The following is a 141734-nucleotide window of genomic DNA, read 5'->3' as shown; positions in this document are numbered from 1 at the left end:
CATTGTAGTTCAGTACAGTTATAGACTTACAAGGGGATTTGGGAAGTTGAGCTTTCCAGTCATTGTTCCGAAGGTAATGAAGATGTATTCAGCTACTGGCAGCTGAAGTGCTGGATAAGACTTTGGCATTATCCTGAACACTTTTTTTTTTTTACTTAGAAATAAGGTCAAGAGAGATTATTGTCTTTTAAATTGTTTTTTACTCATCCTTGAAGTAGTCTCAAGTCATCACAACAGGAAATTGACTGAGTTCAGAGAAAAGAGGGGGAGGAGGAGAAGCAGTCAGAGAAAAACTTGCTAAGATTTCACCATAGTAATTTCACAAATGCTGCTTTACAATTCTTCTGTTGTCCTCAAAATAGCTCTAATGTACTCTACAGTTCACATACTGAGCAGGGGGAAATGTATTAATCACAATGAGATGAATTGCCAGCTCATAGGTTAGAAAAAAGACTCTAAAAGACACCCACTGAAAAACCAGCATTCTGAAATACTTAAGATAGTATTAAAGTAAAGTATTACTTTTAATCAAGTAAAAGCTAAAGTCCCCATCAAACTCAAGTCTTTCTTGTGTTAGGTACTGATAAGAGGCTTGCAAAGAGAAAGGGCGTCATCCCAGTAAAACATACACGGGCAGGCGTAGTTGAGGTTTTGACACACCAAATGTGATTTTGAATTTAGTATTACACCAACAACTTAGGAACTTCTACCTGTTGTGTTCAACAATATAGTGGCCAACAAGTGTCGAAAATAATGTGTGTTCTTGTACTCTCTCATATGGAATTCATGGCCAGGCTAAGCCTCAGGCCATACCAACTCTCTACAAAATATGATGCTACTACCTACATAGAAATGCAGGTAGCATCTTTCTGGTTGTCACTTGGCTTTTGAGTCCTAATGGCTTATATCTTCAATTTCCGCTGCAATTATGGTATGACAGACTTCTTTCAAAAAGAGAATCTAACACTTTTATTGTGTTACAATTCAAATTTTGGTTGTCGAAGAAAAAAGCCAAATACAAGACTTCTAATGAAATGGAATCTAAAGGAATTGGAACACAAACATGAAAATAGAAAGGCTTTCCTCTGTACCTCGCTTTACATAACAGCAGACACAAATAACATTTTCTCAAATAGTTAGGTCTCCTCATAGCTCTGGGCTGCAGTTAAATTAACTTCAACTACCACACTATCTTAAAAATATCTTAGCTCAAGCTTGAACTGGCAGCACAAATTTCTACTCTCCAATCTGAGAGAAAGCAGATTTTATCATCTCCTTAGTGCTGAGTAATAAATATGTGTGTTCCTTTAGAAAGCCATCGATAGGGCATTTTAATAAGTGTTTTCATTTTATTTTCATTTAAAATTAAAACAAAACAAAACAAAAACCTGTGAATAGGTGCCTAAATTGTTAGATACAAACTGTATGTTAGCACCAAAGTAATCCTGATGAATATTTACTTCCTTAGTGATAAAATAACAGAAGTTAGCTATAAAAAAAGGCACAGACCATCTTGAGAGGAAACAGCTTCTATAAATCTCTGAAATACTGTGGGACTACTGCCATCTTCTGGGTCATGAAACAAAGACATGTCAACCCTACACAATGAAATACTTTTGCTTGCAAGAGTAAAAAGTGTTTTTAGATACAGAATAAGCTAAAATTTTTGAGGGCTGGCTCATTTGCCCATGTTTTTTGTACATATTGCATTCCAGTTCCTCACACATTTGACTTCTTTTCTTCTATTTTATTTTTTTTTTGACTTTAAGTCTGTTCCATGAGCTTGTTTATCCTGTAGATCAATTCTGAACACAAAAGTTTGTCATATGAATTCAATGCTCACTATATAAGATATGACTGATTTTTTCATGGCTGACAAGAATAGTTTGCTGCCTCAAAGTAAGAACATAATTCAGAAGGCAAGTAAAAATAAATTGTTAGGCACCAGGTTTCTCGCGGACAGATTACACTTTAGGTCTACAGAAAATAAATACAGTTAGGACTTTTAATTCTTCCTGAGTGGTGTATCTCTTTTTAAAACAAAGAGAAGCTCCCACCCAACCTTAAAGACTGGCACAGCCATCTACTAAATTAGGCTGTTTAATGCACATTAATACACAGTAACTGGTATTGAAGGAATATAGCCCTTCTGCCCATTGTCTTAAATATTAGTTTGTGGCAAAGATAAACCTGGGATGTTTTTATTTGTTTTACCAGTTTCTCCCCATTCCCTCTCCACTTCAGTTCAGATGTCTCCCAGCCAGAAATTACGATTGCCTCATGGGCATTTTTGCAGGAAAAGGCAAGCAAAGACAAAATACTACCTGTTAAAATCTCTACCCAGTGGCTGTGTGTGGCAAGAGAAAAAACTGCAGCCATCTGAGCACAGCACAGCAAGATATATGAGATCTCAGGTGGCCTTTGGGACAGGGCTACCAGATGCATGCCATGCAAGTTGTATAATAGTTGGCGTCCTGCCTTGGGTTTTTCTTTGCTGTTAATACTGGCCATCAATCTAGTTCCTCCTGAGGCTGACCATTCTTATAATAAACTGCTTTACTTCTGCGCACTCATTGCCTCACACTCGTAAAAGACTATTTTATACTTTTGGCACAGCTAGGAACATCTGCCTGTTGGGGCAGCAGAAACAGCTCTATGTCTTGAAGAAGTCCCCCATGCTCAGGTGAGATGATGGAGGAAAGATGTTACAGAGACTGAAGGTAATCTGGGGGTGAGTTTATGATAGTTGGCCAGTGAAATACACCACTTTGTAATAACAATAATTAAAATAAAATGAAATAAAATAAATCTGGGACAAGATCTAAACAATATTTAACAGTTAATACGATCCCATTCTTTTAAAATACATGTTTCTTCACTTTATCATAGCAACTAAAATGAGATACAGCCTTGCAGTTCTGACTGAAATAGTTTATTATTCTGATGTAATAACTGTAATATAAAAGTGGTGTTTTTTATTTTTATTTTTTTTGTGATAACCCAGGGTTATGCCATTCTTGATGAGAAAACCTTAATTTTTTAGTGCTGTGACAATACACAGAAAACAAAATCTGTGTTCTGTTCTTGTCCTTTTGGCACCCTGTTCAGTAGAATATTTGTTTAATATTTATAATAACACATTTATACTTCTTGTTCCATTTTTAATTATGTTGGACTGGGTTGGTTTAACTTGATAACCTTGACAAAATAAGAAAAAAAAAAAGTCCATCACTTTTTATGCTGAACACTAATTTTACTGATAGCAAACAGCACTTTTCAGAACATCGTTTGCATAGCTTTATGGATACAATCTGTCATCTGTCAGTAAGTGTTATGCAAGTTATGTTGTGTCCCTAGGAAACATGAAATACAATGTAGTGTAAATTATGTATTGACTTGTTACCTTTGAATCTTAAGCAAAACTGTTCTCTACATCTCATATTAATGTTTTGAACAGTTACTATTTTGTTGTCACCTTTGCTATTTACAGGGAGGAAAGAAGTTTATTGCTTCAGGCTGTCCCAACATCTTCTCTTGTATTTATCACAAAATAAAGTCATTTCTCACTGTTCTTCTATTTTTAAGTGGAGACAGACAGTCTGTAAGATCATTTAGATATGATCTTTGAGATGCTTGTAGGAGTAAACTGGTAAAATACAAATATGCATAAAAATATGCCTGTTCCTAGAAAGCACTTTGTATTTTAAAGAGGGTGTACCACAAATTTAGAGTAGTAGTAGAGAAATGTGTGTGGTCTTTCATTTATTGCTTTTATTGTTCAGCATATAGTGTGGGACATCCCTTTGGCCAGCCTGGGCCAGCTGTCCTGGCTGTGTCCCCTCCCATCTCCTGGGGCACCCCCAGCCTCCTCGCTGCCTGGGCAGCAAGGGGAGCAGAAAAGGCCTTGGTTCTGTGTGAGCTCTGCTCTGCAACAACTGAAACATTTGTGTGTTATCAACAGTATTTTCATCCTAAATCCAAAACATAGCACCACACCAGCGGCTATGAAGAAAATTAATTCTGTCTCAGCTGAAACCAGGACAGCAGCAGTAGTCCAGGAGAAGCTGATCCTCAGAAGTCCCACCCTTTAGTTGTCTGCTACCCCACAGAAACATCTGTACTCAATAGAGATGGTCTGGCTGGTGGAGTTGGAGCTGCTCTTTCAAGGACATGCTCATCCAGGACACTTCCAAACAGGGAGTCACACAGTTGCTGGTGGTTATCATGCAGCCAGGATGCTGGTGTTGACAGAACACTGCAAGGTCTTCTCCCACTAAACATTGAAGACAGTGCCCTGTAAACAATTCCTGCTCTTAGCTTACTTGCTTGAAAACAAAAGCAAACAAACAAATAAATTAGGGAAAATGGGGGGACACAGAAATGGATATAATGTTTGTTGTTTTGTTGTTGTTGTTGTTTTTTCTTTTCTGACTTGCTTATCTGGTAAGTTTCCAAACAAGTTATTTCTTTAGAATAGAGTACAAGCAAAATACTCCACTTAGGAAAAGTGGAATTCTGCAACTGAAGTTTCTTTCTACTTTTAACAAATTCAACATACATTTTTATTTAACTTTAATGTAATTTTTTGTTTTTTTTGTAAAAGTGTGGGAAATTCTGACAACATTTTATAGTTCTAAAAAAAAAAATAATGAGACATTATATTCTTAAGTCATTCTAAACATTATCAAAATACAAGTGCATTATGTTTCAGGTTATGTGATAAATGCTCGTGTGCACAACCTGGAAGGAGCAAAGAGACAATGGCAGGTGGGGGAACCCAAATAATACCCTGCCCTGGCTGCTCCCAGTCCCATCCCAAGAGCCATCAGCCCAAAGAAGGCCCACCTCCACATGCCCAGAGGAACAGGGGGGCTCAAAAGCAGGGGGGAACTCATATCAAGCACTCACAGATAACTAAGCCTAAATGTCTACTTAAAAGAATATCATTACAGTGTCAAATTAGGACTCAAGCAGCAGTGGGCTCCTGGAAAATTTGGAAAGGTGAAATACCCTTCCTGTGCAGAACTGATATCTAGATCTCCTATTCATTACTGCATATAAATACTCTGTTTCTGTTTTAATTTTCAAAACTTAAAGCTGTACCAAATTCTCTTGCCTGTCACTCAAATTCAAGATTGCAAAGTAAGCAGCAGAATATATCAAGCCCTGCATAAATGGGACAGAACAATGTTGTAAACATGTAACAGAGGAGAAAGTGCCAGAGCAAAATTTCTGAGAGATAAATCATTTGCAAAAGCCCTTTGTCTATGATTAAGCCAGAAATCTTCTGTGCTGCCCTTGCACATGGCCAAAACCTGAGTCTGTATGAATGACCCTCTCCAGCCTTTCTGCTGCTTGAAGACTTCCAGCATCTCTTCATTTTTGCACAGAAAAAGTCCAAGGACCATAAAAGATTACGGCATATGCTTCATTTCTGTAGTTGCAGAATTCTTACCATTACTAAACGTCCAAATTATACTTCTACTTTCTGGGAAGTTTAGTTATAATTTCTTCTCATTAGCTTTGAGAAATGTAAATTGGGTCTTGTATCAGAAAGGCTTTTGGATGACAGGGGAACTCATCCTGAAAGTAAGATACACGAGCTCATAACATCCCTCAGGATACCTGCTGGGTTAAAAGAGCTCTGTGGAATATCCATTTGTAGGGTCCTGGATGATTCCAGTAACGTGTGCTTTAACTCCAGATCAGTCTAAACAGCAAAAGTCTAGATTAAAGGCTGTGGGATACACTGAATTTCGTATGAGATGTGTTTTGCCAATTTTGTTATTGTCATAACTCCAAATGAAGTGGCATTAATCAGTATTTTACAGTGATTATCAAGAGAAATCTAAGCATTTCTTACTGACAGCACAATTACTCCTGTTTGGCATAAAACAATAAATGACAGCTATTTAAAAATTTAAAGCAATTATAAACACAATTAAAAATGCAAGTCATGCTATTAGCAAATTATGAAGTATTTTATACCCTGATTTAGCTAGGTATTTAAACCCAATTCTAACTAAAAGTGGTTTCCTCATTCCGTTGGATACACACAGATTTAAAGTTAAATATAGTTTAAATATTATTCTGAAATGAAGACACTAAGCTGTGCCTGAAAAGCATGTAGACTTTTTTTTTTTGCAAATAATAACAAATTACTCTGAAAATATAGATGTTGCATGACATTTGCTAATTTTGAAATATCTTATTTAGAAAGAATTTTGCAATATTTGATGCAGAGAATCAGCAATCACCTCTAGCAATGTCCAACATTTCTCCATTTTAACTATGTATATTCATGTTATTCTTTATGTAGCACATCTTTCTTCTCATTAATGAAGTTTGACAATTTGTGACAGGACAGAAAGGGAATTTATTATATTTACTAATAGAAAACCCATTTCTCATTTTTCTAGCACCAAGCAGCTACAATGAAATTGCCTAAACCACTATATCACAATTCTCTACCCTTGTGGTTCTTAAGGTCACCCTCAAAGGTCTTCAATCTCCCTATGCTCACAGCTTGGCACCTGGTAATTTTCACAATCAGGAAATACTAGGAATTTATATATTTCAGAAGGATTTTTCTTTTTTTTTTTTTTTCTTTTGATTTGAGAAGAAATATATCTGTCAGGTTGAAAATATTAAAAGTCAGAAGCTTGACTGCAATATTCACAGAGATGTCAATGCCAAATCTGTTTAGCAAACTTCGGAATGAAAATGTCTGCATGTTGAAGAAACCTCCCCTTTCCCTGAAAGAAACTGTCAATGTGTAAGGGAAATGGAATTTTTATTGCACTGATCAATGGAGTTTAAGAATAATTTATGGTAATAAGGCTGAAAGGTACATTGCTTTTTTCTGAAAGGTTACTCAGTATTTTGTTGCTGCCAATTGCAGTGGACAATATTAGCTAAAATGAAACAAGAGTAAGTTACTTCCTGTCTGTATAGAATGGTCATGTGCTTTACATGCCCAATATTACTAATTGAGGAACTTCTAAAATAGACAATGATACTGAGTTCAATTGAGTTCCTTAAAAATGTCTTCAAACACTTGCTTTGGGCTCTGCAGTGAGATGAGAGAAGGGTTTCTATTTTATCTGTCTTCATTTCTACTGAATATATATTTCCTAGTTCTTTTTTTTTTTTTTTAATAAAGTATAAATGTTTCTGTTCTAGTTAAAATTTTGCTGTTAGTAGAAATAGAAGACAATCTGAATAGGAAGACAGTAATTGAAAGCAGTAAAAATATTAGACAAATAGCATGTTGAAAAGCAATCTATTTTGTATTTATTCATTTTACTTCCCAAATCCTCCAAAGTTTTCCTTTCCCATATTTTGTTATTGAAAACAGAATTTGTTCTATCATCATGGTAAATGTACACAGTGCACGTTGATTCACAATGTTAGTCATTAATAGTACCATGTAGTCACAATGGGTACCAGTTTTGTGTTCTGTCCTGCACTATCTAACCGGCTCGGCCCCATCAGGACTTGTGTTCCCACAGATCCTCTTCCCAGTGCTGGGTCAGCACCTTCAGAGCCTCAAAGCTCTGACAGGTAAGGGCAGAAGGGTGGAAGATGATCTCTGCTGCTCCTACCACCCCTCTGTAACATACTGCAGCAGGGACAGCAGTGGTTTTATAGAGGAGTTTGCAATAATTAGGATTATTTCAGTGATGAGAAGACAGTGAAACAAAAAGAAATGCTTTGAGGGTTGCTTTATATTATGAAGGGCTATCATCTGCTCTTATCTTCCCGGAAAAATCAGATATTCTGATGAATAATTGTATTAGGGAGGAAGGTGAGAGGAGGCCACCTGAAAGGATGATGCGTAACAAGCATAATGTTATATGGGACAGGACTCATCCCTCTCAAAGTCCAAGCAGATTTATAATTCCCGTACTGTGTTGGATATGCCAACATGAGATATCATTTCAGTTTTGTTCTACTGTGAATGGCTGGGTTTCAGTCCAGAATCAGGGATGTGAATTCTTAATATGATTTGACAGATTTTTTTAATACCTCAATATGTGCCCTGTGACTGAGCTTTGCTTGGCATTTGCTTGTGATGTACATACAGAGCTTCAACCCAGACAATTATCAGTTCAGTTCATGAACACATTCATGAAAAGCTGTATATAATTAGCAGGGCTTTTTTCAAAACTGAAGTTGTGCCAGAGAAATCCAGTCTATCATAAAGGGGCTGGCCAGGCTCAATGATAATCCCATTATTTCATGCTTAGTCATGTGCTTCCTGAATGACTTTGGGCAAGGCTGTAGAGGAAGATCAGGTTCAAGCCCAGCAAAGGAACATGAAGGTGCACAAATCCATGGGACCTGATGAGATACATTTGCAGGTCCTGAGAGAACTGGTGGATTTAGTTGCTAAGCCACTATCCATCATACGTGAAAAGTCATGGCAGTCCAGTGAACTTCCCACTGACTGGAAGAGTGGAAACATAACCCCCATTTTTAAAAAGGGAAAAAAGGAAGACCAAGGTCCTGCATCTGGGGTGGGGCAATCCCAAGCACAAATACAGGCTGGGCAGAAAATGGATTGAGAGTAGCCTCGCAGAGGAGGACCTGGGGGTGCTGGTTGATGAAAAGCTCACCATGAGCCAGCAATGTGTGCTTGCAGCTTAAAAAGACAACGATATCCCAGGCTGCATCAAAAGTGTGGCCAGCAGGACAAGGGAGGTGATTGTCACCCTCTACTCTGCCCTCGTGAGACCCCACCTGGAGTACTGTGTTCAGCTCTGGGGCCCCCAGCACAGGAAGGGCGTGGAATCAGAATAAGTCCAGAGGAGGGCTATGTGAATGATCAAACGGCTGGAGCACCTGCCCTGTGGAGCCAGGCTGAGGGATACGGTATTGTTCAGCCTGGAGTAGAGAAGGCTCCGGGGAGATCTTATAGCAGCCTTCCACTACCTAAAGGGGGCCTACAGGAAAGTTGGGGAGGGACTCTGTGTCAGAGGGTACAGGGATAGGACAAGGGGTAATGGATTTAATCTAAAAGAAGGCTTGGATATAAGGAAGGAATTTTTTACACTGACGGTGGTGAGGCACTGGCACAGGCTGCCCAGAGAAGCTGTGGATGCCCCATCCCTGGAGGTGCCCAAGGCCAGGCTGGATGGGGCTTTGGGCAACCTGGTTCGGTTGGAGGTGTCCCTGCACATGGCAGGGGGTTAGAACTGGGTGGGCTTTAAGGTCCCTTCCAACCCAAACCATTCTGTGATTCTGAGATTCTGTGATGCTGTGATTCTATGATTCTAAGATGCTGAGCATCTATCTGCCCTATGAAATAGAGTAAGAAGCAGTGATTCCCAGACTAAGGAGATGTTTGCTGGTAACACCATGCTGGGCTTTTCCAGGAGCTATTTTCTAAATATGGTGCTCTTCAGAGGTGGTTTTGTTGTTGTTATTGTTTTTCATTGTAATTTTTTTTCCCGTAACATTGATAACATATAGTCTAGGAATATTGTCCCATGCACATACATACAAATCCAAAAGCAGAAGATACATCTGCTGCAAGTATTTTGTTGTTGTTGTTGTTGTTATATATTCATTGAAGGGAGCGACCTCATTGATCAACTCTTACTTCCTCCACAATGCAACTGCATTTTCAGTGATATTTGTCTGAGACAATCCTCTCTTTCTGAGACATGCTCTTTATACTGCTTGTATAATAGATGCACCTACAGGTCTACTCATGCAGAGAGTTTTAGCCCCTATATTAGAAAAGCATATAAGCAAGTGTACGTCATTTTAGACTTTCCCCATGGATATGAAAATATATAAGTCCTTATTTAAACATCTTTGATATATATTTTTTGCTGTCAGTGGTCAACTTGTTGACTATTTTCCTCAATTATTTTAATGTATTCATGTATTTTATGTAACTTTTATTTCTAAAAATATGAAAGTGATATTTTGGTATCACTCAAAATGGTATAAATTTGAGTTATGAATGTTTTCATGGATCTTTGTTACTGATGTTCATTTTATATTAGTGAAATCTGGCCTTTTTTTTTTTTCTCCAAATAATATGCAGTTCAATAGCACATGCTAACATTGACTATTGTGTATCATGGATCGTTACTGTATTCGTCTAAGTTTTTTACAGTTATTATTTTCCAGTGTTTCAGTGATAAAACTTTGTTCAGGGGGGTTGCAATGCAAAACAACTGCTTTAATTTTCATCTGAGATGTAACATGTCATGCTTTCTGGAGAATTTTATAAAATTAACTCTTTAAAGAAAGTATTTAAAAAAGAACTCTCACTGTATTCCAGAGTAACTGCTGTGATGAGCAGCTGGTAGTTCAATGGTGTGCTTTCACCACTAAAAGTATCAGGATTTTAATGGCTGTTCTAAATGAATCGTGTAGGTGGTGATTAATCCCAGTATAATACAAGTCTGGAGTGACATAGCTGTAGACAAGAAGTACAGCAATAATCACTAAACCTTTGCAACATTTAATTTGAAGAAGCTTTATTTGAGAGCTAGGTGATTACATTGCTGCTGTTGTTTTGGATGCTGTCTTACCAAAACCCCAATACTACTACTTTACTGCAAAGCAAGCTGCATCCTCACTATGCCTCCAAAAGTTCTGTAACTTGCTAGCCAGCTGGCTCAGCTGCACAAGAAAATAGCTAAGCATGTAAATACAGATCACATCACTAGATGTCCTCCTCCAACTACATTTTTTCTCATTCTCAGTTTGCAAAGTGACACTATGTTCTTAAAAAATATATATATATATACGAACCATGAACAGCACTACAAGATCACCAGTGCAAAGTCACATAGTCACAAACAACCTGTACCTGAAAAACAACCATTTTGTTAACATTCCTAACAGAACATCTTCATTGTTCATAACTCCCTTCAACAAGTATGTAGACAATATGAAGGTTTATTTTAGGGTGTGATTTATTCTGAAAAGATTAAACAACTTAGAGAAAATAAATGAATGAAATAAGATAAAAACATTAACTGTGAATCAGAGATTTCAGGAAAAAGTGACAACCAGTGTTGAGAGAGCTATTGCAGAACTTCAAAAGCAACCAGGAAAATGTTCCACAAGAATCTTGAAAAGACAAAGTAGTAAATGGCCAGGTATGTTGGCAACAGGGATTGACCCTGGAAAGACTGGGAAAGAATGAGAAGAAATCTGTGTGAATTTGAGGGTGAGATAAAGTGGATGTGAAGATTCATAAAGCTTAGAGTAAAATAAATTTGAGTTTTGGTGACGGAACATATATTTTGGGGGCATAGGCTATTAAGAGATAGTCTGCAAAGTCTGACCTTAGGAAAAATAAAAATAAATATATATATATAAATATAAAAAAATCTTCTTACTTCAAATACAGTACCAGTTCCTGAATTGTTACTTACCAATTTCCTATGAAATTCATGCAATGAAATATAGGTCAGGCAGCATATATAAAAATCTCCCCTACTAAATTCAAAAACATACTGTATAGTAGAAGTGAACCATGAGAATGTCTTACAAGTTAGTTATTCAAAAGAAAGGAGACATAAATCTGTCTAGTATCACATATTTTAATTTTGGATCACATTTTTTAGTTTTATTACGTTATTATTTCAATCTATTCAATCACTCGTGTCTTAGCACATCCTTCGCTTACAGATTTAGAGATTCACATACTAACGCTTTGTCAACATCAAACTTGAGTCATTGCTTTGCATTATAATTAGAGTGAGGAGTAAAATCTACAACAATTAAAAAAAAAAAGTCATCAGTGCTGGAATTGAGCACTGAGAAGAAGAGTTGTGTTATTAGGTTATCAGGTTCAAGTATTTTAGCTTCTTCCATCTTGCTTGAATTCTTCATCCCCTTTGACTTCTCAGCCTTTATGACTAATTAATCACACAGCAGCTGTGGTATTAGTGTGGTCACTAGTATCTTTGCTTTGGCCCATAACTGTTAAGCTCTTAGATATTGCTGTAATGCTCTTAGTGCTCACCAACAGGTAAAACAAGAACTAGTTTTCCATCTGCATGCTCTTTATGTTTTAGAACAAAGCTTGTTATCAGAACAAAATAGTTTCCAGCACCAAAGTCTTCCAGCTATGTTTCAGATGTTTCAAAATGAACATAAAACATGAAGGGAAAAAAAAACACAAACAATGTAGTGAGAATATCTTTTTTTTTTTTTTTTGGTGAAGAATCAAGAGTTTTGTTTTTGTTTTTCACTAGCCATAGGCTCAAACTATTTTTATGGAAGAATATTTAAAATAGCTGCAGTAGTATAAAGCTTCTGTTATCAGTTGCTTCTCAGATATTAAAATGCAGATATTTTAATAGCAACAGCATGTATCTCAGAAGGCATCTGAAAATTTGTTGACAATTAATTGCATTTCCCCTTCAGTGAGAGCTGTCTCGTTGGAAGTATCTGCTGGAACCCTCTGGGGCAAGGGCTGGTGGCTCTGGATCTGACCCTGGGCATGTCATAGCTGCGGATCGCTGTCAGAGCTGTGTTTTCCTCTTCCTAGAGCTGCAGCATCACGGGTGCAGAAAAACAGGACCATTTTGTAAAATGTCTTTTAAAAGACCTTTTTCAGTTCCACCACAAGCCTTATGGGTTTGGTTCTCCAAGCAGCTGCTCTCTGTCCAAATGAAATTCCATTAATGTCTGGTTTTTGGTGCGCGGTCAGGCGCACTTGCTGGCTTAAAATAAAGCTATTTCTATAGTTTATCTCAGTCACAGTAACAGATTTTTTCTCTCTCTTTATGTTGGTTAAAGTACTAAAAACTGCTTTAGGTAGTATGCATTTTCGTTTTTGCTGGGTTTGTCATCTCATCCACCAGTCCTAAATTGGCCGTTTTTTTTTCTTGGCTTCTGCTTATTCCCGTTTAGCAGAATCACGAAGCGCTTTTACAAAACATCAAGGGTGCAGTGTAATAACTCTAAACAGCCAATTTACTGAAAATTGGCAGCTCAGTAGCACTGAGAAACACATCACAAAAATCATTTATGTGGTTCCATGATTTATTTCACTATTTTTCATCCTGTTGAGATATGACAACATATTTATAAAGTCAAGGTACATATTCTTTGCAAGGGAACAGAGCAGTCTGACTGAAATCCTTTAAATGAAACACTACACTGGGCATAATTTTCTGTTTCAAATACTTATTTTATTTTCTGATTGTGTTTCTTATTCAAATTCATTAATGTTATAAGAATACATTGCCTGCATATTTGTTACTTGAGTGGATGTTACAACTTGAAGCTGGACAGAAGTGTGTGGATAACCAGTTTATTTACCAGGGGAAAAAAAAAAAAAAAAAAAAAAGATTTTTGAGGAAATGGATAACACTTGAAAAATTCCTAAGAAACTACTTTCAGCTGAAATGGAAAATAATGTTCAAATAGTTTGCCTCACTTCTAAATATAAATTAAAAAAAAAAATACTTTGAATACCTTTGTTGCTACAATAGGTAAAAGGAATAAGAAAAAAAAAAAAAACTTTTCCTATTGTGTTGAAAAGCATACATTCGCTGAAGGACTTTTTTGGCTCCAACAGGAAAAATATCATTTGAGAATTTATCTAAATGTACTCCCCTCCCCCCCTCCTTTTTTGTTTTGTTTTGTTTTGTTTTGTTTTGTTTTGTTTTGGTCTACTACACCAGCAGTACTAATTAATGCTAGATACTGTGCTACACTGAGACCTTTTAGGATGCTCAGTGTTGTGTTTCATGTTTCCTAGACTTTGCTGGTCTGATCTTCATGCCTTTATTCAGGGATGAATTCCCTCTGAAGTCAAAAGAGATATTTCTCAGATTAAAGGATGGATAGGTACCATTACATCAAAAATGAGCTAAACCTTCCCTACATCGGAAAGTGACCAACAGAGCAGAAGAAAAAGAATGTGTGGTGGAATAAAGGTGTTTAAAATAAAGGGGTATTTACCCCTCAAGGTAAATACTCTCTTTTCAGATAAGGGTGAGGAGGTTTGTTTGCTTGTTTCAGAATCTGAACTCCCCTTTACAGGGAAAATAACTATTCTTATATAACATTCACATGTGGAAATCATGAAGACAAACTCATTTAACAAAAGGAAGATCCAGCAGAGAGTGACATGCAAGTGTAAAAGATAATAAATCAAAATTATATTGATGCAGTGAGGACCCAGAATGTACTTTACATTTCATGCTAAGATCTGGGTGGAAAGCAAGTCATTTACATGGGTAAATAAAGCCTTGTCTTAAATAACTGCATGCTTCTGATTTCTAAGTTTCATTTCAAAGTCAGGTGTTTTTGCTCATCTGAGTCTCTGGTGTATCCATGCAGCAGTGCTGTAATGGCTGAGAGCAAGCAGATGATGTTCACCAGCTCTTCTGGGGATACTCATGCCAGTTTTGTCATCAATTATTTCAGTGTACTAAAACAGTGATGAATGTCATTTGACTGACTAAGGCCTAGGATTGGATTTGTCTGAATGCTAGCTATGTAGTTATGTAGTGATGATAATATTTTGATTGGGAAATGATGAGAAGATCATAAATTTCAATGTGAAAAGTGAGGTTACTACATGCATAAACCAAAATCTTACCAAAAGTATTGAGTTGGACCAGCATATCAACAATCAATGTTTGTATAGTCAAAATGGTCAAGTGTAGCAGAGCCTTATGATTTTTTAATGTATTATTATTATTATTATTAATAATAATAATAATCTGGGAAACTATGCAAGGTATCATGCAGAGTGAAGGATATATTTTGACAATAACTGTCTACATACTTTGCTTTATAAACTTGGTAGAAGAAAAGTTGTTGTATGGACAGGCCAAAGTCTGCCCTTGATTTTTCTTTCTGTGACTTTACGTACTTCAGTAGATAACCATACCTGTGACAAAATTTGACTCCCTCCTTTCCTTCTTTTTTCAAAAAGTGTTTCTTTAAGGTCCCTTCTAACCCAAACCATTCTACAATTCTATGATAAGTGATATACTTTTGTAAGTAACCATATTGACACTTGTGAAAGAAAGGAGCAAAAGTAGCAAAACCAGCAGAAATGCAAAGTTTACAGCATGGAGTAATAGTTCAAGTTTAACCCATGCAAAGGACCTGTAGTTAGGGAATTAGCTGTGGTGTATATCCAGTGGGAACTTCTTGTGTTTAAAATTGTCATTGACATTACTCATTAGTGGCAATGGATATGACTAGTTTCATGATATTCCACTTTCCTGTAGGCATGTGGTTGGCACTACCAGATATAAATCAGATAATAGTTTTCTCATCAATATCAAACACATGAGTTTTTTCTCTCTGTATTTCTTTTTTAAGTCCTAAATTTTGGGGTCTCCTCTTTAGCAGAGTTGCATGTGACAGACACTAGGATTTGTGGTGAGGAAGTACTAATGCTGTTTAGGACTTGGGAACTGTAGAACATGTGAGGATGAGGAAGTGGGTTTACAAAGCTAATGTGATAAACAACCCAGCCACGCAATACTGGTAATTATTTCTCGAGGAGTAGGGAGAGGAGAGAACATTATTTACAGAGTAGATAGCTGTATACCAAAACTTAGTAGTTCAGAGCAAGAGACATAAGGGATAGTGCCTTTTAAGTGCGATATAGTCTACTGAGTATTGTCAGACTGGGTGTCATGTTTCCTCTAAAATATGTTTTCTCTGCAGTAACAGGTCCTTGTAGGAATTATTAAAAATCAACTTCTCCTCTATGTTTGGAACATGTAGATTTAAAGCAAAATGGATCTGAAAGAGAGTCAGCAATCAATCCATCATAAAATCAGGGATAAATCAAACTCAGGTTTAAAACTACTCAGAGTTTTGGAAAGTTTTCTACCATGTCCATATCCAAAGTCCTGACCCATGTGGAATGGACTAAAGGAGTTAGGCTGTGAGAGATCAGCTTCTCTTGACTGGGCAATGTACAAAAATAGAATTTGCATTTTGTTGTCACATCACATCTTTTGAACCAAACAAAGTTAAATGGAAGCATTGTCATTATTGGCTGCTATTTCTCCATGTTTTTTTAGCCACTTAATAGCTTTGCCAAGTAATCATTGAGACATTCATGTGCAAATCACTGCTTGGCAACATACGCTCTTGAAGTAGGAATCCTGGGGCTGTGATGTTTCAAAATGAGTAGGGAGTTCACAAAGTATCTCATGGCTTCATCTTTTTTCTTATCCTAGCCACTAGAGTTCAAAAGACATTGATATAACTTGGAGATGGTATTAGGGGGAAAAATCCTTTTATATGGTTTTATATGATGTGTGTTGAAACTTAAATGAGTAAGGCAGACTAAAGTAGTGTCTATAAAGCTTTTTTTTCCCTAGGTGGACTTCAGACATCTTGTATGGGACAACAGCTCAGTAACTTCTCACAAACTAAAAAGAGAAAGAATTAATAGATTATGGGGGCACTGAACTACATTTGAACGTTATGAGTTCAGTGTTGTGGGTGCAAGTGAAGTTGTCACTAACTGAAGAGTCATCTCCCCTACAGACATGAGCAGGTTTTCAGACTCTTCTTTGATAAGCACTGTGAGGTGTGCATGACACCAACAAGTTCCATGTAACTGCCCTACTGCCAGGAGCAACCTGAAAAGCAACTGCAAAAACTCTAACAATTTTTCAACTACTGATTAGCAAACAGTTTTTTAGTTCATCTTATCTGATGAGAATATATAAAGACCTTACAGCTCACCAAATGTCTACTTAAACTCTTGTAGGAATCCAAACTGCAGGTGACAACTTTCCTCTCAAGCTTTAATGCACTACACTTTGTTTTTGAGTTTGTTTGTATGTTGTTGTTGTTTGTTGTTTGTTTGTTTTTAAATTACAGCACAGCCTGTTGAAGAGAGAAATCTTGAGATTCTGCAGAAAGTCTGCTTTATTATACTCCCTAAGGTCAGTAGAGGTGACTCCAGACTTTGTTTTCTAGAACTGTGCTTTAAATATTTGCTACTGTGCATCAGCATCATCTCTCAAATTCTGTTTTGCTCCCTTTTCTATCAGCTAAACTGAATGATCAAAGAACCATAAGTACCCAGATAAAGAAGCTTAGATATACCTTGTAATCAGTTTAAATATTTGTAAGAACTCCTGAACTGCTGTCCTTACTATTTTGTTCTGCAACTCATTGAGAGACTCTTCCTCACTTTTCAGCAGTAGAAAAAGAAGTTATGATCATTGCTAAATTTTCTATTCATTTGCATAGCTTTTTATCACAAAGTAATTTATGTTTAGCACTGGTATTCAGCACTTGTTGAGCTTTTTTAGCTTTCAGAAATATGCAATAACCCTTCTGAACCCAGCTGTTAGGTGGATACTATTTGTAGTCTGAGGCAGTAAAAGAAACCATCTGGGAATAGTAATTAAAGATACTTTAGAATTATTTCACATACTATCTATGTCTCTTTTAATTTATTTTGATATCTACACTTTTCCCTAAAACATTACTTTGCGTAATTATATGGATTCCTGTATGTATCAAAAATGAATGTAGACTACAGTGCAGAAACATTGGGTTCTTATTTTTACTTTCAAAAGCAGTATGACAGCTCTTGATTAATCATTGTTAACTTCTGTGCAAGTTCATGTTGCACTTGAAATTCTGTTGGAAGAAGTCCTATTTTTTTTGCTGATGTTTTCCATCCTCACACTTGCTTCAATAAGTAAGCTTCAGAATAAACTACAGGATATGACTGTTTTGTGATTACACTAGTCATCGCTATCCTCTTCATCATTATGAAGAAACATTATTACTATCTGGCAAATATCTGGGGCAATTGCTACTCCAACTGCAGAACAAGCCAGAACTCCTCTCTGCATCTCTCTGTGCCCTTATCTGCTGTAGTTTTCCTTTTGCTGATCTTCCTTCAACAGCTCACCTCTCTCCAAAGCATTTCATGAGGCTAATACACACAGCTATTCATACTGCCCAACATTTCGCCACAGACAACACCTACCCACAGACACCCAGTTCACAGTGCAACTGAGGAACAAAACAGATAGTTTTCTTCATCTTGTGAGGTACCTACTTAATCATGTTTCCCTCACTAATTTGTGGGAAGGAGATTTTTATCTCCTCTCTCCATTATTTGAACCAGCTTTAATTAAACATATGCTACAATATGGAGGTGGGTAGAAGAGTAGTTGGGCTGCCAGATGAAAAGAGCAAGCTTGCTCATTTGGGCAGCTTTGCAAGCTATGAGAACTGTAATTAAAAATCCTTTGAACACCTGAACAAGGTTGGCACAGTAAGTGTTGAAAAGTGTTTGTTACAACAGTGTCAAAGAGTAGATAAGATTTTGGGGAATTGTTGTAGGGTGTTTTGTTCCACTGGACTATTTCCAATTAATGGGTCTGCCCAATTCTTCTGCCCAGAAAAGGGAATCTATTTTACTTCTTTTTGTTTGTTTTTGTTTAGAGACTTTGTCTTTGTCTTTGAGCAAAAACATGTTTCTATTTTCTATCTATAATATGTTGTTTAAAAGATTCAGCAATATAACTTCATATTTACATTCCTGATTAATAGTGAAAACCTCTGAAAGTCTGTGAAAGCCAGAAGGCAGTGCTGTGATACCCATGGAGACCTTACTTATGTTGGCAAATGGAGAGGACCAGAACACTTGTTCACTGTGTACCTCTACTCATTTCGTTAATTATGTGAATGAGATCTGAAAAATAATTTCCTGCATCTCCATGGCATTGCTGTTCTGAATGGATCTCTCACTTTCAATGTGGCTTCTCCTGGGCACTGTGAACCAAATATATGAATATTGTCAAAACAATATTGTCTATCTATCTATCTGTTTATCTATCTTACTGAAAGAGTTTAAGAACCTTTGTTGTCTATTATGTTTTGAGCTCTATCTTTTAGCCTTCAAAACTATACTATTTAAACAGATGTATGTGCTCAGTGTAATTATTTCCTAGCAATACATTACAATACATATTTATAGTTACACGGATTTCATATTCTCTGAAATCATCCTTATAAAACCAGTAATAGTTGGTATGTCCTTAGAACAAGTCAACAATTAATCCTCAAAGTGATCAATGGAGAGGACATCCTTTTTCCTCTGTCCCTGTTTTATATATGTATTCCCATTAATTATGCCTAATTTTCTGTTGGAACTTTTCTATTTAATGTAATTCAATTTTTGCATATCTTCCCAGAGATTTATTAATAGGTAGGGTCATTTATATTGTGTAGTACAAATATTTTATAATGCAGTAATCTTGACAAAACTGAAATGCCTTCCCCCCCCCCAAAAAAAAAAATAGTTTGAGGAGTGATGGTTTCCTATTACTAACTTACTAGGTCAAATTCTAGTTGGAGGTGTCTATGGCACTTTAATTTTATCTGATTTCTTCCTTTGGATGCTCCTCTCTGTTTGTCTGTCTGCAGGCAACCTCCTGTGACACAGTTCTGATTATAGGTAGCTTATTCATCCTGCTTTTGTCACAAGGGCTGCCCTGCACAGGGCCTTACAGGCTTCCACTTACCATGTGAAAATGTGTCTCCAGGATGTCCTTCTGCCAATTTTAAGGCTGCCTCCTCAGTCCTGTTGCTTTATAAGAAATCTCAGAAATTTGAGTTACATTTTAAACATGTTGTCATATGTATCTTCTTAAGTTTTGCAACTTCCTTGAGGAGTCAGCTGCTCCTATCAAGAGTAGCTGTTGCCGCAAAAGATTAACTCTTCAAGACTTGAAAGCTGGGCTCAGGTAGACAATTTTGTACATGCTGTTGGTATGAATGAAGTATTTTCTGATCTTCAGATTCACTCAGGTTGGTATCGTCAAAACATTCAAATTTGCAGAACAATCTGCAAGAACAAAATGAATAGGTTTTTGTTGTTGTTGTTAATTTTTATTTTTTAGTTTGAAGTAGAGGATGGAAACAAATATAATTTTAGAGTAAAATACTTGGAGGAACAGGCCAGGAAACTTATGAGGTCAATTATGTCCTGACTCCTCCATTCAGACTGCCAGTGCTTGCTTAAATCTTTGATATTAGGATAAGTCTATGTCCAGATTTTAAAACAAGAGGTAGATTGTTGATCTCTAGATAATGCTCTGATAAATATTCTTAGTTTTCTCTTCCTATTTGGAACAGACCAGATAAAAAATGATGTGGTGAAACACTCCTACTGCACTTTAGGTGGAATAGAAGCCCTTTATTTGGTGTTTGCAGCATCAGCAGCTGCAGGCTGATGTATTGCCTTTTCTGTTAAATGGGAGTTGTGCGGTAAAAATAGAATGGTATTTAATGGAAGTTTAAACCTTCTGATGCTTTACAGATTTAGAAAGTTCACTAATCACTATCAATTAAAAAGGCTGTCACGTTGTTGCATAAATTAATCAGAATGATACACTCCACCACAAGGCCTGCTTAAAATGTTTATTTTGAAAAGCGTTACCAGATTTAGTCCAAGAGTGGTACTTACAGTAACAGCCAAGGCTTTTAGACTGCTACAATTACAAGCATTTTTATAAACATCTTATAAACTTGGCCAGACTATATTACCAGTGTCTTAGCAACCGGGAACCATCAAACAGGTTTTGAAAGACAAGAGCAGAAAAGCAATACTTAAAACTTACATTGCATGCCAGGACTGGACGCATACAGCATTTTCACGAGACTTTCTTGCAGCAAACATTATGACCTAGAAAGTATTTGTTCTGCATTACTACTGAGGAAAAGTAACCCAGCACTTACCTGGTCTCCTGTTGCAGCAGATGCTGGGTCATAAAGAAGACGTCCTCAGTTGAGTCCTTCTCTAGGCTTGTGCCAATGGCAAGGCCTCTGCCAAGTTATGCATTACCAGGTTTTCACTTATTGCACACCTGATATTCAGAATATTTTCATGACAGAAGCTATATACGTTAGTTCTGTACAGGTGACAGTGGTTTCATAGGGCGTGCTTCAGAGGTATCCATAACTTCCTCTCCAGATGTGTCACTCATGACTTTGTGGCAAAATTATTTCATAACATATATAATGTCCATAACATTATTTCAAAGGTTTCCTAAAATTTGTCAATGGGAGGGGGTCTATGCTCTCGTTGTACTGTGCTGTCTTGAAGTGGTGACATTGGACAAAGACTACCCATCTGGTTTAGTGAAAGTCAGGACTATTTGACTTTTCTTAGAGATTTTATTTAAAACAGTCCTTTAAAGATGGGTGTTGTGGTATACCAAAGTGAAAATGGAGCTACCTTTGTTTACAGCACTGGGTTGAGTCATGGAATTTGAACACTGAACTTTCCTTCGTCTTCAATGACAAGTATCCTGATCCCTCTAAAATGGCGACTTGAGGGAAAGTAGAAGTAGTACGTGAATTTGGCAAAGATAATTAAAGATTGATGACGACTTTCTGTTAGAAAATATTCTACAATGTATACGTAACTACAAAAAGTCATTATAAACCATTGGATTTTATCATAGGAAGTGCATTTACCTGATAGAAACATATATTAAACACACACACAGAAAAAATAACAACTCCCATTGTGGATTAAACTAACCCTACCAAAAAAAAAAAAAAAAGTAACAAACAGAATAAGGATGAGAATATGAATAAGAAAGCAGAAGCACTTGTAAGTAATTCTGTGGTACATACGGAGAGCAACTTTGATGAAAACTGCATGAGCTGCAACACTTATAAATATAGGTAGATAAAGCAGTTTTGTAAATTATCACAAATCATTTATATGTGTAATCTGCATTCCATCGTAACAATGAAGAAAAACTTAAAATATTTTTTATACCTCTTTTTCCAAAAAAGACTGAATCTACCGAAGTACAGTTTTCCAGTAACAATTCACAGGCAGATAAAAATGAATGTACTATCCCACACAGAAAAATTGTATATCTCAAAATGTATTGAAATCATAGTGATCATGTACAAAAATATTGTCAGTTAAGACATTGTATTTATGACAAGAGACATTATTATAGGAAGATGCCAACCTATATGGATGTTTCAAGACAAGATGTGATTGATGTGTGTGTGAGAGAGAGAGAAAAAAGAGAGAAAGAGCGAGACACTCTGCAATTTTTGGGGGGGAAATTAAAGGCTAGGCAGGGCACATACTGTAAAATGGATGTAGTATCTCTCCTTGCAGTAGGAAGAAAGGATCGGAGCCCAGCCCAGGCCACTTGCATTGATGATATTGATGCAGCTGCTGGCTAGGCTTACCCAATACAAGAAAAACAGTCAGTGAAAGACTGAAGCTCATAGAAAATGTTTTCCCTTCACAGCTAGTAGTCATCTTCATTCAAAGAAACCCAGAAATGCTTGTAAGAGGACACTAATACTCTCCAAGGACTTACTGAATGATACGCAATAAATCGTTCAGTCAAGCTTCAAGAAGAATAACCACAAAAGGTACCAGCACATTCTTATTAAGCAGGGAGAAAGTTTTTATACGGCAGTTTCTTAAAATTTCTGAGTGAATAAAGTAGTCTTGAGAGAAAGTTCCCAGTTATGGATTATCTATAACAAGAATAAGGAAGATGAACACTTAAGGTTTTTCATGGCTGTAAACAACAAGAACAAAAAATTGTGAGTATACTGTGCTAAGGCCTCGGATAGAAGCAGGAATTAGGAGTGCCCTTAGCTGACCAGTTTACACATGCATCATTGGTCTGGTGTAATGAACATTACCTGATTAAGACTAGAATATGGCACTTTTCCTTTTGCATTGGCTGCTGTTTGCTATGGCCAGCTGACTACTGATCCACCTCCCTCCCGTCAGGGATGCAGCTAATGGAAATTCCACAGGCAAATAAAAGCCACATTGCATCTTCATTTTCATCTGAAATATGATCTAGTCCTTTCTACTCTAGGCAGCCATTTATTACTCATTCTCCTTTATTGATGTCTATGAGCTAAAACATAAAATGACTTTCAACTGCAGTATAACCGAGGCAGCAGTTGACACTGTGACCATGATTGCTGCTGCACCATCAGCTGTGCTAAGGCCACGAGTCAAGGTTTGTTTTCATTTGTCTTTGAGGCAGCATGCAACAGAAAGTATCCTTAAAATGTAACTCTGCTATAGCTGGACAAATATGTCGATTTGTCTGTATGGGGACTGAGGGGGAAAAAGTGGCCAAAGTCCTCAGCAAACAGCAACAGAGCTGTAAAGTGTTTCTTGCTACCTTACAATCACAGACTCTTCCCCCTCTCCCCCCTTATTGTCTTAAAAGTAATTTGTAACTAGTCTCTTATGAGCTTTTTAATATTTTTCACTGAATTATTAACAGCAAAATATATAGAAGGAAGAACTGTAAGGGAAGCCAAGGCACTCAATTCATTTGTAATGGTAAGGACAATCAATACTGTGGGGAAGTATTATTACATACAGTTATTACCTCATAAGCTACAGTATATCTCATCTCATTTCAACAACAGCAGATGTCTCCATTTCCCACGAAGATCCCTGCAGGTCCTGTTATGAGAATCATAAATAATATGTGCTAATGAGGTACGAATTGATGAAGTTGGAAAAGCTGACATTTTCATCCATCATTCTACATGATGTTTAACAATGGATTACTAGCCAGTAATTCCTCTGATATGAGATTAAATAAAATAGCAGGCTGTTTCAGCAGGCTAGCTCAAGGAGATGGCAATAAATCTGATCAATTATTGTATTACCAATCCAGTTTTCACTGCTAAGGATATTACTATTTCATTTCAACTTGTTCATGCATCATAGACTATTTTATTTCAGCCAGTCAACGGAGAAAACTACGGTATTTTATAAACTGAGCTGCAAAGCCCTGGGATTTGAAGGAGTAAAGTGTAAGTAGCTCAGTGGACCTCAGGCAGATAGAAGAAAAGCTACCAAGCTCCTACCAGACTAAAAGGACACCGAGAAATCCACATTATAGAAAGTACAGCTTTGTTTTCAAACTAGTTTATCTGAAAAGTCTCAACCAAAGATACTCCCTAAAAAGCTGTTCAATGGAAACAGAATTATTGGATCCTCTGATGATTTGTACTTCCTCTTGATCCTGTAGTATATTGAGAGTTAGATAATCTGATACATCCTCTGGCCTGGCAAATTAGATTGCAAGCAACTGTAACACGAAATTTATTAGTAAAAACCTACCATATAAAGTTACTTTCTTTGCTAGCCTGACCTTTCAGATCTGATAAACTCCCCTTCCTTGCAATGAAATCTGAGACCTTGCACTTCATTCAATGTCCATGTTCTCCCCAGAACGGGTAAACAACTCTGTGATGAGCACCTAGATCTACACATCCTCTTTCCACTTTTCATAAATTTACCAATTTTCATAAAAACTTTGTGCTGGAGACTCCATGCTGCTCAGCAGGTGAAACCCCACATGCTAACAAGTATCTCCATCTGAAGCCACCTTAAAAGTACCTGTACACAGCTTTTCAATAAAATATTAGGCATTTCTGTCTCCGATTTTTCTCTGTCCTAGTTGCCTCATTCACATTTTCTGCTGAGTGACTATGGTATGTTTGCAGGCAGAACATGCAGAAACGGTTCGTGCATTTCTTTGGTTCTTACAACTGCACTCCAGATTAATTGGCCTATTTCCATTTGGAAATACACCTTTCTCTTTTCATAGAAAGTGGTTTATCTTTGTTGGTCTTGGCAAAGTTTCAAGCACACAATTTCATCTTCAAGTGAAATAAAACACGGGAAGTTGTGAATTTCAAACTTTAATTGTGAAGGTTTTGTGCTAATTTGCACCGCCAGCCTGTCAACGTCCTCAAATCCTCTGTTCCACCTGTTAGCAATACCCATGTGTTGCCATGTTCTGCTTCGTCTCTAATGAATTGCCAACACTTGACTCAGGAAAATGGTATTTTGCAGGTGTTACAGAATGGTGTATAAAAGAAAAGTGTTCTAAAGATGTAAAAATGTCATCTCTACAGCATACAGCAGTTTTTACTTCGTCTTTATACTTTCCTTCTGATTCCCACCTTACCCATACTTTTTAGCAATATGACATTTCCTGAAGCTACTCATTTTTTATTTTTATTTTTTGGTACAGGGAGCCCATAACTCAAGTGCTTGCTGTGTAAGGCAAGGAATTAAATCTCTGAACTATAACACTGGATTACTTTTGTATATATATGAAGGTGCTAAAGGAATCATCTGTTTACATTTTTAATGTTTTTTCATACTATATTGTCATGGCAATTTTGATTCCTCAGTTTCTGTGATTTGCATAAGTTTAGGCCAACTTACAGAGGCTGAAGTGTGCATATTTGAAGTGGAAAGAACGATGTGAATTCCTAACAATTATTCTAATGGAGAAAGCAGGGGGGAAAGGATGAGAGCAGCAGCTGCCCCTCTGTTCCCTTTCTCTGCACAGCAGTAGCTGCTCCAGCGCCCTTGACATTCTTACACACGGATTTCCTTCTCCACTGAACAAACAGGGCAGAGTTCCATGTGTCAGTGCCATGCAAATGCTAAGGTGTCAGAGGCAAGAAGCTCATCAGCAGCACCTGGTGTTCACTTAGTCTGCAAGCTCCAGAAACGCTATGAAGTGGAGGAACAGGCCGAGAAAGCAGCTTTGCTGCAGATGGCTGAGGCGGTTTTCTCTTGCTAAGCCAGTTCTTGCCTTTCATAACTGATGAATGAGTAGGCTTAAAACTGATGAAATAATAGTTTGAGTGTGCTGCAATGCTATTTGAAGACCACCAAAGCTTCAAAACATAGCCTACTATTTAAATGTCCACCTGGTTACTTCCAGCTGCCTTTCCACAGTAAGTCCATTCATTTCGTCTGACCAAAGCCCTCTGAAATTGTCATCTCACTGCTGGATATCCGGAGGCTTTTTGGAGCCTGCCTCTGACTTGTGCTGCCCACCACCACCACCTAATGGCCCCTCTGAGCATCCTGGTGCTGCTGGCAGGGAAGCCCTGGCCTGAGGCACCCTGCACTCTCATCCTTTCCTTAGTCAAAGCTATAGTTTTACGGTAACAGTTTGTGTTAGGAGGTCAATTTATGTCCATGGATATATAAATAAAGATAAAAGTAGGGATAAAGCTTCACAATTTATGTCCATGGATATATAAATAAAGATAAAAGTAGGGATAAAGCTTCTGTCTGACCTGCCCTCAGTTGTGCTTGTGTTATCATCACTTGGGGTCCCTATATTCTCCAACACCCATTTAACCCTCCTCTTTTCTCTGCTGTTACCAAAATGGCAGCGTTACACCGGTGGCTTTGCATCATCTTTGAGCTGATGTTCCACACCATGCCTGGTCTCCAAGAAATAAAAAGGTGTTTTTTATGCATCATCATTAATTAATCTTAATTGTACTCTTACTAAACACAAACCCTGGGAAATCCATCCATTTATTATTTACTTCCCTAGAAGTTTAACATTTCTTTAATTCTATGGGGTTTTTTTTGTTTTTTTTTTTTTTTACTAATTTCTAGCCCTTTTATTGTGGCTATGTTTAAGACTGGCTCTACCCTCAGAAAAAGAAATAATCTTAGTATCTACATCAAAGTACCAATAAAATAGTGCTTCCAATAGCACATGATTTCCTGATTTCCTCCACATCCAGTGTTGTTGATTACCAATAGGAGATACTTACTGCGTTGTCTCACATTTGCGTGTTTGTGCAAGTCCTTTGGATTGTATGGATGCCACAGTATCATGTCACTGAAACAGGAAAAGAAACTAAATTGTAAGTTATACCCCAAGAAATCGTTTCCTTGTTTTTGCTTTGCTGTTTCTACCCTTTTAAATAATTATATTCGGTTTTCTTACAAGTTTTAGTTGCCATATTCAGCAGATATTTTACCTTTTACATCACTGATTAAATTAAGAGGCAAATTGATGTAAGGGCTCTTACTGCCCTTGATTGTCAGTAATTTGGGTACTTACTAAGTGGTTCAAAGCGTATTTAATTAAATATGTAGTGCTTCACATTCAATAGTCAGTGAAACATGCAGCATTTACGTCATCTTAATTTTTTAAGTCTGATTATTTTTACTGTAATTCAAGAAGAGTTTTAAAGGCTGTAAGCATAATTTCCTCATTCTGAAAGAATGATTAACCACTAATTATACTGAATAAAGTCTTCTTCTTGCCCATCTTTGTAATTAGAAAAATGAATTGGCCCTTAGAGCATTTTGTCTCTGCTTGTTCCTAATAAAAAATACTATGTCCCCACTCACTATTTCAGAGGCTAAGAAAGACTGCTGATCAAAAGAGGAGGCAGATACTCAACGCTAAAGATGAATCTGGAGTTTAGGCATGGCGCTTCATCACATGCTGCTCTGAGCCCCCAGTTTTTCCTTCTTTCTTTCCCAAATTAAAAACATATCCCAACCATCAGCCACTTTTTCCTTATCTTCCAATAGTGTTGGGAAGATGCAGCCACATAAGCTAGCCATAATGCAGGATGCGACATAAAACAGTGTTTATTTTGTCAAAGCATGAGTTTGTTGCACTTTTACCTTCCCCAAGAACTTCAGGAAAGTTACTATCACCTTCCCCATGAATCCTTCAGCTGTTACTATCAGGCATGGGGAGGAGATGTACATGGTGAAAACAAACTTCATGACATTTCTTTGCTTTTAGTGAGGAAGAAAGGGACATGTAGCACATCTAAAGGCATGACTGGACCAGGCCCACTTTAAACAAGGAAGGTAAATCCTGGCATCTATTTTTCACTTTTTTAATAGAATTATTTATTTGGGAGTAGAACAAAGAGATCACGGGCCCAACAGTGGTTTAAAAAAAAGTTACTTCCTCCTCGATTTCGAAACTCAAGTATAAAATACAAGGATACACTGAGACCGATCAAGACATGAGGATTCAGACACCCTTTCCAAAAGACAAGGGCCTCTTTCGCCTTTAGTAAGAGGAATGTGGGGTTTGACATTTACATAAATGAATGTAGAGTGAGATTTCTGCGGCTGATTTCTCTGAATTAACATCCTGAGGTTTATCTGCTTGTTTGGTAAGGTCACCTCTCGTGAATCAGTGGAAAAACACATGTACCTCAGGCCTTTCCATTCTTGGGATGGAATTGGTTAAAGATCCTGACTATTTCAGGGTAGGAACCAGCAGATTCACTTTCCACTGTCCTATATTGTGAAAAGTCCTCAAGACTCAAGGAAAAAAAAAACAATGTATGTTTAGACAAATATATATATAGATAATAAATATTGTTTGTAATTAAGAACGCCGTATGTTAGTACAGGCATTTGGTGCACTTTGTACCATTGACAGGGGTTGTCTGGGCTTCCTCTCCATGCCTGTGCACTGAACTTCATGCTTGAAATTTAGGAGTGAGACTTCTCATTTTAATTCAGCTTGGTATGATACCACTTGGTACTTTGCACATCTATAAAATGATAGGTTCCACGAGACTGGTTACAATGTTCTTTGAGAAAGAAAGCCTGTTTATCTTCTGCAAAGTCAGTTAGACCTTGAGCTGCTTTTCTAAGAGCATTCTGTTTTTAGAAGCTCACAGGAAAGATAGTATCTTTTAACCTGCAATTCATATCAAGGTTAATAAACATAAAGCAAGGTATATATGTGTGTACATCCCAAGTGTACAAATTCCACACACCTTATTACATACAGCCTTTTCATATCATATGGAAGGCACATTGTTCTTAAATCTGTTCAATATTTGTTTAATTCTTGCTTAAGAAACCCTTAGTTTGTGAGAATCTACCCATTCTTTCCACAGCTCCCTTATTGTCTTGCCTGAAGGGGTACAAACCTATTTACAATACAAACTTAAAAAGCTAATAAAAAACACCCCACAAAATACACTGTTGTAAAGGGTAACGGAAATAGTTACAAAACAAACAAAACAGTCATAATAACAGTATTTTCAAAAAGAAGCAGCATTTATTATGAGATTATGTTACATGACAAAATAAAAGCGCCTTGTAAATCACCTAGTGATTTAGGAATTTTATTTATCTTTTTCCTCCTGTTTTAAGACTGGAATGTGTTTTTGTTAAAAACAAATGTTTAAAAACATGATTCAAGAACAGATGAATACAGTAAGGAAAAAGGAAACCTGGCATTAAATGAAGACATTCCAGCAAAATTCAAAAGCAGAGAATTCGCTATGGTTGAAAATTTAAATATTTCCTACTTAAATTCAGACAGTAAAATTTTGGTAAAACACGAACAAAACCCTTAAAACCGAACAATACAATCCTTTTTCTTTCTTATAATATCACATCAAAGTTACACAAAAGACCCCAGTGATCACTAGGGAATGTGCCACAGTCTAGTTTTTCTAATCCAATCAAGTCCATACTTCGTGGAATAATATTTCCTCCTTCTGCTGCAGGCCGAATGTAAACACGATCAAAGCGCAACTTGCATTTACTCGCTATGCCCAGGTTAGTATTGGAGCTTGTGTCCCAGGTATAGCGGCAGTGTTGAGGTTTACCCAAAAACTCCCACATATCCATGACGTCGTTAGGTAAGCCACCCAGCTTAGTAACCTGAGGGAGAAAACAGAACTGTGTTGTCAAAATATCTTTTTTTTTTTTTACCTGCAAAACATCAGCTGTGAAAAACAAATATATTAGAGGCATTTCTAAATTGTGGTATTTCTCAGAAGACTCTACAGCGTGACCAATTTCTGTCATACTTTGTACATTCAAAATATGTTACAAAACAGGTGCTTGTTTCTGAAATTTTGAGGTATGGGGATCAACACCATGTTCTCCGAAACAAGGTCATTTCAGCTCGCTGCAATAGAATTTCTCTATTAGGGAAGGATGAAACCCTCACCTTTCCTAATAATGTACAGTTTTCACTTTTAAGATCAGCAGCCAAAAACAGCTTCTCATCTTGAATATCTCCATGACGGAGGATGCATTTTCAAATCCCCAAATCTATTTCACCAGAGCACCCTTTTCTTTCAATGATTTTATTAGCATTAACTCCCTGAGAATCCGAGAGTCAAAGAAATAAAGATCAGGATCTCAAAATCAGAATATGCTTTGAAAACTGAAACTTCATTAACTACCCCTGTGCCTACTCAGAAACACATATTGAGAATTAAGCATTTTGTGCTACAGCTGTAACAAAAGCCTCAGCATAGCAATGCCTCTCTTGAAACATGACTAAGCAAAAAAGTATGACTAAGAAGAATTTGCAGATCTCTGCTGTGCAGTTCATTTCTCATAAAGACAACAGAAAAGTCTGAGAAGATATTGCCAAAACACCTCAGAATAACCAGGTTGCTTATCTCTGATTACCTCGCTGTCTCTGAGGTTTGTATCCCCTCCAAATATAACAGTGGTGGACTCAGACTCCTCCTGCATTTTGTTTAACACTATTTGCAGTTGCTTCACACGCTCCTTGGAGTGATCTTTAGTGCTCTCCAGATGAGAAGTCATAAGGCAAAGTTCATTACCAGATATGCTCACCTGTGCATGAAACAAAAGAGCAATGTTACTTTCCACACCAGGATACGAAGTTCAAAGACAAAAAGTAATCACAAAGTAAATTACTGAATGACAGAGTGCTGGTTAATACTAATTTTAAATTGGAGAAAAATAACTTATAGGAGGATAGTAGGCTTCCAGTTCATTTTGAGAAGTTAAAAGACTGGAAAACAAAGCGTGAGCAGTAACTTAATGATTTAATTTTGTTAGCATTAAATGCAACTCAGGTCATATGTTTGAGTAAGGCCAGTCCAGCCTTTCCTGTGATTTTTTTGCTTTGAAGACAGACATGCAGCCGCAGGACGTAATGACTGACTCACATGCACAACCAAAAGGTTCCTCATCATGGACGTTGTTGGAAAACGTATTATCTCTTGTTTTAGTAATTTCACTCTTGATTTCTTCAACAGAATGACAGTGAAATAGCCATCTATATTACCTAAAGAGGAACAGGGAAAGAAAAGGTCAGTTATCTTCTGACGTAGCATGAAGTTAAAGATCTCAAGTAGATCTCTTTACTATGATCTGGGAGAATAATTTGTAAGATATACAAAATCATTAATTAAAAGTTTCTTAATGTGGGTGTGAATTTTTTGGATTTTTTAATCCGAATGTGTAGCAAACTACTTATCTATAGCACTTCCTTTTGATAATCTTGCTATCAGTCCTTCAAAATGCAGAAAAAATACAAAGGAAACAACCAGTCAATCGAGCTTTTCATAGGGATAATTTGCATCAAACTACATGCTGGTATCAAAACAAAGGAAGTATTTTAAGTCCTTCCTTCTTCAACTTCCTCTTTTCAGCTGCCACAAATGGTGCTTACTTTGTCTAGCTTCTGTCTTAAGAAATTGAGGCTTACTTCTTACCTGGAATAACAGTGTAACTGGCTACTCTACTCTGTAGAATACAAAGATATGGTAAGATGACCTCCTGTAAAAACACGACATCTGGACTGTATCTGAAATCAGCAAGACAAATTTTTAAATTAACTACTGAAAGGTAATAGTTACACTCTGATGTCAAACAGAACAGGGTCAGGGATTTCAGGTGCATTTTTTCCTCATCTTCCTACATATTTTTGAGACCTTGTTTAAAAAAAAAAAAAAAGGGAAGAAAAAACCTTATCCACCGTATTTAGTAGCACAGAGACATACCACCAATGTTGAAGGCATGAAACAATAATTATGGGTACAGTACTGGCATGGTAATAAAATGCATGACATATCTTGATCTTGCAAACGAATGCACAGGTTTCAAATACCACATATGCGAGGAATTTAATTTAAACAGCTGAAAAGCAGCTTTGGAACATGTTCTGCAACATCTGAGATTTCCAGGAAATTCTAACCCCCACCTCATGCCCTTATAACAAATACTCCTCAGCTAACCTGCCATTCATTTCATCCAATTTCATCAATGCCAAGCTCCTTTATTCCTTAGAGCTGTTCCATCAGGAACAGTTCATGTGGGGTAGCAGTCCTGAAAGTGCCCATTTAGATGCAACTTTACAGCTATCCCTGTAAATTTTTGCTACACTGCTGCTCTAAGCAGGTGAAGGACAAATCTAAGGCCTTATTTACAGAAGAAAAATAAAGTCACCTCAGATTAATAAAAATCAAGTGAAATTTGATTTAGTTAAGGGTTTTCTGCTGGTTTTAGAAGAATAAATTTTGTTGAAATCAGTTTAATTAGCATTGATAAATTACTGTATGAAGATACACCACTTTATGTAATTATTAAATTGCTAATAAATACATTAATGTGAAGCTTCCAACAGTGCGAGTATAACAGGTGATCACAGATTCTACTGCTTTTATCTCAATTTGCACATTGCTATTTTTTATAGACAAATAACAGTAATGGCAAGAGAGACATTTTTCAAATAACAAAACAAACAAAAAACCTTACTGACCTTTCAAACAGTTTGCTCTAGAATTAAGTTACTCCTATTACTGGAATGAAACAAACAAGTTTCTTGCAGTTTCATCCTCTTTTTGTGTATGGGTGGGAAGCATGAAGTATGCTCTTGAGGTAGGAGTGCATCTTGATGTAAACAATATTGTTCATTACAAAAAGATTTTTAAAGCAGTTCTCGGACTACCTGTAACCCTTGAAACGCTGTGCAGGTTCAGACCTCTTCCAACTAGTATTATCAACTTTTATTCAGCTATTTAGGATTTGTAAGGGTACTGCATTACTTAAGACGTTTTTTAGATACAAAAAATCTTCGTGCCCAAATTAAGCATCTAGAATGAGAAGCTCACTTTCTGCTTTAAAACTGAGTACATGACACTACAAAGATGAAGCTGTGCTTACAATGCCAGGTAAGAACAGACGCCTCTAGCTCGCTCTTGTAGATTTCTGGCGTCCAGCCCATCAATGTTCCAGGTTATCAGTGAGAAGCTGCTGTCATCATCTTGTTGCCTTGAGTCTGCACCAGCGTCACTGACATTACTAGTAGTAGCATCTGCTGTGAGGTCAATACTAAAAAGATAGTCACGTGTTTGTCAACATGCATAATACTGTTCTTCCTGCAACTACCTCTCATATCTTTGAAAGTACAATGTTTTACATCCATTACAACTTACAGGTGGCTATGTAAAACGTTCCCAACAAATAAGTTAACATACATTGAACTCTTACTGCAATTTAGAAGAAGCGCAGTAACTAAAACATACAGACCTCAATCACATAGAGCCTTAGTATATAGGAGAAGTAAGGGTGTCTTCCTCCTCCTCCTCATATACATAAAATAACATTTACCATTCTGATTTAAGTTAATCTGATGGCAACCAATGTAATCCAATGCACCTGAGCAATTCAACTCTTTTGCCCCACCAGAGACAGTCTGTATATATTAGTTTTGTAAACACTCTCCATTATATTAGAAACAAAGAACTGCTGCCATGACTTGCTTTCATGTGCCCATCTTCATAACCAGTTGAAATTTTTGAGCCCCCCTTGGGCATACATGTGCAAACTCACTCTGACAAACTGACAATCATTTTCTTTGGGAATATTCACCCCCCAAATCCCACCTCAAAAACACGGGGCCCTATGTACCCTGTTGACTTGATAAAGACTGAATAGCACTGTCACATTGTGAGTGCCTAATCTAGCCACTGTTTGGGGACCACGTCACTAAAGGGAACCCAACTCCTCCAAAGCGTGGCCCGATGTGAGTTCCTTCAGTAAAGGAGAATCTAAAACAAAATCTGTTCAATAGTATAGCTAAGAGTATTTTGGCAAAGTTGGGATACTGGAGTTTTGTTTTTAAACACAGAATTTATACACTTACATGGAAATAAGGCCTTGAAACAAAGCGTATCTATTCCCTAGAAAGTAGCATTGTTTTTTTAATTTCGTGCTGAACAAACAAAGACTCCACTGCCACACGTGATATACACGGAACACAAAAAGGAAGGCATACAAAGGAGAGGGAGATAAGGGCTATTTAGATAGGTTATCTTTCAAAATTTTCATGGTCACATTTCATATTCATACAGTAACCTGAATAACAATGAGATGAAGTACAAAAGTCTGCGTGGACACCAAGAGGTGCGGAAAAAGCAAGTGAAGCAATTCCTTATCCACTTAATACTCACTGGTGTATTAAGGATGGGGTGGGAGGAGGCATTTTCTGTTAGAAAAATTTTAAAAATAGGAATCCTAGAGAAAATTAAACTGCCTAGTACTGACACCAATGATAGTATTCCAGTATTGAATACATAACTGTTCTTTATCAGCTGGGTTATCACTGCTTATGAGCAGCAGTGCAGAGGTCGTGCTAGAGGCAGTGCAGACAGATAAGATGCTGCAGCTCCTCTCTAGCAATTAAAAAATACCATTTCTTCACTCCTACATGCCTCACCTCCTGAAGGCCAACACGCCAGGCACCTGTCTGTAGGTGACAGGCACCGCCGCAAGCCCCCCTTTACCTTATAGCGTACCACAACTCCGCCTCCAGGCTTCTCCCAAGACCAGACCTGAAAGTTTTGCAATCGTCGCCCTAGGACACTTCTGTAAGTCAGCCTTTAAGCTGCCAATACCAATGGCAAGATGGTTGGGCAAGGGCTCGCTTAAAGCACTCTGGGAAGGCCCAACACTGGGCAGCAGAACACGAGCAGGCCTGAAACCACCTTCCCTTGCCTCAGAGGCCTCCATCACCTCCCTCCCGACACATCCTGCATGCCGCAGCTGAAGGCAGAAGCTGCAGGGCAAAGCCAAAGGGAAGAAAATAAAAAGGCACTGCCAGTTTGATACAGACGTGTTCTGACTCGGTGCGGACTGCCTAGGGACCAGCATTAACGTTTGGTAGGCTTGCTTTTTTCATACACACAGCTCTACGAAGAAAAAACATGCGTGCTGTTACCAAAGATAGCTTTCTCATAGCCACAAAGCCCACAGGGGCTCTTCTACGTAAGGTGGAAGCACAAAATAAATAAACCTCCAGAAAAAAAAACCTTCCCTCAGGCCTCATCTCAGCAAGCCCTATGGGTGTGCAGTCGGTCTATGCGAGGCACGGGGGCTTTGACCCTGACTTCTGCAGGGACACCCTGCGAGGTGTGCGTGCAGGGGGCGATTTTATTTAGGGAAATATAACCCAGGCACCACAAGACGAGCCGGGCACCTCGGGGACGGGCAGCCGGGGGTCGGGCACTCACCAGCCCCCCGGGTCCACGCGTGGCGGCGGCTCCCTGCCTCCATCGTCCTCGTCCTCCAGCGGCGGCTCGAAGTAGGCGTTCAGCGCCCTCTGAAGCACAGGGGCAGAGCTGAGGGAAGGGGCCGCGGCTCCCCCCGTCCCATCCCATCCCGTCCCGTCCCCCCGGTACCTCCAGGTGCCAGTCGTGGCCGTCCAGGGCGCCGCACGCCACCGCCGCGCTGCAGCCCGTGATGGCGGCGAACTGGGCGCACAGCGCCTTCCTCCGCTCCGTCTCCTCCGTCTCCATCGCGGTCCCCCCTTCCTCCGCCGCCGCCGCCTCCATGGCTCGGCCGGGCACAACGGGGCGGGACGGGGCGGGCGGAAGCGGAGGGAGCCGTTCCGGGCCGGGGACGAGCGGCGGCGGCGGGCGGCATGACGGGCGGCGTGGCGGCGGAGGGCTTGCGGGGAGCCATAAAGTACATGGTGGAGTCGCAGGGCTTCGACAGGGTGCTCCGCAAGGTACTGCGGGGCCCGGCGCTGTGAGGGGGCGAGAGGAGGGTGTTTCTCCCTTCGTAATAACCCACGGCCACGATAACCTTCAGGGCTGTGAGATTGCGGGGTAAAACGTGTCGCTGATCCCTGCTTGGAAGCAAAAAGGAGCCCGTATCGACAGCTTCACCTTGGAGTCCGACTGAAAGTACAAGCGCTGCGGGTTTCCAGCACGGCCTGCTGTGGAGGAATGTGTTTGAGCGGTGTAGCTCCGATGTAGCGCTATCTAATGATCCAAAAACCGAGCTAAAGGGACGTTGCCGTGCCTTCTTGGGTCTTGCAGCCTTTGGGTTGCGTAGGGTTTTCCTGTGAGGCACTATGAGGATCCTCACAAAATTTTGCAGTGCCAGGATCCTGCTTTTGGTGCCCTGATTTCTCTTTATTTACATACCCGTGACGTGCAGAGAGGCAGTAAGTATATCTAAGAAAACCAGCCACTTCAAAATTTACATTTTGCCTAATAGCTCTGTGATCCCACACATTTAAAGAAAGCAGCTATTTTTGTGGTGACTTTTCTTGTCTTGTTTTCCCAAGATGTACCAGTCATATATGAGTCATTACAAGAGTCCCGTAGTTATAGAGTCTGATCAGTTCTTAGTGACCTCTTCACCATGATAACTTTGCTCACCTTTCACCTTAAAATCTCATTATGTGGAGAACGAATGCAGTATTTTAGGTCAAAAAGATAACTTTTTGAAGGAAGTGAGTCTTGGGAGGTAGGCTTCTTACCTTGCTCTGATAATTTTGACATTTTAACTTTTTCTGCAATCCACTTCCAGAAATGTGATAGTAGGAATGCAATCCTAATAAAAATAAAAGTTTTGTTCTGATTTAAAGTATCTGCCGCTGCACTGGGAGATGCACAAAACCTTTCTTGCCGTAACTACAGTATGACTTGAGATTTTCCCTATTCTGAAGAAGACAGATTTTAGGCTGAAACTTTCCAGCTCTAGCATCAGACTGAGTTTCTGGTTTAATTCCAATGAGGTATCCACATGGGGCTTTGTGCCTATGGGTTTTAAAGCCCGTTCTCCGAAGAAGTAGTGCATCGCAGTTGTAGCTGGAAGCCAGAGCAGTGTGCCGCTCACTGAGACGTGTGGGGGGACAGGCACAGGGGACTTTGAGAAGTACAAACAGCAGCTCTAACTGTGTAAGTGTTCAAATACCAAACTATTTCTGTCAAGGGGAGAAGGCAGTGAGTGCTAGATCAGAGCAACGGCAGAGACCAGATGCTTTCCTTGCCTTGCTGGTGGATTAGAGCACTCTCTAAAGGTAGTGGAAGCCTTCTGCTCCCAGTGTCAAGGATCAGCAAAAGACCATTATCACAAATTCTGTCTGAAATACAGGCCTCCAGTTACTGCTTCACAGCATGGCTGACCTAGGGCTTGGGATCTTCATTGGTCAGGGTGTTGTTTTCATGCTAGGGTGCTGCCTCAGCGATGTCCCATCTACTTAATTCCATTTTTCTCTATTTGAAATTGGACCGAGTACTCCATTACCATTTATCTTGGTATCATTTCTTTAAAAATTTTGCAAAAACTTTGTTCTACCAGAAAGGGATTTTAGCTGGAATTGAGCTTTTATTATCACATTGTACATAAACAGTAGTGAAATAGGAGACATTTCAGTCTTAATATATTTTAAGATTATAGAGAATAAGTCAGTCTGGTTGATACGGTATGGAAACATATAAGTTTTAAAAAAAATCTACACAGAATTTGGTGAAAAAAAATAGAAAAAAATTGTAGGAATTATAATAAATATGTCCACATTTCACTTGTGGCAGTCTAGAGGTACTTCAAAGTATTAGCTGCAAGAGTAAAGATATAAATATATATATATTGTGCTTATCCCAGTTCTGCATATGCCTTCAGATTTTGAGTATAGTACTAGTAGCTGAAGCAACTTGAATTAAATAATTGAAAATACTGAAATGTAGTAACTTCTTGGTCTCAAAAATCCAGCTTTTGCTGATTACATGGGGAAGCACGGTACCACAGATGTACTGTAATTTTCTATGTAACACCTCTGGGCTAGAATAAAAGTGTATATACAAGTCACGGTGCTGTAATATGGTGTGACACAGCATTGTATAATTCTGTCCAGGAATACAAATTTCAGTTCAGGGAGGCCAATCTGATTATCTTTTCCAGCGCTCCTTCCAAAGTACAGGTTTTTACTGAGGTTGCTCTGGTATAAAGATTAATGAACTACTCTCAGTCTTGTTTCCATTTTGACAGCTAACAAATACGCCTTCACAACTGTGGTACAAAGCAGTTTAGTGTTCCCTCTAATCTGGCTTTTCAGTCACAGTTTAAAGCAAAAGAAAATTAAAGCAGAATGCTGTCTCCTAGGCAATTCCCGAGAGCATAGCAAGTATTGAAGTTTTGTTAAAGTGTCGGTTTAAATATTTATCTGTACTAGAAATGCAAATTTTTCTAAGGGAGCAATCTTCTGGTCAAAATTTATGGAAACATCTAATGCGACAGTTAAATTAGTACATTTTTCATCTTCCAATTTGTCTCACAAGTCCAAAATTGAAACAGGATTTACTTTCAACTTGATTCAGGGCAGCATCTGGAGTTGGTGCTGTTGTCAGTAAACTCTTTATTCCTCTTTTGTTTATACAGATAAAACTCCTTTCTGCAACCCCGGGAAAAGTTGTATGTGAATTGAAAGTAGAGGAAGAACATACCAACAGAGGTGGCACATTACACGGAGGCTTGACAGCCACGCTCGTGGATGTGGTATCGACAGCAGCGTTGCTGCACACGGAAAGAGCAGCGCCAGGGGTCAGCGTGGACATGAACATCACGTAGGTATCATCCACCGTGTTTGCCAGAACATGCTAACTTCTCTTCCCCTGACAGGGTTTTCACTCTGTTATACTTCCCTTCTGTGTTACAGTACAGGCTTTAAAAAGGTGTTGTCTTTGGTTTCAGAAGTCTTGCTTTGAGAAATTACGTAGGGGATGAGGGGGAGCTTATTTGACAATATTGCCAGGCTGCAAAATTGGAGTTGGAGTTTCCTCCAAGCTTTTATTTCCTATGTGTGTTTAAGAGATGTTATCCACTCATTCACTGAATGTTAAAGGGATGTTAGGCAGTAAATTTTAGTTTTATACAACAGGCTCAACTTATTTCTTTGCTTGTGAAGATATAAAGTGTTCTCAAACAACAAAATGTAGGCCAAGCAGCTTTCTATAAACCCTTTTATAGTATTAGTCCATAAAAGATTAAAACAAGAAACATTTTAGCTCTGTTCATACGGAGGGTAAATTACAGATTGAGTAAATTTCTCACTAGAGGAACATTCCTTTACTCTAGACCCTTTAAAGACTGAGAATAGTTCTTCCTGTAATGTAGTTTTTAAAAAGTGCCTTTAAGAAAAAATCCTGAAACCTTTGATCACGCTGTTACAGCTTGTCAGCTTTGGTTCATTAGTTTCAGTGAAGAGACTGTGACTGCTTGGAACTGAAGTAATCCTACTTGGAATAACTAACACTGAGCATTAAAAATCTTGGAGAAGTAGCTCCTCATCAAAACTGCCTAAAAAAATTGTTAAAAGGGTGTGGGGAGTGATCTGTGTATCTTTACCAGATGTCTTCCTTTCTCCCCAGCACTTTTTGATTTCTCCACTGATAGGCTGGGACTGGAGCATCTACTTGAGCTTTCCATTGTCTCTGTGACAACCTGAAAACGGCTGTAAATGGAAACTTGAAATGCTCATATGTTTTTTGCCCTGCAGCAGCATGAGAGGCCCGGATTTTAATTATTTACCCTATCAAAAATGCGTACCTAATTATATAAGAGCTAAAATCTCAAGTAAATACCCTCTGTGGAGGTGATCCAAAATAATCGAGTAGCATAACAGTTAGGAAACATTATCTGGGTTAAACAAGGCTGTAGCTATTGCTTCAGACTGCTGCTTTCAGTGAGCAGTTGATGTTGGATATCAGGTATTGCTATACTAGAGGTTTTTTTCCTTTGGGGGAAGGCTCTTTTTAAAAAAATTTGTCATGAGGAAGCTATTTCAGTAATGGAAAGAACAGGGAGAAACAGGGTATTTACTTGTTTATTTAAATCACGAGGGGATTAGCAGCCTCTGAGAATGAAACGAGACTGAAACCCTGCCCCCTGCCAACTAACGGGGCTTGTGCTACATCGGCCGTGGGCATGACTGACATACTTCTGACGTGGTGTCATGCATAAAAATGATCTGGTTGATGAAGGTATATGTCCAGCACTTACACATTCTCCTGTGTAATTCTGACGTTTGAGTATTGTTCCCTTACCTCAGACGATGGTTGGATCACATCCCTCCTGCTCCTTTTCAGGCTTTTTGTGGTGGAATAATTTCTTACTCCCCGGAGAGAGTTGTCAGAGCACACCCACCCACTCGCGTAAAGAAAACAAAAAGTTGTGTAATGAATGGAAACAGAGTTAAACCAGGAAGGTTTGAAAGCCTCCCAAATTTCCGTGACTTTTCTCTGGCCAGGGTCTGAGAAGCAGTTAACCTACAATTAGGTTCCATACAGAAATGACCTTCTGGAGCATTTGTTCCAGAGACATCCTGCAGCTCAACCAGCCAGACTGGTTTGGAAAGGCCGTAGGAAGCCAGCGGTGGCTGGAATAGGACTTGGAGCTGAACTTGTAACTGAGATCTTTGGTACACTGTTGTTTCTGTTCCAAAAAGGACTTTTTGTCAGAACCAAGAGATGGGCTTCTTCCTATCCTCTGTTTTCAGGGAACTGTTGTACTGAACTACCACTGCAGTACTTACGAGGGACTTGAGGACTTGAAGCAGCAGGGATTTTCAAGCAGGCAGTTACAGGGAGATGTGCCTATTACTTATTTTTGCTAATTCCCTTCACAATGATCTAAAAGGCAGGAATGTTCTTGGATTTGTGCTTTGTACAGACTCTTACCTGTTCATTTTGTTCTTCATTGAAGATATACTTCAGCTGCTAAGATTGGAGAAGAGGTACTGATTACAGCTCAGATTTTGAAGCAAGGAAGAAATATTGCATTTGCCACCGTGGATTTAACAAATAAGGCAACAGGGAAGTTAATTGCACAAGGCAGACATACCAAGTATCTAGGAAATTAATACAAGTAACTTCAAAAATAAGAATGTTGCGTTAAGAATCCCATATAGAATGATTTTCACATTTATACAATAAGACGTTATCTACACAATTTTGATCACCTATGTAATGTGAGTTGTCTCAATCTCACAATAAACGAACAAATTCATTACCATCAAAGTTGCTAAAAGCCTAAAATTCGTGAGTATTTGGGGATGAAAAATAGAACACGATAGCATGGAAATGCATCTGTTTGGGTGCATTTCATGGGGAGCAAGGTAACAAAGAAAAAGCCTTTGGAAGAGCAGTGTGGTTTGCCAGCATGACAGTGTTAAGAGATCTGTTTTCCTTTGACTGCGGTACAGTTGTGTGGCTAAGCAGCTCTGTCTTCAGGCTGGTCACAACCGTGTTTGAACAACACTAATGTATGCTTACAAAGTATCTGTTCTGTAGGATGGTGATGAAGAGTTCCTATAAGCATAACATGAGACTAGGTGGAAAGTGTAAAGCAAGGTAATACTGAATGTAATTCACTGATGCTGTAACAAATTCAAAAGTATTCAATAAAGCTTTCTAAAACAACCTTTTTAAAGATTTTGTTACCTCTTTGTATTGAGTTAAAGCTTGTCAGGACAGAGTGGTTGAAGGAGGGTATAGTGCAACCCTCATATGTCAATTCACCTGAAGAATTTCTTCATCCTCTCTGTGACTTCTGTATGTGAAAATACAGCTACATCATAAGGGCTTCTCAACTCTACCTACCTAAGGTTGTCTACATTTGTTTGAAAATCAGGTGAGACTTAGAGGTGTGTGAAAATAAATTCTGAGAGCTGAGCTTTGTATCAGGCTGAAGTTGTCGATTGTCTGACTGACATTGAATTTGGTAGAGTTAAGTTCCTGTTTCAGCGGCTAAGACTTGTCTCTTCATGCAGTGTTGTGAACAGGCTTAACTGCTTTTAAACATGACATGATCCTTGGCAAGGCTATCACACTACAAAAAATAACAATGCTACAGGCACAGTGTAAGTTTATATAAGCCATGACCTTAGTTTCGCTCTAGTGAAGATTTGTGCACATACAAATACACTGGTAAAGCACGTGCAAATATCTTTTTGTCATGCAAGCTGACTCATTGTCTTTAGTGATTTCAATTTTGTGACTGAAAATGTATTTAGGACTTTCTTGTGCATTCCCAAAACAAAAGAATTTCCAATTAATTGTGCTAAGTAACCTGTTCGTGCAGACTGATTTCCAAAGTTAAACAATTTTCCTAATATATCAGTCTTTCTGAAATGATTTTCAAACAAGTGATATAGCTAATACAAATAACCCCTTAATGGAAGTTTAAAGTCAAAAAAAAAACCTCCAATGGGCTCAGGCTCTGCACGTGTATCTTTGCTGTAAGTCTGAAACAGTTGTTCATGGTGTACTCAGTAAAAGCTCTTTGAGGCTCAGAAGTATGTACAGCTTACATGCCTGCAGCTTTGTACTTTTAGCAGTTGTATCTTCTCTTCAAGCAACTCATTATGATTTTTCCCTTAAGTACTTGACTCACGTTCAGAATCATCCCTGAATTCCATTTATAGAAGCAACGCTTTGCTCAAGCAGATCTGAGAAGACAATTACTACAGGTGCAAACTACTTTTCATCTTTGCTGACCATAACTATATGCTTCACTGGCTCAAGTTGTTTCCCCCTTTATATTTTCCTCTGCCTGGACATCAATTATTTATCTAGCATCACCAGTTCCTCTGGAATTACTAGCAGGAAGAGACAGGATCGAAAAGAGTGGACACATCTACTGAGTTTAGTAATTGCTGTTATGGTTGTTTTAATAAAATATTCTGTCACCTCTAGTTGTCCTTCACTGTCTTCTCCATGCTTTTTCTCACGTTTCCCAAGTTTCCCTAGTTTCTTCCATAGGCTCCCCATATAGTAGAATGCAAGAGGTGAAAGAAATAGCAAGGATTCAGACTGCTCCCCCAACTATTACAAGTCATTGGAACGCAAGAGTGATTTTGACTATTTACGGAAGTAAAAGGCAGGGGGTGAGAATGAAGGAGGTTCTGAAACCACGTGCTAAAGGATTCAGAATGCTCTCCGTTAGCTCCGTGCACCAGGGCAACTCTGGTTGTGTAAGAACTGTCCCAGTGCAACTTAAATGAGGTCCCTCAGTCCAAGCTGGCTGCCTGAGGAAGGTACCGTAGTTAAGTGCTCTCATTCTATCACATACTATTCATCATATCTACATAATTGCAATTGAAAAATGTCCAGGCAAATTAGGAATGGCAAACTTCAACATGTAAACAAAAGTATCCTCCTGTTTGTATTCACGCCTGGCAAGGACCGTTGTGGGCTGAGAGGGAAACCTTCCTGAAATAGCCAAATAAATCTTTTCTCCCTTCAGACTATTCAATACAGTATTTTAGTACTGCCCATTTAGTAATAGGGATATCACTAATACGCAGGCCAATTGTTCTAGAAGCAGTTCGTTAAAGTGATTATTTTAAGCCATGCTTGTCTGTTACCCCTCCACCAGCAGCAGCACGGACCCCATAATTTATTTCACAGCTTAGGGTTGGAGATCATCTTAGAAGGAATTGTCACCATTGAGCTTGCTTCGCTTTGGGAGTAAGCTGTCAAACGTCACCGAGCATTTCAGCGTTCTTTGCTGCTTCCACTCTAACCTGCATGTTCAAAAAGCTGTATCTTATTTTAGCTGAGCCTGAAAGGAAATAATGGGAAAAAATTACTGTAGTAAGGACAAATGGCACTTGGTTGCACCTGGCATCACAACGAGCAGATCTCCTGTGGGGTTGACCTGGTTCCATCACAGCAGATTTAATTCCCCTTACAAGCAAATGAAGTGACTCGATAAGATCATCTTGGGATTCTGATTAGTACACCAAATTACACACCCAATAACTGACATTTGTAAGCTCTGTACCGTACAGCTGCAAACAATGAGACTGTCCATCCCAAATTGTTTCTTTTTCCCTTAACATACCAAATGCCTACACCACACTACTTGATGTCTAGGGGTCACACAGGGCCAAGCTTTTTTACATCGTGGTACACAACACATCAGGGAACAGGTTCATCTTTATCAGTTAAAGCAACGGCAGCTTCCCACTGCATGCCATATATCGGTCAGCAAAACGTTTCATGCTGGTTTCGCATCGCTGCTGTCTGTCGCGTGAATGCATTCAGGCTGACACCTGCGTAGTTGTGCCATGGTGGAACTGTGCATTACAGATCCCTTGAAAATGAGGAATCAATAAAAGGGTCTCACAAGGGTCTCACAGCTGAGCTGCCTCACCTAGGTTACTCTGCCCATTTAGTTACGAGTTAGTTGGTTCACAAATCTCAAATTGGCACAAGCCACTTGTAGGGAACAGGGGAGGGGGCAGAAGTTAGAATTAGGTTGTTAAGTAACTGTTCTGAGCAGCAGTGAGGTCCTGTTCTGCTGCACTGACTGGCTCTGAGCCACTGCCAGGGATACGTAGGAACTTCTGATTGCATTTTATCTCCAACCATTTCAGATCTTTTCTCTATCTGCAGAGACCATCTGGTGAGGAAAAACAGAAGCCCCCAAAGCTCCCCCTTACCTCACTCTTCATGGGTATGAAGGAAAAAGGGCTTTAATTCTCATTTTGCTCCATAAGAGATCAAGGAGAACATAATGATAGTTATTACTTTGTGATTGTGTGATGGGAACTGAACAACTCCTAACCCTGGTCCTGAGAAGCTGCGGCTGTGGGGCACTGCAGCATAAGTAGTTCTCACATAACAAGAGCAAATTACCTGAAAGCTCTGGTAAAACCCAACACACTGACTATCCTCCAAAAAAAAAATCCCTGCTTTAGCTCACTAAGACACTACCACCCAGGCCATACCACTGCAGTAAGAATCTGGATCTCTGACATTTTTTGCTTAAAAGGAGCAGTAGCTGCTTTTAGCTCTATTGAGTTTTTCAGGAGTCCAGAAAAGCAGCTTGTAGAGCAGATGCTCTAGGCTCAGCAGGGGGTTGGCATCCAGTAACTGTGCTCAAATTAAGGGACCTTTCCATATGTAAATTCTTTTTTCAAGCAGAAAAACTAGGTCATAGATATCTTCAGCCCTCAAAAGCATTTCAGTCAAGCAGAAGAAAAATTACACTTGCGTATCAGTTGCTCTGCAGGTTAATGGAAGGAAGCTGCTTTACCCCTCCGTAGCGTCGGTGTTGTACACAGTCAGCCTCCTGAATTCCCAGATGCGCTGCAGAAAAAAAAAAAAAGCAGCACCCGCTGCTGTAGATGGAAGTGTAGTTTTCCTAATACTCCAGACAGCAAACAGTTCAATCTGTATTCCAAGAGCACCATGAGGAGGAAGACTTGAACACTAAATACAAAACACAAAGCACCCAGCCCCTGTGCACTACAGTGGGGAATAGCTGAGGGAATGGCACCAAATAGTGCAGGTGCAAAGGAAGGCCAATCCTCTACACAGAAGCGTGCTTCTCGTACACCCGTGGTATTAAGGGACAAGTAATAATCTTGGCCTTACCATTTGGGAAAGTGGTTTGTACGTAGAGATTACTAAAATATAAGGGTAATTTGTTCCACAAAAGGAATTTTAAAATAAACACCACTAAGGCTAGTAACCACGCCTCAAAACTTTGCATGCTATACTTTTTTTCCCCAAAAACAGTCATAGCCATTTCATACTTCGTTCCAGAATCTGTGGGCTTATGCAGCTGCTGAATTTGCTACTTCCTTAAATGCAAAGCTGAAAATGGAGAAGCTAATAAAAGAAAATAGCAATCAAGTAAATTCATGTAACATGTCTACCTGCTACATGAGGACGTAAATGTACTCTATAAATTCTTGACTTTAACAGCTTTCATGCTACTGGCAGGAACCTTGATGTAATATTAAATTAAACCTGTAACACTGTATTCGGGAAAAAAAAAAAAAAAAAACCAACCCTAGAGATTATTCTTACCATCCAACCCCCCCAGAGATCCAGATTTAACATGAAATGGAGCTCATTAACCACACAAGTTACTGACTCAGCACATAACAAGCACAAGGAAATAGCGTTCTCCTGGCAGCAAAACACAAGTGGGGCAAGGAAGGAAGCCTGCAGAGCTCACAAAAGAGCTTGCGCAACATGCAGTTCATGGCAGTCGTATCACATTTTAAAGTGTTTTTAAACTACTACACTAGGCCGTACTAAAACATGCTACCAAGAACATGATATTCTTTGAAATACACACCATTCTGAACACTGACCATGTCTCAGCAAGGCACTGTACACTTGAACACCACTAAGAGAAGCCGCTTACTGCGGATGTAATATATTGGAATGCAACTTAGCTTAGTTTCCAGTGCAGGGCACCACAGGTTCAACAGATGGGTCCGAGGACCAGTAAGGTTTAGTCTTCGTAGAGCGATAAGAGGTGAGCAAAACAAGCTCGGAAACACTTCAAGTTCCACTGTTTATACCTATGCGTTTCCTGTAATGTGGTCATTCGCAAGGTCACTCAGCACCTACCTGTGGTGAAGACTAATCCTCTGTTTCAAGTACAGACAAGCAGGTCTTTTAGAGATGGAATTGGAAAAAAAAGTCTAGAAAATTGATACTAACAGAACTACCATCTTTCCTCCAGATTTGTTTCTAATAGGTTTCTAACAGGTTTAGCAGTGTAATGCAAAACATCAACATGTAGCAAGAGATCAGTAGCCTGATCTAAAAGTTTTTTTTTTGTTTTGTTTTGTTTTTTTTACAAAGCACTGAATAATCCCAGGGTTACTAATACCTAACATATCGCTAAATACAGCAAACTTTGTGTAATAAACCAGCTTTCCAGAAGCACTTTATTGCTTTGACAGATGGCAAAGTGCACCAACTGCAAGATAGCTACAGACCTATTACAACTCCTTATCTTTGGACTAGGCTTGTACAACCAGCTATGTCCATCTATTTTTGATAACACTCATGCAGCCGAAGAAGCTTTAAAAGCCAAGATAAGCTTTATAGCCACACACAGGCTAGATGCTGACACGTAAGATGTTTCTTATCTAGGAAGTACCTAACACAAGCTTCCTTGCACCAAACATTTCATCTAGATGCAAGAAATTTAATGGGCCTCTACCTACTTCGTTTTGCTGCCTCCACGTTTATTCCTGCCCCATTCACACTTGCCAGGTTTGCATGACAAAGCATAGAATGATCCTCAAGAAATCCTCAAGCGGTGACCTGGTAAAACACATCCAGGTGATACTGAGCATATTTCAGTTCCTAGTATTAGGATACCAGGAGCCACACAAGCAACTGACAGCATGTGGCAATAAAGATAATTGTCTTATAGAAAAGGCCTTTTTGTATTTACACACAGCTCTGCTGAACAAAGTAATTACCCTTTACAGAAACTGTGCTTTGTAAGCATTAGCTTTGTGAGATTAAACCTAAACTTTGAAGTTAAGAACTCTACCAGAAAGCCACTAAGCTGAGACAGGGCCTGACACCATAAATATTGCTTCCATTGACTTCCAAAGTGCATTTTGCTAAAGTAACCAGTACAATAGTCTGAGTTTAATCTAGATGCTCCAGTAAGAAATACTGAGACAGTTTCAAGTTTCATCTTCTCTCTCTGAAGTCATCCTGTTTAAGTGGAGAAAGCGATGCCTTTCAAAGATGCCAAATGATTTAAAAATAAACTCAGTCTGAGACTGTCATGCTCTCAAGCCTGTTGTTCCCCTTAATCTTTTTTTTTTTTCCAACGTACACAATGACTATGTCCATCTATTCAATCTGATAGCAGAGCAAAACATGGCATTTGTTAGTTGTGTTGAACAGACCATTTACCAATCAGTATTATACATATTTCTTCTCCAAAAAAGCGTAGCATTTAACTCCAGGATCACTCTCACGAAGAGTAGACAAATAACCAGTGTCTTCTGTAGCCCATACAAAACACCAAAAGCAATTAAACTGTACATATTGTTCTCTATATGAGAGAATTATAAATTAAGGATCATGCCAATGCTGACACCTGAAAAGCATTGCAGAAATCATCTAAGCCAACACTGAGGCTTTTGTTGTTGTTTTGAAGAAACCAAAATGAAGAACAACAGTCACTTTAGTGACTTCTTGCATTAGGAACAAAGATACTTGCTCTGCTAATAAAGGTAACGACGGTCATATTCTCTTACTATGAAACAATATCCAAAACGACAGATTGTGAAGGGGGTTGCACTTCAGAAGCATAATCCAAACTCATGAAACATTCAAAGCCCTACAAAACCTAAGGCTTCACGAGGACATTAACACCGGGTCTTACAGGCCATTAAGATGGGACACCTAGCTGGAAAACTTAAAGCACCATCGGCAGGTATGGTGGTGACTAAATATTCCAAAGTCGTTATACAAAGCATTTTGTACAGCAGCATTTTCGACTTGATTTCTATGTACGGTAAGGCACGTATTAACACAATGTTGCGGCTTTCAGGTTGTGTTTTCCTATGGTGCTCCAGTTTAACTTTCAGGATTTTATGATAAAACAACTAGAAATACCCATGTACCAATACAACAGTATGCCCTTAACACAGTTATTTCTGACATCTACTTTTCAAAGCAAACATCTTCCCTGCACACGTAAGCACACCTTTGCTGCTCATCTTTATGTTAGTCATAATACCATTTTACAGTTTGTGTATTTTCAGTGTTTGTGACAGGTAACGCTTCTGAGGTAAGACACTGCTAAAATTCCATTCATAGAATTCCCACGAATAAACCCAGTCATCTTTCACCTAATTTATTTAAGTTCCAATTTTTTCCAATTCCAAACAAAAGCTAAATACAAGTTTTAAACAGGTAAGCACTAGTTTTATCCAAAGGGAGCAGGCTTATACAGTTTTACTCCAGTAAAGTACTCAACCCTTAAGCAGAACCTTCTTTGTCAACAAAACTATACAGTAGTCTTCCTTTTATCATTGCACAATCTTAAAATGTTCTGTCAGAATCAACTTTTGACACTCCAAACACTATTTTACATTGTTTTATAATGTCTATTCCAAAAGAAAAAAAAAAAACCTCAACAGGTTTTCCGTAAGAAATGTTTTAGAAACCAGTATTTCCTGCACAGTTCACCAGCAAGTCTACAAGTCTCAACTCTCAAGAAAAAATAATCCTCTACCAACATTGTTTCTGCAGCTACTATTTTACTTTATTTTTAGCTGCTTTAGCGACTTCAGACTCCAGGTCTGCCTCATCTGTATAAATGCATCCAACTCAAAAGAATACTTTCATACAGTTATACAGCAACTTGGGGAAAGAGATCCAAAACCAAAGTGCCAGTAAACTCAGACATGGCCCAGCAAAATAAAAAAGGCAAAAAATGCCTACACATTAAATGAGATGCTTTTTTTGCTTTAAAAAAAAAAAAGACTTCTTTCCCACATTTACTTCCTATTGTAATAGCCACTTCTCTGTTCATTAAAATGAATCTGATAGTGCTCTTTGATACAATCATTAACAGCAAAGCTATAAGGCTTTTAAACCCGTTACATTCATTTCTCACCCTCCAAATACTGATGGTTAACATAGATGTTAGGGGGTATGACCAGCACAAATGGGAACACCACCACAAATGATCACCTTGTGCTTTCAGATACATTTGTTTCAGTGTACAGTCCCTTCATTTCACATTTTAGTAAGATGCTGATGCAGTGCAGAAGTGTGCAGAGCATCCTCTCTTTCACAAGGTCCATGCAGAAAACAACTAAAAAATTTTTTTTTAAAGTTCTGAGATACAAATGACAAAAAAAATCCAGGATGATCAAGTTTCACAATGTATAGTGTTCTGAACATGAGTCCATTTTCTTCTAATATTCTGAAAGAATAAAGTGGTGAGGAAAGTGGAAATTCACTGCTGCATTCTGTGATCTTCCCCATTTTGCTGGCCAGTACCTTACTCTGGCATGTAAGGACGGAGGTGATCCTCTATGGTACCAACCGTCCAGTGAGTGAGCTGCTCCTGTGGCAGGTACAGGCAGATGCTGCATAACTTGAAGATTGTAGCTTTGTTTTTTGGAGTCTAGAGGCAAAGAAAACCAAAGAAAAGCTATTAAACATGAAAGTTTACACAAGAATAAAAAGACAGACCCCAGCAGACCCAGCCCAGGTTACAGCTTGCTGCTGGTTGTGGGTGAACAACGCAGGCATGTAAAAGCCACCATTTCAAACACACAACAGCCAAATCAAAAGCCTTTTAACAACTAAATTCTTTTTATTATGTTATTTTTTCCCACTTAAATTATTTATGCAGTATCACACAAACTAAGCCAGTATTTTATTTTTTCCAAAACAATGTTAAGTCTTTTTTTATAACTTTATTTTAATACTAGAACATAAAATCTTATGAATACATCTGTGGCCTATAATTAGCTTTTGCATGCGTGAATCCTATTTACAGCATGTTTCCTCTGAAACTGCTGAAATGCAAGCATGAACACACGATCAATTTTTCCACTAAAAACCACTAACATTCCTGAGAAAAAACATTCAGGACAATTCTTAAAAAGCTTACACTCTAGGTAGAAAGGAAAAAGAGAGGGACAGGGTAAGTTTACCTGCAAGTGCTGTCTGTCAATGAAGAGAAACACTGACTGGTTAGGGTTGTTGACAACAATTCCAGTCTTGTCCTTTCGGCTCAGAACATGCAGAAACTGTTTTTCATAGTCACCATGATGAAACTCAAACTTGGCCTGCAGTGCGTGAGGGATAAAATGATAAAATATTTACCAACTGAAAACTCAAACACAAGCAATTAATTTCATTCAATCTGGGGCTTTACAACCACTTCTGATTCTCTGTTTCTTTTCTCATCTATGCAAAATGAAATTGGAAACCATAGCAACAACTACACCCTTGAGCCTTGGCACAAAACTTAAAAGATTTCCCTAGTTTCATTCTGCCAACACTGACATTAGTCATAACAATGACATTAACAATTCAAACAAAGGTGCAACTTTAACCGCCTCCATAAAAAGAGATTCAGCTGACAGAACATCTGTGTTATCAACAATGCAACACATTTCTGCTAATAACTTATTATTGCAGAGTGCATACAGAAAACAATACACATATTGTTACCCAAAAATTTGAATGTAAATAGCTAAAGATACCTACTGAAGAGTTGATTTAAAATGTTTGAAATGTTTCTCTCAATGCAAAATTGTAATGCAAAAATACCATTTCAGATCCTCTTCCATTTAATCAATTTGTGCCGAGGTCACAATTTGTAGTAATAGGAAGCAGAATTTAGAATTCAAATGACTGTGTGATTTACACAAAAAAAAAAAAAGAGCCCACATACTTAAACATTCACAGAAGTCACAGACCTTATCATCAATGGACTGGTTAAGCAAAGATTCCCCCACCTCATCCCCCCCAAAATGTTACTTAAGTTAAAAAAATACCTGAACAGGCCTAAAGGCTTCATCAGATCCCTTCCACCGAGAGAACAGGAGACAGACTATCTTCTCAATGTCATTACGAGGCCAAAGAATGAAGTCCATCTCCTGGGTACAGCCGATCACATCCTGTAATTAATAAAGATCTGTATTAACAGCCCATCCATTAGGAGATACAGATAAGCACCTCATCTATACAGGCACTGTGTTAAAAGGTGGTACTTATTACTTTTGTGTGATTTTCTCTCTATATTACTCCCAAAACACTCAAGTCGTCTTTGCCTCCCATTGAATTTTAAAGTAAGTATCCAGGTAATGTAAATTCCAACTTTATGAAAACTACCATTCCTGAGAAAGACTACTTTCTAATATTCATCTAACAAAACCACTTAGTTGTAAACCAGGAGTTGTTGCAAGAATTTATCCATGCCTATTAATAAAAAGGCTGGCAGAAGAGATAATTCCCAAGACATATTTCAATGAGACAGATTAAAGGTAAAGCATGAGCACTACAGATTTAAACAGAATTTCAGAATGTGCACGCTAAATTACCCTTCAAACCAGACCCCACAAAAAAAATGCTTTCAGAATTTTCATGCAGAAGAGTTGAGAAAATAAGGCAGCAGGATTAGCCTTAAGTTTCACAAGAAAAAATACAAATGTTTAAAACCCAAATTAAAACTCAGCAAGTATGGAGAACAACTTTACCCTGCGCATAGACTGGTAGCGGGGTGCATGAAGCTGTACTACATCCTTCTGCAGAAGCTCTAAGGAACTTTCCAAAGAATAGCTGGAATCCCGCACACCTCTCAGGATATTTTCTTCATAATTATTGGTCATGACTGGTATCACTTCAGACACTTCAAAAAGCGCTGACTTTTTCTTCTGAAAAAGAAAGCACACACTGCATTAAAACTACAGTCCTTTCTAAGTGGTTCTTGCTAACTTCAGAATTTATAATTTTCTGTAATAATATAAAATATATAATTTTATAGCTCATGAGCAGCATTAACCTAACTAAACAATTATATAACAGACAAAACATATTTTACCAACTCCCATCTCCCTCCCATCCAGAACACATATAACAGGCAAGTACTTGCTGACCAAGCCAGGCTGAGCAAACCTACTTTAAGCAAACTAGTAGATAGACATCCTCAGTTCACTTAGGCATAAGCAAGTTTTATAGGATTTAAAACAGACATTTGGTTTTAGTTGTAACATTCAGACTACTTTGTAGAAATTCACTGCAATCAGGTGCTGATATAAGCATACTAAGACCCATATCTGCTAAGAAAATCTAATTGATATTACTGATTAAACCCTAATATTTCTTGGGAAACTGTTAGGACAAACAGCACAGAAGGAAAAAATAAACTCTACTCTCAATACAAGTTAGCTCAACAGTCTCTCTATTACTATGAGACAGTGCCTAGAAACGTGTCACTATATACAGCAGTGTTTGCATTAGAATTGATGAACAAAAGCAAACTGGACTTAAGAATTTTAGGGAAACTTCCCGATTAAGTTCAGAGAACGGTCTCCATTAGAACCAACTTCCATGGAATGAGAAGAACATTTGAGCAGATCAAGCAATATTAGAGTTCGTGTACATGCACTTCCTCCTTTTACTGTCTATTTGTCTGCCATTTGTTTCTATCTTCACTCGCTCAATTTGTTCAGTACACTTATTCTAAGCATCTACTTTTCTTCACGTCCTGTGGACAGAAACTCTCGTGCAACTCTGGCTCAGAGTTAACTTTAGAGATATCCTCCACATCTACAGCATCCAGTAGTCTTCCACAATAGTCAAGTAAATGAAGACTTCCTCTCTTCCCTCCCTTTCACGATGCCAGCAACAGTTTCACGTGTCTACATGCTCAGGTCATTTCAACACTGCATTTTGCAACCACTCCCTTCAACTGCTGGGTTTTCCCTTCTGCTTTAACCAGATAAATGCAGTAGGGTTAGCAATCATTCCAGACAGGTCTTTCTCGACTTAACAGTTTCACTGCAAACCATTATGCCATTCAGACCCCAACTGGGCTGAATAAAGTACAGCACCAAGTCAGATAAATATTTATTCAATACAGAAGTTACCAACTGATCATTTAATAAGGCATTGCCACCTTCTGCATTACAGAACTACAAACATCTGAAAAGGAAAGCCAAACTGTCAATACACGAGAACTGGTCAAATACAATACCAATTAGCAATAAGGAAATGTAAAAAATTCAACAAAACGTAAGGATATATCCTTAAGATGCATCAGGCAGTAAGATTTGGCCCAGCATAGTCAACTCAAAGTTTGCATTGCAACACAACAGCAGAGAAACGAAAACCAAGTTACCTTGTCCTTGAACACAAAGGCAATGTACATCTTGAAGTCAAACTGGTCAGCTAAAGATTCTTTTTTCTTTCTAAGCTGAGCACGAAGTCTGTTCAGAGCTTGTTTCTTCCGGGAGTTTGGGTCCCCCATTTTGTTATACAGGTGGTACTAAAGCCTTTGGAAACTGTCGCTAAACTATGGGCACTTTTTCGTAAGACTCAAGTACAACAGAAACAAGTCATTTTATTCCTGCTAATACGACTGAATAGATAAAACGCGAGTGCAACCCAAAACCGCACCTCAGGCAGTATTTTATGAGAAAGTCGTATCGGAGGGGTCAAGAAACAAAAGTAGTTGTCCAGCCATGGCTGGACAACAAACAGGTTTGACCATAAACCAAGAAAAAAAACTAAGAAATTTAAAGAAAACAAATTTGAACAGTTTAGCCGCAGGAATAAGTGGGTGAGAATGGAGAAAAAAACAAATCTTATCACAATTTATGTGTACAATAAAAAGCAACTGGCACAAGCCCAATCCATGGGGGGGGGGGGGTAATTTTTGTTCTGCTTACAAAAAAAACGAAGCTGATATTATAAATTGCGTTTTACCCCAGCCGGATTCATGACTCTACTGACTATTATTCTCAGATTTCCACTACTGCTATGTTGCCTGTCTTTTTTTTTTTTCTTCTTTAAAACGATTACACTTGGTGGAAAGCAGAGAAAAGGGTGCAAAGGAGGAGTGCACATCCTGGGAAGTATGACATTTCTCTGCCAACAACAAAATTAACTACAGACAACACAGCGCTGGTTTGCAGGGAAGCAAAGAGAAAAAACAGCGGAGTCACTTCTAACACCATTCTGCTCATCATCGGGCACATCGCTGCCCTAAGGCTACTGCTGCCAAAGGGAAGAGGGATCATGATGGCCACAGACGAGAAGCTGGCATGGGTTAAGGGACACTATTATCTCACCTAGAGACTAAACCCCAAACCGACGCCCCAAACCCAGGCTCCTTACCAGCGCGAGAGCCCTACATTCCCTAACACCTCGCAGGCTCCCTGGGCTGCTGATCCCCCGGGGATCCTTCTCTCCCTGCTGCTGCTGAGCCCCACAGCGAGCACAGTTAGCCGAGGCTGTGCATGGCCAACGCTTCCTGCTTCTCCTCAGGCCTCTCTCTACAGAGGCTGCGGCGGGACACCCACAGTAGCACGGCGTTTCCCCTCTCACTTCATGGTCACGACTTGGAAAACATGGAGAGAGTTTCGCTTCCGCTTTTTCTCGCCAAACAGATTTTGGTGCCGAAAAAAAAAACAAAAATTTGCGAGTTTTTTTTAATTGCAAGCCGAGGCTGCAATTTTAAACCTCGGAAAGACCCTCCCCACCCCCTTAAAGCAAGCCCCACGATTATCAGGTGATTTTCTTTCTCTCTCCAGGCATTTTTCCCCCCACACGAGGCGTTTGATTGGTAGGGGTTTTAAGGTTTTTCGGTTAGCGAATTCGTCGGACCGGGTTAAGAAAGAGGGGAAAGGAATATTAACCCCCCCCCTTAAGGGTAAAAGAAGAAAACAGAAGGAAATTAAAAGGAAAAAAAGAAAAAAAAAAAAAAGAAACCCCCTCCCAAAACTTCCCCCCAACTTAACCGAGAGGCTGAGAGACTCCGACAGGAGGCCGAGCCCGTGTCTCGCTCGCTACCCGCAGCCGGCGGGCGCAGGAGGAGCAGCGGAGGCGGCGGCGGTGCTGGCGGCACGGCGGGGAGCCATGTCAAGATAAAGCCACGAAGCCGCCGAGCCCCCCCATCCCCGCTGCGGTGGACGCGCTGACCGGGCCGCCCGCTCTGCCGCCGCTCAGCCCCAGCCTGGTCCCCATAGCCTAGCTCAGCGCCCCGCTGACGGGGGAAATGGTGGCGGAGGGAGGAGGAGGAGGAGGAGGATGAAGAGGAGGAGGAGGAGAAGGAGGCGGCGGGCCCTGCGCTAGTGGCTCCTACGGAGGGCGGCGGGCATAGAGACGCCGGCGGAGGGCTCCCTTCGCCCGGGCGGCGCCGGGTGGTCCTCGGAGGGCTGCGGCCGGAGGGCAGCGGGAGCGCCGCGGGCTGCGCCTGGGGCTCGGCGGCACCGGGAGCGCGGAGGGACGGGAGCTGCGCGCCGCCACCCAGCCCGCAAGATGGCAGCGCCTGAGTCACACAGGCGCCGCCCTGCCCGCAGCGCGCAGCAGCCGCCCGGCGGCGCGTACCAAGCGCCAGGCACCGCGGAGGGGGGGCCGCGAAGTACAGAATCGCGTTACACGCGCTGGGAAGCTCCGCGGTGGCCTCGTGAGCCGCGGGACCTCATTTTTTTTAGAGGTTGAAAAAGAGAGAGCGGCAGCGTGAGGGCGGCTCCGACCCATCGCCACGCCAAGAAAAGGGGTCCCTCTCGGCCGCTCCTCCCTCCCCCCGCCGCCGTGACCCGCAGGGCCGCGGGACAAGGCCCCGGATGGGGTTGCTCAACGCAGTTGGGGGGGGGGGGCACCCCCTCGCTCCCCCCCCATCTTGTGTGGTACCTGCCCCTGGGCCTGTGGCGGCTCCTTCTCGTTCAGTTCCGCCCAGAGGAGTTTGTCAGCTGTGTGCGCAAAGCAAACTGTGAATTAAAAATAAAAAAAACGTCCCTGACCGTAATGTGTGAGGTGATGACCCCCCACAAGCACAGCCCTGGCAGCAGCAGCCCCCGCCTGCCCCTGTACATGCGCCTCTGTGGCGGCTGAGGTGCGTCCTGAGGAGGTCTGCTCGTTTTTGTTTGTTTGTTTTTGTCAGAAATAAATAGTTGCTATTTCAGCCTGATCCTTGAAGAAAGGTAGGTGTTTGTATTCCTGTGCTGAAGGAAAGGCTTACACCTCCCTCCTCGCACCTCCTCCGCCATGAAAGAGAAGCAAGGGCACGGTTCACGTTTTCCAGCATTTCTTTAAATTGCAAGCGACCAGTAGGCAGCAAATACATTTTCACCTCAGTGTCTGGGCATTTTGACTATCCACCCCTCCTCGCCCCCCCCAGGCATGGCAGGGAAAGCCTCGCCACCCAAAATGGAGGGTGCCTCTGAAATGCTGGGGAGCTCAGGTTTGCCTTGTGCTGGCCGTGACTTGCTGTTTCGCAATGGTCTGTCGCCACTACAGTAAAAAATAGGTTGCTGGGGTGAAGGCACCTCTCCCACCTTCCCCCTGGTGGTGTCCGTGACTCACAAGAGCCGAAAGGGTGTTACACAAGATGACAAGCAGAAGGCAAGTGCAGGCACTGTCTGGCTTGTTTGGTTGTGTTTCAGAGCCCGCAGAGCATGGCGATGGGCACTCTCTGATAAACTCCTGTAAATTTCAGTCCTTTTTTTTCTTTTCTTTATCTGCACTCTGCTCTTACTTGTCTCTGCTGGTTTCCTTTGTCGCTTCACGACTCTTCCTGCTGGCTATTTCCCTTTAGCTCACCTCTCCTTTGCACACTCCCTCAGATGCCTTCCCAGTGCCTGTCTCACAGGGAGCTGTTGTGCCTTGGCCCTTAGATCTCCTCATCTTCCCCCACCATTAGGCAAGCCCTCTGAGTCAGACACTCCATCTTGCCTTCCCTGTTGCAGGGACACTCCCCTGTTGTTTTGAACAGGCCATAAAGAGACCATTTCTTACCCACTTGGGGGCTGCTGAAAGAGTGCTCACTGCTAGTGTCAATGCCTATTGAAAACAACCCCGTGAGCAGAGGTAAAAAAGCAGCGTGTCTAAAAAGTAGCATTACAGTACCTCTAGATCGCCAGGACTATTTCAAAACACCAACATTGTTTAATGAAAACATCAGCCTGGCCGTAACGAGAGCTGAGTTTAGATCCCCCTTTTGCAGTCAGAGCAGTTTTGTTTGTTGCGCTGCAGCATGAAACCCCGATCTGCGTCCCCTGCTATTTTAAGCTCTGACTCGTGCTCAGCCCATGACCCGCGCTGGGCTGCCGTGACCGATACAAAGCAGGCCCAGCACAGCGGGGCGGCTGCGGGGGGATTTGCCCCGGCACGGAAAGCCCTCTGAGGGAACTGGCACCTCGCCTGCCTGCCAAGGAGAAAGGAAGGAGCTTTCTTCCAGCCCAGCGACTCCAGCTGCCCTCTCCAGGGAGCCGTAAGGACAGGGATACGGCCACAGCTCCTGTCCTTTGCACAAGGGATTGGGCAGCTGCCCAGCCCCGGGCAAAGGATCGAGTCCAAAAATTTGTGTTGAATGTCGTGCTGGCACAAGAGCAGTGTTTCTTCTTGAGGGCTTTCGAGAGGCCGCTCAAATCCTCTCACAGAAATTCAGAAGGGGATAGGGCCTAAAGTTGCTCTGAGTTGCTTGTGCATAGATTGGTGCTCCTCCTCCCTTACCAAACTCTGTGAAGGATTTTTTCTTCTCGTCCATTGGCTAGTAAAGATATCCTGGCAATGTTTACACAAATAAGAAGTCCAAACAACTAAAATATGTTTATCATACATATGAGGATATGCACAGAAATACCTGCACTAAGAAAGCCATAAGTAATAGCTGTCTTGTCCTACATTGTGCTTCTTTCCCTCCATAGTGCACAACGATGAAGCTCTTAGAGTAGGAAAAAGTATATTACATAGTATAAAAAAGCACAGCTCATATAGTAGAAAAAAAAAAAGTAGAAAAATAATACATCAACATCTTAGTTAAAATAACATACATTATTACTTAAGTAGCATTGCTGCTCCTGAATGACGGGAGTTAAGACCTAGCAAAATAAATGTTTAAATGATATTGATCTATAATTCTCTTGACAATTGTACAGTTCTCTTTACAATTGTATAATTTTCTTGACAATTGTATATTGTTATTCTTCCTTGTGGTTATGCAACTTTGTATCGTTTATAAAAGAGGCTTGTGTGCTTGTGTGCCAGTGTGTTTTTTACAACTGTGTCATTTGGTCTAATGAGAGACTGCCTCTCTCTTCAAATCTTGTTTCAATCAGTATAAACTTCATCATGAAGGGAAGGAGGCAGAAATGTGGGTGGTATACAAAACAAACACGACAAGTAGGTTGTGGCAGTATATGCAAAATACGTGATAGTTCTTTTTTAGGCTTCAATCCCATTAGCACAGCAAAAAATTGTGTTTCTCGTGCATGTAAAATCCAGGCTGAGCTAAACGGTCAGTGGCCTGGGTCAGCTTGGTTAAAGCTGCACATACAAATGAGCTGGTGTCCTTTCATCTTTCTTCCACTCAATGTGAGAAGGACTTCGCTACTGTGTCACTGTAGTCCTGTAGCCCTTTGGGAATCGAATGTCTGCAGATCCCCAGGGGCTTCTGTCGAGCAGCAGAGGGGTGACAGTGCTCAGCTGTCACCCTGGAGAAACACAGAATCAGGCAGCATGGCCAACAGCTGCCCGTGAAGGAAAGACCTTGTCACAAAAACATATTATTGCTATAGTTTTCCTTGGGAGATAGAGAGATGTTTGAGAAATGTAGTTTTGAGAAGCACTGCAAGCACTTGCAACTGCAAGTTGGTTGCTTATATATACATATTTTATTTTCTGCTGTGATAAACTTGTATTTCTATTCTCCATTTAACTGTTTTCTTGCTGTTTTCAGTGAAGTTAAGCACTGTACTTTTTCACATGTATGTTACATGATACGTTGTGGGCTTTTCTGCAAATTAAAGAGGATTGATAACTTTATAGAAACACCTTGGTTATTTATTTTTTCAAAATTGATACGATTTCAGATTCTATCTCCTGTTTTCAGAATTAAAAGTTTACTTATAAGCATGTGGGCAAGATTGTACTCTAATGCCAATGCTCTAAATTCCCAACTTAATAATTAGTTTTATTTTTTAAAGGATTATAACAAATTGATATATAAATTACAGACGTAGATAGGAGCAGATGAGATGGAGCCTGTTATCTTTCTGTTTATACTTCCCTTTTGTATTGTACTGGCCGCATATGTTAGAAGTACTATCAGCCCTGAAGCTACTCACTTCAAACACAGAACTATGATTAATTCAGTGCCAAATGCTTATGCATGAGGCAAAAATAAATTAGTATTCCTTTGTAAATTCAAACAAGACAAATTAGTGGCAATTAAAACTCTTTCATGTACTTCAGAGAATACTGTAATTCACTCTGTTCTATCTTTAGAGCAAACATTAGTTTCTAAGGCATAACAGGAATGCTTTTGTGTAGAGAAATGGCAATGTTTGATGTGGAAAACATTCCTTACAGCATGCTGTGGACAACTGTGCATCCACCGCACAGCTATTGCTGCAGCGTTAAGCTTCATTCATCATTTCCCTGCGTCCCGCCTTCTAGCTGTAGGACTCTGGTCATAAAATGGACCATACATTCTTGGGCATGTGAGGTATTGATCCTTGACTTCGCTGAACTACACCTACTTTTTGATGGGTTTGTTCTATCTTAATAATTATATTTGTATATATATATATAAATAAAGACGATTATTTGTTTTTCATTTTTCACTTGCCCGCTTTGTGCTTTTCTGACCTGTTTAGGAGTGCTGAGTATGTGCAGTTATGATGTCAAAAATAGCTAAAGGTTCTCAGCACCTTAGCTGAGAAGACAGCATCCCCAAACATGGGCACACAGACAATTGCCTCTTTGAGTGTGGTGGTCAGGATCTCTTAAACAGCATGGGTCTGGTTTTGTTTAAGAAATACATGTCTCATCTCTAAAACTGTAGCATTTATTCTGAGAATATCTGGACTGCATGTTAAAAGCAAGGGTCTCTGCCTGCAATTTGTACACAAACCTGTGATTCAAATTCCATCGGACAAATTGTTTTGGTGTCTGAAAGACAATTGACTCTTTGTTACTCTGCTGTGTCATTTTTAACTTATGTTCTCAGCTAGTGCTGTGCAAATGCATTTGTCTTCATTAGACAGGTGCACTAGCATGACAAAGGTAGTTATGTTCCAATGTAGTTTTTGTGTTTGCTCAGCAGGTGCTTGCGAGCACAAGAGTAAAATTTGAAACAACTTGCTTTAATTATTGAGTCTGAAAACAGTATTCTAAGTACTGTCAGTCAACAGAATTGGAATTAGCTTTAGATTAATCAATTCCTAGCCTTTGTAGGGAATGGTTCATTTTTAAATCTTAAAGCAGCAGGCAAATGGTGTTTTTTTCCAGGTAAATACATCACTGAGATTAGGACCTAACTGTCCTTTATGGGATTTCTTAGCAACTCACACAGTACTAAGGAAAAAATCAGAAGGTGAGATGTAGATTTTTTCTTTTAATCTTTCCCCTCGGATTGATCACTATTAACAGGACAATCTCACAGAAAGAAACTGCAAACTCTCTGGAAAGATTTCATTTACAGCAGCGGCCATTATAGAAAACCTGCTTTGCCAGGATGCAGGGAAACCTAGGGAAAAGAAGACAGGTCACGCACTCGTGAGTTAACACCCAAAACACCCGTAAACACGAGGTAACGCCACAGAACCGGCACTGCGAGGGTGGGGAAGCGCTGGTCAAAGCGGGGCCACGCTGCCACCTAGTGTCACCCAGGGGATGGATGGCAGGGGAGCTTTCCACGGGCACGCTGAGGCACACCGGCAGGCCGGGGGCAGGAGCGCTGCGTGCTCAGTCCGCTCAGGATGCCCACGGTTTTTGTGTTTTTTTCTTCCGAGCTTTCTGGGGAGTTCTGAGGAATCCCCAAAAGATGCCAAGTTGGGAGCCAAGTCTCGCAGAAGACGACAGCTGAGCAAGGTGTTGGGTAAGAGCAGCGAATAATTCACTGCAGCCCAGGATTTCTCAGCTTTTCTTTTCACCCCCTAAAATAAACGGCACTTTTATTGGACAGAAGAGACAGGAGAAGGGAAGCAAGGCAACCCGAGAGCCACAGTTCCTGTTTGCTGATTCAAAGATCCAAAACCCAGCCTCAGGGCTTCACTCCTACTTTCTGGCTTGCACCCAGAGCAGGACTGAGATAAGATGTTCACATGCTTCAGAGGCGCAGCGCTGCACTGGGTCTCCTGAACCCTCCCCGCAGTAGTTCTCTGCATCTAGAACAGTCGCAGTAGTTGTTTATATTAAATACATTAAATACATAGGAAAGCATTTATGATATTTATGTAATAAGGAAATTTACGTGATACAAAATAACAATTTAATTTACCTGCGTTAAATGTAGCGGGTAGAAATAGAAAGAGTATTTAAGTACCCCAGAGCTTGCTAATTCTGTGGATTAAAAGAAAGGCCTTGACAAAAGGCACAATACGACTGTCAAATAAAATACCATTTTGCCAGTACTTGATTCAGACAGCTAAGTCCAAACCTTCCAGTGAGCTCTGCTGTACAATGCTTAGGAAGTTTCCACACACATTATGTGCTGTAAGAACCGATAACATTTATCAACAGCAGTACAGTATAAAAGCCCTAAAAAGTACACATTCTCCGCTGCCGCGAACAATCTAACAAATTGGCTGAGCTCTATGGGAAACCTCAGCGTGTTTGCTCAGGCTCACTTGAAGTGCAAATAGTCATGAGTATTCATCACACCGAGTTATATTTTTTATGAAACAAACAAGTTGAACTGGCAGAATATTGCACTCAATCTGAAGAAAGGTATATTCTGCTAGTCTTGGACTTGACAGATTTTTTTAGGTAAAAACCCCTAATTAAATGTAACTTTCAGTCACAAAAATGGGAATTATTACCAAAAAAAAAAAAAAAAAGCAACCTGAAACCTTTTTGTGAGATTTGTTTTTATATATAATTATGCTGGTTCCCACAGTTAGACTATGAATAAGCTTCTAATAATAAGCTCTCGGTGTTCTTTCTGACATGGTGAAGGGATTCTTTACAAAGCTTTCAAACTGAAGAAACTGAACAGAAGGAAAACTCTTGAGACACAGCGGTTCATTACAGGACGTGTTCTTCAGCTGGATAAATTGAAGGAGTGGCACCTTTGTAAAAAAACTCCAGATCATATGCCTCCAGCAAGGAACAGATTAAAAGGACAAACAAACAGAACTGTCACATCAGAACCATCGCCCACTACCTTGGCCCTTTCCAATTATCAACATTTCCAAAAGCAGTTCTTCCACTTCTGAGCTGTAAGTTTACCTGAAAAGCTTTTTATAAATTAAAATTGAATTTTGAAAAGGCAATCTTTAAGTAGGTTTCACTTGAGAACGTTAGCATTACATATATTGTATCGCGGCCATAAAATCGCTTTGTAAAATAGTATTGCCTTTCATGAATATAAATCTATGCATGCATATAATTTTAAAAATGTATATAATGCAGTTCATGCTGTGTATTTTATTAAAAATGCTGAATATTTATATTGTTAGATAACAATATTTTATGTTGTATTTATATTTCATATATTAAAATCATTTCTATTTTTTTTATGTGTACTTTACCCATAACCACATCCTTCTGAAAGGAGATTTAATGCTGGAAAGAATTATGTCAATCTTTAATCAGAGTTTAGTATATCTGCTAGTGTTTTGGAATATGGAAATTTAAAAATTTATTCTAAAATCAACAAGATTTAAATTAAAGCATGAACACTTTTTTTACAACTATAACAAAGCAATAGTAATTTAGATAGACATTTCTTCATGTATTGTTTCTGTTTTCTTCATAAAGCTTACTTTATTTAAAGACAAAGCTTACTGAGGTGACAGTTTGCTGATGGCACTACATTATTCAAGATAATAGGAATAGGGCTGAGTGAAAAAATGCAGAAGGGTGTTACGGAATTTTGTGACAGGATACAACAGCCAGTGAAGTTCATAGTAAATAAATGTAAATGAAGATACATAGGGGGAATAAATCTTAATTTTACTTGTTGGATAACATGCTTTGAAGTGAACATAATTACAGAATAAGATCTCAGAGTTATGACAGACATTTCCACAAAAATACCAGACCAATGTTCTGCAGTGGTTAAAAAGGCAAAGGTTAAAAAATGTCATGTAGCTCCCAGAAGAGCAGAAAGATGGAACAGGAATGATGGAGCAGACCTCGGAGAAAGAACTGGAAGGGGATCTGTGAAAGGAGAAGGTAGATGAGGGCTGGTTGTTTGTTATCATTTCCAGTTCAAGGCCTGGGGACATCAAGTGAAGCTATGGGAACCGGGCGCAAAAGAACAAAAAAAGGCGGGGGCTCTTCAGACAATGGCTGTTTGAGCTCTGGAACCACTTTGCCAGAGGATGTTGTGGACAATTAGAGTTTAAATGGGTCACCGGGAGACTGAGCAAGTTTATGCAAGAGAGATCAGCTTTATTTCCTTGTACTTGTTTACAGATTTCTTAATTCATTTTTTATATTTTTTTTCAGACCACGACTCTCAAGACATCCTCGTGTCATACAGTTTATTTCCAAACCGAAGACTGACGGTGGTATGCTAAATTAATACTTCAGCCTGTAATTATAATAATTCCTAATAGCTTCATAATACTGCCTGGAAAAAACATTGACGGCTTTCCAAGGCTAGCGGCGAGACCTTGATTCCGAGGAGTGTGACCTTCACTCTGCGGATGCTTACTGGCAAGTCAGCAGAAGATAACCTTAGGATAAACAAAACGCCTCAGGCGGGCGGCAGCGGTTCCCTCACGACACACCCACCCCGCCACCACAGGGGCCCCGGCGCCGCCGGCGGGAGGGGCGTGGCTCCGCCGGCGAGGCGGGGAAAAGGGGGGGCCAGCGCGGCCTGCGATTGGCTCGGGGTCACGTGACGGGAGGGGAGGCGGGAACCCGCGGCGCCGCAGCCGCGCCGCTTTATAGGGTGCGGCCCGCTGCGGGGAGCGCGCGGGTATTGCTGCTGGCGGGGAGCGGGCGCCGGGCGGGTGAGGGGGCGCGCGCGCGGGGGGCTGCAGCCATTGGGCACGCGCCGCGCTTGCACTGGGGCCGTTAGGGACGGGCCGCGGGCGGGCGGCAGCGTTGCGGCGTTCGGGGCTTGGCGGGCTGCGGGCTCGGCTCCCCATTGGCTGCGCGGCGGCGGGGGGCGGGGCCGTGGAGTCGGGGGGGGGGGGCGGGCGCTGCGCTGCGCTCCCGCCATTTTGGGTGTGCGGCTCCCTGAGGGGCAGGGTGGGCGGGCAGCGGCATGGGGGTGGGGGGGTGTCCCGCTCCCAAGTGCCCTCCTCAGCCGGCTGTGGGCCGCCGGGGCTCGGTAACCGTGTGAGCTGTGCGGGGTTTCAGTGCTGTGGTAAGGGGCTATGAGGCGATGTGGCGGTGTTACGCTGTTTCTGAGGTGGTGTTGCGGTACTCCGGTGTTTCTGAAGCACAGTTGCAGCCAAACGTGCTCATCTCTATATCTGTTTATTTATTTTTTTTTCCTCTGTAGTGATCCTATGAATTCCAAAATGAAACAAAAGTTGAACGCGGAGAAGTCATCGGGATCTTTGCAGGTATAAGCTCTGACGTGTTGCAACTGAGGTACAGAGGCAGATAAAGAATAGAAAATACATGCTGAAATTTGTCAAGGCTGCCCGCATAAAGATGAAATTCATCAAGGTTGCCCAGAACATACTACTTGCCCTGTTCAGGCACTGTACAGGCCAGTGTCTGGGAAGCGGCCTGTCAGTCTGACACGAGCTTTGTATCCGAATGCAGAGGAATCTGTTGCAGTGTGTTCCCACCTGATTTACCTCCTGTTGGCTTGGGTAATGTCCTGGTGTGAAGTGTGTTGGCTTGGGAACGCTGTGTCCTGCTCGGGCATATGTGTTCGTGGCTACTTTTTTAAATGCTCAACAAGCTGTTTTAATTTGACATTGAGGTAGCTTGCTATCTGTCCATGTGACTTTTAGATGCCAGCTACCTGTTGTATTTCAAGTACCGAATCAGTCTAGCTGCTAGGACTCTGCAAAGTAAGCTTTATAACCTTTACCCTTTATTGGGAGGAACTTTTAGAACTAAATCCATCTTGACCTGAGCATGCTTTTAACTGAAGTATGTAAGTAGGTTTCTTTCCAAGCCAGCTTAAAGAACTATAGTTGCCTTGGAATTGATGTTTCCACTAACTTTCTTTTTTTAAGAGATAACTGATTAGAAGTTACCCAAGTTTATAATTCACTTACTCTTGGTACAAGACTATTTTGTGGCTAAATGTAGACCCTAATTGGAGTTGTACAAATGCAATATAAAATAGTCTAATAGCCTCTATCATGAGGGTAGAGAGACTGTAATGAGAATTTATGGTATTAATGACAGCAGCCATTTGATAGGTCAGGCTTCTTGTAATTTCACATAAATACTTATGTGCCATGGGTTAACTCAGGTATTGGTCAATAGTTCTTTGGCGGAGTATACTTAACTCTAATCCTCAATAGCAGCAAGCAGTGTCTGACACACGGCGTGATTCCTGTTCCCACAGTAGTTAGTGTTTGTCCTGCAGTTCAACAGCAGGGTAATTGGTGGCAGAAACTACCGTGGGAAAGGCGAACTCTTGTCATACGAAGTACAGTGTGAATCAGTAACTTTCTCACGCTGGTGTGGCATTGTATTCTGGCTGTTTTTGCTTGGTTGTCTGCCATTGTTTGCTATCCCATGGTGGCCATGTAACCAACCCAATCAGAAATCTTTAATGCAGGAAATAGGTATTTATGCATGACAAGAAAGGTGATAAACATACTGTTTATACAAAACAATGGCCTGTCTGGATCCAAGCAAGGAAGCCCTTAACTCTAGTTTGGTGGATAATTGAAGCAACATGTCTATTTAAATGAGCGCCACTTGAGGGTGTGTTCATAGGTAATAAAAACGGGTATGGCTTAAAGTAATGTGAATGCCTTTGCTAAGTAAACTTGCAGTAGCAGCCACTTCTGTCTGTGTCCCCTCAGAGACTGATGCTGCTGTTGTCAAGTACACCTGTGGGAGCTTCAGCTATATTGTATGCGTGCCTCTGCATTTTAAATGGCCTTGAAATCTAGTCATAATATTTCTGCTATGACTTCTTCAGGTTCCCTTATGAAGGCTAAGGGTAGAGACTGAGCATAACTTCATATGATTAAGATCATCTCTGCTGTAAATGATTAGATCCCTTTTTTGCACAAGCCTTGAAATAGGCTTAAGTATCATCTTTTCTGGAAGAGATGAGCCATGGGTTATAGTAGTGGACGCATGATAAACTTGTGAGTTTCTGTTTATGTAGAAAAGTGTGGCAGCCCTCTGAAGCAAGGTTTGTCTTTTCAGAAATACTTCACAGACGCTGCATGCAGTGCTGCCCCAAGACAGACTCTTAAAATGATTCAGCCTTCAGCAAAAGGTTGCCTGGTTGGCAGAAGTAAAGAGGTATGCATTAGAAGATCACTTGTAGTTGTGTAGTTATTTCTACTTGTAGTGAAATGCTTTTGAACTTTAATGGAAAAAGCATAGAATCCACTAACTAGTGGCTTACTAGCCACTGAGGCTTACTATTTTAGTAATAATATTAAAAACTAGTTACCTTGGAGTACTTCAGGAAAAATGTTCGACACTCTTCTTGTGTTAAGCATGTTTATTAAGGATGTTGTCTGTAAGCTTGAACTAGTAAAGAAACTGGAGCTGGTAGACTTGCTTGTTGTTATGGGTAAGCTGACTTAAATTAAGTTCTGTTTTTTTAAACTGCTTAGAAGTTAAACCTGTGTGTCTTACGCAGAAGAAATCTTCAGTCAAAAGGAAACTCTGGAATAACAAGTTGACTTCCTCAACTTGTAAAGCTGAGGTGCCTGTGGACAAAGAGCAAGAAAATGAGAATATAGATGATGCCATTCAAGCTGTAGATCTCATTAAAAGTATGTGGTAATTCTTGAAATATTTTGTTCCACTTAACATCCTGATGGGAGCATAGCATTCTAACTTGAAGCATGGTTTCTTTGTCAGCTAGATAAGCATTTTGTGTTTTTATGTTACACTTAGTGGGTATTTCCTCTGTAGTATGGTGAATAAAGTATATCTGTCTGCTGTTCAGTAGTTCCAGATACCAGTTACCGTAAACTCATTGTGTGCAGTGCTGAGAAGTCCAGTAGTTCATTATTTTAGCTTATCTACAAGCTTTCAGATGACTAAGTTAAAATGAAAGTCTGTCTTGATGTAGTATGCTGCTGCAGAAACTCCCTAGTTTCTCAGGACCGGTATAAAATATCTTTAGTTTAATGGGAGACTGAAGTTCAGTGTGGATGGTGACTTGGGAATAAGACTTCTGTCTTCCATAAAGTACAAGTTAAGGCTGGGAGTTGTAAACGTGACCATCCGTCTTAACACAGCATGCTGTCATGCCTGAAGCAGTTTCTAGAAGACTCAGCCTGTATAGCCATTAATACAGTGTGGGATTTTTGTCTTCTGTAAACTCATGTTTCTAATTGTAAATTTACAACAAATCCTGTGGAAAAACACTACACGGAATTCTTATTCTTGCAGTATAAAGAACACTTGTATACAGGTTAGGTTTCTTAAGATGATCTCCGGAGTTCAGTCCTAGGCATGGACTTACTGTATCTTCTTACTTCAGAAAGTCCTTCATCTCAATACTGGAAGGAAGTGGCTGAAGAAAGGAGGAAGGCTCTGTATGAGGTTCTTCAAGAAAATGAAAAGGTAGCTAGTGAAAGATAAGGAACTTTGGTACCACTGGCTATTGTCCTTCTGTTTTAACATCTTGTTTCTTGAACACAGTTGCACAAAGAAATTGAACAAAAAGATGGTGAAATTGCCCGCCTAAAGGAAGAGAACGAAGAACTAATGTCACTGGCTGAACATGTGCATTATATGACCAGCATGATTGAGGTACTTAAAGGCAGTGTTGTAGAGCAAAAGATGTGAGAAATCAACAAGGATATTTTAACAAATAATGACTGGTCTAAAAAGTTTATTTAAAGAAATTCTGTTCCCTCCAAACGCATAATGGATAAAAAAAAAGTTCATGTAAGAAAACTGATAACTCACACTGAGTTTTTGTACAGAGCTTTTAATATAAACTTAAGCTTTTACTGGCCAGGAGAGCACATTTCTGCACTTTGAGCAAAGTTTTGGAAGACAACTGTGTCTCAGTGCAAAATCTAGCTAAGGCTGATTCCATTAGCTAGTAAATAGTTTAGGAAAAAATACATATTTATTTTGCACTTTAAATTGCAGACCTAAAGTAGGTTAACTTCCGAAGGTATAGATGAAACTACACAGCTGCTATACTTCAGAGTTCCCTGTGGACAGGTATCCTTGTCACTGATTCTGTGGAAACAGAAATTGTCTGTAACAGCTCCTGAAACTGAAAAATACATAGCCATGGAACCTGGAAAATGATAACTGAGGTTGTTTTTGTACAGATTGAGCTCTCAACTGGGATAGGAGGCTAAGTGCCTGGCAGATTATTTCAACTTTGATTGGACCGGGGAGGCGGTAATTAAGTTAAAGATTATTGTGAACTACTCGATTAAGAAAGAAGTAAACTTCATCAAGTTAACTTTCAGTTAGGACTGAACTAAAAAAAATTGCACTAAGACTCCACTGCTTTGTTCCACCTGACCTTGGTTTTCAGGCAGTGCTGACTGTTAGTGAAACTTAGGCAGAAATTAAATGACTTAAGGTTCTAACGTAGTGGGTCCTACCTGTGGTCCCTCAGTAGTTAACTTATTAACTGTAAGCTGTTCATTTCTAAGGCTTTAGTTCAAGAAGGCAGCAGAGCTGAGCCTTAAGATCAGAGTAGGTTAAAAACTTGTTGTAGTTTGTTAATCAAGTGCTAGAAGTTACTGTGTCTTCTAGTTATTCTAGACTTAATGTAACTTATCTCTGGTTAAAAAGTGAATTGAATGTGTTAGTTTAAGTTTAGGAAAATGATTGTAGTATATAATGCTATAGATAAATTTGGTTGTTTAATCCTTTATGCGGTATTTCACTGGCTACTACTCAGTGTGAACTTGGTACTTTCTCTGTCCTTTGCATTTTTCCAGAGGTTAACAGGGCAAGAAACCGACAATCTCAAGACATTGAGAAGTCTGGCTTTAGAGGAATCCAAACAAGAAAATGAAGAATTTAACCCAGGAGATGATGCAGACAGTAGTTCTGAAGAAGGGCCATTGCAAGAATCATGTGGGTTAGGGAAGAGTATATCAGACGATACTTCAAGTGAAGCAAATTACTGACAGCTGGAGTGATGACCTTAAATAGGCTTGTGTATATGCCTTCTTTTAACTGCAGACTTCCCCTTGAAAGGATATACTAAAACTTTCCAGGTATAGAAGCTTGTGGGAGCATTGCAGATAGTGGTTTTTAACTGGAATTATGTAGCAGTGAGTATTTGTATACTGCTTGTAAAGCTTGTTACAGGCTGCAGTTAATTGCTTGTTTAAAGTCCAAATACTGTGTATTTTGAACTGTTGTGTAAATATCATTTGGTCTGACATGACATGTGAAAACTGATAAATAAATCTTTGCCTTACTAAAACAGCCTCTTTTTTGAGCAGAGAAAATAGCTGGTTCCAGGTTCAGAAGTCAGATGTGGCTACTGTAGATGGAAGTTTCCTGACTATTTGGGGGGAGTGCCTGGGCAGCATTCTGGAGAACAGAATTGTTTTGGGGGGATAGGAGAAAGGAAAAGCCAAAGGGAGGGGAAAAAAAAAAAAAGGAACTTGTGCTGTTGGTGAGACTTCAAAAAATCTGAAGAATGGGTAGTAAGACTCAAAGATCTTAAGGTTTAATTAGATTTATGCTTTTCAGGCTCCATAAATCACTACCTCTGCCTTTTAAAGGAGCCTTTTCTAAGATGTGTGAGAGCTGAAGTGGAAAGTATTGGTGTTCTGGAAATACTTTTGCTTTTTTATTTATAGAATAGTTCAGTTGTAAGGGACCTACAGCTACCATTGAGGCCAACTGCCTGACTGCTTCAGACCTAACCAAAAGTGAAAGCATGTTACTGAGGGCATTATTCAAACCTCTCTTGAACACTGCCAGGCATAGGGCATCAACCACCTCCCTAGGAAGCCTGTTCCAATGTTTGACCAACCTCATGGTAAAGAAATTTATTCTGATGTTCAGCCTGATCCTCCCCTGGTGCAGCTTTGTGCTGTTCCCCTGTGAACTGTCCTTGTTTCCCAGGGAGAAGAGACCAGCACCTCCGTTTCCACTTGTAGAAAGCCGCAGAGAGCGATGAGGTGCCTCAGAGCTTCCTTTTTCTCCCAACTAGATGGACCAGGCGTCCCCAGCCTCTCCTCACAGGCCATGCCTTCCAGCCCTGTTACCAGCACCCCCAGGTCCCCTTCTGCTGCTGTGCTCTCGCCTGGCATTCCTCTGCCCCAGGTGCAGAACCCAGCAGTTGCCTTTGAACTTCACGCTCTTGCTGATTGTCCAGCTCTCCAAGGTATCGAGATCCCTCTGCAAGGCCTCTTGTCCCTTTGTGAAAAGATGAGGCGGGATGTTCATGCTGATTTTCAGCAGCTGTGCTGAAAGCTCGATGGACACAAAGCAGCCTGTGCTTCAGAGCTGTTCTGAAAGGAAACTCAATGTCTGTTTTCAAAGTATTGTTGCAGTATTTACCAAGGCACAAGGCAATATGCTTACCAATGAAAAGTTTTGAAGTGTTCATAAGGAAAAAAAGCACACTTTTAAACTTTTGATCTGGTATCCATATGGAGAAAACTTGCTTGCAGTTGCTTGTGCTGAGGTAGAAGGGAGGATAAATTGAATGCAGGTTTTCTAGTCCTGAGTGAACTTTGAGCAGTTCTGTAAATAACAGGGTCTTCCCTGGACAGGCGTTAAAAGATGGTGGCTATTGCAATACCTTGCATAGAGCTTAATGTCAAATGACTTTTAGAGGGTAGAAATAATCAGGGATTGTGGTTTATGGATTTCTATTGGGCCCTGCCAAAATGGGTGCTTCAGGGTGTGCATAAACACCTGTGGAGTTATCAGATGGGTTTCTGTAGATTCCTTCTGTATATTGTTCAGTCCATGTGGGTACTGCCTGATAGATGTTTCACAACAGATCTCAGTGGGAATGTCAGAACCATTATAGGAAGCATTCTGGCTTCCATTTAATCTGGCATCTGGCAAACACAGAGTAAATCATCATGTTTTCCTGGAAATGTAAAAAGGAGATGACACCTTCCAATTGTGCTCTGGAGGACTAAACATAATCCTTTCCAACACAGTGCAGAAACAGTGGCAAGGATATTTCCTTTAACTTGCACTAATGCTCTGTTTAACAAAAATTAAAATAAAAAATACTAGGTTACTCTTTTGTAGAATAACCCTGATTTTCTGTTCAAGAGAAATGGTTAATACATTCAAGTGACTTTATTGCTTAGATTCTAAGATAGGGGAGGATTTTCATACCAAAGTAGTTCTTCGGTAGTAGTAAGTGAAGAAACAGACAAAACTTAACTTGTTGGAATAGTTCTATAATGCAGTGCAATTTAGTTTAAATTATTTGTAGCTTATAGCTGTTCTTCAGAGGTGGCTTTGTTTTTCAACAGCTGGAGCATTTTGCATTTTCTCAAAGCTGTAGAAAGCTGTAAAGCTCTCTTGTGTAACTTTTTGGCCCGTCAGACCAATCCAACCAAGGCAACGTTTGCAGCTTCTGCAGCTTTTTTCCTTTCCACCTGCAGTACAGGTGTTACGGCTAGAACAAAGAGCTGTCAGAACATAAATCCAGAATTTGCATGCATCATCTTGGTCTGGCTCTGGTTTCTTATTTCCATTAAGATGGTCAAGAAGAATGTTTATTAGTTTTAAATTGTGAGCTTTCTTGATTCTTTGTATTTAAATAAGAAAGGCAAGACAGTCCCCTGACTACCTTTCCTTCTGTTGAAATAGACTGTGTGCAAAGTAAATCTTGCACGTCCTTCATGTATCCTGCATACATTGAAGCATTTGGCCGAAATGTAACAGATCTTATTTCAAAAGTACACGGGTCAGTTAGTAATGCAGTATGCTTGCACTGGAAGCCTCTAAAGGAAAGCAGTTACAGTGTTACTAGCTTCAGTTCATTATCAGAGAAGTTTGCTGCCTAAACTCCTGAAAAAGCATGCTGCAGGAGAAGACCAGCTGTCAGATGAGTGGTGGTAGAGGAATTGAACCCACATGTGTTCTTTATCCATCACAGACGCATTGGACCTCGATCAAGTAATATCTCCCTGTTATATCAGAAATACTAGTATATAAAAATACTGCTCGGGGGCTTAGTGCTGCTGCATTCATCGCTGTTTAAAATGTTCTAAAACGGTTGAGTTTTAATTATTGACTTGAAAATTCCTCAGGGTTTTTTAAACATGGAGTAGAATTGTCATATGTAGTAAGTGAAAAAACTTTGTATGCGTGTGTGAAAGATTTATCAAGTTTGTAGAAATTATATATGGGTTTATAATTAGTTTCATTACAAACTTCCGACCTTTTTATTTCTGGTTAAATATGTAGGGAAACTCATGTAACACTGAAACACAACTGTGTAACCGCTGAAAATCAACTTCACTAAAAAACAAAGAAATTTCATATTCAGCTAAATTACAAATAATGTTGTCTGAATTCTGGAACCTAACTGGAGAATGTGATTTTTCCAAGGAGTTGTAAATGCTTTTGTACAGCAACCTGACCAGTGTGCTGACTCCTTTTCATGGTACAGGCTACGGCCACACTTTTGTCTTTCCCTGAAGGATCTGAGGCCTCCCATATGTGGGATGCATCTACTGGGTCCTGGCACTCCTCCATAAAAAGATGTGCTTGTCCTGAGGATAGAATTTCAGGTATGTAAGACTGAAGCGCTGGGAGTCAGGACGTTTGCAGATGTCAGATGTTTCCAGAAGAAACAGCTGTGCAGGGACTAGCAGAGGCAAGCAGTCATGGGGCTGGGGGAGGTTTGTGTGAGGAAGAACACTTTAATTGAAGACAGGTTTAGCAAAAACAACAATTAGAGTGTAAATGCCCATTGTATTTAAGACAATGCACAGAGAAGTGAATTAGACCATAATAACTGCTTGGCTGGGCAACTGAAATTCTTGGTGTTTGGCATTGTATTGCTTACCTGAGAGCCTGCAGCGTTGTCCTGTGTTGCAGCCTTTGCACAAATAACTGAGCTGATCATTGATTTTTATTTATTTTTATTTTTATTTTTTGCAAGGAAGTACACTGCATATTCATTTACTTTTCCTTAAGGGCCATCGAAGATTGTTTCAGAACTGGGTTTGAGATTTTGAGCAGCAGGTTTGAAAACCTGCCAAGCCCATGTGCTAGTAGTGCTCTGTTTTGCGACTGAATTGCATTGTTACCAGCTTTTTATTCAGAACATGCTTGTGTACTGTTAATGTATTTTTTCCATTTATATAATAACAGTAGTTCAGCAAATGATAAGGAGGCTCGGGCAACTTTATTTACTGTTTCTTTGTAGATCTAGCATCTCCCTGTGATTAAATGTGGTCAGTCATGTTCAGGGTTGATCCCTTGGGTACAATGATACGTCTGTGGTACCCTCAGGGGCATCTGAGCTATTTGAAGGGGGGAATTGTGGATCCTATCAGGTAGGATTGCACATCAGGGGTCCATAAGTTATACCAGACATACGAGGGGTCCGTAAGATATATCAGATATATATCAGGGGTCTTATAAGATATACAGGCTGGCATTCCTATTGACTTTCAATTTTGCATGGTTCAGGTCAGCAATCATCAGTATATGGCAGGTCTCAGTGTAGGGTAAAGCTATGTTAGATAGCTTTTCTCCTCCTGGTGACAGGAGCAGTCTTATGGATGGCAATGTGAGACGCTGGACAGGCTGACTTATGCTGCTGCTGTAGCTAGAGGCAGGAACCAGGAACCAGGCAGAACTCAGTGGTGACAGCAGCATGGTGGGGTCGTGAAAACCACAGTAGTTCGTAGCGTGAAGGACAAAATAGCAGGAATAAGCCACCAACAAAAATGTCAGGCAAACCCATTTTCCTGAGTATACTTTTCCTGGCAAGCTTTTCAGACTCCACCACTGCTGAGTCATTTTGGTACAGCAACTCTTTCCTAACCTACTTTTCTGGGGTGGCCGGGACCTTTAAATTTGTTAGTCAACCAGCTGCAGCCCCAAGAAAGAGGTTTTATAATTGCTGCTTGCCAGCTCTTTCTTTGCTAGCTGGGAAGTGTCCGTCTTGTTAACATTCACCTCTCTGCATTTGGGCTTTTTCCACTCCAAAGAGGAGAGCTCTTGCATTAATGCCTTAGGAAAAGGCAACATTGTGAGCTCTGGGAGCTTAAGAACACATAAGTTATGAGACAAATGTAATGGTTTGCTCTTTTTTATTTGCCTTCATGTTTTGGAAGGTTTAAGGCTCATTTTTTCAGGAGTTTGTAACACTGAGGGCAGAAACTACTGGGATTTGTTTAGTTTTGTTTGCAGTATTTTTTTTTTTCCATATGTTGTCATGAATCATGTCAGGATATGATTGTGATTTATTTACTTTTTTCCTACAACAGTGCTAGTGCTCAAAGTGAACTTTAGCATTTATACATCTATGTGCCAGGTACACAGTGACAACTGTCAGGTACGACAACAGGAACTAAACACTTCCACTCAATTTTTTGTGAATTTCCACATTGATTTTGAGAGCACAATTTGCTCCTGCCTGTTTTGTGTGAGCTATGTGTGTTTATATATATGTGGTTTTTAATTGTTAGAAGGGTGTAGTGGATCAGCTTTACATTAATAAACTCACTTTGAAATGAAGAAAAAGTAGATCAAACATATTATAAGCTCCGTTTAACTTAGTACCGGGGTGTGCGAGCAACCCTATGCTCTCTACAGCTTTGGCTCTTTGCTTTACAGGCAGTTCTGTGTTCCTCAGATCTGTGCCATATTGCAAAATTTTCTGAAGGTGAAAAGGATCACGTTCTGTCTGATAGGTCTCATTTTGTGTAGGAGGGAAAGAGTAATCGGTGAAAGCTTGGAGCCTGTTTTTGTTAACCTTCCTTGGTAAGTATCTTGAATGACACACAGTTGTTTTGCTCTGAACTTAAACTAGAAGTAGCTAGAAGTGTAGGGTGCTAGTGTTTGCTTGAAAGTAAGCTCATCTAACTAAGCAATGGATCAGAATGCAGTACCTGTGGTCTGATGACTTCATTGCTTTTCCCTTAGCAAAATTGTGTTCTGCTCTGTGATGCAAAAAACTATAACCAAGCAAGCTTTTTGGTAGGTGTTATATATTGTAGGAGCTTTTGTGTGATATGGGAATATAAGAACATTCCAGATTTCTTTCTAAACAGTATGCTTCTTGCTGATGCTCTGGGATGGGAGCAGGGGTGTGCACATTTGGAAAAATTGAAGAAGGAACATTGAGAGGACGTAGTCTTCACCTTGATTCCAAAATACTATTTTAGTTTAAAACTTGCTTTTATTTAATGTGCTTTGGTTCACCTCAGAGGTACAACTAAGCAGTAACTTTCACTGTTGTTTCATCCCCCTATTTTTCCTACCTTTCTGGTTTGTCTCTCTTCCATTTTCTAAAATAGTTTGCTGCTTACCTTCCCTCGGCCAGCAGAAAAATGAAAATGCACCACTTGTGCATACTAAAACATGAGCCAGTATTGCACCATTTCTCCCACTGCTCAAGAAGATGCAGTTCTGTCTGCCCTCATACAGGTATCTTTGCTATGTGTATTGTTCACTTGCTCTAATTTTTATTGTTTTGTCAGATCTTAATGTTCTTCCAAGTCTTAACATTGATATGTTATAAAACAAAGTATTTCTACTCTGTAGGAAATCTAGCAGTTGACTTCGTATAATTTAGCTCAACTTTTTTTTGTATTATAAAATCTTGTGGTTATCAGGCTTGAAAAGACAAGTATTCCCTATAGGTCTTTTCCCCTAATATAAGAAAGAAACTTTGGGTTTGCCCCAAATCCAGTTCCAACCAGGTAGTTACTACTGCGCTACCTACAAGGGTGGGAGGTGATTTCCACGATAGTTTGATGGTTACATGAGCTTCACAATGGAGAGGTTGCTGGTAGAATGAGGGACTATACATATGGAATGATGTGCTTAGTACTTAAAAAATAATCTTTATTATAACTTAAACGTGATAGGAAATAAGGTGAGTACAAATGCCACAAAACTAAAGGCAAAAAAAAAAAAGTCAGTACAAAAGAACACCTTGGAAGAATTCAGCTGATGGGACAAGTGTGGTACAAAACCCAGAACATGGTTATTTCACCTTCTGTATAAAGAGTCTATATCCCTCAGTAAACAAGTAAGCATTTTGACCTGTACAAAATGTACTTTTTTAATTAAAGGAAGAATATATGTATTTATAAATATACAGATATGTACATTGTTGTAACATTCACAGTTAAAAAAAAAAAAAACAACAAAAATCCAACAACAACAAAACCCAAAACAAACTCTGCCTGCCAACGTGTTTGGCGCACAAGGCTTCCTTTTGATGTGAATTGTTTGCAATCTTTTCTATGTAGTCTATGCAAATTTGGATACTTTAATTGACATCTAAATAGCATTTCATGCATAATGAACACAGTACAGGAACACTCTTCTGTTAAATCCTATTTACCTCCTCTGTTATCTTAAGGCTTATAATCAACAGCTTGAAGCACTGTCTTTCTTTCTTGCAGTGAAGGGAGCAAATGCATTCAGTTCACACTGTTTATTACTGCCTCCAAGGTCCACTTTAGTTTGTTCCAGTTCTTTATATTGAAATCGCTCTATAGAAGCTATCCTCCGCTAATTAGAGTGTATGAAATCCAATCCTGCTTGTAACTTGCAGGACAGAATGGCTGTGGGGACTTGTGCAATTAGCTGTACTCACTACTTCTTGGAATAAATAAATGCACGTTACCTTTTCATTTAGTTTTTCAAAACCTACGTGGTTGTTTGATCCCCCTCACAAATCTCTGGATTAATAATGGCTCATTGCTGGAGGGCAAGAGAAAGGAAATAAAAGACCAGCAGGGGCATTTAGAATGAGTCACTAAAGTGACACCTTCAGGAGTTTACATCACACTGTTTCTGGAGGCAAAACTTAAAAAAACTTGCTCTATATTTCAGGACTGAGACAGCAAAGTGGTGTGGGCCACTGGAGTGTTGCTGTGGACACTATGAGGCAGTATATGCTTGGCTCGGAGTTGCAGAGAAAGCTGCTTTGTAGTTCTGCGCAGGTAGCCTCCTACGAGTCCATTTCAGATATATATCATGTCTCAAGCTTTCACAACAACTTCAAGAAAGTAAATATAATACCCAATAAAATATATGAAGATGCCAGATTCTAAAAACCCACAGAAGTTTGCTTGAATAACTGCAATTACGTTACTACAAATCAGTCAAGAAAGTATGGTTCCTCAGCATCCAACCGTTCCATCATAAGCTGCAAAGAGGAGCCACTAGGAACTCTTCAGCTGGATTTTAGATTTTGCTTTTCCTCAAAGATGTGAATTGCTACATTTGGGGACATTCTCACAGAATTCTTCAAAGTATTCCTTCTACTTCACATGCTTAATTACAGCTCCATCCTACTTTCACGACTGTTAAAGTTAGGCAGGTTCTTTTCCACCTAAAAACCTGTAGTAGCTTCAGTTCCACGTCGACTTCCAACTTTGACAAATTCCCGGGGGAATTTGTCCAGCTGTTCGTATGCCAGTCTCCCATCTTCACCTGAACACAAAACGTTAAAGCATAATAGCATGCTGTATCATTGCCATGCAGCATTTAAACTACTGGATTCTCTGCTGTTAGAAAAGACTGACCTGCCAGTAACTGCTTTCCCTTCTTAAAATTTCTTATATTGTTGAAGGCAACTTCAGAAATTAATTGGAAAAATTAAGCGTGCTTCTCAAGGTGTTACTTAAGGGTTACTTGGAAAAAACAATGTTCAAATTACTCCTTAATTTACTCTTCTAGTTTGCTGATTTTATTCAGAGCAAAACAGAAGCAGCTGTGGCTTGTATGATTAGATAGCAGTATCTGTAAACTTGTTTTACTAAATGACCTACAGTGCTCAGCTGCAGCTGCAATGTGCTTGAGGCGGATGTTGTTTATCTGCTTCTAATTTAGACAATATAAAGTTTATCCTGTTCTCGCTTCCTGGCACTTTAAAGAAGTGACTCTAACCACATCTCCATATGAGATGCAGGACACAGATGCTGCTCTTCTACATCAGCACGGCATTTCTGGGGTAGCAATCACTGCATCACTGCTGCTTGTGGAACTAACAGAACATCAAACACAATCACAGTAGCTATGTGATTTCTAGGATGAACGTGAAAGGAGGCCGTGGTATACCTCAGAGAGACATCAATTAGGATATAAGCAGGTATAAAAACAGGCCAGTCACTCTCTTTCCTTGTACGGTTTTCCTTAATAAATGCATTGTATGGAATATTTGTTCATTTTTCAAATTAACTATGAAGTATTTCTTTTGTCAACTTCTCCTTTGCTATTTTTCCTTTTCTACTTCCTCTTCCAGAGCCAGACAGCTCAATTTCTTTCCTTTTGGTTCATTTTAATGATTTCTAGAATGAACAATTTATAAGAACATATATTTAAAACTTGTTTAAGTTTCTAGGTAACACGTTTTTCTTCATTTTAGAATCTCACACTTGTGTCTTGCAGGCATCTTACATGCTGCTTAGTCAAAAAAGAAAATGAAGTACTGCTCTAAAGCAGGCAACTCACCAAGTGAGAGCAGGGTTTCAGATGCAACTTTTCTGATGTCTTCATTGTCAGACTGGCAGAGCGTGACCAGCATTTTAATACTCTCAGTAGCCTGGAAATTGGAAAGAGAACCATATTAATACTGCATGTTACACTGTGTTTCAGTTTCAGAACGTTGCATTGAAGGATTGATCATCCTCTGCGTTTCCTTTCCCACTCTCTACGCAAATGCCATCTTGCATCCTTGGGCTCATCCTGAAAGGGTTCACCAGGCACTGGTACAAACCACATTTCATGACAGCATCCCCACCCCCCTGCCCTCACCCTCTTCATGTAGGGTGAGGTCTCTCGCTCCACCAGCTTCAGCCAGGAAATTGTGTAGGGTAAGCTGCTGGAGCACCAAGCTGTGAGTGTTCACCTTTTTGCAACACCAACATGGGAACCTCCATGCTTCAGGCATTGAGCCTAGAGGAGGGCCTTGCTGGGAACATGGGGAATGCAGTTTTCAGAGGTTCCCCTGAGGATGGGCATCTAGGAGAAGGCATATTTTCTACTATCAGTGCAGTCTCTCTAAATTTTCTACCCTATGCTCTACAACCATAAGTATCACTGACCAGCCACACCTGACACTTTTGGCTGGGTGAGAGGCTATGGGACAAGGCCATAAATGTGCCAAGGTACAAGTATGGCAGTGGGAAGGACAGGAGACAGGCAACAAGGGAATGTTTCACACTGAGCATGTCAAGCCTGGAGGTCTGAAAAGCCTGTTCTCACCAGCATAACTGCGTCTATAGCAACATTTTGGCTGGCCAGCCAAGTCACTTGAGTATTTCTGTAGGCTCCTCACTGACACCAGTGATGACCAACATTTCCACATTTTTGCCTTGCCTCTGCTATTTGGGGAAGAAAGCAAGGAATGATCCTGTTCTGCTCTGCGACAAAAATGTTAGGCCTTCGGAGAGTGCAGCTGTCATGGTGTCTCTAGACGTTATTTAATATGACAGGAATAGCACTGAGTGAAAGGGAAAGGGCAGGTGGCATGCCACGTGGAAGAAGCTCTGAGCTACAGAGTCAGTATCTGTGTAAGATCTGTTGATCCAAGAGCCATAGGTGGGCCCCGCGATGCTCCTGATCGAGGCTTATCTACCACAGCCATTAGATCTCATCACTCTGTATTGAGCTTGACTAAGGGTAAGTCTGCATGGATTGCATAGTGGTGACTGCACCTTTATACTGAAGTTAATGATGGAGCCAAGCAGCACAGAGTGTGCTGTGATCTGCAAAACCTCTTGGAGATGCAGGCTGGCACCTTGCGTGGTCAATCTGAGTTCCATGCTGAGGATGAGACTGCAATTGGGTTAGATCATCTACATGCGTGGTAGCCACCTACCAGTTGTAGCCTTCACATGTAATAATATCTTCTAGGAAGGCTTTAGCTTTTTTTCTGAAGATCCCAGAAGATGGAGGTCTGTTCCCTCAGTAATATTTTTTGCAGTAATTGCCATTCTCACTGTTCAGGATGCATTGAGACACACTGCTTGACTTACATCTCTTTGGCTCCCATTTCCACCACTGACTCTTGGTCTGCATTCTCCTGAGAGACCAAAAAGCACCACTGCACCCTGTATGCAGCAGAGGTGTAATGCCCCTTGACATCGCCTCCAAGAGACTCCTGATAGCATCTTGTTCAAGGAAAAACAGTTTTACATATATGCTCAATATTGGATTATGTGTTGGACAGTACCAATTCTGGCGGTTGCTATTGCAATTTCTATTTTGTCGTTTGCACCTCTCAGTTGTCCTTTTGTTAAAGTAACACCACATGCCACAACCGAATCCCTTGTCTCTTACCTTGAGGTATCTTAGAGCCAGGCAAGCTGCCTTCTGCAGCTGGAGGTTGGGCTGGGTTAGGGCTTCACAGTAATAAATCAAGGCCTGGAAACAGATAAAGAAGAGTAGCCATGAAAATGTCTGTGGCTGCGTGGCATTGCCACCCTGATGGACAGAGAGGGCTTGCTGCCCTTCTCCTGACGGTGTGCAGGTGGGACCGAGGCACAGCCCTGGCTGCAGGCGAGGTGATGGGTAACTCCTTACAGCAGCTCCAGGCCAGGCCACTCGTTACAGCTCCTTGGGAGTGTGTTGTCTCGGGCCAGTTTTTGATGAGTAAATATTCACATCTGTGAGAAGCACAGTCTGGCACCCCTGGGGGCCTTTCTACATGAGTCAGTGAAGAGCAAGTGGGACCTGAGGTCTGAACAGCACAGGAGCTGACCCCTGAGTAGGTCTTTCTAACGTAGGGGTAGTGAAGAACAGGACGGGATGGAACCCCAAGGGACTGAAAGGAACGATTACAAGGTTGGCAAGAGCTGCTAGACCACTTTACTCCTTGGCCCTAAAAATTACTAACTATTGCTGAGCAAAAAAAAAGTGTGAGCAGCTGAACTTGGTGGCTGTTGGGTGCATAATGCCTTCATATGAGGCACTTTGTGGTCTTTCCCGTAGGTAGTGAACCCGCTATCAACTACATACATCCGTTCCAGGAGAAGGTTGTTTTTCCCTGACATGCTGCCTCCATGAAGCTGGGGAGCGGGAAGGGTGGCATGAGATACCAAGAGGTTGCAAAAATGGAAAATAAAATGGGAGGGCAAGCAAAGATTGGTCTGGAGTGACAGAGAAGAGCAGCAAAGAGTGAGCTCCTTTATTCTCCTCCCTGTGCCTTCTTTCTGCCACCTTGCCTCTTCCAACTGCCCTTCCTGTCGCTCAATCCTGACCAGGAACAAGAAGATAGTAGAGAAAGGTCTGCCATGAACAGGTAGAAAACAACCCCTAATTCCCTCATATTCCTTTTCTCCCATCTCTTTAATTTCTGTGTTTAATCTGGCCCTGCTTGTTGACTAGTATCTGTGCTAGACCCCAGTCTTAGTTGGAAGATCCCATAGATGCCAGATTCCTTTGGAAAACAAACAAACAAACAAACAAAAAACCCCCTGAAGCCTATGTCTTTGTGCATTGATGATGCTGGAGCCTTGCCATGAAGCCAAGCCTGAGACAGGACAGCAGAAATGTTGAAATGTGGAAGACAGATGGAGACTGCAACATTTGTTAAGTATGTGCACAATTTTGGTTTGGTACCTGTTTAGTATAATGACAGGTAGAAGCAGACTGGCATAATGACAGAAATAAACCTGCCTATTTGCAGAAGAATTAGGTGGAAAATCCCTCTGGATCAGTTTAAATCAGGCTTGGAGCAATTATTTTATACATGTAGATGTTTGAGACACACAGGGAGAAAAAAAGTCATGATTATACTGGTCCCTTGTGTGATCGGTGATTTTCTGCCACTTACCTTCTCCCTGAAGTGCTTGTTTTCTGCAGTAGCTGTCAAAAGTGACGCCACAGTCTCACTGACTTCGTTTTTATTTTCATTGAGAAGTAAAGCCAAAGCTCTCAGAACTTCTTGCTGTGGTGGGAGGTTATTGGAATTTATTTTGGCCACGTTTTGATGCAGTTTTCCGTCCTTCACGGACTGCAGCATCTGAACCACAGAGGCTAGAAGTGCAAGAGGAAGGTCTTTGTTACTAGTTTCATCCTTTCAGTATTTCAGATTGTTCCTTTCCCCACCATCAGTCCTCAATTTTTACTACACACACAAAGGACAGATGAAAAATCCCCGTCTGGGCATTGCAGCATTGTGTTGTGTCTGCACAGGGAACCGTCTGGGCTTTAGGTTGGGACGGTTTCTCAGATATTCTTAAGGAGGGTATGAGTAGATGGGCTAGATGGGATGCTGTGGCACTTAAATCCTCACCAGAACAAGGGAAACCCAGTATCCTAGCTAATGTATTGACTTCCAGGGCATCTTTGTGAGAGTTTTTCCTAGGAGATTGTTGTCTCCCACCAAAAGCCAGGGCTAATGTGTTTCAGGAGTGAGCTGAAGTGCCTTTTTCCTTCCAGGCTTTTGAGGAAAAGCTCTCCCGTGTGCCCAAATAAAAGGGAAAACTAGGCAAGGTTCCTCAAACTGCCTCTCAACTCGAAAAGAAGAAGACCTGGCTTGCCAGGAATTGCACTCTAGCGTGCTCGGTGGAGAGTTTGCTTCCCTCTTTAGATCTCGGAGGCAGAGCCTGCCATCGACTGAGGTGCTGTGATCCCTCGGCTCCCGAGAAGAGCTCAGCACTTCAGAAAACATCTCCACAAAGGATGATGAAAGACTGAAACTCCATCAATGCTGTGGGCACAGAAAACTTCCTAGGCCTTGGGCCTGGCCCAGCACTGTCAGCTGTTTCCTAAAAAGTAACTCTTTCAGTATAGTTTTTTTCTCATTCAAATTTGGAAACAGAAGTGACAGAGGGTGTATCTGCATCAGCACCTTCCCTTTGATATGTACAAGTGTTCGGGTGCAGTCAGACTTGGCAACCAAGGCACTTCCTTGCCCCCTTTCCTCCCTCTTTTCTAAAATAATCCTCAGGCCTGAACTGTTTTGTGCTGAGCACAGGAAGATGTCAATGCATTTATTCCCCGTTAGACGCTATATTTTGTATACTCTACCTTCTTTTGCAAGCTGCAGCAAATAGCTTCCAAGATCATTAACGCTGTGGCTTGCAAAATAGTTGTAATACTGAAAGACGGTGATGATCTCTGAGGACATGGTGGAGTAGAGGACGGGCTCTGTCCGGTCCAGGATCTGAGACACCAGGATGCGGAAAACTGCAGGCAGCCACGGATAAAAGGACAGGTTAGTGAGAACAAAGCTGCTGGCATTCCTGCCTGAGTGTGTGGCATGCAGAAAGCTAGTCTCAGACACCGTCCTGGAGAGCAACAGGGAGGAAACCACTGCCCTGGGCGGGCACATGCCCACCTCTGAGCAAGTCAACCCTGTTCCAGCCCAGGGAGAGCTGGTCAACATAGCTGGAGCTCGAGATGTGGTACATCCCACCCCAAACAGCAACCTATCTTCAGGCAGACATACTTGAATGCCTATAAATTTCATCCCAGTGAACTGTAACAGGGCACAGACATTACATAGATAGGATTAAGTAAGAGGATTCCTATGTCATGGTATCACTTACAAATCTGTATTTGGGAATATGCTTTCCAATTACCCGATAAACCTTAAAATGATGTTTTCTTTTCACCTTTTTCTCCTATTCTGATCTGATTATTTCAGGCCTAAACTGTTTCAAGAATCATTGAATTAGTTTCCAAATGGGATCTTGGAGTCATGCCCAAACAGACCCCAAGGGGTTGGAAAAGAAAGCACTGAGAGCTGAGTAAAGCCCAGTACGCAACTGTTCTCCATTTTGATGACAGATAGCATTTTTTTTGCAGCAGCAGCAGGTGGTACCTGTTTCTGCAAGCCCTGGACATTCCTCATTCACAGTGGTGGCAAAATTAATATCCAGCTGCTTCATCATCTTGTCTGCAGATGTGTGATACACTCCTGAAGGACCGGTACATTTCATCCAGAAAGCCAGCAGCGACAGCTTCTTGTGGAACTCTGGGATTGCTGCAGGAGAAGACAAAAGGAACGATGAAACAAAGCTGTGCCAGGAGCACTGCCTTCCTAAATAGAAAAGGTGATAGGAGTGGAGGAAATCCACCCCATCCCGCTGATGGATGGTAGGTCACCCTGTGTCTTTACCTTCACAGAGTGTGGTCACATGCTGACCCCAAATTTGCCATTTCCCGCAGGAAGATGTGAGAAAATGTGCTCCTGATCCAGTTCTGGGCACTGATGTCTCATCCTTTTAAATACCATGAAATACTAGGGGAAATACTGGGAATACAAATGGTCTGCATGAGGCTGGCCCTTGTCCTAGCGTTGGGTAACCTTGTCCTCTGTGGCCTTGGGTAAGTCACTCAATTTTACCTTAATTTTCTGATGAAGTAAACACACCACGGTATATTTACCCATCCTGCCAGAGTACTCATGAGGGTGAATAACTACGTGTTTGCCAGACTCTTCCAAGGTATTAAAATAAATGCAACAACAACAAAAATATCTAAATAGCTCTCCACAGAGATGGCTAAAAATAGTCTTTGGGATAAACTGTTTGAGGAATTGTATTACGCCTTTGATGGAACAAGGCAGATCCAATCTTCCCTCGGGAAAGAGAGGTGGAGGTCAAATTTGGGTGGCAGAGGTGGCAGCACCCCCACCCCACTGCAGCTATTACCCCTGTCCATCACGCAGGATAAGGATGCCTTATCACCTGTTTATTTCTGGATAGCAGTGCTTAAGACAGAATAAGGCCCCTGATCAACTTCTGTGACTGCTGCTTCCGTTTGTAACTGTGAGATGTCCCTTGCTGTGGTGGCGTTTCCCACAGTCACAGCGAGCTCTGTGCAGCGATTATTTCAGCAGGCACACACGCCCAAACAAAGCCTTTCCAGAGGAAATCCCCTGAGACTTGTCTCTTACCATCGGTAAGGGAGGTAATGTTTCCCAAGTTCTCGGTGCTGATCTCTGCAATGTTCTCCATCACGAGGATCTGCCTAGACAGCTTATCCAGGAGGTCTCTTGCCACAAATGGTGTTTTGCTGGAGAACACAATTTGCTGATGGAGACAAGCGGGAAAGGAAGAACAGGAGTCATTGAAACCTCAGAACAAAACCTCCAAAAGCTGCTAGCTGCTACCTGAAGAAACGCAAAGGCAAATTCATTGCCTGCAATCATAGGATCTCCTTAACCTCAAATGTTTCTCATTTCTGTGATTTTTTATGGTCCTGGTTGATATTCATTGTTACCTCTACTTTTAATGTCTATGTCCAGATCCAGACGCCTGGGTACTCATTTGCATAATTTCTGATTTATACACTCTGGTAAGCTAAAGGAATCCATCATCATAAAGCTTAAAGCCAGAAAAGAGTATTAGTTTGATTTTCACATAGCATAGGCCATAGACTTCCAGGACGTACCTGCCTGGAGGCAAACCACAGGTTGCTCTTTTTCTGCTGTGTTTCAGCTCTGATCACCTACCCGGCTGCCTGTATTTGCTTGGTGCTTTCCCCTGGACAATACTCCTTGCTGCTGACATCTGCATTTTCTTCAGCAGTCCACTTCACTATCATTCATACTGAATCTGGACAGAGCTCAAGCCTGCCTCTCCCAGCTGCGTATTTACAGCGTACTCTTGTATTTAAGCCAAAACCGCCCTTTTTCTCATGCTTGTGAGTCAGCAGAGTGTCCAGCTCAGCACTAAGGGTACTGGAATCAGGATGGCTCTGTATTGCTTCAGTGGGCCTTTGAAAAAAAAAGCTAATTATATCTAAGGTTGAGGAGCCAAATAATTGTAAAGGGAAGTTGCAATACGTTTTGATTCAGCAACAAAACCCTGATGCCCTCACTTGCTAGAGTGGCTTGCTGGAGGTTTAAGATCGCATTTATCGTGCTTAGGTTCTGAAAAACCCTGCTAAAAGGCTGTGCTAGTTAGCCTTGAGTACGAATAGATGATTTTGATCTCCCAGAGAGACTGCTGTGTGCTACCTTTGCTGTGGTTTAGACTCTGTGGATGATTTAAAGCAGAGATTCTCCCCCTCGCATTGCAGAAATGGTTCTGCTTTTGAGCACCACAGCACTGCCTGGGGCTGGATCAGCCGGTGGGGCCACGGGCTCCTGCTTTACCGCTGAAGATCTGAGCTGCCTGAACCAGGGAGCGACCTCCCGGCCAGGAGCATCTCCTGGCGAAGCCGGCAGAGGTTCCTCACCCAGAGCAGTGCCTGCCCCGCCATCTGCCGATCTGCACCGGCGGCACCTGCTGCATGCCCCGTGGTTTGCTCGTCAGTTCTGCTCCCAGCTCTGAGCCCGGGACCGAAACGACAGGAGCTGTTGCGGTACCTGGATGAGCTGCGTGCAATACTGCAGGTGCTTAACTATGGTAATGTCGAGGCTGTCGCTCCCCGTGGTGAGTGGCAGAGGGCTGCCGGCCACGCTGGTGCCGACACCCGTGTCCTCGGTGAGCGCTTCGCTGAGGTGGCCCCTGGCCTCGGGGTGCTCCGGCCTGTAACTGCGGAGGGAGGAGGAGGTCAGTGGGGGCCAGCGGCCGCCGCGGCAGACAGACACACGCTCACGCAGCGAGACGGGCAACGAGCATGGGAGAAGAGCCAAAAGCAGCGCTCTGGGACCACACAGCCCTCGGAAAGCCAGAAACCTGGTGATGAAGACATCATGTCACACGTGAGCAGTGGTGCCCGGGTGCAGAGCGGCCGTGCGCTCGGTGGGGACAGGCCTCTTCCACGGTGCCCTGGCTCGTTTGCCTTGAGCAACGCCAAGCAAGCCTCTTTGACCTGCGGCTGCGGTCGCACGTTGGTGCAGACCCCAGGAGAAAACACCCATCTGCTGATAAATCGTCTCCCCCACTGGCCAGGACGAAGCAGCGTTACAGCTTGTGCCACCTCAAGCACTGAGCTGCTGAGAGCGGATCGAGGCTGTCGGTATCTTCCTGGTGCCAAATTTAAGACTCATTGCAGGAGGAAAAGAAAACCACTGCTGGAGTAAGGGACATGATGTTTTCATAGGCCGTTTTAGGCACACTGTGTACAGCTTCGTTTGCCAGTAGTTTCTGTAAGAGGGTAAAGCTATTCTCACTGTGTTTTAAATCATTATTTCCAACTTTGTCTTGTACAAATGATCCTCCCTGTGTTTAAATGCAAAGCCCAAGGTCAGTCCCCAGACTGCAAGCGTGCTTGGCTGCAAGTTCAGAAGTGTCAGCACTTGTGATCTTTGCACTGAGTCACACACGCATCTAAAAATGGAAGCAGGAATCCACGCTGTCTGGGGATCAGCCTGAGGGGAAAAATGGGATTTTAACTTCTACTTTAAGATTTTAGTTAGCTTCCGAGTTAGCTTGTTAGTAACTTAAATTTCTTCTGCTTAAGTTGAACTTATGCTGAAGCGCCTGGCTAAAGCCAGATCTTAAATCCATGCAGACTGAACTGAGCTCAGAGTGCCAGTGTAGCAAGCAACACAATTTTCCAAGTTTTTCTTCCCACCAAGTCTTAGTCTGGAGGGAGACAGCACAGCGAGATGGATGGGAACTGAATGGTCATTGCTTGTTTGTACTCAAAATTGCTTTGAACAGGCCATGATAAGATGTGAGAAGTATAACTCCCTTGTTAGAAAGCATTTTCTAACATTTTTCTAATGCATTTTTCTAATTTCTGGGATTTTAGGGAACCAAGTTAGAATTTTCTTTTTTTCTACGTCTAGCGCCACACGTGTGCCTGTTGGGCTTCGTGTCAGTGCCGAGGATGCAAACATGCTTTTAGGATTTAATGATTGAAACACAGCATCTTACAGTCACACAACAATGGCAAACCACGACACAAAACAACACAGCTCTTTTTTTTTTTTTTTTTTTTTTCTTTTTCCCTCAGAAAGACCAGAAGTGATGAAAGAAGGGCAGGTAACACGCAGGGCCATGGACAGAGTACCAGTCATCACTCTTACATTCCAAAGGAAACCTACACCATGCTGCTTAAATCTGGCCCTGTGTTATTGTTATTGACAAGCTTAATCCACTGCAAAGACTCATTCGGCTAGAGAGAAAAGACAAAGGGAGGGGGGGGAAAAACCACAGAGGAATTAGTAATTACATCCAAGGAAAACCAGGTCCAAACCTATGTCAAGGAAGAGGCTCTGCCAGTATTGATGTCAGGTTAATTTAATTTACCCATCTGTTTGCGGGGAGTGGGGGCAGATTGTGCATATTTGAACAGGAAGAAAATTATCCTGGAAGCTAAAGATTTGGTACACAGCAGCCACAGGAAACCCTCTGACCCTATAAACTCCTCAAGGATTAGTCGGTCTTCCTTGAATAACGTGTGCACCGGGATCCTCTGTTAGTGACAAAGAGCTAGGGTATCAGTTTGGCTTAAGCATAGCTGGCACTTACTACAAACTTACCTATTCTTCTCAATCTCAGTGTCTGAAAATACTGAGTCTGCACCTCCTCCACCATTACAAACCTCCTCACCACCACCATCCTCATCATCAAAGTCAGAGGTGTTCAGGAAATCAAAGCTTTCTAAAGCACTTTCAACTGTTAGACTTAAACTGGAGGACCTGCTTCGGGTTACTGCTGGCTTGCACTGCAAAGGCAGAACGAACCAATGAAAACCCCAGATATTAGCTACTACTGAAAGAAAAAAATAAATAAATGATAAAGCTTAAAACTTTAAAATTCTTCATTTTATTTTTAAAACTTCATTTTATTGGGTATTTCACTTCAAACCTTCATATTCATAGCAAATACAATCAAAGCCTGAGAACTGGAAAACCCTTCCCTTCCTCCACCCCTCCCCATCCTACCCCTTCTCTTCCCCAAAGGAAAACCCTCAAAGGCAAGATTTGGTGTGTTTTATAGAAACAAGGAGTACATCTTGAGTCCAAGTGACACGGCTTTCAGCATCCTCCAGAAGGAGAGACGGTAATTAATGCATTGGAAGGTGAAAAGGAAAGGCACATTCCATAATTTCTGTTACACGTACAGGAGCTGAGTTATACGTATATATCCAATGGCACTATTGAATTTACTTCAGATGCAACTCCAAAGGAGCTTATCCAGGAATTAATTTGGTCCCATATCTGCAGATGGATGAGAGGGCTTTTGTGGCCGTTGAAGCCACGTGGCTTACCAAGGAAAAGCCAATCACGCATCAGATGCCTAGGTGACGGGAAAAGGCAGTATTACAACCTGTGAATCAACAGCACCTAGAGAGGGGGGAAGCCATCCTATCTCACTGCTGGGAAGAAACGTGACTGCAGCCTTGCTGGTGCTGTGGGAAGCGTCAAAGGTCCAGGTCCCATGTGGTGATTCATCCAGACTGCCCATAGGCTTGCTTCCAGGTCACCTCGCAAGAGATGACGACGAGTCAGTAACTTGAGGGCTCACCCCGTCATCGGTTTGTGCAGTGACTTCTTACACCTTGAGCCCCACGCGATTGTCTGACCAGAAACAGCCAGGAGCCAGCGGTGCAGTTCCAGAGCTGCGTCTTCCAGTCCTGAGTAAGAACCAGGACTTTGCTTCGTCTCGTAAAAAAAAAAAAATCAAGTTGGCCTCCAAGTTCTGGCTCAGCTCCTCCAGGCTTGGAGTCTTTTTTCTAATTTGTATGCACACATTGTACGCTAGCATTTACAATGCTTGATGCCTTAAACTGACCGTATAGTCTTTAACTGATCAAACATACTCCACGGCACCTCCGTAGGGGTTGTATCCCACCTGCCCTGCAGCACGGATGGCTTCAGCTACTGTTTATTTTAAGGCTGGTAATGCAGCTTCTTCAGGCAAGAGCAAACAGCAATATGTGGGCTTCTCGTTTTCTGTGCCCATCTGACAGGGCCAAGAGGGTTTTCTTCAGCTGCAGCTGGATTCCAGCTCCACCTTTTGGCACGGGGAGCCCAGCGCAGCCGCTGGGGGTGCTGAGTGTCGGTCTGCAACCTGGTCAATGGGACACACGCGGACAGAAAGCAGATCTGGAAGAAGTGGCCATCTCTGGTGTGCAGGATTTCTGTCTGCACACGTCCATCCTCTCTCTCCCCCCATCCCGTGTCTGTCCCTTTGTAGCTTCTGATAAAAGGAATGTGAATGAACAGTCTCTGTTGTCCCTCTGCTGTTTGGACAGCTGACCTCTTTTGTACAAGCTGCAGAGCAGTCGTGATGTTAAAAAATAATAGCAATGGTAGCTTTGCCTGCTTGAACTTACTGGGGTTATAGTGCAAGGATCAGGGGCTGCAGGCTTTTGTCAAAAAAAATAAACACTTAATCTGGGGAAGTACCATACAGCTGCAAACACTGATGGAAGCAAAAATGTTAACAAAGTGTTTTGCTTTATTTTAAAAAAAGATAGATGCCTTCCTTTCTCTTCAGCCATGTTTTTAAATGATGAGGTTAAAATGACTAGCAGGCCAACTTGCATATGAATATGAAGCATTTGAAATGATTATTTCCCATATAATACTCTCTGCACAATACTGCGTCGTGAGTTGTTATTCATGGGGGAGATATGAGTCACAGTGATTGGCAGTAAACATTATCAACACACATGCAAAACCCTCTACTTCTTCAACATATTCTGGTATAAAGACAGGATGTCTCTCACTTTAAAAATGGATGGGGAAAAAAGGAAAAGGCTTGCAAAAAAGCCTAGGCAAGGTAGGAATGGCAACGTTCAGTGAGACTTGTACGTCTAAATCAGTTTGGCAATTTAGAAAATTCAGCTTCTACAGTTACGAGGCGTGATCCTCAGCTGGTGTAGTTTTGCAGAGCTCTACATAAGTTCAGGGGTAGTATGTCAAACTACACCCACCAAGGATGTGACCCATAGATTTTAAAGGCAGAAGACTGGCTACAATCTGATCTCCAGTGTGGTACAAGCAACAGGTTCTCAAGTGGTTTCTGCAGAGAAGGGAATAATTTAATTAATCCTCTGCCATTGTGCCTTTTTCTCATTCCCCCAGGTTTCCAGTAAAGTAAAAAATCCATTGCTTGAGGATACAAGGCTATGGTCAGCACATTGCAGACATGAGTTTAAAAATATAACACTGTGAAGGGATGCTCCAAGAGGAGCAAATCTATTGCTACTGAGGTATTTTACTGGTCTCCAAAACGTCTACTTTGTTGTTTGCGAGGAATGGGAGGAGATTCTACCCCGCTCAGATTTTCTTTAGGGTAGTATTTTCTGAAAACGTACTCACTTTTAGGATGTCATCCAGATGCATCACTTCCTGATCCAGGTCCTGAAACTCTTTATACTGCTCTTTATGTGGCTCAAGAGCTAAGAGAAGCCCTTGCAAGGCTTCTTCAATGCTTCCATCCAGATAAGACTTGTATCCTTCTGATTCCCCACTAATGGATCCCTCACACGGCAGCCTCTCCAGGGTCATGGGCACCTCTACAGACGTGAGCCTTTTTACCAGCTGCTTTGTGATGTTGCCCTCATAGGTATCCAGCTCCACCGGCTTTAGCTCTGAACCTTCATCCGTCTCCTGCAGGAGGGACACCGGGACGTTTGTCTCTATAAAGACACGATCGCTCCCAGCGTCGGAGGTTTTTCGGCAAACTTCGGAAGCCGCCCTGGGGACGGCCTTGTTCTCCATCACTGCTGCCTCTCCCTGGGACGGCCGGTCCTTAGGCTCAGGGACAGAGTCTCTGCGGGAGTCACTGCTGCTGCAGTCCGGGCTTGAGCTCTTGGAGGAAGACTTGAGAGCTCGGCGCTGGGTGGGGGTGGCAGCGATATCGGGGCTGGAGCTGACGTGAGCAGAAGAGGACCCCGGTGAGCTGGCAGGGGGTACGTGGTCTTCATAAGGCAGGTCGCCAAAAGTGAAAGAAAGAGGCCGCTTCTCAGTGGTTGCCGTGCCATTTTCAAAGACGTCATCTGGCAAGTTTGACTGAAAAGATAATTGGGAAAGAGAAAATGTGTTTTTGTGTCTAACTGGAAAGAAAGAAAATACACTATGTTTCCAGGAAGGACAAATGCAAGGAAAAAGATTTGAGAAGCATTCAAGACTTGAGAGGTGGAAAAAAAAAAAACATTTCAAATCCAGCTTGTGCTTACATCTGTCACAACCCCTGACCTCAGCAGGAGTTCTGCTGGGCAGCTTGGATTCAGCATCATGTTGGGGTAAGCCAAGAGCTTGGTAAGTGTGTCCCAGAACACAGCCCCAAGCACCACTGCTCTTAGCAGATTGACTCTGGTGGCAGTTCTGGGGCACTGCCCTATTTCCTGCAGGACAACTCTCCTCTCTGGGGTTGCACTTAAGCTACCTTGGCTGCATTTTCATACCTGTTATAGATTTCTGCTGTATTTATTCTCTGATTGCAATCCCTAAACTGTGAAACAGGCTGCTCCAAAAGTTTTTCCAGTGTCGTGGCATTTTAATGGTGATACTGCTGTGCTATTTCTTTATGTTGAAAGTATGTTCTGCATGTGGCATGGATATCTCTGCTAGCTGTTGAACATGAGCTACAGAAAAGTCATGTTAAACATCAGTTTCTTCTGAAAGGGAACAGAAGAAATCGTGTGGTGGTGTATTCACCAGGACACTGATCACTTAGGAGACAAAAAAAACTGGCTGAGCTATGGGGAAAACTCACTGCAGGTGTCACAACCTGCCTATCTGACCTACAGATTTTGCTTTAATGAAGTATTGCCTCATGTTAAACTCTTACTGCACATTGGAGAGAGTTATAACATTTCTGCTGTCTTCTTCCCTGTCATCAGGTTTGAACCATCTCAGAGCTGTAGTACAAATCCGTCTATTATTTTATGCAATTTTTAGAACAGAGAAAAGGCAGAAAGCAGTAAGGAGCGAAAATATGAGAACCTATCTGGAGCCAGAATGTAATAAATCAAAGCCTGAAATTTCACACTGATGAGTTCTGAAACAACTTTTAGCCTTCACTACGTGGCAAACTCACACAAAAGCACAGCACAGATGAACAGCAACTTCTATTTTGCTGACAATTTGCTGGAAGGAAATATAAGCATTCACATGTTGGCAAAGGACAGAAGGTTAAAACGTCCAAAACTTGCATTGTTTTCTCAGCAGCTTTTTTTCCCTAAACATACTGATACTCAAAGGTTCATTTCTTCTTTCCCCCCACATGGGTATGCTTTCAGCCTCTCCTTTGCTGCTGAAAGTCATGTTGCTCAGCAAATGTCTAACACCAATTTGTATGGCAGGACATTTTTAAAAATACCATGTTGGCTTGTACTACTGCCCTGCTCTCCTCCCCCAGATGTTTGGCTTCTGACCATTATCCCTGTAGACACCACGAGGAACTTGATTTAATGCGAGCAGCATGGGCTCACAGTCACGTTCTCCCCTTCCGTCAGTCAGCAAAATAAGAGGGTTGCAACAGAGAGCAGCACATGAAGCATGCGTGGAAACGGAGGTGCCACACGAGGACTGAAAGAGTCCTTCAACAAACAGAAACCAGGACTCACATATAGCTCTAGCCCTGCCTTTGGGCTTAGCCTGAGCGATGGCAGGTCACTAAAAGAGCGACTGCGCCGAAGCTTGTCAAAGAAAGTGTCTTGCAGAGCATCTAAGATTGCCAACTTTGGCCTGTCTTGCAGGGGATGCAGCCATTTCTTCAGCAGTTAAAAGCAAACAGGGTGTGAGGAAGGGCAAGTTAATTGAATGCTTTGTAGCAGAGTACTGAAATTACAGGCATGGGACGTAACACTTGTAAAATTCATATCTCTACAGATGGCCTATTCAGCTTAATACACAGACCTGATTAAGCATTCAGAGTTTGATTCATGCAAAATGCAAGAGCACCTTACAAATCTCTTTGGTACAAAGGCAAATTTTACCATGGCATACATTAAAAATAATCGTGCTGTAATGGTTGTTGAACTACCGTTACAAAATGAACACGCATTTTATAAAGATTACCCAAGTATTATAGCAGTCAGGCAAGAAGAATAGGTGTGCTGTAGTTGGCCATACGGCGCCTCAAGGATGCCAGGATCATGGTCACCTTCTTTTAGGATTAGCAGCTAGAATTGCATTGCGCTTGCTTTATAAGTATTTGAAAGGGTAGCCTGCTGAAGCCAGGGGAAAAAGCGTAGACGTGTAAAGCAATGAAGCTTTTGCAGTGTTTGAACTGCTCTAGGGTTTCTCATTACATAAACATGAAGCTAAGCAGGGCTTACAAAGAATGAGTGGTCCTTGAAGGTTGGCGTTTCTGGAGTGCCTTGGCTGTACATGGACATTCTTCTCTGGAGAGCAGATGCCTTGCTCACATTTCCTGTGGAGGGGGTCAAGTCTTCTACATCGAAGGGGCTGCAGACACACAGGCAGGAAAAATAAAATTGTTAGGCTAAATGAGAAGGAATTTCAGGTCCATGGAAAGAATTTTTTTGAAAAGGTCGTTTATTAGCACATCAAAACCCAGAGTTAGCATGCTTTTTTTTTTCAGCTGAAGTGTTTAAAAGAAAATGTTGTTAATTAGACAGCAGGCTTGGAAGTGTGGTTTTCATTTCTGATAAAAGCATTTTACTCTCAGAAATCATTTGTGTAGCGTTGTCTGATATAATTCTTCTCACATGAAGAGTATTCTTGGATCTGAGTTGTCAAGCATCATACATGATAATGAGAGACGTGCTATACTGTTAACAGAGCTGTTGCATTATAAAGGAAACCAGTTGCTGTTATTGCTGGCTTCATGTTTATTGCATTACAAGAAACAGCCTACACGACTGTAAAAGTTAAACGCTTCTTTAGAAGCGACAGTCACCTGTTTCATTAAAAGGCACTTAAAATGGGGTTTGAATCCTAGCACTGTCAGCTTACCCATGCCTACCAATGCAGGTGGACAACGCCAAGAGATTTCCCACCACCCTCAGGCCATGTATGAAGCCCACAAAAGCCAGCTTTTAAACTACAGTTTCTTCTACAAGGAGAGAAGAGACCACGTAGACCTTTTCTGTTCAGTTGATTTTTTTTTTTTTTTTAATTTTTTTAAACAAACAACAGCTTCTTCACCCAGAAACCACCCAACCTCTTCTACTTACTACCAGGTGATTTCAAGGTTCAGCTTTATTGTGCCAAGGTCGTTAATGTCTACTGCAACCACCTGAGGTCGAGCTGCAAACAGGTCTTTTGTTTCACAGGTAACACTTCCCACTAGGATGTGAGTAGCAAGTCCTTTCACCTCTGTGACCTGTAAGAGAGAAGAACAGGATATTTAGGACTATACAAGGTATTGAAAACCTTAATTACAAGGCAATATTTTTGTTTTTCCTGGTCAGGACACCTTGCTTCAAAGGCTTCTAAGATACGAATGTTTGTTGCCTCTTTGGGGAAAAAATATTTTTATTTTTTTAATAAGTGTATAGCTGTGTATGATTATGCTTACAAAATGCAGGTATATTTATTTATTTATTATGAGTGTCAAAAGAGAACAACCACACTGGGTCAGACCAAGTGTTATCCAGCTTTGTATTTGGTAATTTGCAGTGAGCATAAGCGGAACTTAAGGAAAGACTAATAACAGGCATGGTGTACTTGGTGTTTTTCCATCTAATACTTTCCCAGCAATAGACAATTTTCTTGTCGGGGTATCTCCTGAGGTAGCTTGCCTACTGAGTAACTCCCAAGGGAGCTCTTGTCTATTTGTTGCCTGTAACTCTGAACCTATGCAGTTGGTTGTATCTACAGTGGTCTTTGGTGATGACTTCCATAAATCTATTAGTAGGGAACTACTTCTATATATGCTTTTATGGTTAAGAGTAGAGCACAGTACTATTCAAACTTGCATGTGTATTTATCTATCCCTGCCTGAAAATTCAGAGGGATGATTATATGTGTAGCTCCTATACAAACAAATCTTTGGCTATTTACTTGAAAGTCAGTTCCTGAACTTTCATCATGAAAGCATTTGTAGAGAGCCCATAAAGGAGTGAGAATTTACATGTTAACTTTAACGGTACTGGGGCTCTCATTTATAGCTCGTGTGCTACAGGAAAGTGTTCTCACCAAGCCTTCCACCTTAAATCTGTATTGTTAAATTTAGGAGAGTGACTCACCATGTGCTACAGCTTGACTTTCTATGCAAATCTGCTGTCTGGCACATCCAGGATTATTTTGCTGGTGTTTTGAAACTACCTTTTTTTTTTTTTCATGAGGTTTTTGCAGTGCTTAAGTTGAACGTTTCCTTTGACTTTCAAGACACTCCTTAGGCTTCACCTGCTTAAGCAGGGACCCATGGACTAATTATTAGCAGCAGTTTTTAGACAGGAATCAGGGAATGAGCATCTCTGGATTGGAGGTATGTTGGTAGGAAAGCAGATGAGCACATGAATTTTTCAACCAGAAGAGAACTCTGGGGAGGTCTGGGGCAGTAAGGGAATGGAGCAGTGGTAGAAAAACTTTTGTCTAGGAGGAAAAGTCACTGCTGGGTTGTGAGCGTTTTTCTTTCCCTATGGGACAGGGCATGGAGCTGGAGGCAAGTGGAGGCTGTAGGCACTAAGAAATTTTGGGAACTGCTGTGTTCTAGGAAGCTGCAAAAAATATCAGGTGCACAAGTTTGTGTACTGCTCCTGTTTGTGCAGGGTGGTGGGGTGGGACCTCATGACTATTCTAGCTCATGCCCAACTGACCCCTAGGTGCATTTGAACTAGAGACCTCTGTTTTTCTCTGGGTTAACAGATGTTGCTCTCTTACCTGAGCAGTATTAACAAATTAATCAGCAGTGGATTTTCTTTTTTTTTTTTGTTTTTTGTTTTGCTGAATGCTGTTAGCAAACTGGTTACTAACTTTCCCTTGCTTTGGTGCAAATAACTAAGAGCTGCTGGAAAGTGATGTGAGGCAAGGGCTGTGTTAGTAAAGCCACCAGTCTAGGAAGGCAACCTCTCCCACAGGGCTCCCAAACTGATTAGTCTTGTAGCACCTAAGATCAGGCAGTCCTATACCATTTCATTCTAGTAGGTGTGTTGGAAATACTAATGATGATGCATTTCTAAAAAGTTTAATGATTTGCTTCTGTATTTTTGATGATGGTGCATGTAAAGGCAGCCTCTTGGCTTTTGCCTTGCTTGCAGGCAAAGGAGTTAGCATGCGTACCTTAATGGAGATCAGCCCAACAATGAGAGGGAGGAAAACCATTTCTTCTCCATCCCAGCTTTGCTTGCCATTCACCTCTATTTTGCCTTTCAGTTTCCATCGCTGGCGACCATAACGCATGAAAATCTGAGAAAGAAAAGTCCATCTTGAGAAATCTACTCTCTTGAGGCACAAGTATCAGAAACAGAATTGGGGAAAGGGTCTGAAATAGGTTGGAAGAGTTAGTGCTGTAGGTGCTGCCCTTCTGCTTCCCATCAAGCCAGGAGGAAAAGCTCCATGCATGCACAAGACTGGGGACAAATGAATTGATGATCGAGACAGCTGTGAAGTGCAGGTAGGGGGGATCTGTCATCAAGCTGCTCCAAATTTTTTGCAGGTGCAGCTCTGTTCTGGACAGAGCTTGAGGCTTTGATCCTAATCCCTCACTAATGAACCTGTTCTTGATGTTCTCCACTGGAGCACTGCAGTGACCTGAGATACTGACACAGCTTCGCAGTGTGTAGCATTGGGGTCTCAAGAAATGGTGATTTTGTCTTTCTGCTGCTCTGCTTCATGACCAAGTAAAGCCTCAGCATCCAGTAAAGGATGCTTGCAAGGACTTCTTCAATTTGATCTGCATGCATGGGATGGGGTATGTGCTTTTTTTTTTCCAGAGGGATTAGAAATGTTTGTCAAGATCAAGATGATATTTCTGGGAGAAATAAGGCTTTTTGGTTGTGATTATTTAAAAAAAAAAAAAAAAAAAAGCTTGTAGCTCATGGAGTAGCTAACACCCAGTGCTCCAAATATAATTTTCAGGTCTTGTGACAGATGTCCTGATATAGGCAGACAGAGAGAGATCTGTGATGTTTTTCAGAGAGTTTACAGGAAAGCTAACAGCTGTTCCTTGGCGTGTAGATGTCCCTAAGTTTTATTCACCACAGAGTACAAAGTGGCAGAAATCTGCTTCCCATTTAATTCTTTTGCTATCAAACCAGAAACCAAGCGTGGCATACCTCATACTGATCCCCGGGGCAGAGTCGAGCGAAGCCAGCCAGACCTGGGGAGGAAAGACAGCGAGCAGCGGTCAGAGTGGGTGGACAGTCCCCCCAAGACACCCCAACCTCACTAGGTGCCAGGCAGCTGCTGTGCTGTGACAGGAGAGGGCAGCAGCCCGCACCCTGCAGGGACGCGTGGGATTTCTTATCTCTATTTTATACCAAAAAAATAATAAAAAAAAAAATGCATTGTGGTTTTGTGCATATCAAAGATTTGCACTTCCCAGCTGCTTTTTTTTTTCCCCTCCAGGCATAATTTTTTTTTTTTTATAATAATTACATATATATTAAAAAAAAAAGAAACAACTTCCTGACATCATCTGCCTTTAGAAACCGAGCTTAACGCCCTGACTATCGTGAAGCGTAGGCGAGCTGCTGATTATCATGCAGTGCTTGCTGCTTAATCCAAATCAGACCGAGCTATACATTATAACACAGGCTCCTTGTTGGAACTTCTTAACAGAAACACGGTGAGAGGGGCTCCTGCTGCTTGGCACATCCATAACGGGATCATTCCCACGCTACCCGAGTGTCTTTCAGCAGTAACTACATCAAGAGCCACGGCTGACATCTGTAACACAAGATCTCTCCTGCCTTTCCCCAGAAGGGTGAGGTAGTGCAGCAAAGCACTTGTGGCATATGTTTGGGAATTTTTCTTAAAAGGGTGTCATGATGCTATTTCTATACTGGCACTGTGAGTACAAAATGGAAAGTTTCCTAGGGCTTGTGACTATCTTGAAATCGCAGGGAGGTTACAGTTCCCATCCTGGCCTTGCTCTTCTGCAGGATGCAACGAGCTGCTTTCCAGTCACCTCATCCTCTCCCTCCACAGAGGGAATCCCTCCTTCCTCACAGATCTCCTCATTTGGTTGCTATTGCACTTGTTTTGCTATTAAAAAATAAATAATTACTTCATTTTCTGTAGCTGCTCAGTCTTACTGCAGCCACAGATATTTTTGTAATCTTCTATCAGATTCTGCCTGCAGTGCTGCAACACCCAGAGAAACCAGTCTGCAAACATGCATAAAGTCACGGCAGAGATGAGAATTGCATTTTCTGGGGCCTTTGGACTGCGTTTATACTAAAATGCCATGGCTGAAAACATATATGTATATAGGTGTGTTAAAATAAGCACGAGATGAACCCTAGTGTTGGTTTTATTTACTGGGCTACAGCTGGACCGTACACAGTCATGGCCCGTCCCTGTGATCTGCTGATCCTTCTCTTTCATTTCTTTGACCAGAAAACAGTTTTCTTCACTCATCTTATTGGTTAGCAGAACAGAGAGGCCTTTGCTCAGAGCTCATGTTACCCATTCCTTTCTAATTTATTTACTGTTTATAAATAATTTAAACTTACTAGCACTCTGCTGCTGCTCCTCTCTCCCTAGGCATGCTTTTATAAGGGAATTTGATCTCTGCTGGGACACATCACTGAGAGCATCTGAGGAAAACAAAAGGCCCTTTCTCTGCTCAGTGGATGGGGAGGGGGGGGCACAGCTTGGGGGCTCTGTGCGTGGGGTGTGTGGAGCCGAGGCCTGCGTGCGGTGACCAGCCCTGCCAGGCACCGTTTTGGGCAGGGGGACACGGATGGTGGGGTGGGAGCTGGGTCTAGAAATGGGCTCTCGAGGCTGTTGGTGCTGCTCAAGGCTCTCCAGCCTGATGTGGGCACAGTGGATACGTACTGTCACAGGAAACATGTTTTTGGTGACTCCTGGGGACTAAATGTGTGGCAGGAGCCAATGGCTCTGTTGTACCACTTCAAGCATTGTGGATTTGTAAAGGCAGCATACTGGGCTTGCAGTGCAGGTGGGGACAGGAGGTTGCTCACAAGAGGTCAGTATAATTAATTAGGGGACTGAGCCATTAGGTGGCTGTAGTAAAGCATCAGGGCACTAGCATCCTTTGTGCACGGGGCACCTGAAGGCTCCTGCAGCATGCACAGCTTTGCTCGGGTGCAGAAGGCTGGGCGGGAGGGCTCTGGTGGTTGCTCTGGGTTGGGTGTTGCAGAGTCCCTGTGGTGTTGGGCCAGTGTATTACTCTGAAATGGCTGAATTTTTCACCTTCTGATGCCCTGGCACTTCAAAGAGGTGTAGGGGTCCTTCCCTGCACATCAGAACAGGGCGTGCAGCTTCCATACAGGGACTTCTATGGCCCCATACTGGGTTTTCCTATTTAATTTCAACACCTGACTAATCCTTAGCAGCAATTTAAGCCTGCTGGCAAGATTATTATCTTCATTTTGAAAAATGATTAGACTTTTTAAAATTATATATATCACAAAAGCAGCGTGGGCCCCCTACTTCCTGACAGTGCTGTGTGGGTTGGCTTGCTTTCAGTGTGTGCGATGGAGGACACAAAATAAAAATAACTGTCACTGGAGTGGCTGGGAACAGATGAGCTTGGGGGAGAGGAACACTTTGATTTTAACATTAGATCCTAACACTAGCTGGATGTGCCACAGTGTAATGAAAGGGGGAAGCTTGCTACATGATCTCTAGGCTTTTGTGCTAGAGCTGCTCTGAGCTGTGCCAACAGCAAAGGCTGGATTGTCCTACTGGATTCCCATTCCTCGGCGAAATTATCTAGACAGAAATCCTAGGTGTCCTAATTAGAGAATACTTAATGATATGGCATTTCTCTTTGCTATTTTCTAATTTGGGCTCTTTCACGTTACGAGAGCTGTGTTTAGAAGTGGCTGTTGTCCGTGGTTTGGTCTCTACCCCTGCACCTGAGCACAGCACCCTGGCTTCTCTGCAGCCCGTGGGCTTTGCTGGAGGACTTGGGCATACAAGACAGAAAAGGGTCCAGACCTTTTCAGCCCAGTCACTCATAGTGCCCCCAATGTCTTCTGCAACAAGTCCTGCTGCCACGAGCTCTACGTTGCGCTGCATTCACAGCACATAAGGAAACACCCTGAGGGACACGACCTGGTGCAGTTCCCTTCCTGCACTGCATGGCCTTGGGTTTGCTTCAGTGTGTCCACACTGCACTTCTGCTATGGGCTTCTGTATACAAATATCTGGCTCCATCTCTGTATGTTCATCTGGTAGCTTTGCATCTACGCATCTTTGACTGCCTTTCCAGTAACTGACTGGGGGCTTTAAAACATGAGGTTTGGTGCTCTGGGATGCAGCTAGGAGACCTACAAAAGCTGCTGCACTTGTTTCCTCTACGATGGGAGCACGAAGTGACTAATTTTAACTTGATCTAAGCTAGATCACGTCTCATGCACTGCAACAGCTGGACACAACTAACTCCTGTGTGTGACAGGGTAGGCAGAGGCAAAACCCTGTGTAAGATTTGTGAGCTCTAAAAAGTCCATCATTAGTATTTCAGCTGGAGAATTACAAGTGCATGAATGTTTAGATCCTGATTTTTTTTTTTAATTTTTATTTTTACAGGACTATTTTCATGCCAGTGATTGAAAAAGGAAATGGAATCCAAAAAAGATTCCCCCCATGATCACTTCTTTAAGACATTTAATGCTACAGGAATAACAGCATTAGTGATGCCTAGTGATTCACTGCAATGGGCTTCAGGTAAAACTGATTCCACATTATTAAAACCCATAAAGACAAAGAGTAAAATGTGCTACCACAGAGTTATCTAGGTGTTTCAGTGGTAAACTACCCTTGGGTCTTTGCTTTTTTACATTTGCTTACAAAAGGTAGTACTGAAAATTGGCAAAAGTAAAAGATGTGGAAACAGACACTGTCAAATTAAGAAAGTATTTTGAACTTCAGCTCTGTGGGTATTCACATAATTTCCTACCCGTCTTCTTAAAGGGTTGTGGAGGTAGAGGCAAAAGGTGCAGCAGCCTTCAAAACTGAATCGCTTTGGCTGTTGAGAGGAGTGTTTGGGGAGCCTAATTAGCACATCTCCCTTGAAAACAAAAATCATCATCTTGAAATTTTCTCTGTAAGCTTTGATGTTCCCAGCTCTGGGAACCTTTCCAGTGGGCAGAGGTGCAAGTCAGGGTTTGAAGGCTCAGCAATTGGTGCAGTGAGGGAAAAGCACACCTATTATAAGTCCATATAAAACTAGTGCATCTCAGTGCCCTCAGTAACATATGCAGACTTCTGCTGTTCAAAGAAGGGAAATGTGAAAAGGCAATTACCTTTCATCTTGATGCAAAACTCCCCCAATAGGTTTTCCAGCTCTGCTTCTATGGTACACATGTTCTGTGTTGGAAGACAGAATAGTGAGGTCAAACAAACCCTCTTTTTTTTTTAAGGTCTATTTGGAAATAAAAGTTTCTGTTACGCAGATGAAAGGCATTTTGCAATAAAACCAATATGCCAGAGCTACCCTTGCTGTTTAGCTAAATCTGGCCCTAAAAACAGCGGCTGAGCTATGCCTGCTTGCACCGAAGCTGAATGTAACCCCGTGCTCTTCTGTTGCTCTCTAATTCCTGTGTTGGCAGCACCCTTTTGTGGCCCTTGCAGTGTAACCCGGTCACTCTCCCAGTCCTTTCCAGCCAGGATGTGTGCCAGCAGCAGCTCTGTGCCAAAGTGGCTCCCAGCATGCTGTTAACGTTTCAAGAAACGTGGACTACATTAAGAAAAAAAGACAGTGGGAGGTGGGTACTGGACCCCCTCTAGCTTTTCCCTCAGATCGAAGAAGGATGCCACAGTTTGTGCGCTGTGATGTTTGCAACACTTAGACCCTGCTTAATTTGCTGCCTGTTTAATAAAATAGGTGGTGATCACAGCAAGTAATACTGGATGGGATGCAGCAGGTATCTGCTTGTTCCAGACAACCTGGCATCTGCAGGGTGGAAGGGAGCATATATAGCTGCAACATATCTATCTTCGGGGCAGATTTACTGTTTAACATGCAGTGGTTTCTGGGTATAACCCTGGTCTTGAGGATCATAATTATTATTTCAAGGAGCTCTTTGGGCTCATGTCATCCATCTTTATATCAGGCATTCACCTGAAGATAAATTAAGAAATAAAATCCTTCACTGATTTTATTTTAACCCCTTTATCTCTTTGAAACCAGTGGCAAAGTTTCTGTGGCCTTCCGACAGTGCAAGAGCAAAACAGTTGAACTAACGAAGATGTACCTCTGTGTACTCCTTGTAACTCCTGTTGATTTCAGTTAAACTCTCTCGAGCTGCTTTGCTGGCAGGAGACATTGCAAAGGCTTGCTTCATTTTGCTTGCACCGTCGCAGAGACGTCTTTGGATACAATAGGCTTCATAAAGCTCATCCACCTGGAGGGAATAACAAGGTTGTATTGAAAAAAAAAAAAACAACAACAACAAAGCCAAACAAAAAACACAACACCGGAGAACTCAACAAAATAAAGCCAACAAACTGAAATAGTGTGTGATGCAAGGGAACGAAGCCAAACAAGTGGTAAACCATTAGATCTAGAATAAGCAAATGAAGCTGTGATACTGTTACAGTTGACAACATGAGATAAAAATAACTTCTGGTGCAAAAATCTCATTACAGCAACAGTAGATGCTGTCAGCAATTCACCTGCTTGCCCTGTGCATGCCTTTAGCCATTGCTGCTGCCTTCCCCCCCCAGTCTGGGACACGTGCAATTGCTGCTGTATGGCAGGAATGCAGCAAGCTTCTGAAATGTATTGGTGTGGAAGAGCTCTTTCAAAGGCAAGTGCAATGTCCAGACTGCTAAATGGGAGCAGACACATTAAAAGGCACATTTATCAGGGCCAGCAATACCTTCAGGATTGCTAACACCAGCTGTGGGTTGAGACTAATCCTCCAGAACTAGGAGATGTAGCCAGAATCAGGAAACGTTTAGGAACAGCTGATGTCAAATTCAGAAAATATTTTGAACTTCAGTTCCACAGACACATAACTTTTTAGTAATCTCCTTCAGTCCTTGGCATGATGTGGACTCCAGACATTTAGTAAGCAGCTCTGGAGGTTTTGCAAAACTTGGTTGCATACAATTTATAGTCTCACCCGGATCTAGCTTCAGAGTGTGATGGATTTATGTCTCATGCTTTGGTTTCCCTTTTCCCTCTAATCCCTGCACCGAAGGTGTATGTTTACTCCATCCAAGCTGTTCATTGGGCATCTACAATGGTATAACTTCATCTATATAAGCTTAAGCTGCTAGATGACAGGCTTTCTAATCTAAATTTATCAGGGTGAGGAGGGAGAAAGGAATAGAGAAAGATAGATCTTCTTCTAATGTCCCTTCTAAGATAGGATGATATTTGTTTTTTACCTAGAATAACTGTTTCCCTTCGTTCTCTCTGACATCAAGTGGCTGCCCTGTGCACTCTAGTGCTCACTAGTGGGTTTTCACAGCAGAATTTCTCTCCATGAAAGCTTCCAGTGCCTTGGCTTCCTAAGTCTATGACTGTTTTGCTGCACTAGGAAAGATCCTGATGCGACCATCCAGGTGTGCTGTTATTTCCGTTTTTCTAAGCCTGCTTAACCTCCGACAGAAGGTGTCACCACCTATTTGGAGCAGGACTGCTCTCCCTGACAGCTTCAAAGCATGACCTTGGTTTTTACAAGGTGAATTTGGACTCCTGATGGCTGGAGCCCCTAATGAGGGATCTCCAGCTGACATGGGAACTGCTTTGCAGGTGAAACAGTGCATCAAGGAGTAATGGAAGTGCTGGCAGCATTTTGCTATTTCAAAGTTACGGGGAAAAGCTTCTTGGAGTGTCATCCACCACTATTTCTCTTGCAAGTCCGCACCGCTCCCCATGCTAAAGACAGCTCCTATAAATAGCTGTCCCTTGGTATTTACTCCTGCTGGTAGTGTGGAGCGTTGACCTGGGGCTGGCGTCCTGCATGGTGGGGACACGCTTAGCCACCCTGACAGATGAGCTCTCTGCTCCTCACGTCCCGTTTTAGGGAGAGCGGGTGCCCCCGTTCAGCACGGCACAGCCTCCTGCCAAAAGAGCCCTCCTCCGGGGCTTGATCAGGATCAGCAGTGTGCCACCACCTGAGCAAGGCCATGAGTTTTAATGCTGTGCACCTCTGCTCTTCCTGCCTCTGTTGCTGTGGGTTACAGAAAGTGAACTAATGTGCTCGGCTGACCAGCGTTACCTCTTGCGTTTGGTGCTTTTCATTCCTATTATAAGCACAGAAGCCATTAGCTCTGAGCAGCTGGAGTGGGAAGGACGTGAATGGAAATGTTCTTCAAGCAATAATTTTGCCATTCATGTTGCCAGCAAGAGAGAAGGTGGTTTGGGGAACAAATTTTCAGCCTATTGCCTGGTGACTTTTTCAGCTCTGAGAGTAAGAGAACATGAAATTAAAAGGTTTGGATGGGCTGTCATAATTGGAGCACTTCAAGCTGCATGAACGCTTTTCAAACAACTCTCAAAAGACATTTCATCCGTCAAAAATAATTCATTCTTTTGTCAGGCTCAGGAAAGTAACTAATAGCTAGCAGATATGTTTACAACCGAGAGAATACATGCTGTGGATTTTGTCCAGCTCGAAAATGTGTTGGTATAAATCACCAGTACCTCTACTGGGTACGATAGACTCATTCTCACCGATGTAATCAAGCAGATGTGGGCCCACCAAGCCACGCAGAAGAAGCATTAGCAGTGAAAACTGGGAATAACTCCAGTCTAGCCATGGTGTACAGTGGAAACAACTGCTGAACTAGATTGCTTTCAGCTGTAACTCCATTTCTACCTATAGTTTGAAAATAAACATGCTGTGAGAGAGACTTTCCACAGCAGCTGTCTGATCCCAGGTTCTCTGTATGGCTAAAAGCACACAGGAGTGTCATGGGGCATGGAGAACAGCTGGGCATCAGAAGCTGCAAACCGCTTCCTTTGTCTCTGACCTCCAAGTGGTTACAGCAAAAATACTGAATGTGGGAGAGGCTTTGTCAGCACTGGTGTGGAGGGGCACCTTTTTGGACAAGGGTTTGTTTTCCTCATAACGTAAGAGCTGGTGCAGAAGACAGATGCTAAGGACGCTCGTTACCTTGCTGATGTGGAACTCCAGCCTCCTCATGTACCGCTCCACTGCTTTGATTTGCTGGAGGAAACAGAGAAGCAGAGGGTGAGGCACAACTGAATGCAGCAGTAGGACATCTCTACTAGCTCTGCTCATGTCTTTGGGTTCATGGGAGTCCAAGGAACTCCTTAAAACGTGCAGGGCTTCGGTGCCCACAAATCCAGAATTGACTGCCACACCTTATTATGATTAATCTGCTGCTGAAAACATAGAGCTCATTGGCATCTATATAACATATATTTTTTTTTCTTAAAAAAAAAAGGCTTTCTGGTGGGGTCTGCATAGGTTTTCCTTGACAAAAATTTCCTAGGTTGTTGTTGTTGTTAAGGAATGTGAGACTTTTTGGCTTGGAAAACTGTATTTTTTCAGTACTTTGAAAACCTGTATTAAAATTGATGAGGTTTTGCATTTCAAAATCAATTCTTTTTCTGAATAAACTGTTTTTGAAAGCAAAAACAAGCTTAGTATTTTGACTGAAAAAGCCAGATCGTTCAGGAAAGTTTTTTTGAAAGCTTTTCTTTTGTTTCACCCAAAATTTCCCAAGGGGAAGAATATTTTAAATTTTTCAACTTGTTATTCCCCAGCATTGGCAGGAGCAGGGATGAGAGATGACTGTGCAGGCCAGAGCTATCCCAAGGACAGCTACCAGAGAGCCCACCTCCAACTGAATTACTCCTCTGGGGCATTTGTCCTGCTCTTTGTGAATGTCCAGATTGTGAAGCATCGATGGGGTTGGCCTGACTAATAGATTTGGCTGAGAGAGGTCTCCCATGCCAGCTTCATGCATCGTACAACTATTAACCCTTGTTGCAAGAAGTGTCAAAGAGAGTAACGTACCTTATCTAAATCATACAGGACTCCCTGCAACAGAGAAGAGGAAATTGTGATTTATTTTGAAACGTAACAGCAACAGAGAACCACGAGAAAGTAATATAAGTGAAGAGAAATCAAAAACAAGATCTGGAAGGGACAAACAGCACACACGCAAATTTCCAGCTTCCCACTCCCAGCCCGTGCCTGCTCCAGTACCTCTGGAAGATTGTAGTGCATCTACCCAATAAAAAGCGTGACACGTACCAGGCGTGAGTTTCTTCTCATGTCTTTTAACTGAGCAGTCAACTTGTCCAGCTCTGTCTGGTGAACTTCCAGATACTCGCTGTAAACACAAACCAGAGAAGGGAGGCGTGAGCTCTGCGGCACGTAACGGAGCCGATTGCTGAGAGTCGTAAAAGGAAATCTCTGCAACAAATGGCTTTCCTCCCTGGGTGCGCTTTCAGACAAAAATGCATTTGCATTGATCTGTCCTAAAACCAGCTTCCTTGCTGCCTTTCAGAGAAAAAGTAGGAGCCAGTTATTTATCTTTGTATAAGAGCTCGGTGTTTTCCTGTCGCTGAACGACCACTTTCAACCAAGCTGTCTGCTGCTTGGTTTACGGGCTGGGGCCTTCCAATCACTGCTCTCCTGTCTGGCTGGTAAAAGCCCCATTATCACCTGGGACGTTATCTGAAGGGCGATACAAGCCTCTGATATGACTCAAGGAAATTTGGAGGAAAACAAAAACAAAAAAACATTTACTGTTGAAATCCCAGCCCTTGGGAGCTTTCCTATCAAACTTAGCGGAATTGGGATTCTTCCCCATTTCCCCTACAAGTATTTCCAATCAAAAGTCTTACAACGAAGACTCCAACAGGTGCACTCTTCTAGCCTATGATTAAGGATCTCTGCTCCTGTGAAATGTCATTCTAGGGTCTAAAATGTCACAGAGAGCTTCAGTCGGCAAGCACAATAAAGGCTCTTACTCCAGGCCATTCTTCAGGGCCCTGTAGACCTCTTCCATCCTTTTGGGCTGGGGCTCCTTGGGGGTGGTGCTGTTCTTGTGGCCCAAATTATGCATTTTCTTCACCTTCGCTTGGGGCTTCTTGAGCGCAGAGGAATTTTCAATAAAAGAGTTACACCTGCAAAGCGAACATTAAAGAGGGGGGAAATCCCTATAAATCATAATGATCTCGAAGAAGCGTAGCTTAAAGAAATCTTCCTGATATTATCTCTGCTAGCAGAAGGGATTCTGCTTACGTGCCTGCCAGTTAAAGGGCTGTGTTTGTTTACAGGCTGAGAGGTCCGAGCAGCCTGGGACTTGCTGTCAGCTTTTGATGTGCCAGTTGCCTTTCTGAGATATGAATGCCGGCTTAAGTCCCAGGCTCATCAGCCCTTTCTCTGTCTCATCCCATGCCTGTCCTGCCTCACGTCACCATAAAGAGGCTAAAAGCAAAGAGGAGCCCAGATAATATCAGGCATAAAGCCTGGGGGCGCCTAAGGAAGACTGGGGGGTGGTTAAGCATGTGCCTGGAGGGCAGCATCACGCTGCTGATGTTGAGCACGGACTGTGGATAGAGGAGAGTTGTGCTGCATGTAGGTGCCTCCTTGGGCACTTTTCTCTAGATCAGCATCCAACAACCATCACTGACCTGAGCCGGTGATGTGGAGGTGCACAAGGTGAAGCTAATTATAAAGTAGCCTCTCGGGCTTCTTCCTGGCTTGGGAAATGCCTGTCTCAAAGCCTGCAGTCCTGCCTAGCCAAAAGACAACGCAAGGAAGGGTTCTGCCCCCAAGCTCTGCTCCGCTCCCAGCAGGATGCTGAGGCAGCCCCGCGAAGGAAGGGGACTTGCTTTGAATTCACAGGGAAAAATGACTTTTAGGTAGCGGCGGTCTGAAGCTGGGGGCGGTGGGAAGCGTATCGTGCTTCCGTGCACTTTACGTGTGAAAAGATCGCTGTATAAATTAGGGAATTAAAATTGTTCTCTGAAATGTTCTCACAACTCTGAGGCATGTGAGGAAGCCCTGCATTAAGGGTGGAGGGGAAGTATTCGGTAGTTAAGACTCAGGATAACAGCTTGATTATACACGCAATGTAGAGAGATATCTTAACCTAGAATACTTTTTTTCTGCAAGTTGGAGAGAAGTCAGTCCTCTCTCACCTCTTTTTCACCTTTCAAACCCCAGGGCCCCTTTAGCACCTGACTCAGAAGTTCCTCTTAAAGAGCACGGTACTTGCCTGGAGCGTCTCTCTTGAAGCCCGCTGAAGCCAGCAAAGGACTGGCTCCTGATAATCCCATTAGGACCTCCTGGAGAGAATGAATGTGATCCTATTGACATGATTTCTGGGAGCCGGGAGGATATTCCTGAAAAACAACAGAAGGAACATCAGGGACAGAGGCTGGCAAGAGGCGCACGGTAAGGCAGGACTGCCCAGCATCCCAGGGGGTGACCCAGCCCCACGAGGGGCTGTCAGACACGGCTCGAACATGACTCCCTGCTCCAGTCTATGGAGATCCATCGCCCTGTTTTCAGAATAAACCACAGGAGTGCCTACAAGGATGTCTAATTTTATTGGAAAACAGCAGAGATGGTGAGGGTTTTACATGTTCTGTGTTTCATGCTTTCAAGGGGGCCTTGGCAACACGAGAGGAAGCTCTTGGTGTGTGTGTGCGCTCATTTCAAGTGCCCAGCTCGGCATCTGCACTGAGCCTCAGTTTAGGGATCAGCAAACTAAGGAGAAGGAGGCAGAGGTCCTCTACCCCGCTGGACCCACCACCTCCGTCCTTCCCAGGGCGCTAATGCTGTCGTGCTGTGATACGTATGGAGAAACTAGGCCAGCTTAAAAATAACTGAAAAAAAAAAAAGAAAGAAAAAAAAAAAAGTTTTTTTCCCATCTATTTTAAAAGGCATCCCTGGCATGTCCTGTACCCCCTGTTCATTCCACCTCCAACAGCTGTGGATGAGGTTGGGGCTGAGACAGGACTGCGTAGCGGGGCCGGAGCAGCCTGCAGGCAGCAGAGCTGATGCTTTGTGAAACTGCAGCCTGCAGGGGCTGAGCGGGTGCTTTTAAAGCAGCCTCACGTTTAAAGCAGTCCCCACAAATGAAGAACAATCCAGAGCTGAGTGCCCAAAAGGGAGCCAATCATGAGGACCACGGATCTGCAGCCTGAGCCTCCACAACCAGATTTATTTATCGAAGATAAGGAGCAGAGCTACGTGGTGCCTCCATGGCAAACACTCACTGGAAAAAGCAAATATGTGGGGAAATGTTGTGCACAGTCCAGTTGTGTTTAGTTTGTAATGCTAGGCTGGACAAACACTCTCTGAGGTGGTGTTAGGCATCGTGGCAAGCTACTTCTCTCTGGAGAGGACTGCATTGCCCAAGAAGAGCTGCTTTGTCAGGAATATTTCTGTAAGAGCTCTGCCAAAAATATTTCTTCCAGCTCCAGAATTGTCAACGCCATTAGCAATGCGAAGTTCTCCCTGTTACACAACCCAAATGGCATCAATCTCCCAGCTTCGGGAAGTGAGAACTGGCTCGGTCCCCGTGTGACTGGGCAACTCTCACAGATATGACCTTGGCTTTGTGATACGTGTATTTAAGCTGAATTTTCTCCTTTGCTGTGACCAGTAGGCAGCTGTGATCTGCCTGGGTAGTCCTGGAAAGCTCTCCTTGTCCCTGGTCAGCATGGGGAAGAACAGCCACTGAGATCTCTCTTTTGCTGGCTGCGCCAACCAAAACCTTCTTGAATGATCCCCAGGCACGTTTGGGGGATTAGCGCAGGCAAGAGGCTATTCCAGTAAGCAGCCTGGATGTGGCTGGACTCTGTTTTGGGAGACCTTTACAGCTGGAGGCCGTTCCAACGCGGCTGGCCCCGCTCCTGGAGCACAGAGGCAGGCGTGACGGGTTTACCCCGCTGGCACTCTTGGGAGATTCAGCCCAATCATCAGCTGTTCCTCGGGAAATAATGGCAGCAAGAGCAAACCTGAAGCCGGGTGCTAGTCCTGACCACGCTGGCTATAAAAACACAGTTACTTCGGATTCAAAACTCATATAAAAATGCTAGCATCCTCCTCACAGTGAATATCTTTTGTGTTAACATGAATGAAGGGCAAAGGTCTGAACAAAACCTTTGAGCGTTTGCGTGCACGCTGGTAGTGTTAGGTTTTCTTTTGCTTTGGGAAAGCTTAAAAATATAATAATCTCAGAAAAGGAATTTACTGATTTATTTATTTCACTTATTTTGCCGAAGTGCTCAGGAGGCTTTCCAACGCTTTAGTAGTGAAGCCTTTCCGCACAGTACCGAAAGGAAGTGTGGATGAAGTGCAATTGAAATGCAAACTGGAGACCTGCCTGGAGCTACTTGTGCTTTGTTTTTGCATAAAATGTTCAGAAGTCAGAGCCCAGATTGGCTTATGCTCTCGCTCTATAAATATATGTTATGTATAATCTTGGCGATTAATGTATGTTGGATTTCTGTACAGAAGAAAGCTGTGATAAAAGGAAGTAACGAAGTCAGAAGTGATGAAATCTCACAGTTGGGTTCAATTCCTTTTCAGTTCATCAGGTTAGAGGTTGCCTCCACCGTACAAACACAATCTGTTCTTAAGATTTAAACTTACATTGCCGACATCTCAGACATTTCCAGCTGACCTCACACTGCTGCACTGACCCTCTTTAGCAGCAGCAGCCTCTTAGCCCAGATTCGCATGGGCACCATGTCCGTGGATTATTTATGATACCGACATCTAGCAAATATGCTTTGGGTGATGAGTATTTGTCACGTTGTTGGAAAACGCTTTGTTGAGGGGGATTTATTTTCCTGCCTGTTAAACCATTCATAGGCATTTGTGCTGGCAGCAATAGTTCGACTAAACAAACCTACCTCTGAATTTAATAATAGGGCTGTTTGCTGATTATATGCATATATGTAGTCACTAGGGAAATTTCAGTAAGGCTCATCCCACAAGGACTTACTCAGATCTGTTGCTGAACTGACCAGTGTCCCTACAGATGCACACCCCTAAGGGGATTTTGGGGATGCTCCAACCAAGTGACTAAGTATCTCAGTCCATCTTCAGTAGTTATCTGATATAATCCTACCATCTTCTAGATACAACATGCATTTTTCTCTCAATATTAAAGCATACTGTACATCTCAAATGGTATTAAAAGCTTTTGAGATCTGAGACTTCTGCCTCAGCAGTGAACCCAACAGGTACACTTACATTTTAAAATCTATGTAGTTGATGAACCACTGATATTTCATTTTTTAAAAATCACCAGTCTGCTTACTAGCTAATATAAACATGCGCTGTGTATAAGCACAATTAGTGTAATTAGTATTGCCCGTGCTAAGTGTGTGGCAGCTGAATGATTAGCCCATCAGCAGTGTCAAGGGATAAGGTGAAATTGTATCAGTATTTTTCTCTGCCCGACTCACTGACAGTGTGCAGCAGGGAATGGCAGATAATTGATGATGTGTCTGTCCCCGGGGAAATAAAAGCCCCATCTCTCAGTCGGAACAGCTGAGCCTGAGCTAATGAGAGGAGAAGGGACTGCAGAGCCCATCACTTCCACAGGACTGCCCCTTTTAGTCACCCTCTGAATGGACTTGCACCTCCAGTAATGCCAAAATATCTGATAAACAGTGTGAACTTCCAACTAAGAGAGGCGAAATTCAGTGAGAATCATGTTTGCTAAATCTAGACTGACTTTTGTTTGGACCCTTTTTGCTTGCTTTTTCCCCACGACTGACCTAGAGACCACCATATGATGAGGGAAGTTGTTTTTACTTCACATGTGCCAGCAACCATAGCAATAAAAACATGAGTGGTGGTGGTGCCCATGATTGCTCCTGCTCTCTCCTTGTAGCATCCACAGTTTTGGCTCTGGGCCTAGGGTTTGCTGTAGAGTGTTAGGGAGCTGCAGATGAGGGTTAGGTGCTCAGAGGCTTCTGCGATGCTTTTGGATTATGTATAATCCTTGATTAAATGGGAATGTAAGAGTGGATTCAAGGGCTGAAGAGATCCTTGATAATCCTTTGTTCCTATCTGATTTTTTTTTGTGCGGCACACATTTCAAGGCCCACTTTGAATCTAAGAAGATGCAATCCCCATAGTGAGATGTTTTGTCTGCCGTTCCCTGTGCTGATCTGCAGTCTGCGCACTGGTGATAATTGCTTAGGGTAAGCTAAGATGAGGGGGTCCACTAAACCTTTCTCAGCAGAAGCCAATTGAATCAGTTTTGCATGCTAGGAACCTCTCTTGTCTGAAAACCTGGCAATGGGGTATGTCTAACAAATGAACTGGAAACTTGTTGAATAACGAAAGGAAAGAATATGTTCACCTCTCCTCTCTGTCAAGGATTATGTTCTGACAATCAGACTAGCTGGCCAGTTTACAAAGGTGAAAACACTTTATTGCAATAAAATCCCATTTAGAAGTGAGCACCTCCGAAAGAATAAATCCATCAAGGGAAGAAACCGATTATACCCTAGAAGTCATGTCCTCTCAGTGAGCCAATTCTTTCTGCTTTGCATGAATAAACCCAAAGAGCACAATTCAGTTCTAAACTCAGTCTCGGTGCAATTCTAAGTTCATTCAGCGTGCACTCAGCTGGTGCCGCTTGCATTTGTAGCCTAAAATCTATTCTTTTTTAATATCAATTTTCCAACCTCTTCCTTCGGAGTTTGTTGAATTACCTTGGCAATATGAGGCCAGCATGGCCAGTAGCCCAAACAGCCACCTGGAACTTATGGTTTCCATGCTCCCTAGACTCCTAGAAGGCATAGAGGTATGCATCTTGGATGACGATTTAGACATTCTTGTGGATGATTTTTTAATATAAAAAGTTGAGAGTAATAGATGGGTAAGAGCACTCAAAAGCATTAAAAAAGCTTTCACAAGAAAATTAACTCTCTCACAAGTGTTTTAACATTTTTAGGATGAACACTGCTGTGCATTGGTGCATAGGCTCCTAATTCCTGGTGTATCAGGATCATTTCAGTGGGATGGGTTCTCCTGGAAGCATCCATAGAAGGGTGTCTTCTGTTGATCATTGGGCTACAGCAATTACAACTTTGATGGCACTTTTTATGTTCCCAGCAACTGGGCTGCTACTTCTTGTGCAGGGTAGCATTTGCCAGAGTTGTGCAGACATCTGAGCTCCATCTGAAGAACTATTCTGGGTTGCCAGAACAAAATCATGTGCATTCGTTCCATCAAAGTCCAAGACTATGAGATATTCCTAAATAGCAGCATATGGCTACACTGACAAGCACACTTCCCAAGCCTACATCAGCCGGTGAAAGGCCAGCAGATCTGCGAGATTCAAACATTAATTATAGCACACAGAGAAAGAGCCACGTGGGCTTATCAGCATGGCTGCAGAGAGCAGTACTGCACGGAGAAGGAGCTATAGCCGAGATGGCTCCTTCTCCTTCCAGCAGGAGATTTGGGACTACCTGGGTCATGCTTGGGTGGGCATCAAAGTGGTTGATAGCCTCTTATTCTTGCCCCAGCAAAAGCAGGCAAGCTTCTGCCCCACCTCGTGCAGCAGCAGCTCTTAGTTTAAACCAGCACAGCCCGAGGTGGGTCTCCTGCCCCCCATGGACATCCAAGCTTCGCCTCTTGCGTCGTTGACTCACCAGCGGGATCTCTCCAAAGGCGTGTGCTCACTTCTTGCCAACAGCTTTGTTTGCAGTGGTATGTTCTTACATTAGATGTATTTTAATACCTTCGGTTTGGGTGGATTCAGTTTTTATAACACTCAAAGAACTGCTTGTGTGTCCTTCCTAGCCCTGCTTAAGTCGTAGCTGAGAGATCTGCTTGATCATGCAGAAAATCCTACGAGCAAGCACAAGGCGCCATTACCTATTTCTAATAAACACGAATGTTAGCTTTGGTTTTTTTGGGTTTAGCTTTTGGTTTTTAGCTTTTGTTTCAAATAATATATTTTACAAAACTTGATACTAATAGCAAGACTTGTACTTATTTTTTCATTTCCATAAGAACATTTTTTATGCTGTATGTAAGGATATTTTCAACTGAAATGCCGCAGTATTTGCTAGCTCATCACTAGACACCCTGAGTAGAAACACAAGTTGTCTACCATCTGGAATAGCTCGTGCTGTTTGTTTTGCTCCTCCCACCCAAACTGGATGAAGTGCATAAACCAAAAGCAGTAATAATCGTAATAAGAAGAAAACTAACAATCCAGGTCACCGGCACAATGGCAAAGGAATCTGTGCCTGCATATACATGGGGAGCTCGTGCTTGGTATTCTTATTGCAATGTAACTCCATAAATTCAGTACACATCAGTCTTTTACACCAGTACAGTGCCAAATTCAACGTGGGGACTTTTAACTTGCTTTTTTATTATTACAGGAAAATCCTGTCTTTGGCTCTAACTCTCATGGCCTCGCTAGCATGCAAATAATGACTGATGGTGGTGGAGGCAAAAGCAGCGCGCTGTCTTGTTCCATTAGGAGCCTGTTCATAGCTGCTCCCTCTCCAGAGCTCCTGGCACGTGGAGTCACGAGCTGCCCTTTCCTCTGCTTAACCCCCACTCTGAGAAACACCTACAGCACTGTTCCTTAACCTTGGTTTAGCACACACTGAAAACATAAGGAGAGGGAAATGCAAACGAGCTATTTCACTGTAATAAACCCAAGGAAAATAAGTTTGAGACTAAATGGCTCCCACACATGACAGATGGGTTCACAGTGGCTGACCTCATTTTTTCAGTTCCAACATTTGTTTTGCACAGGCAGCTGGAGCAACTGTGAGCACGAAATACACCCAGGGCCGCCCTTAATGCCATTCTCTTACGGCAGTCTGAGTACAGAGCAATCATATTCAATTGGTATTAGTGTAGATCAGCGAAACTCGCTTTGTAATAGCATATAAGAGTGTAACTGAGAGATCAGAGTCTGGCTGTCTGATTAGATCTCATGTTCATTCATTTTAAGCTAACCCTGGTGTGCAAAATGATCTTTGATTAGAAGTCAACTCCAATTCTACTCATCATTGATTATTGTTTTTGTCAATTAAAGAATTAATTAAAAGCAAAGCCCCCCACCATTCAACTGCCAGAAAATAACATAAAGAAAAGCTTTTTCCGAAAACCAGCTGAGAATGAGCATCTTGTGCTTGAAATCCACTTTTCACTGCATTTGCAACAGTGGTTCGGTGCGAGTGACCCGTGCCTGTAGTGAATCATACTAGCCGTCATTTCGGCAGTGCAGTGTGGGGTACATCTGCAAGGCTTTGGGTTACGGTGTTATCTATCCATGTATCAGGAGATAAACTAAAAGGGGCAATCTTGTGAGAAGTAGTAAAACCAGGAGGATGCAAAACGGGCTGCAGGGATTACTTCGTCTAGCAGCAACCTGGCTACTTCACCACCTCTTCCACCCTAAGCAGAGAGCCACTGCACAGTTGACCGTATGTATCGGATGGAATTGCAGTTTCTCAGCAGAGATCACAAGTGATAAATCTGCCCTGCACTGCTGCCATCATTAACAGTAGGAGTTAGTGAGTTAGCAGCCCTAGGTGACTGTGAGTGATGCTGTCCTTTACAGGTCTAACATTTGGGTGAGCCCATGAGTAAGGTCTGAAAGCAACCGGGCGAAGCCAGCCCTGATGTAAATACATGCAACTCCAGTGGGAGTCTTTGGCCAAAATACATGATGACACCAAGCAGTGTCCCAAAGTTATATGTCAAGTGTAAGCAGTGGAGTGGACTGGCTTCCTCAGACCCTGTAAGCAGTGAACATAAAAACCTTCCCACTGTCAGGAGAGAAAAGCAATGACCCAGCCGTGTTTAGGATAAAAGCATCCTTAAGAGTGCTGCTTTCTTTTATCGCTTTGCACCAGTACTTCTTCTGTTTACAACCCTCATTTTGTGCAGACAGCAGCAGCACAGGCAAGGACAGCAAGCTGAGGCCACCTCTGTGCATGTGCAAGAAAGTAAATGCATCAAGTTCTGCGTAGGACAGTCTAGGAATCCAGTGGGCTGCTCTAGAGATTATTAGTTTTGCTCCAGCCAGGACAGGCAAACCATTGTCATACTCAGTATCCACTCCAGGTACGCTCTAATATAAGCACGAGTGAGATAAATTAAACAAGTGAGACAGGATTTTCGCCCCTGAAAGTAAAACATCACTGTTGTCAAATCCTTTCAGGCGCTAATGAGATACAAACACTTTGCTGCTCCTCTTTAAATACATGGGATTAGGAAGACTTAAAATGCTTTGGACGTTTACATGCTAGTTCTGATTCAAGGAGTGTTTTAATGGCACACTGCCCATTAATATATTGTTGAAGATGTCCCCCTCTGTGTTTTAGGGCAGAACATTGTCCTTAAAGCCGGACATTCTTGTCCCAGGTATGAGTACTGCAGCAATATATTTCTTTAATATTTTGAACTCTTCGCAAGTGTGTCCATTTCAAAAGCACTGCCGAAAAGTCCCGTGCTACTTCATTTATACTTGGCTGTGGCGTACGGCTGAAGCTCTCTTTTAGTGCACCCGGCAGTTGAACACTGTCCATACACAATCAAGAGAGGCTGTGTGCTCTGATGTAACTCTTGCTTCTTGGCTTCAGCTCATCTGCATTTACAACTCGAACCTTACGTTAGACAAGAGCTGTCATATATAACTTTGATTTTTTTTTATTTAAAGTTGTGGCAGAGGTTATTGTTCTTCTGACTGCAATGTTTTGAACTTTAAAAGCTCTAAAAGGTATAGGAGACAACAGCACTTATCTAATAGCACCCAATAGCCTCAAATTCCCCCAAACCACCACCATATTCTCTAGCTGGCAACGTCAAAGGAGCTGTGAAAAGCAGATGAGAAAGATCTGATGTAGGAAAAAGTGCTAAGGGGAGCTTGTGCAAGGTAAAGGTTCCCTGTTGGGAAAGCTTATGTTAAAGACGCTGGTACTGGAGAAGGAATCTGCCAACCAACTGGACAACCAATGGGTCTGTTCAGCAGGAATGGAAATGGACTGCAGGAAGGCAGAGGAAGCCCAGCTCCATGTCACCGTGCATCTGTGGCACGTTTAGCCCACCACAAGGAGCTGGAGAGCTTTATAGACATGCCTGCATTTACAGGAATTATTTGAAGAAGATATTGACAATTTAATGGAAAAGTGATCTCCTTGCTGCCAGGGTCCTGAAAGCACATTTAATTTCTGTTCTGGAGGACAGGGCAGTGCAATGCCTTGGGTACAGGCTGGTCCGTGCCTGGTGCCATTAGTGCTGGAGAACAATGCCGAACAGACGTAGTTTACTGCTACTGATGTAGCCAATATAAACCTGATGAGACTCTTAAGTGTACTCCAAATAGAGCTAGTCAAGTTAAATCGGTAAATTTAATCTGTAGTGAACATTAAAAAAGAGAAATCTTGAGTTTCAAATGCCACATACTCCAGCCATGCTATAAGATTAGTTACCATTTAAGACTTCTTAGATACAGAGACGTTAAAGATAAACCAAGGCTAGATGAAACAGATCTGACAGCATTTATTATTGCTGAACTACAAGGTAATTATTTCGTGTAGCTTTTCATTGCATAAATTAAGGCTGCACGGATCTCAGAACAGGCCTGTTTTTTCCCTATTTTGCCATTTAAAGAAGAAACCCACTGGGGCCATTGAGGGCTAATGAAAATGTTATAGGAAAAGCACTGCACTTTGTCCTTCTCTGTCCTCCTACTCTTTCCTCATTTCATCCCTCGATGGAGTTTCTGCATTTTCCAATTCACATAACAGTAATAATGGGCTGTCATTCTGGGCACAGGAAAATGAGGATACAATGATTTTTCTCCCATCTCTTGTTTCCTCTGAGGGAAAACTCTGTTGTCCTTTTTCCAATGGAAGCAATCATCTTTCTTAGCTGGTGCCAGGATGCTGGCCATGCCAGAGGGAAGCCCATGTTTCCTTCACAAAATACACGCTTTGCAAGGCACTCTGCTCTGCAGAGATGGCAGCCTTCGCCTTCACCACACCTTCCTCATCTGCTGTGAGGGTGGATGCTGCAGCACGGGCAGGAGCGGTGCACCACCATTGTCCAGCAAGGGTCTGCTTTTTCTCCATGCTTCCCTGGCTCTACCCTTAAAAAGACGCCAGGGAGCTTCTGCTTGAAGCTCAGGGCTTGGAAATGAAATATATGGCATGCACTACAAGTCCTGCTCCTGCGTGCATGGAAACCAGGCTGCATTTGAAACAAGGCTGGGGAGAGGAAGGCAGCATCACGCCCAGATTGCAAAGACAGCGAAGCCCTGGTATATGCAGGCAAAATTTTAAGCTGCTTATCCTGCAGCCTCGGCAACAGCTGAAGTCTTACCATTTTTAATATGGACTCGGTTTGGTTTTGTGTAGCACAGATGACTTAGTGAGCATTTCCAGCTCTTGGTTTTATTAATCTAAACATCTAATAAGCCAAGGAGTCACCTCTGTTTACTTTGGCAGATGTCTATTCTTATTAAAAAGACCAGGTGTATATCTAAATAGACGTGGTCTGCAAGCGTTACACTGAATTCAGGAACACGTCTCACGCATCAAAGAGCACCTCACAGCCAACTGCTTCCTAGCCCATGATCAGCTCTGTGCAAAAACCCGAGTCCTTCTTTGAGCTAACAAATGGTACGTTGCAGACATACTGAACGAGACGAGGAGAGGGCACTCATTCATGCAGGACTTGACACGTTATGCACTTAATTGAGCAGCAGCAGTGTTTTCAACAGCACCATCACCTACAAACATGCCTGTACATTTGGGGAAGCGCAAAGGGTGGCTGTTTGTACCATAATCCAATGATGCTCAAAGTGATGAGCAGAGAAGGAGGTGTCCCTGTACCCTGGAAGATTCCCTGGCCAAAGGCTGCTTGCTGGAACGTTATTGCACAAAGGTGTAACACATGCTCTCCTTCTTGTTTTAAAACCAAATGTTCTTAATTTAAATACTTAAATTGAGGATGTCAAGTTACTTGGTTACAGGAAAGGTGTTTTCCCTCTTGCATACAGTTAGAAAATGCCCACCAGACTACCACATTTTTCCCCTGTTTTACTTGAGTCTTCTAGCAGGTGTGCAATAAATTTGACAAAGGGGAGAGACGCCTCACTGAGGGACAGACCAAGTGGTTTTGGCTGCTCACCTGTCGAAGTATGAGCCTTCCACGGGCATTTGCACGTGCTTATTTGCCTATCTCCAACAGATTTCATTGCAAATGGGTTCCTTCCTTGGGTCAGCTTGAGCAGAAGGGTTTAAGTAGGAATAAATAGGGTTGGTCTAGCCTGACCTTTTGTGGACATGAATACACACAGACATGAAAACACATAGAAAAGCTAAAACCAGAACCTCAGTGATGACTGGATAGATTTTCTCTGCTGCAGCTCCTCAAGCTTTTTTTGAGTTGATGGATGGCTTGAGGTTTTCCCATCAGTGATATTTTTAGGACAAGATCAAGTCTGACAAATCTCTGGGTGCTGCAGCTAAGTATATATGTATATTTTTTGAATCGCAAAACAGGAGTGCCTTGGAGAAGCGATTATTTGAAATCGATCTGGTGCTGCTGAAGGTCTATCAGCAGGCTGCCTGGCCTGGGGAGATCTAGCAGCAGTGGCTAACGGGGCTGCTTGAGTGCTGGTGGAGCAGTAAGGAGGTGTCTGGCTCTGCCAGGCAAGGTCAGCTCTCTTGAGGCGTCAGGGCCCATAGTGCTCCCGATGCTTTGAAAGGGCTGGCAGATTAAATGTATTATTGTGGCTACTTCACGGGCTGCGCTGGTTCCAGGGAACTGTCAGCTTCGATTTGTGCCTCCCACTGAAGAGAAGAAAGATGCTAAGATACTTCTGCACTAATCCATCATTTCTTTTGTGCTGGTTGGGGGGTAAAAATTAGAGGGTACCCTTGTGACATAAAAACACAGCAGAAAAAGGCAGCTTTAAAGAGAAAAAAAAAAAAAACAACAGATAGTTCCTGTGTCACGCTCAAAGGACTTGCTTCTTACAAAGGCCACCGGGTGCAGAACTTGCATACAAAGACTAAGGTGAGGTCTGTGCTTGTGGCTGCCAAAAAGCAACTGCAGAGTGCCAGGGGACCTGCTCTTCTCTGCACCTTGCAGTGAGCGGGGCAGCACATCCCGGGACCTGCTTTTTGATCACGGCTGGGCTACAGCCTGGTCCTGGGTGCCTGGGCCATGTCAGGAAGGGGGGGGGTGGGGCGCTTTTTGTTCCCAACAGCAGCAGCCCCAGCAGCAAAGACACTTAAAAGCTACAGCTGGAGAGCCCAAACTCTCAGGGAACTGAATGCAACCCCCTGGACACAGCCCTGGGCTGTGATATAAGTGTGGCAGTAAGATGGGAGCAGCACCAGGCACTGCGAGGAGCAAGCACACAAAGCCCCTGCTTGGACCCCACTGCTCCCCGGGGTGCAGCCAGCCCTCCCTCGGGCCACAGCCTGTGCAAAAGGAGCTGGTGAGTTCTCTTGCTCATCATTTCCAAAATCTCTTACCGAAAAAACACTTGAACAAGCCAACACACCCCCTTGGAAAAGCAGCAAGCAATGGAAGTTGAAAGGGCAAAACCAGCGACCTCTGAGCTCCTGCGAGGTGGGAAGATAATCAGATTTCTTAGCATTGTGTTAATAGAGCCATCCAGGAACCACATAGCCTGAAAGCGATGTGACAGGCCCCCATCTGAGACTAATTCAGGTCCTGGTCCTCTCTGACAAGCAGTGTGTGTGTGCAGGCACTGCTCTCCTCCCCACTTTGCCCTCCTCCCCACCTTCCTCGTCTCCCTGCAGCCGAAGCTCTGTGCTGCAGGCATGAACCGCCCACCTCCCCTTAGCTCCGCTGCGGGAAAATACCCCAGCGAGTGGGTTGTCCACGAGCTGCTTGTCCCTGCCACACATATAGAAAGGGAAAAAAAAAATAGAAAAGCCGGAGCAGCCATCCCTTTTTTGGCAAAAGCAACCGCTGCCTTCCGCCTTCGCTCCCACTCCTTCCCAGCGGGGGAGCAGGGCAGCCTCCCCCTGGCACCTTTCCCCGGGGCGGGTGCTGCCGGGGGGTTACCTTCCTCCTCGCTGGGGTTTAAAAGCATCACGGAGCAGAAGGCAGCTCCGGGTGGCTCTGGGGGCGTGCTTTGTGCAGCTGGTACCCCCAGCGCCTTCTCTGTGATAAAATGAAATAAGGTTGAATGGAGTGGTCAAGGGCCTTGAGACTGCAAGGAAGTAGAGCAGCCTGGTCACTGAAGGATGCTGGGGATCCCCCCTGCACAAATCAGACCTCTCCCATAACGCATTCCCAAACATTTGAGAAATATTAATTCTATTAAAACCCCCAAGATGTAACCGTGCTGTTATTTTAGAGAGGAGTGCAGAGACACAGAAAAGCTAATTGCTCCGTTCCTTGAGCAGGAACCTGGAAATAAACGCAACCTGTTGCTCCTTAGAAAGAAAACCAACACACACAAGCAAACAAAACACCCGCACCCTCCCGAGGAAGCACTGCTGGATGTCAGCATTTAAACCAGCATCGGGTTATGGATGTGGGATTTTTAAAGTCCACAACACTGTGCTTGCCTGCACCAACAGGCAGCACAGACACCATCTTAAGAGACTGTCCTAGGATTTAGTTGCCGGCCAAGAAAATGCTGAATTTATGGGAGAAAAGATGCGCTTGGTGCCTTCAGATGGCTCACGCTGCCTGATACCTGCCCTCCCGTACTTACTGAAGCCTTGGGGCTGGCGTGGAGCAATCTGCCATGCGTGCCCGGTAGGGTTACAAAGCAGGGCTGCTCGCTCGTCCCAGCGGACGCCGCTCTCCAAAAAACCAGCTCACGTCGCGGGGACCAGCGCAGGGAATATCCCACAGGAGGCTGGGCAGCGAGCACAGGAACCTCTCCAGGAAAGACACCTTCCTCTCGCCCCTTCTTCCTCGAGCCCCCCGTTTGGGTCTGCTCCCTCTTTTTTTTTGTTTATTCTGGAGGAGAGCGACGCTTGCGAAACCTAATTAGCCACGGGGGGATATGAAGATAACGTTCCTGCACGGGAGCCTTCCTTGCCCGGGGCTCCAGCTGCGTGACAGCAGCTGAAACACGGTAATAATTAGGAGGCGCGGGGCAGAGCGCGCGGCCGGATTAATCAGCGAACGCAGAAATCGGGCTGGAAACGCACCGAGCTCGTAGCAGAGGGGTGTGCGAAAGGGCGCGGAGGCAGGGTGGCCACACACACAAACCCCAGCACACGCACAGCTTCCAGAAGGGTTTTTTTGAAACTTTGAATGAGGGACAGCAAACCAGCGATAGGAAGACCTGGCGTGGGATTAGGACGACCTTTGGCAGCCAGGGCACTCAGAGGTAAACCGAAGAGCAATGCCAGCGTGCAAGATGTTTGCATCAGTCCTTGGGAACGAGCCAGGGACCGAACGGAGAACTTAAAGAGGGTCTGAGCTCGCCTCAAACCGGCAATACCATAAAAGCTCACTGGAAACAGAAAGACGGGACCCAGGGAAACGTTGAGCCTCGGGGAGAGGCGGTGGGAAGACGGCTAAGCACTTCCACGGAAACATTAAACAGCTCCCCCAGGCAGCTTCCCCAACCCCTTCACCAACACCCCCCAGCCGAGATTTTCCCGTTCCCAGCCCCAAAGCGCACACGACGGAGCCAGCAGAAGCCCGACCTCCCTCCTCCAAATCCCGACGCCTCTCTCCTGGCAGCAGGGCTCAGCTGAACCACCTCGGGGGCCGGCAGCTCCGCACCCCTCCCTCCCCCCGGTGCCCCCCGGTGCCCCCCGGTACCTGCTGCTGTCGGCGGGGCTGCCGCGGCTCACAGCCCGCCCCGGGACATCGCTCGCCCACCGCCGCAGCCCCGGGCTCCGCGGCCGCAGCGCCGCCCCATCCCCGGCGATAATAAAATAATATTCAAAAATTTAAATTTTTTTTTTTTTTTTAAGAGGATGGGGAGCAGCCTCTCCCCGCTCGCACTGCCCCGCCGCTCTGGCAGCCAGCGCAGCCGCTGCCGGCTTTTCCTTGCGGAGCTGCGGGAGGAGGAGGAGGAGGAGGAGGAGGAGGAGGAGGAGGAGGAAGGGGAGGCGGAGGCGCTGCGCGGCCGTGGCCCGCCCCCGCGGGCGGTGCGGGGTCCCGCGGGCGCCCCCCGGCTCGTCCCGGTGCCGCTGCCTTTGGCTTTGCAGTTTTTTTGGGGGGGACAATCAGCTCCCTGTGGACCCGGGCCATGTATTTTTGGCTTTTCCTGGCTTCATTATTATTATCATTAATTCATTATTATTAATTTTTATTATTAATTTACTATTATCAATTTATTATCATTTCTATTATCGATTTATTATTATTACTATTACTATTATTATTAATTTTTTCGGTCGGTTTGAGCAAGAGGAGAGGGGCAGGGAGAGGCTGCCCCAGGTCTCTGCCCCCATCCATAGGATGCTCGCTGGCCCCTCCGCTGCCTTCAGTAACCTGTACGCAAGCAGACCCTACACCAGGGTACACTGAGGGCTGCAAACAGCAGTGAAAGGTGAATATAGAGAATCGCAGGATCATTAATGTTGGAAAAGACCTCCAAGATCATCTGGTCCAACCATCACCCTACCACCAAAGTCATCCACTAAACCAGGTCCAAGAGGAAGGAGCACACCAACAGATGGGACTAAAATTTCTTCCTCCGAGCCCTCCCTCCTGCACCACATTGAGAAAGAAAAAAAGGCAGAAATGCTGCATTTTCCCAGAGACTGTAGGGAAAAGGAAATTTTCTTCAATTTCAGTCTTCCATCCAAAATACACAGTTCTAGTTACTATAAACACATCTCTCTGTAGAGGTAAGGATCCTGAACATATTTATTGCTGGCCTTAGGACTTTGCCCTTTCCCTTCCGCAGCTCTTTTTTTTCTTTTTTTTTTGTATGAGGCTTTACTCCAGACATCACCCAACAGAAGTATCAAACACCCATAGCTTATTTTTTTTTACTATTTTTGTATATGTTTATGTGGGTTTTTATATATGTTTATATATATATATATTTTATGTGCGATCTGCTGTCCCTCTTCCAACACTTCAAGCTGCTGCAGAGTCCTTCAACAAGCTCTCCCTTGTGTCTCTGAAACAACTGAAAGTGCTTCTTTTGGGAACCCCTGGCAAGGCTGTGGGTTTGGTAAATCGACACAGTTTGGGAGGTGGCGCTACTGGTACTCTCCCTGTACGCCCCTGTCTTTCCCCATTTGGGTCAGATTCGCCCTTTCAAATGTAAATGTTGTCGACGGAGCACACAGACCTGCCACACACAGGATGATACTGTACAGAGAAGTTTGTGAAATGACAACAAAGAGTTTGGGTTTCACAAAGCATTGTTCTTGGAGGGGAAAAAAAAAAAAAAAAAAAAAAAGCTCACTGAATAAAAAATCCGAGCTGCCAATTCCAGCTGACCTATAATCTTAAGTAATTTTCAGCAGTAATAATGAACATGTGGTATTTATATTGTATGCTGAACATAAACAGCACCCTGTAGCCCTCAGAAGCAGAAATGAGAGAAAACCACTCCAGATTCAGCAAAAGCATAAAAATCATAAATGGGTGCTCTTCGCAGGGGCGTGCGGACCTCTGGGACCTGCAGGCTCTTCCCAAAGCTTCTGAGCTCGGCAGTGGTCCTGGGGGTGACATTTCCAGAGGCACAGAGGTGCTGTTGTAGGTTTCTGGGTACATTTTTAGGGTCATCTGTGGTGTGCCTCTGCCTGAACCAGCTCTGCTCCTGCTTCGCGTGTTTCTCACGCGACGTGAGCAGGGGGGGCAAGGCAGAGAAGTTGCTTTCTGGAAAAAGGCAGCTGCACGCTTCGGGCTGTGGAATGTCAGGGGAAGAGGAGAGGGAATATTTGTGGCAATGCTGAAAGCTATAAATGTCTCATCATGCATACTTAATATGCTTTTGAGTCCATTTCAGCCTTTCAGGGGGTGGCAGCTCTCACTGTGGAAGTCTGGTTAATTTGTTAAAGGTTTCCAGTGCCGTCTGCTAATTGCAGCATCTTACTGCAACCTTGAGCCTCCTACAGTGGTTCCTGGCAATTACCCTGTGTGCCCCATGTTGCAAATTCCCTCTGGCCCTGTCAGTCGTATCGGAAGATAAGAAGGTTTTTGGAACCTAAGGTTGCAGACGCAAACGCCTCCTTCATTTGCAGCCTCCTCTTTCAAGGAAATGTTCTCAATCCTATGCAAATACATGTACTGCGGATGTATGAGCTGTTTCTCTTGGTTTCTCAATAGAGTTTTGCATAGCAAACACGGAAATCTTATTCACTCCTCTCTTCACCCTCACCCCTACATATGCATTCCCACTTCCCTGCTCCCAGGGCTCTGGCTTGTCAAAGCTGCTAGGAGGCTGAGGAGGTTTAAGGATGCTCTAGATAAAATCTTTGCCCCACATAGCCCTTCTGAACATGCATTCATCCTGACACACACGCTTTTGAAAGGATCGGGTCAGTCATCCCACGTGTGTCTTGTTTTGCTAATTCGGTGGAAAATGCCAGAGAGCTCTGCCTCCCTCCATCGTTAGGCAGGAACCGAAGCTGCCATTGTGTCGTGGCTCTGATCATGCTACTGCTCCTATAAATTATTCACCGGGTTGCAGTGTAATCTGCTGTTGTGTTAAAAACAGGTCAGCATGGATGTCCCCAGCGCAATTTCTAAGTGACAACAGCAAAGCTGATTCTGACTTTGTCTCCAGAAAACACGGTGACCTCTCCAAAACAGCAACTGTCAGTTGTCGTGTACTTTATCCTCCGCCAGCTCCCATGCACCTTTACAAGCACCAGTTCCCAGCGATGTCAGCCCACGTTATACTTGAGAGATCTAAGCCTGAGTTCTTAAATTACCTGCTGGGCTTTACGGGAGCACTTTGCTTTCTATTAGTCTTTGCTCCCAGGCCAAAGAGCAAATCAGGATTTCCAAGGAAGAGATTAGGGCATACCTAAATGCTGTGCTCCTCCCAGACACCTGGAAGGCTTCTTGCAAGGTCTGAGCAGGATTTTCTGGCTGATACACATCACAGAATCACAGAATCACAGAATGGTTTGGGTTGGCAGGAACCTTAAAGCCCACCCAGTTCCAATCCCCCTGCGGTGTGCAGGGACACCTCCCACCAGACCAGGCTGCCCAAAGCCCCATCCAGCCTGGCCTTGGGCACCTCCAGGGATGGGGCATCCACAGCTTCTCTGGGCAGCCTGTGCCAGTGCCTCACCACCCTCTGAGTGAAGAGCTTCTTCCTTATAGCTAACCTAAACCTACTCTCTTTTAGTTTAAAGCCATTAGTCCTTGTCCTGACACAGAGTCCCTCCCCAGCTGTCCGGTGGGCCCCTGTAGGTACTGGCCCCATTATGTTACACACCACTCTGAGTGGGGAATGTAATGACAAATACTTCAGTTTTGCCATCATCCTGATTCAGCAGAACAGCAAGACCAAAGCAATGGCCTTCGGCTCCACTGCAGTCGTCCTCTAGAGAAACCTGGAAAGAAGGAGGTCTGCGGGAAAGTCCCTTACCCCCATAAAGTACTCAGAGGGAAGACCTTGTGAGGACCTTGGCGAGAGTGTGGGGCGTCGCTGCCCATTCCCTGGTGTGCCACAGGGACATATGCCTATTGTGCAGATACAAAGGCTCAGCCTAGTCCTGTGTGATTTCCGACACCTGAAAGCGGGGGCTGGTGGCAGCAGACCATGCAGGGGGCAATTTGCATGGACGCCTCTCATTAGCGTGTTCGGATCAGCAAACACGCTGGAGGAAGTTGCCACCAGACAGTGGCTTGGAGCTTTGGTTTTCTGATGCAGATTAGGCCCCCCTGGCCTTTAAGGCAGAGTATTTGTGCATGTTTTTTTCATGAGCAAAAAACTGGGCAATCTGTCATAAGCAACCTGGGCAAGGCTGACCCTACACCAGCCCACGATCACTTTTCCCAGCTCAACATCTTGTGTTGCCACAGCTCTCCTGCTCTCTGCACCTCGCCCTGCCCGTCCTGCTCCTTGGGTTGACTCCGTTCCTGTATTTCTACCTTCTCTGCCAGATGAGCCTGCTCAGTGATCTGACTTGTGCTCACCATCGCCCCGTAGCTAACTCTGCTTGCTCTCCTTCTAGAAGCTTTTGATACCCACTTGTTTTTCACCGCTTGCACCCTGTAACCACTGTGCAACCATTTCCCCCCTTCTACTTCCCATCACTGTGTTGCTGCCCCACCCTCAAGTTCCTCATTTTGCTTTCTTCTTCACGTCGCTTTTGCAAAACTTTCCACCTGCAGCTCTCAGGGCGATTTATGGGAAAGTCAGGTCACTCGAGCTGCTGTTCTGGAGTGGCTCAGGGACAGATTCAACCTCCCGGGGCCTCTGGCCAGGTGCTCGGCACCGCTGGATCTTTGGGAATGACTGCAGCGTGTGTAACACAGTGGGTGTACTACACAGGGCGCATTACCACAGGGTGGTCAGGGCACACTTGGAACGCCAAGGAAAAGCAAGATATGGGTGCAGAGGGTGAGGGCTAGGGACAGAAAAGGGAGTCTTCATCACACCCTGCTGCACTTGTGGTGGTCTGAGGCAGCTGCATCCACCAGCACCTGAAGGTAGCAAGTTCCCTTCAGAAGGCATGTTCACAAGCACACACCCTACCTGCCCTCACGTACGTTAACTTAGAGGATCAGGAGCCACTAATGTTACTATTTCTCCCCCCAGAACTCTTCCCCTTCAAAATCAGCCCCGGTGGGCTCCAGTCCCTTCCCAGAGCAGGTTTTTCGTGGTGAGGATCTCCTCGCAAGTGGGCTGGAGGGAGCAGCACGTTCCTGCTTCTTGGCCTGCTCAGCGACCGGGCCCAGCGGAGCTGCTCTCCCTGCCTGCGGTGGCACCTCTGTTACTGCAGCTCTGCCCTCCTGCCTGTCCCCTCCTTGGGTTCGAAACACATCCCTAGTTTCCTAATTAAGGTGTGAGAGGAACTGTTGGGACATTGTTTTGCTTTCCTGGACAGCTGGAAGTCAGCAATGCAACGCCGTGATCAAAGCCGTGGCGGCGATCAGAGACCTAAAGCAGCAGGTATGGTGCTGTATGAGGCTTTTTGGGAGTGCAAGCTGCCAGCTGTGCTGCTGGCATTGAGCTGGTTTGAAGTCGGGTGCAGGGACACCTCCCACCAGACCAGGCTGCCCAAAGCCCCATCCAGCCTGGCCTTGAGCACCTCCAGGGATGGGGCATCCACAGCTTCTCTGGGCAGCCTGTGCCAGTGCCTAACAAAGCATGGTTATAACATGGAGTGAGGCACTGTGGGACATGTTAGCACCACTGAAGGTATCCTTGGTCAGGACTATGGTCTGCCTTGCTGTGCCCTCCAGCAGCAGCACAGAGACAGCCTCTGCCTTCCTCCTGCTCAGCATGTCCCACGGGTCATGGCAAGAAGGCAAAGAAACAGCAGGGATGAAGAGCGTGATCTGGAGAAGATGATGGTCAGGTAGGAGAAAGATGCGAAGGCTGGGGTGGAGGGGAAGGAGCCAGACAATTGCGGAATCATGTGCCCTGTGGGAAGGCTACATTGGTGGCCATCTGGATTCCTGCCAGCTCCTCACATGACAGTTTTTGCAGCAGAAACCCAAGAAGAGTCCTCTGGGATAAGGCTCCGAGCAATTTCCATCCTCTGTAAAACCACAGTTGCCCTGAAATCTCTTCCAGACCGACGGCAGTATGGTGACTGCAGCGCAAGTCTCCATAACCCCACTGCCTCCGAGACACCCCCACGGCCCCCTTTTCCTCATCGGCGCATATTTCTGCAGCATAAATATAGCAGATACAAAACAAGTGCAGCGCACATGAAATGCCATTCGGGGGAGCGCGCTGAACACGCTGCCTGTGTCATGCAAGGAGCCCGAAGAGCATCTGCCAAATATTTGGGCTGAGATTCCAGAGCAGAGGGGGGTCTGCAGCGCTGACCGAGCCCTCAGGACAGCACGGTGTACGTCTTTTTTGGGGGGATGCAGGTTGCCTGCTGGTCCAGCCTGCCCTTCACGTGAGGGTGTTTAACCACGTGCAGGACTCGCTTCCTCCAGGGAAGGCGAAGGGCAGCTTCTCGTGCCACTGGGGCTGCGAGGAGAAATGAATTAAGAAGAAATCACAAATGATATGAGCTGTAAAGCAAAGAAATAGTGCTGCCTCGGGGGCGCGGCCTGGCGCTGCAGCGGAGGTTACGTGACACCAGCGAAACGAGGCCAGTTTTGGAGCATCTGACCCTGGGTACTATTTTCGGCGCAGTGATTTTTGGAAGCGATTAACGACAGCAGCTTGGCACTAATCAGTGGCTGGTGTTGCTGATTAAGCTAACTCTTCCTTGGCTCGTGGCCGGCATCAGGAATAGAAAGGGCAGGAAGCTCCACAGAGCGGCAGGAGAGGCAGAGCAGCTCAGGACCTTCTAAACTGCCCATTTTTCCATGTGAAAATAAATAGTAATAATTTTTAAAAAAGCTATAGCCATCCAGCTCCAGAGCAGTGCTCAGCAGTGCTGGCGGGCTCTGCTTCTCCTGTGGCTTCGTTTATCTTTGGCAATATTTTTATATGGATTCTTTCCGATGTTTCCTCCCCTCTGTTAATAAAAAAGAGCCTCACTTGTTAAATGTGTGAGCGCATTGCCAGTGTGGCACTCCTCGCGTATGTTTGCCGTGGGATCTCAGAGATGCTATCTAGCTTCAAATCTATCTACATCTCTAAATTCTTTCTGCGAGATGCCAGTGGGAAGGAAATGTGCCGGCACAGTGTGAGCAGTGCGCGTTATGGCCCGATCCACCAGTCCTGACGTAACCAAAGCTCCCCAAACCATCCCATTTATAAACAAGGCAGCTTCTCCAGATGCTACCACAGAAGTCAATGATTCCCTAGAGGAGGCGGGCTGCGCTCTCTCTGCTCTGTACATCGTCACCACTAAGAAACTGTGATGTTTGAGGCAGAAAAAAAATAATCTCATTTGCTCTGTGCTACCTCTGTTAGCACCATAACATTAGCTGGGTCCTCTCAGGTCTTTTTCTTTTTTCTCCTCAAGTGAGGACATCTAGTATGTGGGGTTCTGAAACTCTCAGGGAGCTCTCAATCTCATTCTACAGAGTCACAGCAAGCGTGCTAAAATAACTGCAGTGCCTTGTTGCTCACATCCACGCTCCCAGCAGAGCTATTCCACCGCCCCGAGCTAGCACAGGGTGAGAAGGATGCGAATAAAACTCCCTTTTCTCCATGGAGTCTGTGTGCTGAGCGATGCTGACATGATGAAATGGGAGGTGTTGCAAGAGCTCGTGTGCAATGCTGCGCACACCTCTGGCTTTTGGGGAAGTGTTGGGTTTGGCTTCCCAGGGCGGTCATTTCATCGAGGGTCCTGGGTCAAGGAGGGGGCTTGAGTATTTTCAGTGTCTTTCCTTCTCTGTGGGGTGGGTCATTATTAATTACATGTGGGCTCCCCCTCATTTTTTGTCTTTCCATCTTTTTACTGACTGTTTAAGCTCCAGGCATCATTTCCAAACTCTGGGTCCCCGAAATTTCCAATTTCCAGGCTCCTTGCATTTAAACCAGAGTGAACCAATGCCATCCCCCTTTCCTATCTGTAAGTTATGCAGCATTAAACCTGTTGTGCTGAGCATTTCCTAGCGGGTTTGCCTCACCTGTTACCCTGTTATCATTTCTCTGCTCTTAGATGGCAGGTCTGAGCTTTGGAAATGTTGCTTGAAATTCTGCAGGGCCTGACAACACCCCTACCATCGAGAAACCAGCCCACCGTCGGCCTTGTGGTGCCTCAGCGGCCTTGCCAAGCGTCTGGCTGCTCTGTCCTGCCCCTTTAATTCACGTCCTGGTGCTGTTTTCTCTCGTTTTTACTCACAGCCTTCAACCCTGCACTTCCTGAGCGGGTTGCTCTGTGTGTCGCGCCCCCGGCGCAGCAGCCACAAACCTTTGTTTTCAGCACACACACGGGCGGAAGGCTGCTTCGCCAGCAGCGAGCTGTGCCCTGCATCGTTAACGGGGTGGCGTTGTTTGTGCCATCAGCTTGCTCTGGGTACACATCGATTTTGTGACTTTAATAGGGGGACTGGATGACAAAACCGAACCGAACCGAACTGAACCAAACCAAACCAAACCAAACCAAACCAAACCAAACCAAACCAAACCACCACCACCAACAACAAAACAAACAAAAAAACCTTGTATTTCACAGAGCTTTGTAATTAAAGTATCTAAAAAATGTGAATAAAATTATGGAAAGGAAGGCAGTTTTTCTTCAAGCTTTGATGAGACACTGGTTTGGAAAGCCTAGAAGGTCGCCTGAGCACCACCGTCTGTGGCCTCTCTCTGGCTTGTAAGTACCTTCCTTTTTTTTTCTGAGGGCTGTTAAATGCTGCTTGTTTATTATTTGACCTGTTTTTTTCCCTTGCTGTTGTTATTAATAGTGATCCAGAAATATTGCCGACAAATGCAAACCAAACAAGTTGCCATCCAGACACAGAGAAAGGGGAAAAAAAAAAAAAAAAAAAGAAAAGATCAAAGACCTTTAATTAAAAAATAGGGAGACAACAAAGCAGAAAGTGCCTCTGATTTCAATTATTTTTTAATTTCAGGCCTGAAGGACTCAATCATCCCTGCTGCGACGCCCCGTTAAAAATAGGACTCCAGCTGCCCTGGGACAGCTGGAAGCAGGGCGGGCTGGTGTGGGGATGTCCGGGGTGGGGACGGGCATCCCACGCCACCTCCTCGCACCCGAAAAGCTCGAACCCGCCTGCACAGCTCTCTGCCTGCCCGAGGAGCAGCTGTGCGAAGCAGGTGAGTATAAACCGGAACAGGCGGAGCTGTGCCATGGTGCGTGGCCTCCTTTCGGCACTGCCCTCCAAGTGGGTCTGTCTGTGTTCCTGGAGAAACATGCTCAAACCTGAGTTTATAGGCCAAACGCCTCCTATTAAAATCTATCTAGTTCAAGCCAACACCGTTGCCTTGGTGATGAAGAGTGGGGACTTTTCCTTCCCCTGCGCCGCAGTGAGCGTGCCGCACGCCTTCTCCATCACCTGGCACGTGAGATGAGCTGAAAGGACAGGTAGTGGTGGAGGTGGGCTGCAGGACAAGGATCCCTGCTCTCACAGTGACCAGGGGAGCACCCAAGACTTCATCCTCATTTTTCCCTAACATCACCAGCTATGCTACAGTAAACCAGGAGGTGCACGTGGCTGTGAACAGTAGCTATATTTCATTTCATCTAAGCCTCAAAGCTGATCCCAAACCCTCACCTAAAACTCTTCTCTCTCCTGAAAAGGGAGGCAGGCTTCAGTGGGATGAGATGTGAGGAAAGGTAAGGGTGGAGCAGCTGCATAAAAATATCTGTAACAAACCACAGACTAATTTCTATCTGTCCTCTGCATTTCCAGGTTAAATACATTGATCGTTGCTAGCAAAATGTCTGGACCCATTGCTTGCAGTGCTGAGCTGAGAACTTGCAAACTGCATGGATGTCTCTGCACTGATCCATGAGCTCTGGCTGTGCCAAGCCCCCTGCCCTAGTCCCATGGTGTCATGCCTCCCATGCTCCCATGCTTGAATCAGCATGGTGATGAAGGCCATAAAAGATGTGAAATGTATCACTGCCTGTACTTTCAAGAGGCCAAAACATTTTTTTTCTCTGAACTTTTTCATAATACAGCTGTGAGCTGCTGCACAATGGCCAAGCTGCAGACAAGAGGTAGTTGTGCTCCACTGAACCTAAGCAGAGTTTTTTTGCAATGTCTCCATAGACACTTTGAGGGAGGTAGCACTATGTAAGTGCAAGGGTGTTATTAGAAAACAAGAAAATTAATTAGCAGGTTTTCTTTGTGGATGAGCATTTTTGAGCTTTGAATAGTTATTGCAGGAAGTCAGCCTGATTTTTTTGGGAAGGTATGATGTATGCTATACTCAGTCACACCCAGCCCTGTGCCTTGGGATTTCAATGTACAGTAAGGAAAAACAATGCTATGGGAGCATGAGTAGACAAAAATAGTGAAATTATTTATAATGCCACAGATAATACAGACATTTCCTACAAATGTTTCTGTATGCATGTTGGAAAATACCAGTGCCAGCTAACAGTACATATCAATGTGAAAATACTTTTTTCCCCTTACCTTTCCCAAAGGAGGATTTTAAATGATAGCTTTGAAGAGAATTATCCAAGGAGCTCTCTGCTGATTTCAAAAACCACTTGAAATACCACAGGATTTCCAGAGAACTATGAGTTAATGCTCTGTCACTAATGGTGTGGCAGCCTGGCAGTGGTCCTGGCCTCCTCACGGAACAGCTGATGTAGGAGTCATACAAGCAAAATTAAAGGAGATGGAATACAACCCATGGCACTCATTAGGGTTTTATAGAAAATAATTGTGTTGATACTAAACTTGGACTTCTGTGAGAAATAAGACTTGGTACTGCATGAGAGCTTGACTAAGAAACTTGAAGTGGGGTAGATCAATTTTGGGCATGCTGGATGGGTTAAAAACAAGTATGAGTGACAGAAGTAACCCAGCTGAGGAGTTATCAAGGATGACTAGGTTTAGTGAGGACCTGCACGGATTGGGTCTGTCCCTATGGGGTTTAACTCTATGCGCATGACCTGAAAGGGAACTTTATGTCATGACTGACTGAATGTGTAGATGGCCCAATGCCTGGGTTGGTAACTGGGAGAAAACACTACTGGGAGAGTGAGCTGATTCTTCTGGTCTTAGTATGGGCCTATCTGGGAGTGAAGGATATAGGCCATGACTATGGGATAGTGTTAACCACGTTCTGAGAAATTTTGATGCTGAAAGACTTGAGGATTATAGAGGAAAATCTGATGAGGAGGATCCTCTTATGTGATGCTGCAACCCAAAGTGACTCAAGAAGTCCTTCTACCTATTAATTGATCCTTGAAGCAGCCCTGATGTTATGTGTGCATATGTATATATATATACACACATATATATATTAAGAACAGATCATGTAACTTCTGGATTTGTCACTGGTGTAGCAGTCTTGGAGAAGACTGCTCCATGCTGGTGTCCACATCCCCAAGAGGATGGTTCCAAGTACATCCATGAAAATGCTTAAAGGATTAAAACTCACACTTTATGAAGAAACAGTCATCGACAGCAGTCTGTTTGACAAAGGGCAAGAGTGGTGTGATCACAGCCTGTGGGTAATTATTAGGCACACACCTACAGCAAGAGCAAGTTCTTTGCTCTCCTGGACAAGAGGGCAACAAACTCCAAAACCAAGACAAATTAACACCAAAAGTAAGATGTAGCAGTTTTTAACTGTGACAGTAGCTAACCACCGGCACAACTTAAAAAGGTGCATGGGTGCCACCACCCATTTCCAAATCATGCCAGATGTGAAAAAAAAAAAAAAAAAAAAAAAAGAAAGCCTACACCCTTAAAGCTATGTTCTGAAAGTCCAAGCTGGGCACCTGAGAAGTGGCTCCATCTGGCCCGAAAACCCACAGCCAGGTCTTGGCGGGTGTGTACATCTCTGCAGCTTTAAGTTTCAGGTGTCGCAGCTTCGCATTCCCTCCGAGGCACCAGGGAAGGCGCACCCAGCCCCCAGCACTACCAGATTTAGCAAGGTTCTGACAGAAATAGATTTCTTGTATAGTTACACAATGACATGGGTTTAATTTCCCGTCTCAACCTAAGCACGCTTAAGAGCACTGGCGCTGGCACAGCCCCCTGCAGGATTAATATGTTGAGGGGAACGTGGATGCTGAGCTGTGCTTCTCCTCCCCCTAGCTGGGCGGATGAACATCTTACCCTGGGTAAGAAGAGCAGGTCCACCCCCAGCACGGGTGCATCTGCATGGTCTCAGGAGCTCAGCTGAAGCACTACAGGGGTCAGCAGAGGATCCACACAGGATTTTGGCAGGCTGGAAGCGGTTCCCACGTCTGCTACTGCCCATTTCTCCCCACCCTGCCCTGTAACCAAAGCAGGCATCGCTCCTCCCCGTGCCGATCCCACCCGGCCCAGGGGAGCGAGCTGGGCTGTCCAGGGTCAGCAGTGCTCTAGAAATAACAGCCAAAAACATAATGTTGGCCTGCTGAGCTGTTCAGGAGAATGGAGAGAGGCTGAAGGGAAGGCAAGCGCCGTGCCTTGTTAATCTGGGGCTTCCAGCTGGCAAGTGTGGGAGCCAGCACTCTGGCCAGGGGAGAAGCTGGGGTGAATTTGTCCTCAGCCGCATGCAGGTGGGTGGAAGAGGCAGACACCAGCTCGTAGGCTCACAGGGTGAGTCAGGTTGGAAGGGACCTCGGAGGTCATCAGGTCCAACCTCCTGCTGCAAGCAGGGTCATGGAGAGGTTCCAAAAAATGTCCCTGCCTTGAAAAGCCAGATTCCTCTATTACTGGGTCAGCCCTGCCAGAAACATGCTAGCTGAGAGGCTGGAACAGATTTCTTGGGTGCTATATCTTTCCCATTAGATAACACAACATATATGTCAAATGACCTGCACACTTCTCTCTCCTTACCTCCTACATTTCTGATGAAGAGCATAGACTACAGGTTGCAGAAACAGCAACGAAGCCTAAATCCCACGCACAAATGCCTACGTCGAATGGGAGCAGGTGGCGAGCTATCGTGAAAGGCGGCTTCCACCTGTGTGGGGGCAAGCCGCAGGGAATGCAGCTTTCAGTGCAAGTTGGTTTGCCCAGTGGTGTCAGCTCCTCCCTGGCCTGCTGGGATTTTTGCCTGAATGCAAATGCTCTGACCTCTCCTTTCTGCAAATCCATTGCCCTTCTGAGCCAGGACTGTGTCACAGGGCGAGGAGCGGGGTCATATATACGTGAGAAATGTATTTGAACACAGACAGTACATCACTGAGGCTGCTTTCTTTTCTGCACTGATGTCTTTCACTGAGGCTCAGATAACTCGATTTGGCACCATTCACGGCTAAGTTTTCCATACCAACCGCAGCTGAGCTTTGTTTAAAAGAGGTTTGCTGAAGCTGTGCTGCGAGCGAGTTTAAAGGTTCACAGTCTCTGGAGCCGATCCAGGCGGCTCTTTGTGCCTTCAGCTCCCTTGGAAACTGCCAGGGGCCGGGGGAAGATTTGCATGAGCGGGCTGTCCCCCAGCCTCTGCTTGAGTGCAGAGGGGAGCAGCAAGCAGCGGCAGAAATTACACATTGCGGGCTAGATCCTTCTCCTCCGGACTGCCTTATCTCACTGTCTTTGCTGTTGTGGTCTAGTAGTGCTCGAAACACGTGTACGCGGCGGCACAGGCTGCAAGCAGTGAGCAATCGAGCAGAAGCAGTTGTGGGGATGAGAAACCCTGCCCCATGTTGTGGTGGCCGGAGAGGAGGAGGCTAATTTTGCTCAGAGGATTTAGGTAGGCAGGCGCCTTTAGCCCCGACTGCTTTAAGGACAGCTGCACCTGCGGCGCCGAGTGCCAAGCGTGCTGCTTTGCAGCTGCCGTAGCAAACATACTTGGTGGCCCCCCCAGCTTTCTTCTTCTGCAGTCAGCTCCTCGCTGGGGAAGCAAGCTGCTGAACAATGTGGAAGTTGTTGTTATTGTATCTGGCGTGCCCTTGTTCTCCATTCTCTCAGGGGAAAAAAAGAAAGCCTGGTCAACCTGCCACTTTGGAGCCCACAGAGAACTTCAGATTTACCATGAAATACCACCAACGCTAGAAAACTGCCCCTAGCCTGCACAAGAGAAATATTAGTTGAATAAAAGATGATTTTTACCTTCCCCAAAGGCATCATCTTCTTCTCTGGGTGCAGTCGGGTCTTCTTGGGCGTGCTGCATTGCGGCGAGGACGCAGCTCGGGGCAGCAGCCAGAGCTGAGTGCCTGAACCGGCCCCTACGCTACTGAGAGACTGTTTCCTTTCACCAGTTTCCTAAACGTCGTGGTTGTAACAGCTTCCGCATCTGCCCCGATGAAAACAGGCTCATTCATACGAGTAACGCTCCTCGTCGTAACCCACAACCCCTGAGGTGGGGCATCCTCCTTACTGCTGCAAGGGAGAGGAGAGGAGAGGAGAGGAGAGGAGAGGAGAGGAGAGGAGAGGAGAGGAGAGGAGAGGAGAGGAGAGGAGAGGAGAGGAGAGGAGAGGAGAGGAGAGGAGAGGAGAGGAGAGGAGAGGAGAGGAGAGGAGAGGAGAGGAGAGGAGAGGAGAGGAGAGGAGAGGAGAGGAGAGGAGAGGAGAGGAGAGGAGAGGAGAGGAGAGGAGAGGAGAGGAGAGGAGAGGAGAGGAGAGGAGAGGAAATCCCATAGTTAGGCTTTCCTGATTCACTTTCTTTGGAGCTTTACCAAGCCTAAAGACCTTTCTGATGATCAGGTGAATGATATAAAAACACCTGGAGCAAAACCTGCCTTGTGTCAGTAATAGGCACGTTATTTGGACATCTCTGTCATTGCTGATTCTGGACCACACCAGCCCTCTCACTGGCTGTGTTTTCTGAATTTTATAAAGCAGGTTGACTCTCTCCCACTGGGTCTCTCAGTTTATGAGAGGACTGTGCCCACAAACTAACTTACTCTAACCTTACACAAAAATACATTTGATACTCAGGTAATGCCTGAGCCTTGGATAGTCCTGCTGGCTCCATGGGGCTGCTCACGTGTTATTCATGTGCATGTGAATGCACATACAGGTGTGGGGCCTAAAACTGGTAGCCTGTAACATCTCTGCTATCAGCATAACTCAGTGGACTGAGCTTTGATTACCCTGTCTCGTAATTGCATATGTCACCACACCCTTGAAAGTGAGATTCCCAGCACAGCGGTGGTGGTCGCTGCAGCTTCCAGTAGATGAGTCACAACCAGATATGAGATCATCCCTAATTAATCTAGGTTTTTTATTATTTATCTATTTTTTAAAGCTCTACCGCTGGGTTTCTGCAGGGCTGAAAACGGAGACAGCTGGCCAGTGAGTGGGAGAGAAGACTTGGCTTTGGCCCCGCTGGACAGGCTTGGGGAAAACACTTCTCATTAAACTTCCTCCCTCACCCTCTTTCCTGTCCAGTCTGTCCACAGCAATTTCTTCAGGTGGGGACCATCTCTGATGAGGTCTGGTGGCTGCAGCCTATCGCGCTCCAGGGGAGCATCCCTCTGCCTCAGTGAGGCTCTCCGGCCTCTTGAGTGGTGGGAAGTAAATGAAGAAAGGGGTAAAAAGAGAGAGGCATCACTGTGGGATGCTGAGAGGAAACAGAGCAGGAGAAGGGATCTGTAAGAAAGAGGAGAGAGATGTCACAACAGGAGTAAAGAGATGGAGAAATGAGAGCAGAGAATAAGCACTGATCTGGAGGGGGAGGATGGCACCGCTGTGGGTGTCCCCAAAGCACACACAGGGACAGAGGTGGAAGTGCTGGGCTTGCAGGGGTGGTGGGAGCCAGCCGTGAGAAGGCCGCTGGGGGTAAGGGAAAGGAGAAGTGCAGAAGGAAGGGCAGCCACAGGATGTACCTTGCATTAAAGCACTTCCTGGCAAGAGCTGCTCCTGGCAATGGGCGGCCACTGCCCTATCATTTCCTTGAAACAGCAGGAGGTGGATGGGAGAAACCTCCAGCCTTGTAAAGATATGGGGTGCCATGGAGCACATCAGCCTCTGAGGACCAGGGAGGGCCAGAAGAGGCTTTGCTGATCTTAATGAGTTTTTCCAGGCTCGATTCAAATAAGTCTTAAGGTGAGCGATGCTGCACATACAGGTGCAAAGCACTCAAACCCCACAGCCAGCCTCACAGGAAGAAACCTGGAGAAAATACTCTGCTCACTAAAATACAAATGCTAACTTTTCTGTGCTGCCCTGGAATGGGAGCTCATTTAGCTCATTTGTAAATTGGGCATTGGAAGTTTTAGCCATTTACTGCTTCCTTCAGAAAGATGAAGGAGCGAGCCACACTATCCTGGTGATTGTGGCAGTTCCCTTTTGTGCTGCATTTCCCTGAGACTTAAAGTTATTTCCTTACCCACTGTTTTCCCTCAGCCTCTCCGGATGCCTGTTACCTTGACAGCCCTTTTTTCTTTTAGTTTTGGGAATTAAAAGAAATCAAAAGCTGTCCTCTCTCCCGAAAACAGCTGTCACCAGAATGAGCACACCAGCCGGGCTGGTGATGAATGGTAATGACTCAGCCTCCATTGCTAATGCACAAAGACGAGTCGCTTTGATTTGTTCCCGTTTGCCACATCGGTTCCTGATGGCAGCCTCACCTACATCACCCGCAGCATGCGATGTTCCTCCCGTCCCTGAGGGGATCGCCGTGCTCTTTCCCTCGAGGTGGGATAATTCGACATGGACAGAAAGCCCTCCTCGCTGTGGTGCCTGGCCCCCTCCTCCCTGCCCCATCTTTGTGTCTAAGGAGGTGTAGTTTTGCCCTGTGGGTTTGTGTGCCAATGTCTCTGCTGTTCACCAATCCCAACCATCCAAACTAATGAAGTGGCTTCCTCCCAGCTTTATTTTGTAGAACCTCAGCTTTTCTTCTGCCCTCTGTATGCACAAGAAGTACTTCTGTCTCGAGCCTGTTGAGCTGTTTCAAATCCCAGTAACTTTTCTTTTCACCTGTTGGCTAATGAAGCCCCACTCCACACCCAAAAAAAAGAAAGACAAACAACCTAATCAACTCTGCAGTCACTGTAAAACCCTCATGTATGTGGTTTTCATGTAACCACATCTGATGCGTGCTATCAGAAAAAGCCACCACCCATCCTCTAAGAACCTGTCAACAAAGAGTGGGGGCGACAAGGGCAATGTCAAAAACAAGGGTGGATCAAGCACGAGCAAACAGCCTTTAGAAAAGCTCTTTTTAAATCGCCCTAAACCTACTCCTCTTCCCCTGCAACTTTATTTAAGCAATGCCCTGCTCAGCAACCTGTCCTGCCACCCCAGCTAATGGGAGGTGCGTAAGTTGAACCTCCACGTGTCTGCTGTTCTGAGAGCCACGTCTTCTCCAGAGGAGAATTCTGGGTCTTACTAGTGTCCTCAGGAAAGGACACTGACTCTGAGAGGGATGCTTTAGTCATGTGCTAAATACGGGATAAAAATAACCATTTAGCACTTGCAAAGAGGGCAGAAGTTGCATCGTGGTTAACGTGCAGCCCCAGAGAGTGGAATTATGTACGGTACCACAGTGTAGACAGGAAAATTCCCTTCAGCGGTGAAGGGCTGGGTTCTTGGACAGCGTTTCTACCGCTTTGTAGGTGGTCTTCCCAAGGAAGATATTTGCCACACCAGGGAAAGAAAATATTTTGCATTTGTGGGGTTTGTTTGCTTGTTTGTAT

General features: G+C 43.0%; 5 protein-coding genes and 2 long non-coding RNA genes across 19 annotated transcripts; 4 read left to right on the top strand and 3 right to left on the bottom strand.

Moving 5' to 3' along the window:
* Positions 1–16585: 16585 nt before the first annotated feature.
* Positions 16586–22465, top strand: LOC106035978 (uncharacterized). 2 transcript variants are annotated; one of them, XR_001207038.3, is made up of 3 exons: positions 16586–16747; positions 16846–16910; positions 22275–22465. It is a non-coding gene; the product is annotated as an uncharacterized lncRNA (long non-coding RNA). The 2 variants fall into 2 exon arrangements; XR_001207039.3 differs by lacking the exon at positions 22275–22465 and adding an exon at positions 18541–19271.
* Positions 22466–28866: 6401 nt separating this feature from the next.
* Positions 28867–35479, bottom strand: TDP2 (tyrosyl-DNA phosphodiesterase 2). The gene is made up of 7 exons (XM_048073485.2): positions 35284–35479; positions 35116–35204; positions 32768–32935; positions 31318–31409; positions 30769–30887; positions 30260–30430; positions 28867–29497 (listed from the first exon to the last, which is right to left on the bottom strand). Exons 1-7 carry the CDS (start codon positions 35434–35436, stop codon positions 29216–29218), a joined length of 1074 nt encoding a protein of 357 aa, XP_047929442.2. The 5' UTR covers positions 35437–35479; the 3' UTR covers positions 28867–29215.
* Positions 35458–41310, top strand: ACOT13 (acyl-CoA thioesterase 13). Its single transcript, XM_066992716.1, has 3 exons — positions 35458–35612; positions 38273–38457; positions 40595–41310. Exons 1-3 carry the CDS (start codon positions 35526–35528, stop codon positions 40749–40751), a joined length of 429 nt encoding a protein of 142 aa, XP_066848817.1. The 5' UTR covers positions 35458–35525; the 3' UTR covers positions 40752–41310.
* A 7200-nt stretch (positions 41311–48510) lies between these two features.
* Positions 48511–55696, bottom strand: C2H6orf62 (chromosome 2 C6orf62 homolog). Its single transcript, XM_013181196.3, has 5 exons — positions 53537–55696; positions 51894–52070; positions 51192–51314; positions 50343–50477; positions 48511–49807 (listed from the first exon to the last, which is right to left on the bottom strand). The coding sequence occupies exons 1-5, from the start codon at positions 53663–53665 to the stop codon at positions 49682–49684; spliced, it is 690 nt and encodes a 229-aa protein (XP_013036650.1). The 5' UTR covers positions 53666–55696; the 3' UTR covers positions 48511–49681.
* An 8511-nt stretch (positions 55697–64207) lies between these two features.
* Positions 64208–69892, top strand: GMNN (geminin DNA replication inhibitor). 6 transcript variants are annotated; one of them, XM_066992712.1, is made up of 7 exons: positions 64208–64264; positions 64823–64886; positions 66670–66768; positions 67115–67250; positions 67967–68049; positions 68128–68238; positions 69399–69892. In XM_066992712.1, exons 2-7 carry the CDS (start codon positions 64830–64832, stop codon positions 69588–69590), a joined length of 678 nt encoding a protein of 225 aa, XP_066848813.1. In that variant the 5' UTR covers positions 64208–64264; positions 64823–64829; the 3' UTR covers positions 69591–69892. The 6 variants fall into 6 exon arrangements, with proteins under 6 accessions (XP_066848813.1, XP_066848814.1, XP_066848812.1 ...); XM_066992713.1 differs by having other exon boundaries at positions 64224–64291; XM_066992711.1 differs by having other exon boundaries at positions 64237–64325.
* Positions 69893–76447: 6555 nt separating this feature from the next.
* Positions 76448–138362, bottom strand: RIPOR2 (RHO family interacting cell polarization regulator 2). Of its 6 annotated transcripts, XM_048073484.2 has the most exons (23): positions 138205–138362; positions 109712–109838; positions 108459–108614; positions 107737–107815; positions 107497–107520; positions 106627–106680; positions 103753–103902; positions 102802–102865; positions 98641–98684; positions 97646–97771; positions 95596–95744; positions 94735–94864; positions 94021–94167; positions 91769–92461; positions 88979–89163; positions 86912–87080; positions 85496–85631; positions 84419–84580; positions 83623–83781; positions 82424–82626; positions 80929–81012; positions 79099–79189; positions 76448–78078 (listed from the first exon to the last, which is right to left on the bottom strand). In XM_048073484.2, the coding sequence occupies exons 1-23, from the start codon at positions 138263–138265 to the stop codon at positions 77978–77980; spliced, it is 3294 nt and encodes a 1097-aa protein (XP_047929441.2). In that variant the 5' UTR covers positions 138266–138362; the 3' UTR covers positions 76448–77977. The 6 variants fall into 6 exon arrangements, with proteins under 6 accessions (XP_047929441.2, XP_013036597.3, XP_066848811.1 ...); XM_013181143.3 differs by lacking the exon at positions 94021–94167 and having other exon boundaries at positions 138205–138361; XM_066992710.1 differs by lacking the exons at positions 76448–78078; positions 79099–79189; positions 80929–81012; ... (5 more) ...; positions 88979–89163; positions 94021–94167 and adding an exon at positions 87087–88611 and having other exon boundaries at positions 138205–138361.
* On the top strand, positions 95683–103836 carry LOC106035985 (uncharacterized). 2 transcript variants are annotated; one of them, XR_001207047.3, is made up of 4 exons: positions 95683–95783; positions 102086–102223; positions 103108–103263; positions 103689–103796. It is a non-coding gene; the product is annotated as an uncharacterized lncRNA (long non-coding RNA). The 2 variants fall into 2 exon arrangements; XR_007166858.2 differs by lacking the exon at positions 103108–103263 and having other exon boundaries at positions 103689–103836.
* Positions 138363–141734: the final 3372 nt, after the last annotated feature.

This window comes from Anser cygnoides, chromosome 2, assembly GCF_040182565.1.
Source record: "Anser cygnoides isolate HZ-2024a breed goose chromosome 2, Taihu_goose_T2T_genome, whole genome shotgun sequence".
Taxonomy (NCBI): Eukaryota; Metazoa; Chordata; class Aves; order Anseriformes; family Anatidae; genus Anser; species Anser cygnoides.
Note: the sequence above shows the minus strand (reverse complement) of the source record. Positions and strands in the feature narration are given on the sequence as shown.

What these genes read in the sequence shown, in the direction of transcription:
- TDP2 (XM_048073485.2), bottom strand. Translation starts at nt 35,436, where the DNA reads ATGGAGGCGGCGGCGGCGGAGGAAGGGGGGACCGCGATGGAGACGGAG. An exon ending in GCCACGACTGGCACCTGGAG is followed by an intron (nt 35,205 to 35,283) that starts GTACCGGGGGGA and finishes CCTGTGCTTCAG; the next exon opens with AGGGCGCTGAACGCCTACTT. An exon ending in CAAACCTCAGAGACAGCGAG is followed by an intron (nt 29,498 to 30,259) that starts GTAATCAGAGAT and finishes TTTCTCCCTCAG; the next exon opens with GTTACTAAGCTGGGTGGCTT.
- ACOT13 (XM_066992716.1), top strand. Translation starts at nt 35,526, where the DNA reads ATGACGGGCGGCGTGGCGGCGGAGGGCTTGCGGGGAGCCATAAAGTAC. An exon ending in TCGACAGGGTGCTCCGCAAG is followed by an intron (nt 35,613 to 38,272) that starts GTACTGCGGGGC and finishes TTGTTTATACAG; the next exon opens with ATAAAACTCCTTTCTGCAAC. An exon ending in AGCGTGGACATGAACATCAC is followed by an intron (nt 38,458 to 40,594) that starts GTAGGTATCATC and finishes TCTTCATTGAAG; the next exon opens with ATATACTTCAGCTGCTAAGA.
- C2H6orf62 (XM_013181196.3), bottom strand. Translation starts at nt 53,665, where the DNA reads ATGGGGGACCCAAACTCCCGGAAGAAACAAGCTCTGAACAGACTTCGT. An exon ending in CCTTTGTGTTCAAGGACAAG is followed by an intron (nt 52,071 to 53,536) that starts GTAACTTGGTTT and finishes TTTCTTTTTCAG; the next exon opens with AAGAAAAAGTCAGCGCTTTT. An exon ending in AAGCCTTTAGGCCTGTTCAG is followed by an intron (nt 50,478 to 51,191) that starts GTATTTTTTTAA and finishes CACGCACTGCAG; the next exon opens with GCCAAGTTTGAGTTTCATCA.
- GMNN (XM_066992712.1), top strand. Translation starts at nt 64,830, where the DNA reads ATGAATTCCAAAATGAAACAAAAGTTGAACGCGGAGAAGTCATCGGGA. An exon ending in AGTCATCGGGATCTTTGCAG is followed by an intron (nt 64,887 to 66,669) that starts GTATAAGCTCTG and finishes TTGTCTTTTCAG; the next exon opens with AAATACTTCACAGACGCTGC. An exon ending in AGCTGTAGATCTCATTAAAA is followed by an intron (nt 67,251 to 67,966) that starts GTATGTGGTAAT and finishes TTCTTACTTCAG; the next exon opens with AAAGTCCTTCATCTCAATAC.
- RIPOR2 (XM_048073484.2), bottom strand. Translation starts at nt 138,265, where the DNA reads ATGCAGCACGCCCAAGAAGACCCGACTGCACCCAGAGAAGAAGATGAT. An exon ending in CTTCAAGAGAGACGCTCCAG is followed by an intron (nt 108,615 to 109,711) that starts GCAAGTACCGTG and finishes TTCGCTTTGCAG; the next exon opens with GTGTAACTCTTTTATTGAAA. An exon ending in AACCTTGAAATCACCTGGTA is followed by an intron (nt 94,865 to 95,595) that starts GTAAGTAGAAGA and finishes GTGTGTCTGCAG; the next exon opens with CCCCTTCGATGTAGAAGACT.